General features: G+C 49.4%; 5 protein-coding genes, 1 long non-coding RNA gene and 1 other non-coding gene across 8 annotated transcripts; 2 read left to right on the top strand and 5 right to left on the bottom strand.

Annotated features, from left to right (window-relative positions):
- Positions 1–2458: 2458 nt before the first annotated feature.
- LOC125342613 lies at positions 2459–23594 on the bottom strand. Its single transcript, XR_007209247.1, has 3 exons — positions 23452–23594; positions 11269–11274; positions 2459–2470 (listed from the first exon to the last, which is right to left on the bottom strand). It is a non-coding gene; the product is annotated as an uncharacterized LOC125342613 (long non-coding RNA).
- On the top strand, positions 4322–22980 carry Limd1 (LIM domain containing 1). Its single transcript, XM_048334895.1, has 8 exons — positions 4322–5839; positions 13696–13797; positions 17675–17742; positions 18811–18873; positions 19603–19733; positions 20893–20944; positions 21494–21562; positions 22519–22980. The coding sequence occupies exons 1-8, from the start codon at positions 4501–4503 to the stop codon at positions 22654–22656; spliced, it is 1962 nt and encodes a 653-aa protein (XP_048190852.1). The 5' UTR covers positions 4322–4500; the 3' UTR covers positions 22657–22980.
- Positions 23595–27408: 3814 nt separating the features above from the next.
- On the bottom strand, positions 27409–27481 carry Trnar-acg. The gene has a single exon. It is a non-coding gene; the product is annotated as a tRNA-Arg (tRNA).
- Positions 27482–28007: 526 nt separating this feature from the next.
- Positions 28008–62486, top strand: Sacm1l (SAC1 like phosphatidylinositide phosphatase). Of its 2 annotated transcripts, XM_048334898.1 has the most exons (20): positions 28008–28175; positions 37042–37139; positions 38715–38789; positions 41151–41278; positions 41695–41844; positions 42782–42841; positions 44466–44499; positions 45161–45262; positions 46062–46147; positions 47375–47461; positions 48217–48285; positions 51392–51471; positions 52637–52735; positions 55204–55342; positions 56565–56634; positions 56753–56825; positions 57503–57596; positions 57736–57828; positions 58560–58617; positions 60508–62486. In XM_048334898.1, the coding sequence occupies exons 1-20, from the start codon at positions 28144–28146 to the stop codon at positions 60642–60644; spliced, it is 1764 nt and encodes a 587-aa protein (XP_048190855.1). In that variant the 5' UTR covers positions 28008–28143; the 3' UTR covers positions 60645–62486. The 2 variants fall into 2 exon arrangements, with proteins under 2 accessions (XP_048190855.1, XP_048190856.1); XM_048334899.1 differs by lacking the exons at positions 28008–28175; positions 41151–41278 and having other exon boundaries at positions 37065–37139.
- A 3571-nt stretch (positions 62487–66057) lies between these two features.
- On the bottom strand, positions 66058–78802 carry LOC125342610 (sodium- and chloride-dependent transporter XTRP3A-like). Its single transcript, XM_048334896.1, has 11 exons — positions 78515–78802; positions 77400–77540; positions 76625–76716; positions 74827–75054; positions 73996–74106; positions 73047–73288; positions 71372–71534; positions 70666–70870; positions 68671–68830; positions 66860–67025; positions 66058–66381 (listed from the first exon to the last, which is right to left on the bottom strand). Exons 1-11 carry the CDS (start codon positions 78633–78635, stop codon positions 66232–66234), a joined length of 1779 nt encoding a protein of 592 aa, XP_048190853.1. The 5' UTR covers positions 78636–78802; the 3' UTR covers positions 66058–66231.
- Positions 78803–80277: 1475 nt separating this feature from the next.
- LOC125342611 (sodium- and chloride-dependent transporter XTRP3) lies at positions 80278–95792 on the bottom strand. Its single transcript, XM_048334897.1, has 11 exons — positions 95604–95792; positions 88380–88520; positions 87832–87923; positions 86502–86729; positions 86061–86171; positions 85262–85503; positions 84472–84634; positions 83766–83970; positions 83475–83634; positions 82110–82275; positions 80278–81450 (listed from the first exon to the last, which is right to left on the bottom strand). The coding sequence occupies exons 1-11, from the start codon at positions 95722–95724 to the stop codon at positions 81301–81303; spliced, it is 1779 nt and encodes a 592-aa protein (XP_048190854.1). The 5' UTR covers positions 95725–95792; the 3' UTR covers positions 80278–81300.
- A 14149-nt stretch (positions 95793–109941) lies between these two features.
- On the bottom strand, positions 109942–121181 carry Lztfl1 (leucine zipper transcription factor like 1). The gene is made up of 10 exons (XM_048334562.1): positions 120989–121181; positions 119192–119316; positions 118091–118285; positions 115778–115838; positions 114237–114308; positions 113229–113294; positions 113066–113143; positions 111879–112055; positions 111264–111367; positions 109942–110232 (listed from the first exon to the last, which is right to left on the bottom strand). The coding sequence occupies exons 1-10, from the start codon at positions 120989–120991 to the stop codon at positions 110214–110216; spliced, it is 900 nt and encodes a 299-aa protein (XP_048190519.1). The 5' UTR covers positions 120992–121181; the 3' UTR covers positions 109942–110213.
- Between the last annotated feature and the right edge of the window lie 715 nt (positions 121182–121896).

The raw sequence follows: 121896 nt of genomic DNA, 5'->3' as shown, positions 1-121896 counted from the left end.
CAGCGCCACTTCTGGCTTTTTCCGAGTAGTCTGACTTTCTCGCTGGGGCTGACTTCAGCTGCGACCCTCAGATCTCAGCCTCGTGAGTAGCTAGGATGACAGGCGTGAGCCACCAGGCACCTGGCAGCCTGAGGCTTTTAAAAAAAGCACATGAAATAGACAGAATGGGCCTAGATCAAATTAATCCTGGCTAGGGTCCTAAATGTTGTGCGTAGAATTTAAAACATTTCACCTCTGCAGTGTTGGACAGGAGCAGTAAAACGTTTATTTCTAGCATTGAATGTTGGTGTGCATGCGTGTGCGTGTGTGTGTGTGATATTAGGGTTTGAATTCTGGGTCCTCAAGCTTGCTAGGCAGAAGATCGACAGCATGAATCACATCCCTAGTCTCTCATGCTTTCCTTATTTTTGAGACAATATCTGCATTTTTTTTTCACCAGGATAGCCTAGACTGTGTTCCCCCTAGTTATTTTCCTGCATAGCCGGAATGGCAGGAACTCACCATCCTACTGGGCTTATCATTTGAGATGGAATCTCACTGACTTCTTTCCCCGGAGCTAGCCTCTTATACCAGATCCTTCTAATATCTACCACCAGAGTAGCTGGGACCTCTGCCTGGCCCCTTCCTAGCATTTCTTTTTTTTTTTTAATATATATATATTTTTTATTATCAAACTGAATTACAGAGACATTACAGTTTCATACATTAGGCGTTGGGTACATTTCTTGTACTGTTTGTTACCTCGTCCCTCATTCCCCCCTCACCCCCCTTCCTAGCATTTCTAAAAACCCTTTCATGGTAGTGTTTTATTTGGCTTGATGGGATACTATTTTTATAAAAAGCTATATTATTATTATTGTTGTTGTTGATATTATTTTGTGCTGTTTCTGGGGCTTGAATTCAGGGCCTGGGTGCTATGCCTGAGATTTTTTTTTTCTTTTTGTTCATGGCCAGTGCTCTACCACTTTGAGCCACAGCTCCACTTCAGCCTAATTGGAGATGAGTCTCGTGGAATTTCCTCCCTGGACTGGCTCTGAACGGAGACCTTGAGATCTCAGCCTCCTGAGTAGCTAGGATGACAGGCATGAGCCACCTGTAACTGGCTATCATTATTGCCAGAACTGGGGTTTGAACCCAGTGCCAGTGCTTTCTCACAGCTGATGCTCTACCGTTTGAGCCATGCCTCCAGTACATCCTTTGGCTAGTTAATTGGAGATGAGAGCCTCACAAACTTTTCTGACCAGGCTGGCCCTGAACCACCATCTTCCCCAAATCTCAGCCTCCTGAGCCACCCACTAGTACCTGGCTCTAATGCCTGCTTACAAAATATTTCCGTTGCATTGGGTGGTATAAATCTAGAGATATTTGTAGTTTATGAGGGGAATGTACGTAGGTCAGCTATAAAGATTACACCATTTTTACAAATGGACCCAGATTTTGATATGGGGGAGGGGCCGGAACGAATCTTTCAGTAAAGATTTTATAAACCATTGAGCCGGAAACGAGGAGGATTCTGATGAAGAACGGGGACATTTAGGACTAAAGCCTCTAGCAAGATGTGGTGTTTTATATATACAAAATTGTCTTTTTTTTTTTTTTTTTTTTGTCAGTCGTGGGGCTTGAAGTCGGGGCCTGGATGCTGTCCCTGAGCTCTTTGGTTCAAGGCTAGCACTCTACCACTTTTAAGCCACAGCGCCATTTTCGAGTGGTTTCTGAGTGGTTAACTGGAGCTCAGAGTCTCCAGTTTCCTGCCCAGGCTGGCTTTGAACCGCCACATTCAGATCTCAGCTTCCCAAGTAGCAAGGATGATGACGGGCCTGAGCCACCGGTGCCTAGCTCCAAGAGTGATTTGGTTTTTGTTTTTAAAGCAAGGTCCTAGGAAGCCATCAGGAAGTTCCTATAGTCACTGCACAGGGAGGGAAGGCCTCCAAGCCAGGAGGGGCAGGGCAGGGCCCCCCCACCTCAAAGCCGGGGAGACTGTGGCAGAAGATGAATGTCAGTCTCAATCCTTAGGAGGTTCAAGTGGGAAGTGACTGATCCGGGATTTGCCTTTACGGTCACTCTGGCTACTGTGCGAGGAAGGAAAACTCTCCAGGCTGTGTGTGCCCAGTGCCAGGCCCCCCCACACCCCCCCCACACTCCTGGAGTCCCAAGGACCTAGGTGAGGATCAAGAGTCGCCTCGCTCTCTCTCTACCCCCCCTCCCTTCACACCTGTCACCCTGGCTAATCAGAAGGCTGAGATCTGAGGATCTGGGTTCGAAGTCAGCCCAAGCAGACTCTCATCTCAGCAACAGAGCCAGGCCTGGAGCTGCGTGGCCTCGAGTGGGTCAAGCGCCAGCCCTTGATCAAAAGAGAACCAAGTGAGAGAGCACCCTGGAACTAAGTTCATGCCCAAGTATCTCACACACGCACGCACACATGCACGCACACACGCACACACACACACACACACACACACACACACACACCCTACCAATAGAGATCCCCACGTGGCAGCCCCTTGGGTGGCTGCAGTCAGGGCATCAGCTTCCTGGACCCGGTTTAACCTTCCCCCGGCTCTCAGGGCCGCGGGTGCTTCCTTCCCCTCTGCCTCAGTCTCCCCCCCTGCCCCTGCCCCTGTTCAGGAGCTCCAAATCAGGGTGGGAGCTGGGGGGGGGTGGGGGCGGGGCTATCCGGGAGTGGGTGGAAACTGAGGCACGGGCTCTGGATCGGGACGGCAGGTCCCGTCGTCCTGTCCGGGCCTCTGTCAGCCTGTCCGTCCAGTCAGGACGCCCGTGGCTGGGGGGGTGGGGGGTGGGGGTGGGGGGGACAGGGGAGGAGGCGGGAACAGCGGATCCCGGGGCGGGACGCACGTAGAGTGGGGGGGGGATCTCCCCTCCCTCTCCCCCCCTCCCCCGGAAGTGGCGGCGGGGAAACTCCCACGCCATCCCAGTGGCTGAGGCGGGGAGGGGGGAGGGGGGAGGGGGAGGGGGAGGGGGACGTGCTAGGGGGTGGGGCTCACCTTGGGGGGGGGGGAATCCCTAGGCCAGGCCCTTCCCCTCCTCCTCCCCCCCCCCCCGCGCAGTGCCCGCCCCTCCTCCTCGTCCTCCGCCCCTGCGCTCCCTGCCCGCCCCCTCGGGAGCGCCCGCCCTCCCTCCCCGCGGCCCGGGACGCGGCCCCGCGGGCCTCCGCGCTCCGACTTCCGCGCCCGCCGCCCCGCGTCCTCCGCGTCCTCCGCCCCGGGACAATGGCCGGCGCGCCCCGGCGGCCGTGAGCTCCGCGCGCCCTCGCCCGCCCCGGACCCACCCGGGAGCCCGCGGGGGAGGCGGCCGGCCCGGCCCCGGGCGTCCCGGCCTCGGCCTCGGCTCCGGAAGCCCCGGTGAGACTCTCCGCGCTCGCCTTCCCACCCCCGCGCCCGGCGCCCGGCGAGGCCGCGCCTGCCCGCCCCGGCCTCCCCGGGCCCGGGCCTCCCCCCCCTCCTCCCGGCCTCCCCGGGCCCGGGCCTCCCCCCCCCCTCCCGTCCTCCCCGGGCCCGGGCCTCCCCCCCCTCCTCCCGGCCTCCCCGGGCCCGGGCCTCCTCCCTCCCCGCTCCCCCCTCCCCGGGCCCGGGCCTACCCCCCTCCTCCCGTCCCCGCTCCCGGCCTCCCCGAGCCCGGGCCTCCCCCCTCCCCGCTCCGTCCTCCCCGGGCCCGGGCCTCCCTCCCACCCCTGTCCCCGCTCCCGTCCTCCCCGGGCCTCCCCCCTCCCCGCTCCGTCCTCCCCGGGCCTCCCCCTCCCCGCTCCTCGTCCTCCCCGAGCCCGGGCCTCCTCCCGTCCTCCCCGGGCCCGGGCCAACCCCCCGGCCCCCCCCTCCCCGTCCCCGCTCCCGTCCTCCCCGGGCCCGGGCCTCCCCGCTCCTGGCCTCCCTTCCCCTCCCCTCCCCTGCCCCCTCCCTTTCTCTTTCTCCTCTTGTCCTTGTTCTCTCACCAACCCTGGGGTTGGAACTCAGGGCCTGGACCCTGCCCCCCCCACCCTGGGGTGCTTTGTTTGTTTGTTTGTTTGTTGTTTTGCATCAGTGCATTCACAGCTCCACTTCCGGCTCTCTCTCCTTTTCGGTAGTTGATTTGGAGATCAAGAACCCTCACTTGGACTCTCTGCCTTCCCCTGGCTGGCTGGCTGGCTTCGAACCGGGATCCTGCAGATCTCAGCCTCCTGAGTGGCTCAGGATTCACAGAAGTGAGATACCCCCCCTCGCCCCCAGACACCCCACTACCCCTCTTTATTCTATTCCCCCGCAGGCCACCCCCCCCATCCCTCCCCTGTAGAAATTGGAAGCAACAGTTGGCCCTGCTGACCTGGCGGGATTCTAAGGGGGAACTGGACGTCATGCTTCTTGTCCCTCGCTGGAGGAAGACTTCACCTGTCCCGGGTTGGACTTGAGCTGGGGTCCTGGGCCTGCATCATCCATCTCCCTCCCCACTCCACCCCCACCCCCACATCTTGGTACTTACTTGGGCTCCCCCCCCCCCCAAGCCGGCAACATGGATAAATACGAAGACCTGGGACTTGAGGCTAGTAAATTCATAGAGTACCTGAACATGTACGAGGCCTCCAGAGACGGACTCTTCCGGGTGGACAAAGGTGCCGGCAACAACCCGGAATTCGAGGAGACTCGCAGGGTGTTTGCCACCAAGATGGCTAAGATTCACCTCCAGCAGCAGCAACAACTCCTGCTGGACGAGACCCTGCCGCGAGCCGGCCGAGGCCCCAGCAATGGTGGCGCCCGTCTGGGCCCCGCACAGGCCCATCGTGGTGACCCAGCTGTCGGGGGCAAAGTGGCTATGGACGGAGCCTCCAAGCCCCCTCTTGCTGCCTCCACGGCGACACTTGGGGTACCCACCACGGCCACCGGGCAGTCTGCTTATCCGTGCCAGGAACAGAGGGCCAGGCCCTATGTCCAAACCACCAGGCCGGCCAGCCAGGAGTGTGATTCTCACCAGCCACGACCCTGCCACGACCCTTCCTGTCTCACTCACGGCGACTATTACGACAACCTGCCTTCCCCAAGCCCCAAGTGGGATGACAAAGCAGCAGGAGCGTCCCCCAGCGTGGGCCTGGGGATGGGAAGCGGATGGTCTGATTCCCCACGGGGGGACCCCCCAGGACCCAGACCCACCGGGGACCACCTCTGCCAGCACCAGCCTCCGCCCTCCCTGATGAGCGGCCTCAGTGGTCAGGATGGGGGCAGTGGTGGTCGCCACGGTGAAAAGCCAGCAGGCCTTTGGGCCACTGCCTCCTCTCAGAAGGTGAACCCCACGCCCCCCCACCCAGGTTTGGAGAATGGGGCGGCTACAGCTCAGCCCAGGAGCGCCTCCCTTTCGGTATCCATGGCCCCCAGCTGTCCGAGTCAAGGAACCCTTCTGAGAACCAACTCGGGGCCAGCCTGTGATGTTTCGGGCCCCGAATCCAAATCCACCTTGGACCCTCAGACCTGGTTTCGAGATCGGCCCCAATCTTACCTTTCCAACTCGGCGCCGTTGACGGTGCCAGCCAGCCCGAAGAGCTCCCAGCCAGATGTGGTCCTTGGGCTGGGTCCAGATGCAGGCACTACTCCTAAACTCAGTTCCACAACTGTCCATCCAGTGACGTCCACACAGCCTGAGTTTGCTCATAAAGAGAGTCCTTCGGGCTGGTCCCCGGAGGGTCATCGTCTAGGATCTGTCCTCTCGGAGAGTTCCAGCCCTCCCCGGGTGAGATTGCCCTTCCAGACCCTCGTCTCCGGCCCGGAGCTTGGCCCTTCTGCTGTCGAATTGAAGTTAGACGTCCTCACTCAGCGTCTAGAGCGAGAGATGGATGCTTACCCAAAGGCTGATTATTTTGGTGAGTCAGAAAGTTGGTGGAAGGCTGGGAAAGTGGCTAAGTGGTAGAGCGCTCGCCCAGCATGCATGAAGCCCTGGGTTCGATTCCTCAGTATCACAGACGCAGAAAAAGCCACAAGTGGCGCTGTGGCTCAGAGTGGTAGAGCCGCTAGCCTTGAGCAGGGACAGCACCCAGGCCCTGAGTTCAAGCCCTAGGACCGGCTTAAAAAAAAACAAAAAAGGCTGGTGGGGGGCTGCCCTGGTGGGGTGGTGGAATCTACTGAAAAGATGCTTAAGTTGTCCTTGAGTGGCCTGCTTGGTTTTGTTTTTTGGTGGCTTCCTCTTTTTAATTATTCTGATTCAGAAACTTGAAAGCCTCTGTGGGCAGAAAGCAGTTCTTGCAGCTGGGGTGGGGTGGGGTGGAGTGGGGTGGAGTGGCGGTTACCCACGAGGGAAGAAGAGCCAGGCACCATTGGTTCACGCCTGGAATCCCCGCTACTCAGGAAGCTGAGATCTGAGACTCATTGGGTTTGAAGCCAGCCTGGTCAGAAAAAAAAAACAAAACAAAAAACAACTTGTGACTCTTTATCTCCAACTAACCAGCCAAAAATAAGTTGGATTGGAGCTATGGCTTAAGCGGTAGAGCACCAATGCTGAGGGGGGAAAAAAAGCTAAGGGCCAGTATTCAGGTTCTGAGTTCAGGTCCTGGGTTCAAGCCCCAGGACTGGCCACCCAAAACAGCTGGTTGTATGGGCGTGAGTGTGTGAGTGTGTGGTTGTTCTAGGTCCTTCTTTTTGGTGGGTCCAGCTCAAGTAGAACCATATTTCATGTTACAGGGCTCTTGCCCAGAGAGCTAGAGTGCCACGTGATGTGTGTGTGTGTGTGTGTGTGTGTGTGTGTGTGTGTGTGTGTGTGTGTGTGTGTGTTCCAGTCCTGGGACTTGAACTCCAGGCCTGAGTGCTGTTCCTGAGCTTTTTCACTCAAGGCTGGCGCTCTACCACTTTGAGCCACAGCTCCACTTCTGGCTTTTTTTTTTTGGTGATTGAAGATAAAGAGTCTCACGGACTTCTCTGCCCGAGGCTGACTTCAAACTGTGATCCTCTGCACCTAGCCTCCTGTGTAGTTAGACTGCGTAGTAAGACTGGCGGAGCCACCTGTGCCAGGTTCCTATGTAATTTTTTGTCAGAAGCAAAGAGATGTGTGGGTGTTGTGCCAGTCTGGACGGGGACCCATTAAAGGTGTTCCTTTGGGTGTTTTGTGGGAAGAGCTCGTGAACTCTTAACAGCCTTTAGGGTCCGAAGATATCGTGGTTATTGATTAACTCTTCTGGTACTTTCTGTGGCCCTCTTAGTGGGATTAGTAAAACAGAGGCATACTTCCTTGAGGCGTAGCACCGCTTCTGGCCTTTTGGTGGTTAACTGAAGAGTCTCAAGGACTTTCCTGCCCAGGTTGGCTTTGAACCACGCTCCTCAGATCTCAGCCCACTGAGTAGTTAGGATTATGGGTGTGAGCCATCGTGCCCAGCTTTTGTCTTTAATTGACATATTTATGGGGTACCGTGGACATTTCAGTTCATGGATACAATGTGTAATAATAATCAGATTAGAGTAATTGGCCTGTCTGTGACCTTAGACATTTTTCCATTCTTTTTTCTTTCTTTCTTTTCCTTTTTGTGCTGGCCTTGAGACTTGAACTCAATTCATTTCTTCACTCCTACTTGGCTTTTGTGCTTAAATCTAGCCCTTTACCATTTGAGCCACAGATCCGTTTCTGCCTCTTTTTTGAAAAACTTTTAAATTGATAAAAGGTGATGTATAGAGGGGTTACAGTTACATTAGTCAGGTAAAGAGTCCATTTCTTTTGGGACACTATCAACCCTTCCCCCTCCCTCTCTCTCTCTGTTCTCCTGTACCCACCCACAAGTTGTATAGTTCATTTTGTATAGTAAATGTCCAGTGAGTACTATACCTCCACCTTTTTTGCTAGTTAACTGGAGATGAGTCAGATTTGTCATCCTGGGCTAATTTCAAACCTGGATTCTCAGATCTCAGCCTCTGGAGGCATGAGCTAGCTTGGAGATGAGCTTTTTAGCTTCCACAGCTAAGGGAGACTTGGTGATATTTGTCTTTCTGTCCCTGGTTTCTCTCTCCCTCCCCCCCTCTCTCTTTTAGTCGGTCCTGAGTCTTGAACTGGGGGCCTGGGTGCTGTCCCTGAGCTGTGTTGTTCAAGGCTAACGCTCTACAACTTTGAGCCACACATTTACTTCTGGTTTACTGGCAGTTCAGTGGAGAGAAGACTTTCACAGACTTTCCTGTCCAGGCTGGCTTTGAACCGCGATCCTCAGCTCTCAGCCTCTTTTCTATCTCAGCCTCCTTCGTAGCTAGGATCCCAGGCTTAAGCAATGAGCTTTTTAGCTCCCATATTTAAGGGAGCCTGGCAGTTGTCTTTCTGTGCCTGGGTTTATTTTACAGGATGTTACCGGTTTATGTCACAAGGTGAAGGGCAAGTTTGTTTGAGTGCATTTTCCTGGCATTCGTTGATCTTGGAAGATCTGATGCGGCTAACTGTCTGTACTCTCTGTCCTTTAACCCGCAGGGGGGAGGTGAAGAGGGCATTCTTGAGCCTTAAGGTTCAGTGGGAACCCTGACCTTTTCCACGATGCCTAAGTCTTCCTCCCACTGGTCTTCCCCTCCCTTATTCCTTATTAAAGCACCGAGGGGCTGGGTGCAGGAGGCTTATTACTTAGGTTCCCCAGCTAAGCCTGCAAGGGAGCCTGGGAGTTACAGAGGTTCCCCCCCACCCCACCCCCGCGCCATGTTGAGTGGAGCCCAGATGTCCTGATCTTTGGCTCTCCCCCGTGGATTTAGTCACTAGATGTGGGCTGCCTTGGGAACCCGGTGACCTCAGGCCAAGTGGCTGTGTGGCAGCTGGAGCCGTCCCCTGACAGGGGCTAAGGGGTGAGGGTCACATGACCTTGGGCCCTCTGGTTTTTAAAAAGTCTTATTTTGTTGTTGTTGTTCTCGGTGGTACGGCTTGAACTCGGGTGCTGGGGGCTGTCTCTGAGCTTTTTCCAAAAGCTCCAGACTAGGGCTCTACCACTTTGAGCCACGGCTCCACTTCTGGTTTGTCTCTTCTGGTTCATTGGAGGATAGGAGTCGCATGGACTTTCCTGCCAGGGTTGGCTTTGAACCCCGATCCTCAGATCTCAGCCTCCTGAGTAGCTCGGATGATAGGCGTGAGCCACCAGTGCTCTGGGTCAGTTGCGGTGCGCCCTGTGCTTTGTAGACATTTGTTTAGCTCTAACCTTCCCAGGCCGTCGGGACACTGTAATATTCTTTGTTTCCAATAGAGAAGCTGGTGGCCCCGGGGGGTCAGGTGACTTGCTCAAGAACACAGGTATAGGCATGGGAGAAATGGAGCCTCTACCCCTGGGCCTCCTGGGGCTTGATTTCTTTTCTCCTCGGATGGCTTGTGTAATGAAGCTTGGCGATCTCTTAGGCCAGGGCCTCCCGTCTGCCATGCGGCCCGTAAGCTGTGCGGTCTCCTCAAAAGCTAGCTCTCTACCACTTGGAGCCGCAGCGCCGCGTCGGGCTTTTTGCTGGTTCGTTGGAGGTAAAAGTCTCACAGACTTTTTTTTCCTGCCCATGCAGGCTTTGAACCAAGGTCTTCAGATGGCAGCCTCCTGAGTGGCTAGGATGACAGGTGTGAGCGCTAGGATGTTGGTTCGTGCGGCCTATCTCCCTACAGGAGAGCCTGGGATCCAGGCCCTTATAGAAGCTACTCGGTGGTGGGGGTGTGGCTCAGGTGGTAAGGTGCCAGCCTTGAGTTAAGCTAAGGGACAGCACCCCGGCCCTGAGGTTAAGCCTTAGTCCTGGCACACACACAACAAAAAGGAAAAGAAACCCTATTATTGTCTGTGGATCAGTGGAGACCAGCTGGTCGATGCAAGTAAAGCTTGGCTCGTAGGTAGCCAAGAGCTTGTCACTGGCAACTTGCTTCCCTGTCCCCTCCCACCTGCCAGTGCATCTGCGTGTCCAGACACGACCTAGGGGCGTGATGAGGCGGTCTTAGGCTTCACTCACAGAGTGGGGTACCCCAGGCCGCAGATTCCCTCCCCTCCCCCCCACGTCCCTCCACCTGTCGCTCTGGGCTGGGCTGGGTGTGCGGGAAGAGCACAGGGGATGAGATACCATGTCCCCTTTCCTTCCTCCCATGTGGCTCTCGGGCTGTGCTCTGGTTCTCTCTCTCCCGCCAGCCCCGGCTCTGGCCCTTCCCAGCCAACGCCGCTCCGGCCAGGCCAGCTTTCCCCCCAGTCCTGCTGTGCGCTGTGGCGTTCCCACACGCTCTTGCCTTCTCTTGGTCCCAGCCCATCCCTCTGGGGACACTGTGTGTTTACCCTTTCACTTTGTGACCAGGGAAAAAATGTCCCCCCCCCCCCCCCCCGCAATCCAGTTTGCCTGCATTTTTCCATGAATAACCCCGGGCATGAAACTGAACTTTTGACATGGCCTCTGTGTGTGTGTGTTTGTGTGTGTACATGTGTGTATGTACTAGGACTTGAACTCAGGGCCTGGGACTCTCCCTTCTGGTCGGTGGGATCTAAGTGTCTGTAAGGCTTTCACTGTAGCTGACCTACGCACCTTCTGGAAGCGCTGGTTTTGGGGTGCTGAGTGTCCTCTTGTTTCGGATGTGTCCGTTGCTTGCTGTGTGGTTTTGGGCGGTGCTGGCTCTCTGGCTTGGTCATCGGACCCAGCGCCTGGCCCCCAGGCTCAGCCCTGTGTCCCAGTACCCCGCATGGAATGGCTCACTGACCATCTGCTGGGAAGAACTGAGGAGCCTCAGCTGGTGTGGGAAGAGACAGGGAATTTTATTTTATTTTTTTTTAATTTATCTTCGCCCGTCCTGGGGCTTGAACTCAGGGCCTGCTCGCTGTCCCAGAGCCTCTTTGTGTTCAAGGCTAGCGCTCTATTACTTGAGCCACAGCGTCACTTCCAGCTTTTTCTGAGTAGTTTATGGCAGATAGGAGTCCTATGGACTTTCCTGCCCTGGCTGGCTTCGAACCCTGTTCCTCAGATCTCAGCGTCCTGAGTAGCTAGGATGGCAGGCGGGAGCCACCAACACCCGGGCTTCTACCACCATCATGTTTATGATCCCCATTTTCCAGATGGGGGAACTGAGGCACACCGGAGTTAATTAACCTGCTGAATTCGCTTACCTCCTTGCCACTATGGCCCAGTTCTTTACCATGGTCCTCTAGTCTCATAGTTCCAGGAAACTCCAAGATTCTAGGACAAAGGGAACTTCCCGAGGCCCTGGGGGAGGAAGAAGGCTGAGAGTGTTAGAGGAACTGGCTGGAAGATCCAGATTCTTACCTGGATTTGTTGTGGTCGTTCTGTCCTGGAGCCTGTGGGTGTACATACATCCCAGAGACAGCTGGCCTCGTGGCCAGACTCCCGACTTCTGCTGTTTCTTTTTTGTTTGTTTGTGTCGGTCGTGGGGCTTGAACCCAGGGCCTGGGTGCTGTCCCTGAAGCTCTTCAGCTCAAGGCTAGCGCTCTACCACTTTGAGCCACAGCGCCACTTTGGGTTTCCAGGTGGTTCATTAGAGATAAGCATCTCACAGACTTTCCTGCCCGGGCTGGCTTTGAACCACGATCCTCCAGATCTCAGCTTCCTGAGTAGCTAGGATGACCGGCGTGAGCCACCAGTGCCTGGCGATCATTCTTGTTTCCTGTTAGGGGTTTGAAAGCTCCCTGGCTTTGTATGGTTAGGAGGGAGAGGGAAGTCACGGAGCAGAGTTGCTACAGAAATCCAGCGTGGGTGCCTGGCTGCCGTGCAGGGCTTGCTGAGCGGTCCCTCGAGCGCCCTCTTTTGGGGGATGGAGGGCAGGGGGTGATAGCAACGCCAGGGGAACTCTTAGCATGCAGTGATTTGGAAACTGCGTTCAAGACTTCCTTTGCCATGGCAACCAAATGAAGCCATCGTGGCTTTGGAGGCCGCCTACGTTTAATGGCTGGTGAAGAAAGAGCTGGAGCAATGTCTGTAGGCCCGCGTGCCCTTGAGTACTTCCTTTGTGGCTTAGAGATGAGCCATTGACACAGGAACTGTGTGTGTGTGTGGGGGGGCGTTGGGGACATTCGGGGTGCTGGGGAATGCTGTGTCCTATAGTGTGGTACCTTGTGTGCATGTATACTCTTCAGTCTCAGCTTTTTACACCTGGATTAGCTGGGGAGCTGGGTTACTGGGTCCTGGGTCTTGAATTCAGGGCTTGGGTGTTTTTCTCTGCGCTTTTGTGCTCAAGCCTAGCGCTCTACCATCTGAGCCACAGCTCCACTTGGGGCTTTCTTTTTGGGTGGGGGGTGTTCATTGGAGATAAAGAGTCTCGCCAGCCAGGTGCTAAGACGCCTATAATCCTAGCTTCTTAGGAGGCTGAGGCCTGAGGATCGTCGTTCAAGTCTGTGAGACTCTGATCTCCAGGAAACCACCAGGAAACCAGAAGTGGAGCTGTGGCTCAAAGTGGTAGAGCAAAAGAGCTCAAGGACAGCACCCAGGCTGAGTTCAAGCCCCACCACTGACCAAAAGAAAAAAGAAAAAAAATAAATCTCCCAGGACTAGCTAGCTTGAAGCCATGATCCTTGGATCTCAGCCTCCTGAGTCGCTAAGATACAGGTGCGAGGAACCAGTGCCTCTTAATCCTTTTTTGTTCTATCCATTTACCATCTGCTGAGTGGGTGAAATAGTTTTCTCCTGACTCAGATGGGATCTTCCTTACTCCAGTGGTGAGCGATCCCAATGCAAGGACTTCCTTCCTTGCTTTGTAATCTGCGCCTCCTGGCTCAGAGCGGGGAGGAAGGATGCCAATAACATGAAGGAGGGAACCCCAGGAGCCCAGAGAGTGAGAGGGGGAGGAGGCGGCAGCGGCTCCTGAGCACAAAGACTAAAAGACACAGCGTTGATGGGTGGGATTTAACCAGGGAAGGACTGACATCTGAGATAAAGCATCGGGAAGGCCCGGGGGGCGGGACATCTGTTAACACTGTCCCAATTGCAAGCTGCCATCCACACCGCCATTCACTTCATTAGCAAGAGCGTACCGGGATTGGCCGGGAGCCGGTGACTCAGGCCTGGCATCCTAGCTACTTAAAAGGCTTGAGATCTGAAGCGCTGAGGGTTCGAAACCAGTCCTGGCAGAAGAGTCCATGAGACTTATCTCCAATTAAGCATATTAAAAAAAAAAGAAAAAGAAGCAGTGCTGTGGCTTAAGTGGTAGGTAGAGCACTAGCCTTGAGGGAAAAAAAGACTCAGAGACAGCACCCAGGCTCTGAGTTCAAGCCCCAGGACTGGCACCAAAAAAATAGACATGGGAGGGAGTCCTAGCAGGATGAGTTCACAAGTCACCCTAGGCTAGCCTGGACTGCTATTCTCCTTTTTTATACTTCCTGCGTAGCTTGAATACCACATGTATGCCACTGTACCCAGTTTTTCATTTGTTGAGATATGGAGGTTGTCCTGTGTGTGTGTGTGTGTGTGTGTGTATGTGTGTATGTATGTGTGTGTGTGTGTGCGCGGCGCGCACTGGCCCTGGAGCTTGAACTCAGAGCCTGGGAACTGTCCCTGAGCTTATTCACTCAAGGCTGGTGCTCTACCACTTGAACCGTAGCTCCACTTCCAGTATTTTGCTGGTTAATTGGAGATACAGAGTTTCACAGACTTCCCTGTTCAAGTTGGCTCTGGGTCCACCGTCCTCATGGCGTGAGCCATGGGGTCTTGCCTCCCAAGTCACTAGGATGACAGTTGTGAATTACCGTGATGACTGGCTTGCTCCGTGCCTCCGTTTCTCCCGGCCCCCTCCTAACTTGGGGCGTGTCCTTGCCCACAGGAACCTGTGTGAAATGCAGCAAAGGAGTGTTTGGGGCTGGCCAGGCCTGCCAGGCCATGGGGAATCTCTACCACGATGCCTGCTTCACCTGCGCTTCGTGCAGTAAGTGCGGGGCCTGGGAGGGGCGGGGGAGGGACAGGGGAGACCATGAGGGTGGGAGGCAGGACCTCCTGCACATCAGATAATTGCTGGTATTGGAGCTTGAACTCAGGGCCTGGGCGCTGTCCCTGAGCCTCTTTGTACTCGTGGCTAGCGCTCTACCACTTGAGCCACAGCACCTCTTGTAGCTTTTGGCTGGCTCGTTGGAGATGAGAGCCTCATGGAGTTTTCTGCCGAGCTGGCTTCGTACCTCGGTCCTCAGATCTCAGCCTCTCTCGCTTTTTCTTTTTCTTTTTTTTCTTCTCAGTCTCCTGAGTAGCTGGGATTACAGGCATGAGCATCCGTGCTTAGCTTGTCTGTGTTTTCTATTTTCTCATTTCACTTATGGTAATACTAGAGCTTAGAATTCTATCTATGACCCTGGGTACAGCTGCGCTTAGCAACTATGAAGTCTTAGGTTCATTTTCCACCTGTCTCCTGAGTGACATCATTGGCCTCTGTATATTTAGAGAGAGCACTTAAAGCCGGGTTATAGCTAGATATTTATCCTTTAGGTAAGTATCGGCAGGTACGCACGTGCACATTTTAGGTTTCAGTGATACTTCATTAAAACATCCTGTTAAGGTTGGATGATTTTTTTTTTTTTGGTCAGTCGTGGGGCTTGAACTCAGGGCCTGGGCGCTGTCCTTAATAGCTCTTCAGTTCAACGCTAGCACGCTACCACTTTGAACCACAGCGCCACTTGCGGTTTTCTGGTGGCTCATTGGAGATGAGAGTCTCGTGGGCTTTCCTGGCCAGGGTTGGCTTTGACCTTGCAGTCTTCGCATCTCAGCCTCCTGAGGAGCTGGGCCCGTCCTTTGTCTAGGTAAACACGGCTACCATACAGGAATCTTGAGTCTACACAGATAACACACGTGGATGGACAAGAAACAGCCATGCTCCGTTTATTTTTAGCTCTGAGAACCACACACCCTAACCACAAAGACACATTTAAAGGCAAGCCTGCTGGCTTAGCATTTCAGTTGCAGCTATTTTTCGTTTTTTTTTTTTTTTAAACTTGGGTGTTTTCTCCGTGCAATTTGGGTTCACATTTGCATGCATTTTTCTTCTTTTTTTTTAGAATTGTGATCCTGGTGTGTAAACAGTGAATCCTTTTTGACTTCCCAGTCCTATCACACGTGATTAACAAGTCGCAGGGTCACGGGCCGGCGAGTTCCCTTGTACCCGCAGCAGGAGGGAGAGGGGTTCGCAGGGTTTTTGTGGGTTGTCGGTTTGCCAGGGGAATGTCTTTGTTTCACGCTGCTCTCTCCCTTTCTTCCTCTGCTGGCCTGTTTCCTTGGAGTTCCTTTTTCGAAGTAAGCACTCAGAAGAAGACATGGGGGCGTCTGTGTGGTTTGTGAAAAAGTTCTCTCGTTTCAATGACGTTGGGAAGGAGGATGTTTGGTTTCCATGGCAATGTGGGCTGTGGAGCCCCGCCCCCCCAAGCCCCGCCCACCACGCTGGACAGGCCCTTGCATTGGCTGCTGGCAATGGCCAGCCCTTACCTCGGGGAGTTTTAGGTCTCTCTTTTCTTTCGTGTGTGTGTGTGTGTGTGTGTGTGTTGGTCCTGGGGCTTGAACTCAGGGCCTGGGCGCCGTCCCTGAGCTCTTTTTGCTGAAGCCTAGTGCTCTACCACATGAGCCACAGTGCCCCTTCCAGTTATTTTGGGTAGTTATTCTGAGCAGTGATCCTCAGATCTCAGCCTCCTGAGAAGCTGGGATTACAAAGATGAGCCAGGCACCAGCCCCCCTGGTGTGTTTCACGTTTTTTGTGTAAGTGTCAGAATTGGGGCTTGAACCCAGGGCCTCATGTCCATGGCTTGACTTTTTCACTCAAGTCTGGTGTTGTGCTATTGGAGCCACTGCTCCACTTCGGGCTTATTTTAATATAATTAATTTTATTGCTATTATAGAGGTGATGTCCAGAGGGATTACATTTATATGACTCAGCTAGTGTGTACATTTCTTTTTGTGCAGTGTCTTCTGTTTCCCTCACTCTCTCCCAGTCCCTTCCTTATGCCTGTCCAGCCCTCCCCTCCTTTTTTTTTTTTTTTGGCTAGGCTTGGGGCTTGAACTCAGGGCCTGGGCACTGTCTCTGAGCTTCTTGTATATACGCAAGGCTAGCACTCTGCCACTTGAGCCACAGCATCACTTCTGGTTTTTTCTCTGTATGTGGTACTGAAGAATGGAACCCAGGGCTTCATGCATGCTAGGCCAGCACTCTACCACTGAGCCACATTCCCAGCCCTGCCTGAGTTGGCTCAGATTAACAATACTATTTGGGCTTCCCTGAGTAGCTGGGATAATAGATATATGCCACTGTACCCAGCCATTGGTTGAGATGGAGTCTTGAAACTTTTTTGCCCAGGCTGGCATTGAACCATAGCCCTCTAGATCTCTGCTTCCTAAGTAGGTAGGATTACAGCCTTGATCCAACGTACATTTACTTTTTTAAGACAGAATCTCTGTTGCTCAAGCTGGCCTCCAACTTGAGATCTTTCTGAATACCTAGGATGACAAGTGAAAGAAGGCTGAGCTCTTAAGAATAGTAGTTCGAAGCCAAGCCCGGATAGCAAAGTCCATGAGACGTTTATTTCCATGGAACCACCAGAAAGCCAGTAGTGGGGCCTTGGCTCAAGTGGTAGAACACTAGCCTTGAGGGGAAAAAAAACAAACAAAAAACCCCTCAGAGACAGCATCCTAGCCCTGCGCACACACCCACAAAAAAGATTGGTTCCCAGCTTAGCATTTAGTCAGTCCCATGCCAGGAAGCAGAGCCTGGTGTTTGTCTCCCTCTCGTGGTCGCATGCGTAACTGCAGCCTTGCCGACTCATTTTCCTTTTTGGTTGTGCGGTGTTCCCCCCCCCCCCCCCCCCCAGGGTAAGCTATTTGTGTCCTTGTCACTTGACTCCTGCTGGAGAGACAGAAGGCAGCACATGTGCTCTCATAAAGGTGATTGATTAGGGGACCTGAGGTTGAACAATTACTCAAACTCATCCTCATTTTGCTTTCCAAAAATTTGAGACCTCCAGACTCGAGAAATTAAATAATTAACATGAATTAAGTAAAAAGTAAAGTAGATAACTAAAATTAATTTTATGGCTGTTGGCCAAGACGTTGAAGTCATTAGCTGTGGGGCAGTCATGTTTTTCTTTCTTTTTTGGTGGTGATGCTGGGAGTTGACCTCAGGATCGTCTGCTTGTGTAGGCAGGCGCTCAGTTGCTTAAATCACGCCTCTACTTCTGGCTTTTTTTGGTGGATCATTGGAGACAAGAGTTTCTTGGAGGGTCTGGGAATGTGGCTTAGCGGTAGAGTGCTCGCCTCATATACATGAAGCCCTGGGTTTGATTCCTCAGCACCACATATATAGAAAAGGCCAGAAGTGGCGCTGTGGCTCAAGTGGCAGAGTGCTAGCCTTGAGTGGAAAGAAGCCAGGGATAGTGCTCAGGCCCTGAGTTCAAGCCCCAGGACTGGACAAAAAAAAAAGTGTTTCTTATTTGTCTGCCTGTGCTGGCTTGTACCCAAGTGGTCATTTCAATGGTCCTGGGGCTTGAACTCAGGGACTGGGCACTGTCCCTGAGCTTCTGTACTCTATGTTTTACCTGTGATCTATGTACAGCCTTTCCAAAGAATTTACTGTATCATCCACCACCAGGCCACTGCCCCGCCTCCTGGTGGCCATGTGCTGAATTACACCTTTGTAACCTCGAGACACTAAATCCTCCCAGTAGCAAGAATCCCAATGAAGAAGGCGGCACTGGGGAAGGACAGGGCTTTCTGGATAGTTCCGTAGCGTAAATCTTCAAGAACGTACTGCTTTACTATTTTTTTTCCTCCCTTAGGCCGGAAGCTGAGAGGAAAAGCCTTCTATTTTGTGAATGGCAAGGTGTTTTGTGAGGAAGACTTCCTGGTGAGTGACTCTCCAGCTGTGTGGGGGTGGACAAACTCTGAACCACTGTGTGTGTGTGTGTGTTGGCTTGGCACGTCTTCCTAGTGAGATGCACACATGCACATGTGTGTCTGTCAGTCTTGAGGCTTGAACACAGGGCTTCACACTTTTGCTTAGCCCTTTCGCCCAAGGCTAGTGCTCTTGGATAGCTTTTTGGTGGTTCACTGGGGATGAGTCTCAGGAACTTTCCTTCCCAGGCTGGCTTAGATGTGTGATCCTCACATCTCAGCCTCCCGAGTAGCTCGGATTATCAGTGTGAACCATCAGTATCCAGCAAGAATTTGCCTTTTTTTTTACAAATTCCCACGTGATGCAAGGACACTTTTTCCTTGTGGAAAATTAGAGAATAGGGATTAGTTTTTTTTTTTCTTTTCTGTCAGTTGTGGGCTTGAACTCTGGACCTGGGCACTGTCCCTAAGTTTTTTTGCTCAAGGCTAGCACTTTACCACTGTGAGTCACAGCTCCATGTCTGGTTCTTGAATGATTAATCGGAGGTAAGAGATTCATGAACTTTTCTGCCCGGGCTGGCTTTGAACCGCAGTCCTCTCATCTCGGCCTCCTGAGTCGCTAGGATGACAGACCTGAGCCACTGGTGCCTGGCTTTAAGCATCATTTTTAGGATTTTTTTTTTTTTGGCTAGTCCTAGGCTGTGAACTCAGGGCCTGAGCACTGTGCCTGGCTTCTTCTTGCTCAAGGCTAGCACTCTGCCACCTGAGCCACAGCGCCACTTGTGGCCATTTTCTGTATATGTGGTGCTGGGGAATCGAACCCAGGGCCTCATGTATACGAGGCAGGCACTCTTGCCACTAGGCCATATCCCCAGACGCAGTGGCTGTGCTGCGTATGGGATGTTAATAGCTTTTGCGTAGAGGAGAGTGTGACTGACGTAGGCCACGGCTCTGGGGTCCTTGGGGAAATGGCAGATGTCCACACAGAGCGACGCAGTTTGATTGGAAGTTGCTTAGATCTGTTGGCTGGTTCATCCGCCAGCCAGGGTTTAACTTCCTTTTTTTTCCCCTTCCCCTGTAGTACTCCGGCTTTCAGCAGTCTGCTGACAAGTGCTTCTTTTGTGGTCATCCGATTATGGAGATGGTGAGTAGAGATTGGGGCTTTTGGGGAGGGTGGGGGTAGGGTAGGAGGCATTCAGGGGAAGGAAGGGAATTAATAATGGAGACCATTTTTCATCATCTCAGGCTCAACCACGCCTGTCATCCTAGCTACTCAGGAGGCTCAGATCTGAGGATCGCAGTTCAAAGTCAAGCCCAGGCAGGAAAGTCTGTGAGACTCTTATCTCTAATAAACCACCAGAAAAGCCAGACGTGGAGCTGTGGCTCAAGTGGTAGAGCGCTAGCAAAGAGAAGGAAAAAACCTCTACAATCTTAGGCTTCCTTACTCCTCTCCATCCCTGGATTTTTTTGAGGCAGGTCCTAGGGCTTGAACTCATGGCCTGGACACTGTCCCTTAGCTTTTTCTCAAGGCTGATGCTCGTGTGTGTGTGTGTGTGTGTGTGTGTGTGTTTCATGGGAGATCAGAGTCTCACAGACTTTTCCTGCCCAGGCTGGCTTTGAACTACGGTCCTCCTCAGAGCTCAGCCTCCTGAGTAGCCAGGATGACAGGCGTGAGGTGCTCGGGCAGGAAGGAGCCATCTTAACGCCCTCGCGGCATCCTGCAGCTGTTGCTATGGTGTCCTGTGCCATCTTTCCAGTCTGCATATCTAACCACCCCAGCCTCCCCCTCCCAGGCCCTCTCCTGACCTTCTAACAGGTGGCAGTCTGGGAGGAGCCAGTTCTAGGTCATGTGACTGTGGGTTTCTCTTCCTAGATCCTGCAGGCCCTGGGGAAGTCTTACCACCCCGGCTGTTTCCGGTGCGTCATCTGTGACCAGTGTTTGGATGGAGTTCCCTTCACCGTGGACTCCGAGAACAAGATTTATTGCGTCCGAGATTATCACATGTAAGGCGAGATGTCGGCCAGGCGAGGGACTACGCACAGGGCTCACGGATCTCAGATCGGAGCGGGGCCACGGAGGCTGTGTGTTTGAGGCTGCTTGTCCTAGTTTTGGCCTAATGGCTTGCGAGAGTCCTACACGGGTCTCAGAGGTCACTGGGTAGACATAGGAACTGGTTAACAAGCAGGGCATCGGTGGCTCACGCCTGTCATCGCAACCATTCCGGAAGCTGAGGACTGTGGTTCAAAGCCAGCCAGGGCAGGAAAGTTCCTGAGACACTTAGCTCCCATGAACCACCAGAAAACTGAAAGTGGTGCTGTGGCTCAAAGTGCTAGCCGAGTGAAAGAGCTCAGGGACAGTGCCCAGGCCCTGAGTTCAAGTCCTATGACTGACAAAAAAACTGAACAAGACAAAACAAAAAGCCCTGTAATGTGATTTCTAGCCAGGCCTCTGAATCCACCAAGCCTCTGGTTCTTGCTTTACCTAACTTCACAAGGTGCCAGGTCAGGTTGGGCTTTTTTGAGTGGTTCATTAGAGATAAGAGTCTCGCAGGGACTTTCCTGCCCAGGCTGGCTTCAAACTGTGATCCTCAGATCTCAGCCTCCTGAGCTAGGATGACCGGTGGGAGCCGCCCGTGCCCGGCTTGGGTTGGTTTCTGTTGCTCTGATTGTGCCTGGACTGTGCTAGGTCTCCAGAGGGCAGCAAAGGACCAGATATTCTGTCACTAGAGGAGTGAGGGACAGCCAGATGGCCTTCTGCCCCCTGGGAAAGATATCACGGCAGTGCTGAAACGTATGCTCCGGAGGACACAGCCTCAGTTTCCCTCTTTTTGCTTGTGCCACAACTGGGATTTAAACTCGGGGCCTGTCATTGTCTCTTAGCTATTTTTTTTTTGGTCAGTCGTGGACTTGAACTCAGGGCCTGGGCACTGAGCTCTTCAGCTCCAGGCTAGTGCTCTACCACTTGAGCCACAGCGCCACTTCTGGTTTTCTGGTAGTTGCTCTGATGATAGGTGTGAGCCACGGGCACCCAGCAGGCCTCAGTCTTTATACAAAGGCTACCCGGGGTAGGCCAGGGGACCCAGGGGCGAGGAGGGACCCACGCGGGTTCTGGGGTGCAAGTCAAGACAAGATGTATTGCATGCCTCCTTCTTTCTTCCCCTAGGGTGTTGGCCCCCAAGTGTGCAGCCTGTGGGCTCCCCATCCTTCCTCCTGAGGTAAGGTGCTTCTCGCATGCACTCCCAGTGTCTGTCTTGGGGTTGGAGGAGTGACTCGGTTGGTAGAGTGTCAGGTACCGAGTTCAAAGCCCAGTCTCAGAACAAAGAAAAAATATTCTATGTCTTGTTCTTAACACCTTCCAGAATAATTCTAACTACCCCCGGCTCTGAGATAAACTGTCGCCTTCCTTTTTTTTTTTTTGGCCAGTCCTGGGGCTTGAACTCAAGGCCTGGGCACTGTCCCTGAGCCTCTTTCTGCTCAAGGCTAGCGCTCTACCACTTGAGCCACAGGGCCATTTCTAGCTTTCTGTGTGTGTGTGGTGCCGAGGAATGGAACCCAGGGCTTCACGCATGCGAGGCGAGCACTCGACCACGAGCCACCTTCCCAGCCCTCAGATCTGCTGTTTTTCTTAGCAGTGCTCGTGATCTCTGCTGATGTGTAATCTTCCCCTGCGGCCTGCTGCCCGTGACCCCAGCATCCCTTCCTCCCCCTCCCACGGGTCTGGGGTCCTCATGGTCCCCTCACTGGCTGCTTTTCTTCCATCCCAGGGCTCAGATGAGACTGTCCGCGTGGTGTCCATGGACCGAGACTACCACGTGGAGTGCTACCACTGCGAGGTAGGCCCCGCCCCCGCCACGCCCACCTGGGGTGTCAGCTGGAGCCCTCGGGGGTCGGGGGGAGCTCACGCCTGACACCCTAGCTGCTCCCCCGGAGGCTGAGATCTGAGGATCGCAGTTCAAAGCCAGTCAAGGCAGGAAAGTCCATGAGATGACTCTTATCTCCAATGAAACCACCAGAAAACCGGAAGTGGCGCTGTGGCTCAGAGTGGTTGAGCCCTAGCCTTGAGTGGAAAAAGCTCAGGGACAGTGCCCAGGTCCTGAGTTCAAGCCCCACTACCGACCAGAGGGAAAAGAAAAGAAACAAGTGGAATTATTTTATTCAGTCCAACAGACCCACAATGTGATCATCTCAACATGGTTAGTTCAAGGCAACCTGGGCTTTATTGCTTTATTTTTACCCTTCTCCTTGCCCCTCCTCCAAACCACATTAACCACGAGGTTGTGCCTTGGGTCCTCTTTGCGCCCTATGTCTTGGAAATCTGGTGTGGTTTCCTCTAACATGTCTTAGTTAAGCAGCCTCATTTCAAGTGCCCCACAGAGACAGGTAGCACATGGCTTGCGTACTGGACGGACCTTCTGAGGGGAAGCTGCACAAAACGTACAACATCCTTTGCCGCTTCGGGGGGACTGGGGACAGCAGGTCACTTTTTTTTTTTTTCCGGTGTGTGTCTTGGTACTGAGCTCGAATTCAGGGCCTTGTACACCGAATTTAAGTTTTTTTCATTCAAGCTTGATTGGGTGTTCTACCACCTGAGCCACATCTTCACTTCTGGCTTTTTGCTGGCTCATTAGAGATAGTCTCTTGGATTTGTCTGCCTGGGCTGGATTTGAGCCATGATTCTCGCGATTCAGCCTGGATTACAGGTGTGAGCTACCAGCATGGTCCTACCTCTTGGGTTTCCCTTGGAGACTGATTTGTTTGGCTTCCCTCTGCCCCCACCCCCCCCGCCCAGGACTGTCGTCTGGAGCTCAGTGACGAAGACGGGCACCGCTGCTACCCCCTGGAAGATCACCTGTTCTGCCACTCGTGCCACGTCAAGAGGCTGGAAAAGGGCCCCTTGTCCGCACCCCTCCACCAGCACCACTTCTAGCCAGAGCCATTTGCCGACTCTAGGTCAGGGCTGTACCCGGGGTAGAAAATGGGGGTGAAGGAAGAGGGGGGGGGTCGGGCAGGCAAGCCCCACACGGAGGGAGGGGTGCCTTGTCATTTAGCCAGGGAGTTGGGCATTGCCTGTCCTGGTACGTGTATTTTTCCAAGTGCTTTTTCTCCATTGCCACACCCTCAGTCAGGTGACTCAGGTAGACTCTGAAGTACTTGTGTGTGTGTGTGAGAGACCTCTGACCTACGATTGCACCCCACTGGGCACCTCTGGGAGCAGTTTACAACCCCCTCCCCCACCCCCCCCACCCCCCCCCCCCACCCCGCCAGGATGGGCGAGAGGTTCGCATTGCTGCCTTTCACGAACATCTCATGCAGGGGGCAAGCTTCCATGCAGGGGCATTTTCTTTTCCTCCTTTAGGAAAATACCTGCACTCCCCTTGTTCCTGCCAAGCCGCCCCCCCCCCCACCATCCACACTCACCCCACAAGTATGAGTTTTAAGGCTTTTTAGGACCCCAGAGTTTTTAGCTCCTCTAAACAAAATGGCTGTGAACTTTGGATTGCCCTGGGACTTGGTAAACTGAGGAAATTTGTTCTTCCCAAGTCAGAATGGAGCACCCCCCCCCCCCCCCCGCCACCAAGACGCCATGTGAAGCCATGGTGGTTGCCCGGGCCTGCCCCGCACACTGGGAGCAGCTCCCTGGCAAGGACAGTTTTTGTGGGGAGGGAGGGGAGGGTGGGTGGGAGGGAAGGACGCACACCCCAAGCTAGGGAGGGGAACAGACACCTGCAGATAACTTATTCATTTCCGAGTTTGCTTTGTGTGCCCACTTTTTGGCCTAAGCATTCTATATTGGAAGAAACCATTTTAAGGTACACTGCTCTGGGTCTTTTTTTTTTTTTTTTAATTGTTTTCACTTTCCATCTTGCACACACAAACATACCTCACAGATAGAACGTCACCAAATCACAGAGGAAGGGGGCCCCAGGCATCACATCTTCTTCAGTCCGATCAGAAATTGCTCATTTCACAGCTGGGCCTTGGCGGCTGCCGCCTGTCATCCTAGCTGCTCACGAGGCTGAGATCTGAGGATCACGGTTAGTCTGTAGAGAGACATCTTATCTTCAATGAACTAGCAAAGAGCTACAAGTTGGTCTGGGAAGGGTGGCTCAGTGGTAGAGCGCTTGCCTAGCATTCATGAAGCCCTGGGTTCGAGTCCTCAGCACCATATACACAGAAAAAGCCAGAAGTGGTGCTGTGGTTCAAGTGGCAGAGTGCTAGCCTTGAGCAGAGAGAGAGAGGCTCAGGGACAGCGCCCAGGGCCCTGAGTTCAAGCCCCAGGGCTGGCAAAAAATAAATGAATAAAAGAAATTTCTGGCTTCATTTATCACATTGCCAGCTGGCTCAGGGCAGCGTGATTAGAGCGAAGGGTTACCTGGGCACTCACCCAACTAAAATCTGTCACTGTGGCATTACAAGCCTTTCAGCATGTGCATGGCTCGGGTGGCAAAAGTAGAGGGAGAGCGAGAGCCGCACACACTAGCTCGATCGTGCCTCAATCAAAGGACCCAAGTGAGAGCGCCCTGGCCTTGAGTTCAAGCTAAAGGACTGCCACAAAGAAAGAAAGGAAGGGCTCTTTGCGCAGTGGCTGGCCTCTGCCCCCCTTCCTTCCACCCAGCCCCGGAGGACTGGGCCTTGGGCCGTGGACGGTGAAGCCAGGCTCTTCATTCTCTGGTGTCTGCTCTCCTTGGAGGCGGCCATCTTCCCACTGACTGGGTTGGTAGACACAGTCAGTGCCTGTGAATAATAACAGAACTGACCCTTGGCATTGTCTTTTAAAATCCTTTTTTTTTTGTTATTCTATTAGAACCTTCTGGTCAGAGGTTGCTTCCTCAGCTCCCTATAAACTGCACCCATGCGTGGTCGAGTCTGGGTCCCTTCTTGTCTTTCCACCAGCTTTGGCAAGGCTGGTGGGAACACAGCCCGTCTATCTATTGTCCTCGACACCCTTGGCACGCTGGCACCCAGCCAAATGCCTGGGTTCCACCAGGAACCTTTGCAGAGTGAGTTCTGAGGAAGTATGGTCCTGTGACTCATCTTCCAAATGCTATTTTTAAAGTGGTCTTGATGGGAGGTGATTCCAATGTGCCTGCCGATACATTTTATAATGCTGAAAATGAACAATAAAGGAATTTCCTAGGTTTCCCAAAGATCCAAGCTGTGGATTTCCCCTGAAGATCTTTCATCCCCCGGAATGGGTACAACTTGAGAAAAGGGTCAAATGACTCTGGTTTCTTTCCATCTCAAGCCCTTGCCCCAAAGCTGGATATTCATTTATCTGGGGTTTTAAACATTCTGTAAATTCTTAGCTAACTAGAACTGTAATGGAGATGTATTTATGGACACGTAGGGAGAAGAACATTGGGGCTTGGTGTTTGGTTTTTGGTCCTTGTTCTGCCCACGTTGGCATTGAACCAGGATCCTTGTATCTCAGCCTCCTAAGGAGCTAGGATTATAGACAAAGCCACCAGCTCCTGGTCACGTTAAATTTTAAAAAAGGTAAAGGATAAACTGGGAAAAAGATGGTCATCTGTTTTATGGGTTTGGTAGTGTCTGACAGTAAAAGAGTTCATGTCTTTAATATATTAAAAAGTCAAGGGGCTGGGAATGTGGCCTAGTGGCAAAGTGCTTGCCTTGTATACATGAAGCCCTAGGTTCGATTCCTCAGCACCACATATATAAAAAAAGCCAGAAGTGGCGCTGTGGCTCAAGAGGTAGAGTGCTAGCCTTGAGCAAAAGAAGCTCAGAGATGGTGCCCAGGCCCTGAGTTCAAGCCTCAAAGCTGGCAAAAAAAAAAAAAAAGTCAAATTTCCCAGGTGCCGCCGCCTGTGACTTACGCCTGTCATCCTAGCTATTCAGGAGACTGAGATCTGAGGATCAGGGTTCAAAGCCAACCTTGGCAGGAAAATCTGTGAGACTCATCTCCAGTTAACCACCAGGGAGCTGTAGCTCAAAGTGGTAGAGCACTAGCTTTGAAGAAAAGAGCTCAGGAGCAGCACCCAGGTCCTTGAGTTCAAGCCTCACCACCACCAAAAAAGTTTCAGACTAATTTGGCTACTCAGGTGGCTGAGATTTGAGGATTGTAGTTTGAAGCCTGCCTGGGTAGCAGAATTCCTTTTTTTTTTTTTTTTTTTGGCCACTCCCGTGGCTTGAACTCAGGGACTGGGCGCTGTCCCTGAGCTTCTTTTTGCTCAAGGCTGGCACTCTACCACCTGAGCCACAGCACCACTTCCAGCTTTTTTCTGTGTATGTGATATGGAAGAATTGAACCCAGAGCTTCATGCATGCTAGGCGAGCAACTCTACCACTAGGCCACAGCCCCCCTCCCCCCTAAATTTTAATTTTTATTGTCATTATAAAGGTGTTGTATAGAGGGGGTTACAGTTACATAAATCAGGTAATGAGCGCCTTTCTTTTGGGACAGTGTCTCCCTTTCCCTTGCCACTCTGTCCGTTAATTATTAAGTGGTTGTACAATGTGGTTTCAATCCAACCTGTCCGTTTACCAGTAAAGGGCTTCCGTGAGCCAGGTCCCCTAGTGAGGCCCTGGTGACTCACCCCTGTAATCGCAGCTACTCAGGAGTGACGCACACCTGTCATCCTAGCAGCTGAGATCTGAGGATTGTGAGTTCAAAGCCAGCCTAGGCAGGGAAGGCTATGCCGCTCTCCTCTCCCAACCAACTACTCACAAAAACCAACCAGCTACAGAAGTGAGGCTGCGGCTCACGCGGTGGAGCCCTAACCTTGAGCACAAGGACGGTGCGCAGGACCAGCAGAATTAAAAAAAAAACACAAAAAAACAAGCCCCCCCCCCCCAATAATTTTCTGTAGCTTATGGATTCCGTTTGGTTCTCTCCAGGGGGTGGGGGTGGAGGGGGAGGATGACATCTTGGGGGGGGGGTAATGGCAGCTCCCCGGGTGAGGGGGGGGGGTGGTTAACAGTGTCCTGAGCTCTAGTCTTTGGGCCTTAGGCTTAATTTTATTTTTTTAATTATTACAAAGGTGGCAGTTGCCTAAGCCAGGTAAGGGGGGCTCCGTCCTCCTGGCACAACGTCCCCACCCACCCCTGGCCTTGGACCCTTTTAACTCTGGTTTTCCCTTCTCATCCTCCGTTCCCCCGCCCCCCCCCGAGGGTCTAACTCCTGCTTTTGGGGGGGGGGTGCGGTGGGTGGGTGGGGGGCGGGCGGGGCGGGTGAGGTTTGGGGGGTGGGGAGGGAAACCCGGGGCCGCGGGTTCCCAAGGCTGTGGGGCCGCCACCCCACCCCATCCAACCCCACCCCCGGGCCGCCGCGGCCCCAGGGCCCCGGACACTCGCACGTCGGGGGTGGGGGGGTGGGGGGGGTCGGGGGGTGGGAAGGCGGGGGCGAGTAAAAAAAAAAAAAAAAGCCACTGCGTCATCAGAAAGGTAACTCCGGCCCCACGCACCTCCCTTTCCTTTCACCCCGAGGAGGGTGGGGTGCGGCTCCCTACACCGTACCCCCCACCCCTTCTCCGTGTTACCGAAGACCCTTAGCAAAGTCCTGGCAAAGGGCGTCCCCCGGGTCCGACGAAAAGCCTTCGTATCTATGATTTTTGCTCTGACTTCAACGTCAAGAAACGGGGAGAAGCACATCACGCGTGGAACCACCACCATCGGAGAAGACGCGGAAGGGGAAAAAAAAAAAAAAAAGAATCGCACCGACCGAGCCAGCCAGGAGTCGAACCTAGAATCTTCTGATCCGTAGTCAGACGCGTTATCCATTGCGCCACTGGCCCGAGTGCTGCCTGGCGTCTTACCGCGACGGCTGATCACCTCTTACGCAGTTTCAACAGGCTTCCGGACACCAGCGTCCTTCCATTCCTGCCCCGGGCCGTCCCGGGCTGGCGCCGACACAGCTCCCCGAAGCTCCGCCTTCTCTCCGCCCCCGCAGGCGCGCTCCCAACCAATCCGCGGCGGCGGCGTCATGACGTCCTTCGGCACGCGCCCACATTCTCCGTCTGCCCTGTGTCCCGCCCACCACCACCTCGCCCATGAGCTCTCCACCAATGGGCGGCGGTGTCGTCATGACGTCCTCCGACACGTCGCCCCAGCCTCGAGCGCGTTCCGCTACCTCCGCCCCCAGCCCCGCCCCGCCCCGACGCGACGCGACGTCAGACGCCACCTCCCACGTTCACGTTCGGCTCACGCGCCGCACTAGTTTGTCCCTTGCGGCTCTCGGTTTCCCCCCCCCTTCTCCCCGCCCCTTTCCTGTCAGGGACGGGCGGGGGGGGAGGGGAAGGGAAGGAGTCGAATCCGGGTGTTAAGAGTCGCAGCCTGTGGCCGCCGCCGCTGCGCTTCGGTGGTGACCGGTGGCGGCTGTACAGCCGAGGTGGCGTCGCGGGGAGGGGCGGGCGGAGCGAAAGAGGAAGGAAGGTAGTGGTGGTTGGTGGTACCAAGAATGGCGGCGACGGCCTACGAGCGGCTGAAGCTGTGAGTCCCCGCAAAGCCGCCCTTCGGTTGACCAGAAAAGGGTCTGAGGGGTGGCGGGGGCGGGTGTGGGGGGGGGGCGGTGGAGCGGAGCCGCAGGCTTCTCCTGGAAAGTTCTGGAAGCTTTGGCCGCGGGACCGGCGCGGGGTTGGGGGGGCGGCGGGGGCTCGCGTGTGGGAAGCGCGCCCAACCCACCCAGCCAGCCAGCCAGCCAGCCCGGCGGCCCGAGGCCGGGGGCCCTTCGGTCTCCACGGGCCGCGGGGCGCGGTGGTCTCGCGGGTTTTCCTCAAATCTCGTCCGCTCCGGGCTGCTGGGGGAACCGAGGCCGCGGGGCCGCCCCTCCCCCGTTCGGTTCTCTCGGAGGTGAAGATTAAATTTGCCTAACTGACTTGGCAGAGCAAAAAGGAGTGGTTTTGTTCCTTTTTCCTTTTATTTTAAAAAAAACATTAGGCCAATAGAAGCACTTGGGATGATTGTCTGGGCGTGGACGTCTGTAGGGTGGCGGGGGGGAGATATAAACTAATAGTTATCCAAAAAAAATTATAGTCACTTTGTGTGTGTTGTGTGCCCGCTGGTCCTAGAACTTGAACTCAGGGCCTGGCTTCTTTCTGTGTGCTGGTCCTGGGCTTTGAACTCAGGGCCTGGTTTCTTTCTGTGTGCTGGTCCTGGAACTTGAACTCAGGGCCTGGCTTCTTTCTGTGTGCTGATCCTGGAACTTGAACTCAGGGCCTGGTTTCTTTCTGTGTGCTGGTCCTGGAACTTGAACTCAGGGCCTGGCTTCTTTCTGTGTGCTGGTCCTGGAACTTGAACTTCCGGACCAGGGCGCTGCCCCTGAGTTTTTTGTTGTTTTTTTTTTCTCTCTCTCTCTCAAGTCTAGTACTTTGGTGGTTTATTGGAGAAGAGTCTCACAGACTTTTCCTGCCTGGGATGGGCTTCCAACCATAATAATCCTCAGAGCTCAGCTAGGACTAGGATATAGCTAGGACTAAGATGTCAGGCAGGAGCTGCTACTGGTTCCTGGCTTGGGAATGTCTTTGGCAGCAGAAGCAAATGCTAATTTCTTTCTTTTTTTTTTTTTTTTTTCCTTTTCTTGGTGCCCTTTCTGGGGCTTGAACTCAGGGCCTGGGCCCAGGACCTGAGATGCTTTTGCTCGAGGTTAGCTCTCTACTGTGCCACTTCCAGCTTTTGCCGTGTCTGTGGTGCTGAGGAATCCAACCCAGGGCTTTCATGTATGCTAGGCAAGCACTCTGCCACTAAGCCACCTTCCCAGCCCAAATGTAATTTTTTGAGGTGCTTATCCATCTCTTTGCATAAGTTGAAAAACCTCCTGCTATTTAGGTGTAGGTATCACATTACTTTTGCAGGGAGGGCACTGCGAACATAAAAATGTGGTTTGGGCACTTTTGTGACCCAGAAAGTCATGCTCACTAATAAGCTTCTAGAAGGTTCATAGTAAAGTTTAGGGTGCAAAATTGCAAAATTAGGATGGGGGACATCTATTACACTTTTGTCCTGGACTTGAACTCAGAATTTCGGGGCTGTCAGCTTTTTCCACTGGAAGCTATCACTCTACCACTCAAGCTCCAACCCCACTGCCAGCTTTTCTTTCTTTTCTTCCCCCCCCCTCTCTTTCTCTTTCTTTTTTGTGCCAGTTCTGGGGCTTGAACTCAGGGCCTAGGTGCTGTCCTTGACCTTTTTTTTTCTCAAGTCTCTATCACTTAAGCCACAACTCCACTTCTGGTTTTTTGATAGCTAATGGACATACAAATCCCAGGCTGGCTTCAGGCTGTGACCCTCAGATCTCAGCCTCTTGAGTAGCTCAGGTACAGATGTGAGACACCAGTATCCAGCTCACATCTAGCTTTTTGCTTGGTTAGTTGGAGATAAGAGTCTCACAGACTTTTGAATTGTGATCCTCAGATCTCAAGCTTCCTGAGTAGCTAGGAGCACAGGGCACTAGCTACCTGCACCTGACTCTCAACTTCTTGAATAGCTAGAATTACAGAGAGGAGTCTGCCCCTACCCTACTTTTGCCATATATTTTGGAGAAAATATGATTATTTTCAGCACTGTTCATCCCCTTTGTTACTTCTTTGTCCTGGTTGTCCTTGAAAGCCTCACCTGCCCACTGTCACATTTTCTTTTCCCACCTTTTCTAATTCTCTCCCAGCTTTCTTTTGCAAAGTGATCAATCATCTTGTGGTCAAGAGAGGTGCAGCAAATGTCTTTGAGTAGGCTACTGGCTGGACCAGTGTCTGAGAACTTTGCTGGTGAATTAGGTTATTGTTCACCTGATATACACGGTTTAATCTGATCCTATACCAAGTCTCAAATGTGTTTAAGTAATGTGGAACCGTGGGGTGATTCCACTCAGCATTAGGTTACAGGATGAACTTGAATTGTCCTGAAACAAACATTGAATAAAATAAAGAACTTTGAATTATGAAGATTTTTTTCTTTTTGCCATTCTTGGGGCTTGAACTCAGGGCCTGGGCACTGTCCCTGAGCTTCTTTTCTCAAGGCTAGAACTCTTATCACTTGAGCCACAGCACCACTTCTGGCTTTTTCCATGATGTATTTGATATGGAGGGCAGACCCAGGTCTTCATGCATGCTAGGCAAGCACTCTACCACTAAGCCACATTCCCAGTCCACAGTGCAAAACAAATATACCTACAGTATTCATAAAAGATAAAGGATATTTGTCCTTAGGTGAGAATGAAACTTTCTTCTACACGCACACACACACACACACACACACACACACACACACACACACACCTGCCCCATAACCCCCCAAAAATAGTAAGACAGATGTGAGTTATAATCTGTTTTTATTTCTTTTTTTTTTACCCTGTGTTGAAGTTAATTTTGTTGGTTGTGGGATTAAAATTCAGAGCCTGGGCATTGTACCTGACCTCTCTTTTTGCTCAAGGCTAACTAACGTTCTACCATCTTGAGCCACAGCTCCACTTCCAGTTTTCTGGTGGCTTATTGGAGGTAAGAGTCTCTCAGACTTTTCTGCCTTATCTGGCTTTGAGCTTCGACCCTCAGATCTCAGCTTCCTGAGTTGCTAGGATGACAGGCGTGAGCCACTGGTGCCTGTAAAATGATCTAATAGCTACGTGTAATTTGTGTCAGAGCGCAGTCCGGAGGCCCTGTTTCCAATGCTCTATGAGGTCATGGGTTGGTCTGTATTGTTGGCCATTATTGCAGACAGTCACAGAGCCTCACTTGGTCACATAGGGTACAGAGCGCAGCCATGGCTGAGCTGACCTTGGAACACTGCAGGCCCAGAGTTCAGTGCTATTTCCCTTACACTGCATTACTCAAGCTACCTATTGTGTCTTATCAGATTGCAATCCCCCTTTGGCCCACAGACACGAACAGGTATCCATTTGCCGCTCTGAATATCCTATGCTATGATTCTGGTTTGCCTTTGAGATCTTTTTTTTGTAAGCATGGATGATGTCAGAGGATAATACTTTGAGGAAATAGAGGAACTGGCGCTGTGGCTCAAGTGGCAGAGTGCTAGCCTTGAGCAAAAAGAAGCCAGGGACAGTGCTCAAGCCCTGAGTCCATGCCCCAAGTCTGGCAACAAAAACAAAAAACAAATAGAGAGTGGTAAAGGGGGTGAGATTGATTGGAATGGATTGTAAAGCTATGTGGAAATGTAACAATGAAATTCTCCCCTAATGGTTTAAAAAAAAAAAACCAAAAACCAAAAAACAACAGGGGCTGGGGATATGGCCTAGTGGCAAGAGTGCTTGACTTGTATACATGAGGCCCTGGGTTCAATTCCCCAGCACCACATATACAGAAAACGGCCAGAAGTGGCTCTGTGGCTCAAGTGGCAGAGTGCTAGCCTTGAGCGGGAAGAAGCCAGGGACAGTGCTCAGGCCCTGAGTTCAAGCCCCAGGACTGGCCAAAAAACAAACAAAAAAATACAAACAAAAACAGCAGGGGCTGGGGATATGGCCTAGTGGCAAGAGAGCTTGCCTCCTATACATGAGGTCCTGGGTTCAATTCCCCAGCACCACATATACAGAAAACGGCCAGAAATGGCGCTGTGGCTCAAGTGGCAGAGTGCTAGCCTTGAGCAAAAGGAAGCCAGGGACAGTGCCCAGGCCCTGAGTCCAAGGCCCAGGACTGGCAAAAAAAACCCACAAAACAGCAGAAACCAGAAATGGAGCTGTGACTCAAAGTGGCAGAGCACTAGCCTTGAGCAAAAGAACTCAGGAACAGTGCCCAGGTCCTGAGTTCAAGCCCCACCACCACCAACAACAAAATCAAGCAAACTAGTTTAAATAGCAAGAAATTATTTTGCTGTGATATATGTTCCATAATATGTCAACAGAAACTAGAACTCTGAGTCAATGTTGCATCCTCTTGTTTGAACTTGGCGGTATTCTTGTCAGGTTGATTGTTAATTGGGCTTTGATCATTTTACCAGATAGTTGATACAGGAACAGAGTCCTTCTTGTAATCCAATATTACTTTGAACCATACAGATCTGTATCAGTAGTATAGGTAATAACCAACTCATCTTGGATATAATCTCCTTATCTTCTGAAATCTGTAAAGCAAGTTATATGATTTTTTTTTAACTTGTCCTGGGGCTTGAACTCTAGGCCTGAGCACTATCCCTGAGCCGCTTTTGCTCAAGCCGAGCACTCTACCACTTGACCTAAAGCCCTACTTCTGGCCTTTTTGAGTAGTTCATTGGAGCTAATAGTCTCATAGAGTTTCCTGCCCGGGATGGCTTGGAACTGTGATCCTCAGATCTCAGCCTCCTGAGCAGTGCCCGGCTGGATTTATTGTTTTGTTTTTGTTTTCTGGCAGTACTAAGGTTTGAACTCAGGGCTTCATGCTTGCTAGGCAAGTGCTCTGCCCCTTGACTCATGTTTCTCGTCTTTTTTCCTTTCCTTCGAGCCAGTTTCATTTCTCCTTTTCCATATCCTTTTCAGATATGGTATTGTGCTTTTTGCTTGAGCTGGCTTTGGTCCATGGTCCTCCTACCTACCCCTCCCACGTAGACTGTAAGAGGCACGTGCCACCATGCCCAACGTGTTCTTTAGGATAAGAGTCTCATTAACTTTTTTCTGCTTGGACTGGCATCAAGCCATATCCTCCTATCATGAGTTTTATGTATTTGTTAACTGAGAGTAAAGTATGAAATGTTGGCTGGTTAAGTAACGCTGTAAAATTTTCTTAGCATAGAACACTCTTTCTCTCCAACTTCATTTTTTTTGGGGGGGTGGGCAGGGGAAATAATACTATAGTGCTAGAATTTGAAGATAAGAAAAGTTACATACTTCATTAAAATGATTTGAAGCTGTACACAGTGGCTCATGCTTATAATCCTAGCTACTCAGTAGGCTGATACCTGAGGATCATGGTTCCAAGCCAGCCTGGGCAGGAAAGTTCATGAAACTCTTATCTCCAATTAATTGCCCCCAAAAAAGCCAGAAATGGAGCTGTGTCTCAAGTGGTAGAACTCTAGTCCTGTGTAAAAAAAGGTCAGAGACAGTGCCTACAGTTTGAGTTCAAGCCTCAGAATTGGCACTAAAAGGGGATGGGAATGTGGCTTAGTGGTAGGGTGCTTGCCTAGCATACATGAAGACCTGGGTTCGATTCCTCAATACCACATATACAAAAAAAAAAAAAAAAAAGCCAGGAGTAGCACTATGGCTCAAAATGTAGAATGCTAGCCTTGAGCAAAAGAAGCTCAGGGACCTTGCCCCAGACCCTGAGTTCAAGCCCCAGGACTGGGGGAAAAAAAAAAAAAAAAGAACTTTTTTCCCCTTAGAAGCCTAAATATTTAAGTATCTAAAAATTCACTCTTTTTATATGATCCCTCCAGATCATATAAATCTTTTGGCCTTTTATCAAGGAAGCAAGTGAGAGGAGGACCTCTCTTTGCATCTAGAATGGGACTCTTTCTGTTTGTGGGTGTGCTCTGGCCAGGGATTAAGGCAAAAGTTATTCCCTTCTGTAGGGGATTTGATGACTATTCCAAATTATCAAAACAATGCAAATATATTACCTTATTGTCTGTGTAGGGCAAAAATCAAGTCAGGCTGCCCTGCACTTAGCGCCATTCTGTAGCTAGTATGTTATTCATTAATCCCAGTGATAATATTCCAACAGCATATTTGGAGGCTGGGGGCAAGCACCCAAACTCCGGCAGGTTGCTTTCTGAATCTGGTTCCTTGTGGGTGAATGGGGGTGGGAGGTGGTCATAAAGTACCTGTTTTCTTGCTGGCTTACAGCTTGGGGCCACCCTTAGATTCTAGAGGCCTCTCCTACCCTTGTACATAAGTTCCTATACCAGGAACCATATGAATGGCTTGTCAAAGCATGGCAGACTTCTCCGGGCTGAAATTCTCTCCTCCTTCCTCCTTTGCCACATCTGACTGAGTGCTGTTGTCTTCTGCTTTTCAGGCTCATGTGAGCATGTTAGGCCACACTGACCCTCTAGGCTTTTATTTTTTTAGTTTTCTTGGCGTTGTTGGTTGTGGGGATTGAACTCAGGACCAGGGCACTGTCCCTGAATTGTTTTGTTTTTGGAAGTTGTGGAGCTTGAATTTAGGGCCTGGTGCTGTCCCTGAGCTCTTTTGCTCAAGGATTAGCACTCTACCACCTTGAGCCACCACAGCTCTTCCAGTTGAGTAGTTAATCGAAGGTAAGAGTCTCATGGGGACTTTTCTGCCTGGTCTGGCTTCGAACTGCAATCCTCAGATCTCAGTCTCCTGTTACAGGTGTGTGCCACCAGTGCCTGAGCTCTTTTTGCTTAAGGCTAGGTAGGGCTCTACCACTTTGAGCCACATCACCAGTTTGGGCTTTTCTGGTGGTTCATTGGGGATAAGAGTCTAATGGACTTTGCTGCCTGTGCTGGCTTTGAACCACTATCCTTAGATCTCAGCCTCCTGAGAAGCTAAGATTACTGGCTTGAGACCAGTTAATTAGTAACCTTAATTGCACGTGCTAGGCAGTACTTAGATTAAGTAATCAAGAAATAGGATCTTTGGGGAAAAATTTTAGAGTTTTGTTTACTGAAGTGATTTTTGTAGTGAATCATTCCTTGCAATTTTTTCAGCACATTCTGAGGCTTAATTGTTCAGACTAATAGTTAGGCAAAGTAATGTTGCCAGAGAAGTAGCACAGTATAACATGTCTCATGTTGTCTTTTTTGTTTTTTTTTTGGGCCAGTCCTGGGCCTTGGACTCAGGGCCTGAGCACTGTCCCTGGCTTCTTCCCGCTCAAGGCTAGCACTCCGCCACTTGAGCCACAGCACCACTTCTGGCCGTTTTCTGTATATGTGGTGCTGGGGAATCGAACCTAGGGCCTCGTGTATCCGAGGCAGGCACTCTTGCCACTAGGCTATATCCCCAGCCCTCATGTTGTCTTTTTAAAGTTGATCCTTTGCCAGCATTTCTTGTACTAAAGGCCTTTTTCCCTGTTACTTCCCTTTTTCTTCCTGTAGACTCGTATTTTTACAAATAGATCGAGAAAGTTACTCATAATTTTTTTTTTTTTTTCTGTTTTGGTCATGGGGCTTGAACTCAGGCCCTGGGGCACCGTTCTTGACCTTTTTTTTTTTTTTTGCTCAAGTCTAGTGCTCTCCCACTTTGAGCCATAGCTCTACTTCTGGTTTTTGGATGGTTCATTGGTGTCTCATGGACTTTGTTACCCAGGCTGGGAGCCACCTACTCCCTCGCGGCTCCATCCACAGTTTGTAAGCACACTTTTGTTTTAATTATTCCAGAACACTCATCTTTGATAAGTCACAGGTCTGTTTTATATGTACTTGGTAATGGAGTTGGTATTTACCCTTAAGAAAAAACTCTGGTTTCTTATTTTAGAGTGTAGTATTTTCCCAGATATCTTCTTTTTTTTTAATATTCTGTCTTAAAGAGTATATTTCTTGTAACTATGCAGATTCATGTTGGTGGAAATTCTATCCAGACTTGTTGGAAGATAAATATTTTGGGTCATGAAGTATTAGGAAAGTTGGTATTAAGATGAAGACGATAAGTCTTTTAATTGTAATTCTAGGTCCAAATGTGAAGTCTTAGTGATTTTTACTTTTAAAAATATCATTGAAATAATTATGCCTAATTACACATACATAATAAAAGTATTGTCATACGGTTGGGATAGATAGGAATTAAAGCAGAGCTATCTAGTTAGTATGTTGTTTACTAATCTCAATTTTATGTTTAAACATCGTGTTTGAATTGGGATGTAATTTTTTTTTTCTGGTTCTGGGACTTGAACTCAGTGCCTCAGGCTCTCACTTACCAATGTTACTCTACCACATGAGCCATATCTCCATTCCGACGTTTTGCTGGTTAATTAGAGATGGTGTCTCTCAAACTGTTCTACCTGGGCTGGTTTGAAACTGAGATCCTCCTATCTAACCCTCCTGAATAGCTAGGATTACAGGCATGAGTCAGTCACTGGTCCTGGCAGAATTGGGATATAATTAGATTGCAATATCATTCAGTCAGAATTAAGTTGCTTATTGTCTCTGTGGCAAGGAAATCAACTTCTTTCTCTTTCTGTGGTGCGAGGGTTTGAACTCAGCCTGATGCTTGCTTGGGAGGTGCTTTGCCATCTGAGCTAACCTGCCGGCCTCGTTTTGGAGATAGGATCTCCTTAAGAACATGAGGTCCTGAGGTTAAGTCCCAATGGTGTGTGTACCTCCCCTGCTCCACGTAGCAGAACAGCAATAAGTTCATAGGGATAGCACCTTTAGTCTCATCTACTTAGAAGTAGGCAAAGAGTAAAGAACATCACGTAACAATCTGGATGTTGTTGTTGTAAGTCTTCCTTTGGTTTATTTTTATCTTTCCATTTCTTCTCAGGCATATTACACCTGAAAAGTTTTATGTGGAAGCTTGTGATGACGGGGCTGATGATGTGCTCACCATTGACCGAGTATCCACAGAGGTTACCCTGGCAGGTATTGTATCTCCAGACCGGGGGGCGGCAGAGGAAGAGTTCATATGTAAATTAAACCAGTATGTGAATCTCTTGAGCGCTTTACTATTTTAACTCTTACTGTCTCTTATTTTTGGGGGTTGATCGTGGGACTTGAACTCAGGGTCTGGGTACTGTCCCTGAGCTCTTAAGCTCAAGGCTAGTGTTCTTCCACTTTAAGCCACAGCACCACTTCCAGTTTTCTGGTGGTTAACTGGAGCTATCTCATGGACTTTTCTTCCCTGGGCTGGCTTTGAACCACGATCCTCAGATCTCAGCCTCCTGAGTAGCTAGGATGACAGGTGTGAGCCACCAGTGCCCAGCTACTTTCAGTTATTTTTTTACCTTCAGTGGCATTTTAAGTAGATGCAAATGTGCTGAAGGGCAAAAGTAGTTTGGATATAATATGGTGAAATAATTTCCCCAAAGTTAGAGATGGTAACAGGTGATAGACAGTTTTTCAGGTAGTGTTGTCTTACCATTAGCAATGCAGAAAGGAGGATTTTTTTCTCCTATGAAAAACTAATGCATATTCTAGCAATTACCACAATGTTGTTATTATACTTTAGTTTTTAAAATTTATAACTATCGTTGCTACATTGGAGTTTACCAGATAATCTCAGTGTATTCAGAATTTTCTCTCAGCTGTTCACTATTTAGAAAGTCCTTTTTTTTTTTTTTTTTAACCAGTCCTTGGGCTTGACCTCTGGGCCTGGGCACTCTCTTTGAGCTTCTTTTGCTCAAGGCTAGTGCTCTACCACTTGAGCCACAGTGCCACTTCTGGTTGTTTCTGAGTATTTTATTAGAGATAATAGTCTTACAGACTTTTCTGCTCTGGCTGGCTTCAAACTGTGTTCCTCAGATCTCAGCCTCCCAAGTAGCTAAGATTACAGGCATGAGTGACTGGCACCTGGCTAGCTACTTTTCTGACTTGTTCTTTCCCTTCATTCCCTGTATTTTTAGATGTAGATAGGCAATTTCTTCTTCTTTTTTTTTTTCCTGTTTGGTTTTGTTGGGGGTTTTTTGCATCCTATTTATTGACTTGTCAAAATCTCGTCTCAAATTGTTTCATTTACTCTCTAATTTTCTTCTTTTTTTTCTTCCTTCCTTCTTCCCTCTCTCCCTCCCTCCCTCCCACTCTCCTTCGCTTTTCTCTTTCCTTCTTTTTGTGCCGGTCTTGGAGCTTGAACTCATGGCCTGAGCACTGTCCCTGTGCTTTCTTTCTGCTCAAGGCTAGCATTCTACCATTGAACCATAGCTCCACTTCCAGCTTTTTGGTGGTTAATTGGAGATAAGAGTCTCTTAAGGGATACGTTCATAGTTTCTAGAGGATGAAACTTGAAATTAGCAATGACCCACAGTTTACTTGATGAGTCAACTAAAGCTTGTTTCTCTGACATCATGTTCTGTACCTCCTGAGTAGCTAGCAGCCTTTATATGTCATGCAGATATCTTTATATCCTGCCAAAATAGAGAAACATTAATGAAGAAGTATTGGCTACTTGCAATAAGTCAAATTAACTTAGTTGAAGTAATGTGCAATGTATTTTTTTTGTAGCCAGGAAAGATGTTCCTCCTTCAGCTGTCACAAGACCAATATTTGGTATACTGGGCACAATCCACCTGGTGGCAGGTAAGAGAAATTTAGCCAAGATAGCAAAGTAATTCCATTGACTAGACTATAAGAAGAAATATATACTTCATATTAGGTTTTTGGTAATAAACCTCAAAGTTAAATGTTTGTCATTTGTTTCTAAAGATAACATTCTCCAAATGGTTCATTTATCTCCCTGGAGTTCTGGTTTATTTATTTATTGTTATATTTTTGGTGGCAATGGAATTTGACCTAGGACCCTGTGCTTGCAAGGCAAGTACTCTACCACTTTGGCCATACCTGCCCAGTTCCTTTGTTTTAGTTTATTTTGCAGGTAGAGTCTTGGGCCTGTGGTCCTAGGACTATGGTCTTCCTAATTCTGCTTCCTCAGTAACTGGGATTATAGGTATTTGCCACCATGCTTGGCCCCTTGCAGTTCTGTTTTATGTTTGGGAGTACTGGATTTGGAACTCAAAGCCTTCTATTTGCTAGGCAAGCAGTCTACAGCTGAGTTATACATCCAGTCCTGAAGTTTTATTTTATTTTACTGGGGTTTGGACTCAAGGCCTAGGTGTTGTCCTTGAGCTCTTTTGCTGAAGGCTGATGCTCTCTCACTTGAGCACAGCTTCACTTCTACCTTTTGGTGGTTCATTGGAGATAAGAGGCTCATGGACTTTCCTGCCTGGACTAGCTTTGAACTGTGATCCTCAGATTTTAGCCTCCTGAGTAGCTGGGGTGTTAGACATGAGCTACCAGCACCCAGCTTGAAGTTCTATTTTGTAAGAAAGGTTTGGTATTTAGTTTTACTCCAAGTAGAGTTGAAATCTCTAGTCAGCTAGACATTTTAAAAAATTCTATGAATATTTAAATTATTTTCCTTTTAGAGTTATATTAGGGTTTTTAAACTCTATTACTTAGTCCAAGGCCACAGCACTTTTTATTTTTATGGTTTTGTTTTTTGTTTTTTTTTTTGCTGGTAATTCAGAACCTTGCACATGCTCAGCTTTCTTTGCTTGCTTGGCTGGCAATCTACTACTTGAATTGTGCTTGAGCCGAGGCTTCTCTGGTTATTTTGGTGGCAAGCACTTTTGCCACTAGGCCATATTCCCAGCCCTTGTCTGGTTATTTTGGAGGTGATGGAGTCCCAGAGACTTTTCTTCCTGGACTGGCTTTACATCATGATCCAAGTTTATTTATTTTGCCTCCTGTTTCTATTTGTTGGAGGAGGAGATAGCCAGGATCAAGACTAGTATATTGAATTGTGATGACTTGATTCCTAGCCTCTCATCCCTATAATACTGTATAACCTGTTACCGCATTGTACCAGCATGTTTATCTACACGTAGACGGATGTAAGGGACAGCAGCAGTGTACAGGTGGCGTTTCCCTGCAATAGTCAGAGCTCATCACTTGTAATTGCTTCAAGCTGCATGCTGGGAAATGATAAGCAGAGGTCTATGTGCCTCTTAGGGGTGGCAGGAGAAAGAATTATTGTTTCCTGACTGTTGAGATGGCTGGGTTTGGTTACCAGAAAGGTTTTACTTTTATAAACTTTTTTTTTTTTTTTGGCCAGTCCTGGGCCTTGGACTCAGGGCCTGAGCACTGTCCCTGGCTTCCTTTTGCTCAAGGTTAGCACTCTGCCACTTGAGCCACAGCGCCACTTCTGGCCGTTTTCTGTATATGTGGTGCTGGGGAATCGAACCCAGGGCCTCATGTGTACGAAGCAAGCTCTCTTGCCACTAGGCCATATCCCCAGCTCCTACTTTTATAAACTTTTTGAGGGAAAAAAATTGATAACTTCAGTAGGAGTTTTTCTAAATAATATATTGGTCTTTGTATTCATAAATCCTAAGATTGCTTTAGAAAATACCCTGCCCCCCCCCTTTTTTTGGCAGAGCTAAGGACCAAATTCAGGGCCTTGCACTTTCCAGACAAGTGCTCTTCCCTGATCTAAATGTCCAACCCCAGAAAATGACCCTTTTATCTGACTGACATACAGTTTCATTCTGCCAGCCATTAAAGTTTTATTTATTTACTTTTTGCCAGTCCTGGGGCTTGGACTCAGGGCTTGAGCACAGTTCCGGAGCTTCTTTTGCTCAAGGCTAGCCCTCTACCACTTGAGACACCACGCCATTTCTGGCTTTTTCTATTTTTGTGATGCTAGGGAATTGAACCCAGGGCTTCATGCATGCTAGGCAAGTACTCTACCACTAGGCCACATTCCCAGCCCCCATTAAAGTTTTAAAATAAGGACACTTTGGTTTTGGTGTGTGTATGTGTTATGGTGCTAGAGCCAGAAGCCAGGGCCTTGCACATGAGCAGTACAGGCTACCACTAAGTTTCCTCCTAGCTTCACTCTTGCATTTTTATATTTATACATGTTGCCTATGTTTTTTGCAGGTAATTATCTTATTGTCATTACCAAAAAGACTAAAGTAGGTGAATTTTTCAATCATGTAATATGGAAAGCAACAGATTTTGATATCCTTTCTTATAAGAAGACAATGTTGCACTTAACTGATATTCAGGTAAGATATGTTAATGAAGATAACATTAGTGTCTTTTTATTTGTTCTCTCTGTTACTGGGCTATCTGTTTCATTTGCCCAATGGGGATATTTATACTAACCAAGCAGGATTGTGAAGATTAAAGAGAATCTGTAAGGTGTCTCCACACAGTGGGTTACAACCTCAGGTGTTGCCTGAACTACATGTTTAAACAGCAAAAGCTGTGAAGGGACCACAGAGTGGAAGTCCTAGGCCTCATCCTGCTCTTGGTGTATAATAATATCCCGGGCTGTTTGTGGAGCATGGGGGTGGGGGAGGGGGGATAAGAAGCACCCCAGAGTCATTTTATGGGGCTGGACTTTTGTTCTTTTCTCATGTTGACAGGTTTCCTTTTTAACCTTGAAATAGACTGATCTCTTTTTCTCTCTCATTTACAGTTGCAAGACAATAAAACTTTCCTAGCAATGTTAAATCATGTCTTGAGTATGGATGGATTTTACTTTTCAACAACATATGATTTGACCCATACTCTGCAGCGGCTCTCCAACACTAGTCCAGAGTTCCAAGAGATGAGTCTGTTGGAAAGGGTAAGTTTGATCTTCAGTTATTTTTAGTTTTTAAGGAACAGGACATGTCTTTTTCACCTATGAGAATTTGTGCTGATTTTGGCCTGCCTGCCTGCCTGCCTGCCTGCCTTTCCTCCTTCTTTCCTCCCTTTCAGGGTGTCTGTGTTAGCCAAGTTGCTGTACTCTACCTCTGAGCTTCACTTTTTGCACTATTTTGATTTTTTGTATTCTTGCCTTATAGAATTATGTTTCAGATATTTGCCACAATTCCAAATTGAGGACCTTAGACTACGTACATACATAGCCAAGTGAGAATCATTGGTGTAGACGTTCAGAAGTCTAGTTGAAACACTCATGTAACTGAGTGTAGAGATTTCACACCTATAGTCCTAGCATTCGGGAGGCAAGAGGATCTTGAGTTTCTGCTGTTTAGGGATGTTCCTCTGTATTTGCAATAGAACATCACAGTGGCAGGAAGGGAGGTAAGCGAGTTAGCTAGGACTGCCAGATCCCAGCCCCAGTAAGCAGGCAAGGATTTGGTTCCTGGTTAACAGACACTGAAGAATTTGGAGCTCACAGGAGGGAGGACTCCTGCAGCCCTGAGGGGGCCAGTATGGGAGTCATTGCCAGGACTGGAGGCCAGGGAGCTGGCTGGGAGTTTGCCAGCAGTTCTGGGAGTAGAATTGTAGGACAAAGCATGTGCTGTGAAGGAGACTTAGTATTTAGCGATTGCCTAATAGAAGAGGGAGAACGACCCGGAAGGACTCCCAGGTTTCTGACTGGCTTGAGGTAGAGACAGAAATGGTGGAGTTGAGGGAGCAGAATGTGTTCTGCTTAGGGCACGTCAAAGAAACCTGCTTGTAACTCCCATATAGAAGCATTGGTAGATGTGATTTTTCTTTCTGGGGACACTCAATGTGGCTAGAAATATTTTACTAAGTTTTAAAATTTTTCTCAGGCAGATCAGCGGTTTGTGTGGAATGGACATCTTCTTAGGGAGCTGTCTGCTCAGCCGGAGGTAATATACCCTAACTCAAGTCTGCTTAATTACCAGAGGTTGGGTAATTCTGACTTAACTGTGATGTATATATTTTGATCAGGTCTACCTTCTCATATTACTCTAGCTCATATTATTCTATCATGACAAGTTTCCTGTTGTTCTAATAACCAGACAAAAGATTAAATATCTATTTTGATTCATGGTTTTCCAGGTTTGAGCCCACTGTTTGCTGGCTCTCCTGTATTTGGGCCTGTCATGGGGCAGACCAGCAAGTTTGGGAGCACATAGTAGAGCAGACTGCCCTCCTTACGGCGAGCAAGAGGGGGCTGGGGCCATTGTTAGTTTGTTATGGACTCCCCAATATAGGGGCCAAGCTGGGAGTATGGCCTAGTGGTAGAGTGCTTGCCTCGTATACATGAAGCCCTGGGTTTGATTCCTCAGCACCACATATGTAGAAAAAAGCTGGAAGTGGCGCTGTGGCTCAAGTGTTAGCGTGCTAGCCTTGAGCAAAAAGCCAGAGACGGTGCCCAGGCCCTGAGTTCAAGCCCCAGGACTGGCAAAAAACAAACCCATCAATATAGAGGCCAATATCCCCTTCCATGCCTGGCCCCTAATTACCTTTCACTAGACACCCCATAAAAGTCTCAGCCATTTCCAAATTGCTTCCAAGGCTCATCACTTAAGTCTTTAACCATGGCTTTTGAAGGACATTTAAGATTTGAACCGTAACATCTACAGAAGCCTTCATGAAGAATTGAGGGGCTGGTACTATGTCTGCACATGGCTTTCTTGGGAAATGTGACTGCCCCCAAAACCCAGGACAGACATACCCGGGTGCCACCAGCCTCTGTCCTTTGTTTACATAAATGGGGCACAAGAGGCCGGCCCAGCTGGAAAGACACATGTGTGCGCTTGCTCTCGTGCGCGCCCATGGGTGTGTGCATAGCTTTCAGGGAAATAGATCTGTGTATTTGTGTGGGGTTTTTATGTTTGTTTGTTTTTGCCAGTCCTGGGGCTTGAACTCAGGCCTGGGCTTTCCCTGAGCCTCTTTGTGCTCAAGGCTAGCACCCAACCACTTGAGCCACCGTGGCACTCTGGCTTTTCCTGTTTATGTGATACTGAGGAATCAAACCCAGCGCTTCCTGCATGCTAGGCAAGCGTTCTACCACCAAGCCACTTTCCCAGCCTAGACTTTTCTTTAAAATGACAAATTATAGCTGGGCACCAGTGAGTCACGCCTTCAAGCCTAGCTATTCAGAGAGGCTGAGATTTGAGGATCATGGTATCATGGTTCAAAGCCAGCCTGGGCAGAAAAGCCTATGAGATTCATTTCCAATTAACTACCAAAAGGCTGTAAATGGAGTTGTGGCAGTGGTAGAGTGCCAGCCTTGAGCAAAACAGCTCAGAACAGCATCCAGGTCCCAAGTTTAAACCCCAGAACAGGCACAAAGGAAGAGGAAGAGAGAGAGAGAGACACACACACACACACACATACAAGTTATATATGCATGTACTACCTAGTTACGTGTGTGTATTACCTCCCTGAGTGTAAACAAACCTTATACAGTGCTTCTGGTTTTATTTACTGATTTATTTTTAAGGTATGCTCGTTCTTCAAACTGCGCTGTTACCTTCATTTCAGGTCCATCGCTTTGCTCTTCCAGTGTTACACGGCTGTATCCTTATATGATGGTACTGTAGTTCTTAGCCGCCTTTATTTATTTTCATTTTATTATGAGGCAGATGTAGAAACAGTCACAAACCTGTCATGGAAAGAGCATTTCAGGATTAGTAGAAATAACTTCAGGAAATTAAACTTGGGGGACGTAAAATGTTAGCATACTAATTAAAAACAACCATTAAAAAAAGATAAACTCTCCAGATGGAATTACTATCTCTGTTAAGCATTTTCAGACTGGTGATTTAAAGAATATGACTTCATGTGCTACGTTTTGCTTTTGTTTGTTGTTAGGTTGTAACCATGAGATAGATAAAAGTAGTGAGAACCTAATTTTTTTTTTTTTTTTTTTTGCCAGTCCTGGGGTTTGAACTCAGGGCCTAGGCACTGTCCCTGGCTTCTTTTTGCTCAAGGCTAGCACTCTGCCACTTGAGCCACAGCGCCACTTCTGGCTTTTTCTATATATGTGGTGCTGATGAATCGAACCTAGGGCTTCATATATGCGAGGCAAGTACCTTACCACTAGGCCATATTCTCAGCCCCGTTATCCTTTACTCTCTTAAGGACAATTCATTCTTAACTAGAATAAGTAGATTCAAATTGAATCTAAAGGTAGTACGTATATTTCTACATGTTATATTTTTCTTAACATAATGAAGTTATTACTATGCACTCATGTTCTATTAATGGAAAATACTTTGATTGGATTCTCATCTCCAGGAGGAGTTGTTTCAGAGCTGGTGTGCGCTATTATGTAAGAGGTAAGATTAATTTTTGTCAGTTTTTCAAAAGTGGGTCATGTCTGTCACTAATGTTTGCCTTGGAATGTCATAGGGTACACAATTAACCTTTTGTACCTTGTGTTATTATTTGATAGCATGACCAATTATATCCTGCCTTATTATCATAATTAGATAGGCCTTCTATGCTTTATTCCAGCTACTATAATTACTTAGCAAATGTTCATGTAACATTATAGACTGATTATTTTTGCCAGTCCTTGGGCTTGGACTCAGGGCCTGGGCACTGTTCCTGAGCTTCTTTTTGCTCAAAGTTAGCACTCTACCATTTGAGCCACAGTGCCACTTCCAGCTTTTTCTGTATATGTGGTGCTGAGGAATCAAACCCAGGGCTTCATACATGCTAGGCAAACACTCTACCACTAAGCCACATTTCCAGCCCTAGAATGATTCTTAATTGTTCTGAGAGGAGTTAAGGTGTTTGTTGGATGCTTGAAAGTACAGCTGAACTCAGTGCAGTTTTTAGTAACTAAAACGCATATCAGAAAGTATATTTTTTTCTCTTTTGTTTTTGTTTTTGCCAGTCCTGGGACTTGCACTCAGGGCCTGAGCACTGTCCCTGGCTTCTTTTTGCTCAAGGCTAGCACTCTACCACTTGAGCCACAGCGCCACTTCTGGCTTTTTCTGTATATGTGGTGCTGAGGAATCGAACCCAGGGCTTCATGTATACAAGGCAAGCCCTCTGCCACTAGGCCATGTTCCCAGCCCCAGTATGTTTCTTATATACTATAATTAACTCATATATTTTTTTCCAACTTAGGAATTGATTCTGAAGGCCATGCAGCTAACTTTGTAGAAACAGAGCAAATTGTGCATTACAATGGTAGCAAGGCTTCATTTGTACAGGTAAAGTTCATGTTTCTATATAGTAACCAGGTAGTCTTTTCTGCTTATTAGTCATGTTGAGATTTTCCTCCCATCCCTTCCATTCCTCTTCTTTCTTAGGTCTTTGTCTCCAATGTAGAAAAAATTTACCCCATAAAAGGGTGTTTGTTAATCTGGCACCCGCCAGACAGTGCCAGTATGTAAATTAAATCTCTACCAGTGGGTAAATTAAATCCCTGAAGGAGAGATATTAGGGAAGGAGATACCAAAGTTATAGAAATCTAGCCCCACACTTCTCTGTTTAACCCCGCGTTACCTGGGGCAATGATGCTGGCACAAGCTGATGGTTTATGGTTGGCTTTCCCTCTTTCTTTCTTTCTTTTTTTTTTTGCCAGTCCTGGGCCTTGGACTCAGGGACTGAGCACTGTCCCTGGCTTCTTTTTGCTCAAGGCTAGCACTCTGCCACTTGAGCCACAGCGCCCCCTCTGGCCGTTTTCCGTATACGTGGTGCTGGGGAATCGAACCTAGGGCTTCATATATGGGAGGCAAGCTCTCTTGCCACTAGGCCATATCCCCAGCCCCAGCTTTCCCTCTTTCTACTGAAGGCCTGGGCACTGTCCCTGAGCTTTTGTGCGCAAGGCTAGTGCTCTGCCACTGAGCCACAGTGCTACTTCCCCCTCTGTGTACTTGAGTGTGAGCCTCCCTATGGAGTTGATCCCTACCTTCCCTGAAGTATTATGTGTGCATAGGCACACATTCATAAACATCCTCCGTTGAGAATGAATAAGGCAGTTTTCCACCAAATTATATAGTAGATATAACTTGTTAACTTTCTCATGGGATTTCTTTCAGAATTTAGGGGCATTATCTACACGCATATAAAGTTAGGAGGAAGATTTGTCTTGTGGGCATATTTCTGTAAAATCTGAACTTTAAGTGTGTCCCCGAGTTCTTCAGCTCAGGGCTAGCACTCTACCAGTTGAGCCACAGTGCCACTTCCAGTTTTCTGGTGGTTCATTAGAGATAAGAGTCTCACGGACTTTCCTGCCCAGGCTGACTTTGAACCATGATCCTCAGATCTCAGCTTCCTGAGTAGCTAGGACAATAGGCATGAGCCACCTGCGCTCGGCTGGTTATACTATTTTTTTTTTCCTTTACAAAAGTGTTAATACCTGAACTGCTGACAATAAGTAAGTTGAAAAGGACAGGTTTGTTTGTGTTTCTTATTCTGTATATCTTTTCTTTTAGACCCGAGGATCAATACCTGTTTTCTGGTCTCAAAGACCCAATCTCAAGTACAAACCATTGCCACAGATCAACAAAGTAGCAAATCATGTATGTATCTTCAGTGTATTTTCCTTCTCTTTGACTAAAAATAGAATTGTAGTAGCGTTTTAATTCTCTTATTAAGCATGTATTATTCCCCATGAGTGAGAATTTGCTATCTTTAGACCCTTATAGATGACATGTTAGATAAGGCAGATGGGTGGATAGACAGTGATGGAGTGGTAGGACAAACTGATTTGAGAGCTCTCAGTAAGATTTGCAACGTGTGCTGTTTTGTAGTACTTAGTAGATTCAATTGAGGTTGTACTCAGAATTAAAATGTAGCTCAGAGTAACATGGTTTCCTAGTATTTATGAGTGGTGTGTTGCATATCCAGAGTAACATGGTTTCTTAGTATTTATGAGTGGTGTGTCGCATATCCAGAAGACACAGTCCTCATCCTGACATTACTTAGTATAGAAATAGAACATTTAAAAGAGAAAAGCATTACTTAAAAAATATTTCATAGCCTGGCACTGGTGGCTCACACTTGTAATCCTAGGTAATCCTCAGGAGGCTGAGATCTGAGGATTGGAGTTCAAAGCCAGCCTGGGCAGAAAAGTCCCCATGGGACTCTTATCTCCAATAAACCACTCAAAAACTGGAAGTAGTGCTGGGGCTCATGTGGTAGAATGCTAGCCCTGAGCATAAAGAAGCTCTAGGACAGCACCCAGGCCCTGAGTTCAAGCCCCCAAACAGGGGGACAAAAGTTTTTTTCAATAATGTAACCTAGTAAAGGATATATCTTCTTTCTCCCCCTCTAGATGGATGGTTTCCAAAGGCATTTTGATTCGCAAGTAATTATTTACGGGAAACAAGTCATAATCAATCTGGTAGGTTTCTTGTATTTTCCCCTCCTCTCCTCCCTTCCTTTCTTTCTGGTAGTGGAGCTTGAGCTGAGGGCCTTTCTGAACTTTCTTGGAGGAATCTTGCAGACTTGCGGGCTTCAAACCTTTGTCTTCAGGTTTCAGCCTCCTGATTAGGATAATATGTGTGAGTCACTGGTGCCTGGCTCTTGTATTTTTCTCTTTCCCTCTCCTTGTCTCCATCTTCCCTCCTCTCTTCTTCTCTCTTTGTGTGTTTTTTTTGTTTGTTTTGTTTTGTTTTTTCTTTTGCTGGTCCTAGGGCTTGAACTGATGGCCTGGGTGCTGTCCCTGAGCCTTTTTGTGCTTAAGGCTAGCACTGTCTCACTTGAGCCACAGTGCCACTTCTGGCTTTTTCTGAGTAGTTTGTTGGAGATGAGAGTCTCACAGACTTTTCTACTCAGGCTGGTTTTGAATTGTGATCCTCAGATCTCAGCTTCCTGAGTAGCTAGGAATTACAGGCGTGAGCCACCGGCACCAGGCTCTTCTCTCTTTGATGGAGTCTTGTTAGGTTCCTCAGGCTGGCTTCAAACTCTTGGGCTCAAGTGGCTTTCTGCCCCAGCCTGTCTCTTGAGTGGATAGCACTGCTTCTGGCATTCCTTTTTTCTTTTTTTTTTTTTTTTTTTTTTTCGGTAGGTCATTCATGGAGTTTGAACTCAAGGCCTGGGCACTGTCCCTGAGCTCTTTTTGCTCAAGACTAGCACTCTACCACTTCTTTTACTTTTCTACTTTCTACTTCTCTTCTTCTGATGGTTAATTGGAGACAAGAGTCTCACTGACTTTCCTGCCCAGGCTGGCTTTGAACTGCAAGCCTCAGATCTCAGCCTCCTGAGTAGCTATTACAGGCATGAGCCACAAGCACCCAGCTTCCTAGCTACTTTTTGACTTTTACTTGAAGCATGTTATTGATTCTTTTAATGCTTATGCTTTAAAAAAAATTATGTGTTTAATTACAGTGTGGTAACACTGGCAGTCCGTCTTCTCCTTTCCTAGAGTTTGCTATTTTCATTTTGATTGTATTTATTTATTTATTTTTGTCAGTCCTGGACCTTGGACTCTGGGCCTGAGCACTGTCCCTGGCTTCTTTTTGCTCAAGACTAGCACTCTGCCACTTGAGCCACAGCGCTACTTCTGGCCATTTTCTATATATGTGGTGCTGGGGAATTGAACTCAGGGCTTCATGTGTACGAGGCAAGCACTCTTGCCACCAGGCCATATCCCCAGCCCCTTTATTTTTATTTTTGTCAGTCATGGGGCTTGAACTGAGGACCTGAGCACTGTCCCTGAGCTTTTTCGCTCAAGGCTAGAACTCTACCACTTTGACCCACAGCACCACTTCTGGTTTTCTGGCGGCTAATTCCTGCCTGAACTGATTTGAAACTGCCATCCTCAGATCTCAGCCTCTTCAGTAGTTAGGATTACAGGCACGAGCCACTGGTGCCTGACTTCAAGTCTTTTTCTGAACTACTTTTTTTTTTTTTTTTTTTTGCCAGTCCTGGGCCTTGGACTCAGGGCCTGAGCACTGTCCCTGGCTTCTTTTTACTCAAGGCTAGCACTCTACCTCTTGAACCACAGCGCCACTTGTGGCCATTTTCTGTATATGTGGTGCTGGGGAATTGAACCCAGGGCTTCATGTATACGAGACAAGCGCTCTTGCCACTAGGCCATATCCCCAGCCCTTCTGAACTACTTCTGCAAAGATTTTTCCTGTCATGTATGCTCACTTGTTGTTTTTCTTCCTTTTGCTGCATTCAGTTAATGTGTTGACAAATTTCATTGAATTCTAGTAATTAAAAAGTCCTAACAAAATACAAAAAAAAAAATCAAGAGACCAACTCTGTCTCCCATTCTTTGCCAACAGGCTTATTCCAAGACTAAGGAGTCGTCTGAGGGAAAACTTTAAAGTCTCTTAGGACTTTTGTTTGAATGCCTCTTGCCTGAGTATGTGGGTAGCTTTTAAAAACTCTCATGTGCATTGCTGCTTTTGAACGTTCCTACTTCCCTGCTTCTGCAAGCTTCAGGCGCTCTGTTGTCTGCCTCTGTCCAAAACCTGCTGCAGGCATTTGTTGTCTCACAGTCCTGTCGCCGCTTTTACAAGGAAGGAGCATCTAGTGCTTTTCCCGCCTGCAGTCACAGTTATATAAGACAGAGATGAGTGAGTACAGCCTTCCAGATTAGCGTAGGTATGTTTGCAGAGCAGGTCTGGCCTGCTTTTCCCCTGGCATGAGAAAGGGGAACTGAGAGCAAGACTTAAGTTTGTCACCCTGGGGAGAAGGTGGAGGAAGGATGAATAAAAACACCACAGAGTTTTCCTACAGTTTGGAAGGTTGCTTTGCCAATCTTCTTGATCAAGTGTTTAGTTGGTTGCTGTAAACCTTTGTTTCTGTCAGGCACTGGTAGCTCACGCCTGTCATCCTAGCTACTCAGGAGGCTGAGATCTGAGGATCTTGGTTTGAAACCAGCCTGGGCAGAAAAGTCCCTGTGAGATTTTTTTTTTTTTTTTTTGGCCAGTCCTGGGCCTTGGACTCAGGGCCTGAGCACTGTCCCTGGCTTCTTTCCCGCTCAAGGCTAGCACTCTGCCACTTGAGCCACAGCGCCGCTTCTGGCCGTTTTCTGTATATGTGGTGCTGGGGAATCGAACCTAGGGCCTCGTGTATCCGAGGCAGGCACTCTTGCCACTAGGCTATATCCCCAGCCCTCCTGTGAGATTTTGATCTCCAATTAACCACTCAAAAACTGGAAGGGCATGGTGGTACCTAACCTTGAGTGAAAGAGCTCAGGGACAGCGCCCAGGCCCTGAGTTCAAGCCCCATAACACAAAACAAAACAATCCTTTGTTTCTACAGAGCTTTTGCAAAATTGGTTCAGATAGCTGCTGCTCCCCGTCCCTTTTTAAATTAATGTTTCTCTACCAGAAGGAGAGCCAAGAGCTTCCTTGCTATTTACCTGATATCTCTCTCTCTCTCTCTCTCTTCTCTCTCTCTCTCTCTCTCTCTCTCTCTCTCTCTCTCTCTCTCTCTCTCTCTCTCTCTCTCTCTCTCAACTGAAAGCTATGGTGTTTTAATTTTTTTTACAGGTAAACCAAAAGGGCTCAGAGAAGCCACTTGAGCAGACATTTGCAACAATGGTGTCTTCCTTGGGAAGTGGAATGATCAGGTACCGCCTTGGGAAGCGTTGTGAGGCAGTGGCTGTCAGGTCAGGACTTTCCAGTTCTGCAGGATTGTTCAGTGGGCTCTCTGTAGCCATCACCTGAGCTGCAGCAGTGTAGGTCTTACATGGTGGACCCCATCTGGAGTAGCAGCTCTGCCTGTCCTATTTTTCAGTAGGCAGTCATTGCACTTGCCCTTGTGAAAAACTACCTGAGTTAGTTGTATAAAGGTAGGAAGTAATAAGTCAGCCCATTGGAGGTTTGTTTTTTTTTGTTGTTGTTTTGTTTTTTTTGTGGTAGGAAACTGAGATGAGAAGTGGGGGTTTTGCCATAGTAAGAATTACTCTTGGGCATTTGGGAAAAGATCCCCTCCAAAAAAAAAAAAAGAAAAAAAAGATACTGTATTACTTAGGGGAGAAATTGCTGTAACCTGTGTAAAAAAATTAAGTGCACAAAGTAGAATAATATAATGAACCTAGGAGAAAAATGTAAGTCTTTTTCATCCAGTTCAAAAGCTTGTGTCATCAGGCCTGAAAGCCAGAATCTGTCTAGTTGGAGTACAGCATGTTTGTACTGGGAAAAAGTTTGACTTTGGACTCCAAGATAAACCCCTGGTGAAGACCCTCTTCCCTGGAGGGCTTCCATAGAGTTACCTGAAGGAATTTGGAATTTTTAGTGTCCCAGAATAAGGGCATAAACTTATGAAGCCAAGTGATTTTACATTCTAATAAGTCTCTTGAGCATCTTAATTAATTTGGAAAACAACACAAAGGAACTTTCTTTTTTGCATGTAACGGTAGAGAATGAAGAAACGCTCCATATTTAATTGGACTGTGCCCTTTAAAGTTCACCCTTACCACTGCACTTGAGCCTACTTTGCTAGTGTTGTGCTGCTCCTCTACCTTGGAGGGCCCCTAGAAGGACTCCTGAAACGTGTGTGTGTGTGTGTGTGTGTGTGTATTAGTATATGTACAATGCGTATATATATGTGTGTATATTATACATATCCATAGCCATGAGTGTGAGGGTTGTGTGTGTGTTTGTATACTAGTAGTAAGTCCAAAATAAAGAAGGTCCTAGTGTTTTTAAGAAATATGTATATTCTGATAAAGAGATCTTATTTATAACAGAAAAATGAATACTCGTCAAGTTCTGAATCTTTTCTTTTGGTAGGTACATTGCCTTTGACTTCCATAAGGAATGTAAAAATATGAGATGGGATCGACTAAGTATTTTATTGGATCAGGTAGCAGAAATGCAAGATGAATTAAGGTAAGCCTCATTATTTCCTTATGGCGGTAAAAGGGGGGCTATGTGTATATCTCAGTCATTTATTATGTATTGTCTAGAAGATGACAATGATAGTTCACACTGGGTTGTCAGTGCTTGTGTAAACTGTTTTGTTATTGAAATTTTTATTGGAAAGAAGAGTCCTCTTACATGTTAGGCATGCGTCTGTAGTCCCCCCCCACTCAGGAAGCTGAGGTAGGAGGATCAAAAAATGTTCTGTACAATAGCGATTAGAAATGATAAAATACTGGTCTTCGCAGGGAAATGGTCAGAGCTTGAACAAATAATGTTGAGCGAGGCAAGCCTAGAACACAGAGAACAAAGGGGCATGGTCTCCTTGATATATGACTGTTGGGGGGTGGGGGGTGGGGACAGAAGAGACCAGGACTGCAAAATACAAGCTTCTTTTCAAATGGTATTTCAACATGGTTGGGTTGGCAACTTTACATTATGTATCTAAAACCAAACAACTACTAAACAAACATAAAAAGGTCTAGAATCAACCTATCAGTGGACCACAATAGCTCAACAGCTATGTACACATGATTATATAAGACAAGGATAAGCAAAAACAACTCCAAGAGAAGGACACAGGAGGACTCTATTGTTGACGTTACATTTAATGTTCTAGGTGAATTTCCTTTGGCGTACCCTATGTGGTTACTGTATATGATTTTGGTACACTGGATATTGTATATATGCCTACCTGACCTAGGGAAGGGAAAGAAAAATGAGGGTATAACAGATATCACAAGAAATGTACTCACTACCTTATTATGTAACTCTACCCCCCTTTGCACAACACCTTAATAAAATTCAATTAATAAAAAAAAGTCCTGTACAGATCATCTGCTGCACATAGTGGGGCACTGTCACGTACTTGCGCACACGTGAATGTAGACCAGCTCTTAAACCCATGCCGCTCTCATTCTACAAGAACATCACGGAGTTTTTCATACCCATCTTCCTAAGATTGTGATTTCTGCTTGGCCTGTAATGAATCTCTCTACTGCCCATCTTCCTTTAGCAATTTGGGAAACAGTTTCAGTCCTGATTTTTACCAAGCATCCATGCCCTGTATATCTAGTATCCTTTATACTCTGTGCTAAGTGCTTTTTTTTTTGCATATATGAATCATGTTTTAGCTCATTCAAACCTTAGAGCAGCCTGATGGTGTGGCGTCACCTCCATTTTGTGGGTGGAAAAAAAAATCAATATTACACATCTAGGAAGCTACCTAAGGTATATGAAGGCTAACCAGAGAACATACTGCTTGCTGTCAGTATTTTGTCAGATTTTTGATTCACAGAACTATTGGAGGAGCTTGTTAGAAAGGGAGAAAACACAAAAACTGGTAACTGTGGTTAGCCTTAGTTCCAATATCAGTGATTGAGAGGAGAAAGGGAAAATGATTTTTCATATAATACATAGTTCTTCTTTTTACATTTTGTCCTATTGGCATGCGTTACTCATCTAAAAAGGAGAAAAAATGTTTTAATGCACAATATCTGATACTTGCTTCAGAGATTCTAGTTCAAAGCCAAGAATTTTCATTTTTACCAAGCAAGCAAGGGTTCTGATAAGGCTTATACAGGGTCCATAAAACATAAAGATGTAGTTGGGATAATCATGCTAAGGGAACTGCTTTGGTCCTGGGGAAAAGGATCCATGGCCATAGCAACCTTTACAATATTTTCCCAACTCTCTTTTCACCTCTGTTAGGTGTGGTGAGTTCTTAATGATATAGCTGGTTTTTGGATTGGGAGCCATTTTACACCAGCCACTCACATTCTCTTTGGTCCCCAATGAAATATGTCCAGCCATGCATTCCTGTCTGACCTTTCAGTTTGTTCCTTTTTTGGGGGGAGGGGGGGTCAGTCATGGGACTTGAACTTGGGGCCTGGGCGCTTTCCCTGAGCTCTTTTGCTCAAGGTTAATGCTCTGCCACTTTGAGCCACAGCACCACCTCTGGTTTTTTGAGGGTTAATTGGAGACAAAAGTCCCATGGGTTTTCCTACCCAGGCTGGTTTTGAACCATGATTTTTAGTAGCCTTCTGAGTAATTAGGATAACAGGTGTTAGCCACCAGGGTCTGGCTAATTTCTAACTTTTTTTGTTGGTCTTGGGGCTTGAATTCAAGGCCTGGGCTCTGTCCCTAAGCCTATCTGTGCTCAGGGCTAGCACGCTACCACTTGAGCCACAGCACCACTTCTGGTTTTCTGGTGGTTCATGGGAGGTAAGAGTCTCATAGACTTTCTTGCCCAGGCTGGCTTTGAACCACCATCCTCAGATCTAGCCTTCTGAGTAGCTAGGATGACAGATGTGAGCCACCGGTGCCCGGCAAGTTGTAACTTTTAATAGCATCATAGAAATGAGATGTATATGTCAAGAATTGAGTCACTAGTAGGTTTGACCTACTTTGGTATGAGTGTTTATACAAATATGTTTTAGTTATTTTCTAGTAGACTCTGCTGGCAAAGTGGTGACAAACCAAGAAGGTGTCTTCCGTAGCAATTGCATGGATTGTCTGGATAGAACGAACGTGATCCAGAGTTTGTTAGCTCGACGTTCACTTCAGGCCCAGCTTCAGGTATGAATCATTACTATATTTTGTTGCCTTTTGGGGGGCTTGAACTCAGGGCCTGGGTGCTGCCCCTTCTTGTTTTTGCTAGTGTTCTACCCCTTGGGCCACAGCTCCACTTGGAGCTTTTTTGGTAGTTAACTATAGATAAGTCTCACCGAACTTCCCTCTCCAAGCTGGATTGAACTTGGATCCTCAGATCTCAGCCTCCCGAGTAGCTAGGATTATAGGCCACTGGTGCCCCTCTTTGAATTATTTTTCTTCTTTTTTTTTAAAAAAATTTTTGTTGGTTAAGAGCTTGAACTCTAGGTCTGAGCTTTGACCCTGAGCTCTTTTGCTTAAAGCTATTGCTCTACCATTTGGAGCTACAGCTCCACTTCTGGTTTAGTGGTTAATTGGAAAAGAGTCTCACAGACTTTCCTGTCTGAGCTGGCTTTGAACCATGATCCTCAGATCTCAGCTTTCTGAGTAGTTACCTTTACAGGAGTGAGCCACTGGCACCCAGCTATGCAATTCTTTTTTGTTGTTGTTCCATTTCTTAACAGTATCTGATTTTTTAAAAATTATTTTTATAGTCAAAGTGAAATACAGAGGGGTTACAGTTACATATGTTAGGTAATGAATACATTTCTTGGAATTCTTTTTTTAGTTGAGAAAGGATGTCACAAAAAAACGAAAGGAGCTTTTTACCTTGACGAAAAATATTAATGTTGCTCTACCTTAATCTGATTGTTTCTATCTTAATCATTTTCCATAACCATGGTCAGTATACTCACACAGTTTAGTTTTGCCAGTTTTTTTTTTTTTAGCATTTATATAATCACAGGTTTTTGTTGTTGTTTGGTTTTTTTCGCCAGTCCTGGGACTTGAACTCAGGGCATAATCACTGTCCCTGAGCTTCTTTTGTTCAAGGCTAGAACTCTACCATTTGAGCCAAAACACCACTCCTGACTTTTTCTATTTATGTGGTACTGAAGAATCAAACTCAGGGCTTCATGCCTGCTAGACAAGCACTCTACCACTAAGCCTCCTTCCCGGCCCCAATAACAGTTTTTTAATGGCTCTGTGTGAATGAATGCTAGTATATGCCATTCCAGAAGCACTGTAGAGAACTTATCTATTCGTATTCAGTAGGTAAGGAAACACAGAATAGGATTTGGGCACTGCTTTTCTTCCTGAACTGTATCTGCTGAAGTCTGTTACACATAAAATGGTGTGGTTCTTATTCTAGAGACTAGGAGTTTTGCATGTGGGACAAAAGATTGAAGAGCAAGATGAATTTGAGAGAATTTACAAAAACGGTAGGTAATTTGTTTAGCAGAGGCCAAGTGGCTCAAAATTTGAAGTAATTGCTAGTTTTGATGTGGAACTTCAATGGTCATTGTAGTCATCTACCCTTTTTAATTTTTTTCTATACAGCCTGGGCTGACAATGCAAATGCCTGTGCCAAACAATACGCGGGAACCGGTGCCTTGAAGACCGACTTTACCAGGCAAGCTACCCTCTTTTCACAGTCTTACCTGTCCATGGCTCAGAGTCCCTCTGCTTTTGTTGTTGTTGTTGTTGTTTCTTTTTTGGTACTGGGGATGGAAAAAAAATTACCTGTACAGAGCATATGCAGTCATTTTTTGTTTGTTGGTTGTGGGGCTCGAACTCAGAGCTTGAGCATTATCCCTAAGCTTTTGTGCTCAAAGCTAGCACTCTACCACTTGAGCCACAGCTCTACTTCTGGTTTTCTGGTTGTTCATTGAAGGTAAATGGCTCATGGACTTTCCTGCCTGGGCTGGCTTTGAACCGCAATCCTCAGATCTCAGCCTCCAGAGTAGCTTGGATGAGAGGCGTGAGCCACTGGCACCTGGCTATGCAGACTTTTTCATTGTTGTTATTCCCTAAATGATACAGTGTTAGTTATTACTAATAGTCTAGGGATGATTTGAAGTATACAAGAGGATGTGACATGCTGTATGGTAACACTACATCATCTATATAAGGTAATACTACCTCATCTGTAGACCTTGGTCTGCTGGGTTTCTACCATGGATACTGAGGGCCTAGTGATTTTTGAACATCTTTCTAATTCACTCATTTATATATCTTTTGTTGGCCATAAAACAGTGTGGAAATTTAGTGTGTAAGTCTATAATATAAAGCTGAATCTCTTTTGACCAGAACTGGCAAGAGAACTCAGTTGGGACTTATCATGGATGGCTGGAACTCACTAATACGGTATTACAAGAACAATTTTTCTGATGGATTTAGACAAGTAAGTTTATGTTTGGTGCTTTTTTTTGTTTGTGTTTTGGTTTTTCAATGATTGTATCTTTGTGTCATTCCTCAAGAATGTAATTCCACATCGAATTGGGGAGTTGTTAATTTCCATAATTTTCTTTTTTCTGTTCTAGGACTCTATAGACTTATTTCTTGGGAACTATTCAGTGGATGAATTGGAATCCCATAGTCCCTTAAGTGTTCCAAGGGACTGGAAATTCTTGGCTGTAAGAATTCTTTATATTTTTCAAGTAATTTACAGCACTGTGTTTGAAGATGTAGACACCGACCACTCCCTTGACTGCTCCAAGTGGAATGTAAAGGCTTAGCCCTCCCCCACAGAGTAAAATAACACTGTTTGTTTTCTTACCTCTCCTTTTTGTGTGAAAACATAAATAGGGAGTATGGAGAATCCCTCATTCCAGGAATATTTCTGTACTCTCCTGATGAAGGAATTACCAGAGACAAGTTTATAAATGGAACGCAAAGATCTCCTAATATAACTAGTTGTGATTGTACCTCTAAGTAAAGTTGTTTGTTAGAAAGATTTTTAGCTTTCCTGAAGAGTTTTATTCTTTTATTTTGTGCCGGTTCTGGGGCTGAAACTTTGGGCCTGGGCACTGTCCCTGAGCTTCAAAGTGAGCGTTCTACCACTTGAGGCACAGTGCCACTTCTGGCTTTTTTGAGTATTTTATGGAGATAAGAGTCTCAGGGAATATCCTGCCAAAGCTGGCTTCAACCCAACAATCCTCAAATCTCAGCCTCCTGAGTAGCCAGGATTACAGGTGTGAGCCACTGGTACATGCCTTTTATTCTTTTTTTATGAGCAAAATTATGCAGGAAAAGAACAGAAAGGAAACAAAGATACAAAAACAAAAAAACAATTTGCAGAATTGTTTTTGTAGCCTCTGACTTATCATTCTCACACTGTGGTGTGTCTTTCCGTTATCTTTTGCAGCTGCCTATTATCATGGTTGTTGCCTTTTCCATGTGCATTATCTGTTTGCTTATGGCTGGTAAGTCTGCTTCTCCTTCTATTCTTCACATTTATTTCCCAGAATGTTGGATGTTCTTGTACATCTTGAGTGTTTTGGGTCCACTCAACACGTGATGTTCACTTACTAAATTTAATGAGAGTAGAGCAGATTAGATTAGTTCCTTTTGATATTTTAAGAAAGGAGTATAGATGGAGTAGTTTCATCGTTGGGTTTGTTTCATTTGTTCTTTTTGGTGCTAGGGCTTTGTGAGTGCATTTTAACACTACCACACACCTTCAGATCCGGATGTTTTTGTTTTTTCATTTTCTTTTTTTGCCAGTCCTGGGGCTTGGACTCAGGACCTGAGCACTGTCTCTGGCTTCTTTTTTGCTCAAGGCTAGCACTCTACCACTTGAGCCACAGCGCCACTTCTGGCTTTTATTCCCATTCCTGTTTTTTCATTTTGTGTGTGTGTGCGTGCGTGTATGCTAGTCTTGGGGCTTGAACTCAGGGCCTGGATATGGTCCCTACCACCTGAGCCACAGCTCTACTTCTAGCTTTTTGCTGGTTCATTGGTGATGAGAGTCTCATGGATTTTTCCACCCAGGCTAGTTTTGAACTGCGACCCTGAGATCTCAGCCTCCTGAGTAGCTGGGATGACAGGTCACTAATGCCTGGCCCTGTTTATTTTTTACTTAAGATTCGTTAATTTTTTTCTTAGCTAACCATCTTAATATTTTGATGTTTTGATATGTGGGATCTTATACATTTTTGTGATCTGCTTTTTTTTCACTGAATAATATGACTGTTTCCCATATTCTTTTTTAAAATAATTTTATTATTACTATTAATGTGTTGTATAGAGGGGCTTCTGTTTCATAAGTCAGATAATGAAAAATGTGATGTACTCCATTTCTTTTTTTAAACAATGTCACCCCTTTCTTTACTTTTGCCCTCTTCCCCCCTCTTGCTCCCCCCACAAGTTACATTGGCCATAAATTTCCACATAGTATATACCAAATAGCATGACTGCATTTATTCACTTGTCTTCCCTCCCTTGCTGTGCTCCCCCCACAGAAGAGAAAAAAAAGCCCAAACCCAAAACTGTTTTTTGTTGTTGTTTGTTTTGCAGTTGTAGAGTTTGAACCTTGAGTGCTGTCCCTGAGCTCTATTGTTCAAAGTTAGTGCACTACCACTTTGAGCCATAGCCCCACTTCTGATTTTCTGTGGCTAATTGAAGATAAGTCTCATGGACTTTTTCTGCCCAGGTTGGCTTTGAACTGTGATCCTCAGATTTAAGCTTCTTAAGTAGCTGGGATTATAGGTGTGAGCCACCAGCACCTAGCTTTTGTGTGTGTGTTATAGTAAGGATTGAACCCAAGACTTTATGCACACGAGGCAAGCAGTCTACCATTTAAGCCATGTCCCCAGATTTTATTTTTGTTTTTGTTTTTGTTTTGAAACCGGGTCTCCCTAACTTTGTCTGAGCTGTCCTCAGACTCTGCCGTCTCTGCCTATGTGCAGGTGGTTCTGGTACTAATTGCAGTTTGAGAACTGTTGGTTTAAAGCTTAAGTAAGCATCTTTGCTGGTCACCGGTTGCGTAATCCTGACTGAGATCTGAGGATTGCTGTTCAGAGCCAGCCAGGGCAGAAAAGTCCCCAGGAAACTCTTATTTCCAGTTAATCACAGAAAGTACCAGAAGTGGTGCTGTGATTCAAAGTGGTAGAGTGCAAGGGACAGTGCCTAGGCCCAGAGTTCAAGTCCCAGGACTGACAAAAATAAAAGGATTTATTATGTTATTTTCCCCTGTTAGATACACTAACGAATTTCCATATTGTAAAGATGTGGTTTACAGCTCACAACTGTATCTGTACCTAGCATTAACAGATTCTTTTTATTTATGCAATCTTTGTTTTTAATATCAACAGGTGACACTTGGACAGAAACATTGGCCTATGTGCTCTTCTGGGGAGTCGCAAGCATTGGAACATTTTTTATTATTCTTTATAATGGCAAAGATTTTGTCGATGCTCCCAGATTGGTCCAGAAAGAAAAGATAGATTGAATTTGTATTTGTGGAAAGCGGCTTGGATTGGAAGACTCCATGATGCAGAACTGGAGTCTTTACTGACCCGCTTTCCACAAGAGCCCAAGGTCATCTTAAAGCCTTTTTCCTTTGGTCCCCCCAAAGCAACTCACGTGCTCCTTGCTGGGTGATGACTTAGAATTGATCTGATGTTTCTGCCTTCATAATCTCTTTACTATTGAGATGGTTATATTTATAATCTGAAGCTCTAGTATAATTGAAATATAATCGGAATTCAGCTTATGGAATGGAGGGACTATATTATTCATTGTCAAGCTAATCAGCCGTTAACAGATAAGTAATATATTTTACAAAAGTTTAGCCTCTTTCATTATTTAAAACAGTACAATTATTTTTCTAGCTCTGTATCATTATTGTCATTGTAGATGCAGTCACTTAGCAAGTGTCCTTCACACACACCCAGCCCATCTTTGGACTTTCCTTAACAATTTTAGTGATAAGCTAATTCTCCTCTGTTGCTAAAACGTAAGCGTCTTATAGACATCAAGTAGGTCTGAAGAGCGGTCTGCGACTTCGTGGCAGGAATGAGGCGAGTGGGGTCTGGATTTTTTTTAAGTGTCCAGGAACCACCTCATGACCTCAGTCAGCTTGAGCCCCTGCAGGGCTCTGACAGTCACCGTGCAATGGAATAGTTCACATCTACTTTATCTTTTCTAAAACCTGTAGACTAAATCAAAGAATGTAAAGTCTTGATCTCTTACGCCAAAGGTCCAAAGCTGCCTCCTTTGAGGCGCTCTTCCCGCAGCTGGCAGGCCGCTTCCTTCTGAGCACTCGGATTTCTCCGTGGGTCACTCATCGAGCCACACAGGCCTCTGAGAGGGTCTTGTGCTCAATTTGCTATTGTACTTGGGGCGACCGCTGCTTTTCCATGCATGGTACTATTGCTTTCTCACACTGTCAGGGTTTGGGTTGGCTCTTGGTAAACGTGTCTGATATTTAGCTCTTCTAGGTTCTTAAAGTTCTCCAGATCAAAGACCAACTTCAACTTGAATGTATGTGCAAAAACAAACCTGAAAAATAGTGCTTCAGAGGCCAGACATAGTTGTCATTGTCAGACTGTATGTTCAAATCGTAATTATGAGGTTTAGATAATAGAACAGTAAGTTAGTATAATTACCACTATTTCAAGATAATTCAGTTAAACACTGCTATAGTATCTTAGTGTTTTGCTGCAATGTATGTACAGCTTTTTCCCCTTCAAAGGCAATAACTTTTGTTGTCCTTCAATATTTCTAAAAGCGCCTTTATTTTAACATTACCTTTTTTTCAACCATATCTCTTACAAACATAGGAGTGGTTGCTTTTTAGAAATCCAAAAATCAGTCATGAAAACTCACAGTAGGGTAAGTAAATAGAGCCACCTGTTCGTCATGTAAATAAACATAATTTGTTCCAAAGATGGAATATTGAAACATAGCTTCTATCTACTGTAATATATTATGCAAATACTACTGGACATTTTATAGTAAGAACTTCACATTAACAACTCCAACAGAGACCAAATCTGAATTGCTGGCGTGGCTGCTTTGCAGGGGGTGAACTAGTGATACTGGTGTGTTAGGTCATCAGCTCGAGATTTTGGGACCCTGCGATGATTTTCCTTCTTCATTCATGTACTGTTTGTCCATCAGTGAAAATAAAATGTCGTATTCTTTTCTAATGTGTCATTCCTGTACTTTTATTTTGAAAAAAAATTTTTCATTTTAAAGGAATGTATTGTCATCATAGAAAAATTAGACAATATAAATAAATAAGGAAATAGATAGTTTCTGAAATCTTGCTTTCTTGTTAGGATTGCTTCAGTGCTGTCTATCCTTATTACTGCTTTTTACTTATAGCTAAAACCAGGGAAATATTTAAGCATAATGTCCCTATAAAGGGACCCTCACCTCCAAATTATAATTTGTTTACAAAATGATATATCTTAGCTGAGAAGTGAGGAAGTATTGTTTACTAATATGTATTTTCTTCAGGCTAGGGGTGGTATCAAGGAGCATTTGGGAAATACTGATGTAAACTCCTTGGTGCCTAGGAGATCCTCATTTTCGTGAGAGATGAGATGAAATTCCTTGACACTGGTGTCTGAGACAGATACAGATATATATGTATAAGCCTGTGTGTATGTGAACATCTATACATATAAGCATGTTTTAAAGGTTATAATTTATCTCCAGATGAGTTTTCCGGTTTAAACATGCTCATTTCCTTAATTTAAAAAACAAACAAATGGCAGGCTGGGAATGTGGCTCAGCTTGCCTAGCATGCATGAAGCCCTGGGCATGATTCTTCAGCACATTAACAGAAAGAGCTGGAAGTGGTGCTGTGACTCGAGGTAGAGTGCTAGCCTTGAGCAAAAAGGAGCTCAGCGACAGTGCTCAGGCCCTGAGTCCCAAGCCCCAGAACTGGCCAAAAAAAAAAAAAATAATGCAGTAAAATAATTCCAGCAGAAGGTGGTAGTTTATCCAAGTATACTGTTGAGTTTGTTGTGCTTTTTACTTGAGGGACCAGGGGGCTTGCAAGAAATGATGTACTAGCTCTGAATGGCCTCCATGTCTTAGTTACCTGTCACTGTAACATTTTACACCGAAAGTGGCTTGGAACGAGCCATATTTGTTGGTACTTACTATCTCACAGTTGGAATACATCAGAAGCTTTAGTCCTGGTTTATGGCTCAGCTCCATCCCTGCTTCAGGGTTGGTCTGTCTCCCACAGAGCCACATTTGACTGGAGTCAGATCCACTTTGAAGACCACTCTGGTTACTGGTAAGATTTCAGAACCCTCAGTTTCTTGCCACCTCTGGCATAGCAGCCTCGGTCATCAAAGCCAGCAAGGTAGAATTTGTGAGCCACATGGAAGGCACCGTCATAATTTAAAAACCTTGGGGGTGCCCTCCAATCACTTTGACCATATTCTGTGCACTAGAAGCTGTTTCTGGATCCAGCTCATTGCAGGGGAAGAGATCCCATGAAGTCAGGAATAGCAGAAGGCGCAGATCTTTGGAGGTCATCTTAGAAGTCCCACCTACCAAGGTCAGTAAGGAGAAAATACCAAGGAGAGCTCAGAGCTCGGTGTGGAGGTTGGACCTAGGCTGGCTATGCAATGCTGCCTAGCAGATCAGCCCAAAGAGCTAAAGGAAGAGATGGGAGGCAGGGCATTCCTGGTGTGCCCTACGGCCTGTGTCTATAACTGCTGGCTTTTTCCCCAGAGATTGGCACTAACTCACTTGCTTTTTCCTTTGGGCTTATATTTCTTCCTACTTTTATACATATCCCCAGATGAATACATGGTTTTGATGTAGTTTCACTTACCTTTGGAGATTATAAAACAAAATTATATTCTGCAGCCTAAGCTTCGTAATTTTTTTATACCCATACTGGAGCTTGAATCCCAGGCCTAAGCATAGTCCCTGAGCTTTTGTGCTCAAGGCTAGTGTTCTACCACTTGAGCCACAGCTCTGCTTCCGGCTTTTTGCTGGTTCATGGGAGATAAAAATCATATGAACTTTTCCTGCCCAGGCTGGCTTTGAATTACTGACTTCGATCCTCAGATCTCAGCCTCCTGAGTAGCTAGGATTAAAGGTGTGAGCTACCAGCAACCAGCATATACTTAGTATTGTTTCTAAGCGTGTCATGTTGATGGTTATAGCTTCATGGAACTGTTAGCTGCTGTTTAGGTGGGGTGGGTTTTGGGGTGGGTTTTACAGTATGTGTGTTCAGCAGGACTTCTTCATGACTATGCCACATGACTATGTTGTTTATCTAGTGTACTATTGATGGGCATTTCACTTGTTTCTGCTGGCCATTCTTGAGTTTCGTACTGCTGTGAACATGCTGTCTGCCCCCTGGCTCAGTAGGAAAGTATGTCTCCATGGAGTACGCCCAGCAGAACAATGGGCCAGAAATGTACAAGATAATACCTGATTCCTTTCTCAATTGGTTAGCTTGTTTGTATATCTACTAGTTCTATATGTGTACCATATTTGGGAATACCAAACTTCTTAGCTTGTTTTTTTTTTTTTTTTTTGGCCAGTCCTGGGCCTTGGACTCAGGGCCTGAGCACTGTCCCTGGCTTCTTCCCGCTCAAGGCTAGCACTCTGCCACTTGAGCCACAGCGCCACTCCTGGCCGTTTTCTGTATATGTGGTGCTGGGGAATCGAATCTAGGGCCTCGTGTATCCGAGGCAGGCACTCTTGCCACTAGGCTATATCCCCAGCCCTTGTTTTTTTTTTTTTTTTAACCCAGCAGAGGTCTGTTTGAATTTGATTGCATAGCTTGAATAATAATAACCTGTCATGTGGGCGCTGGTGGCTCACACCTGTCTTTTTAGCTACTCAGGAGGTTGAGATCTGAGGATCGGGGTTCAGAGCCAGCCCAGGCAGGAAAGTCCTGGGAGACTCTTATCTCCAATGAGCCACCAGAAAACCAGAAGTGGCACTGTGGCTCAAAGTGGTAGAGCACTAGCCTTGAGCGAAAGAGCTCAGGGACAGCGCCCAGGCCCTGAGTTCAAGCTCCACAACCAACAACAACAACAAAATCTATCATACCTATATACACACAAACACGGACAATACACACTACAGAGACCCAGCTAGACTCGTAGGTGTGAAATTTTCCTTGTGGTCCAAGTTTCATTCTTGCCTGCCTCTGGCCTCAGCCCTCTTAGCCAGATATCTGACTCGATGGTAGTTTGACCAGGAGGACCATTTAAGATGCCATGATGTAAAGCGAATGGCACCAGCTGAGTGTAAATGGATAGGTTAGATGGCTTGTTTCTAACTCTTATGTAAATTGAGGATTGGTATTTTTAAAAATTTTTTGTTTTATCCAAAGGTCCAGATGGAACCAGGAAATACTGAAAGAAAAAAAGCCCAACTCTAGGTATACTCGATTAGTGTTTTATTTACATTGGTAGTCAGTGCTAATCACATTTTCCTACCCGGTGTCCTCAAACAAAGTCACCAGTGATTGTGTGTGCAGCAGAAACGGGAAGTTTCCAGCCTATGGGTGGCCTGCTGGTTACTGTGCAAGGTGCAAGGATGGGGTGTCCCTCTTCTCCCCAGCCTAAGAAGGGTGAGTGAACAGATGCCACGACGACCACTTGTGCGTAGTGCTAGCAAGCAGCACAGATTTCTTTTTTCAGACGGGGCTTACTTTTGGCTCAAGATGATGATTTAGGAATGTCCTACTCTTTGTGGAGTTGGCAAGAAGCAGAGAGAACTTAAGTTCTAGTGGATATGGTTTGCTGTGCAATACCTTACATTACCAACTTGAATACATAATATAAAGCGATGTGAATTGTGGCCACATGAATGTCAATCGTGAGGCCAGGCAGCATCATGTGACCACAGGTACCATTTATACCAGCTCAAAATAGGTTAACTAATTTTTCTTTATAGACACAGGAAGCTGGCAGGCTTCTGAGTCCCTTCTGAAGTACTTCTGGCTCAGGGAAACAGCCAAGGAGCATCCACTTACAGGCCATAGCTGTGATAAGGTGAGTGGCTGTTGACTGGTCTGGGGGGGTGGAGGGGAGGGGGTCCAGATCTCAGGCCACGGGGGCTGAGCCTCCCCTCCTGAATCGGTGCCTGAGGAAAGTCCCCAGGGCCACCAGGGGCATACACATGGTGGAGGAGGCCACGAGCAGCCCGATGACGGCCAGCGCCTGCGGGGGGTAATCCTTCGTCACCAGCCGCCCCTGAAAAGCAGAGACTGAGCGTGAGGAGGAGGAACCTTCCCACCCGTCCTTCTGTGATGGCGGCCTGCCAGGGCGACCGGCCACGTCGAGTGGGAAAGAGACCTATGGAACGGACCCTCCATAACTCTGGCTCCACCCTCAACCCTGTGGTGGGAAATCACTGCCACCCCCTCTCAACAACCTCACTAGAGAGAACAGTACCTAAGTAACCGTGTGTGCAGAGCTGGTGTGTGGAACTACCTGTGAAGCATGACCAGAGGAGTGAGTCAGAGCCTCGCTCCGAGGCACCGTCCCAGGGAACTAAGTGCAGAGCCAGGACTTTGTGTAGCGGTGGGAACGCATTGTGTCCCCTCATCCAATGTGGAAGCCCTGGCACGTGGGGCCGGGGCTGAGGAGGGCCTCTGTGGGGACGGGGTGCAGGGAAAGCCTCCCCCCCACCTCCCGCCGCCCAGAAGGCTCAGCCCAGGACTTGAGGTACCTGGGTGGCGTCCCAAGCTTGGTACTGCAGGGTTCCTGTGAGGATGTAGTCACTCAGGTAAAAGATAAAGAGGCCGATGATGAGCAGTGGGGTCACGCAGGCCCACATGGCCTTCCAGTACCAGTTGAGCGCGATGCCCGTCATGGCTTGAAGGTCACGATCAAATCTATTTGGACCGTGTAGAGAGAAAGTCTGGGTTATTCATGCTTCTGGAGGTGAGACGGGTCCAGTTTCCTGGGGGAATTGTATTAAGGAATTATTGATGTTACATGAACTCACCCCTCTCCCCTCTCCTAACCTCTATCGGGATTGTGCTGGGGTATGGAGGAGAAGATGGCCAAGACTGTAATGAGTCTGAATGAGGGCACCCAGGTAGTGATGAGCAAGCCCAGATGGGACTGGCCTTCGCCCTCAGATCTAAGACTTTACCACTGCTCTTAGGGCAGAATAAGCGGCTTTGGGAGCTACCTACCTGTCCGCATCCCTATGTTGCTGTGCCGAGAATTACCTTCCCTTTCTACTGCTGACAGACTGAGATGATAGGCTTCTGCAGGCGATAGGAATATCTTGTGGGCCATCTTGTTCTCTCTACAACATCCATCACTCCTAGAAAGTTGGGAAGGGCTGGCTGCCTAAGAGATGGGTCACAGTATTACTCATGGTGCTTTCCCCAGAGCAAGCATTAGGACCCTCTCGTGAACCGTCCCTTGGGTCAAGCTGCTTCCAGAATCTCCAGGGCTTCTCTGTCTCCCATCAGTTCCCAACATAACCTTTTGATAGAATAGTACCCTCTCTCTAGTGAACATCCAGGGACCCCAAGGATCCACTTCCACTCCCCAGCCTTCTCCCTTTGTTCTAAAAGTCCCACTTATGGGGCAGTTTTCTTTTGCTGGACTTCATTTCTTTCTTTCCTTTTTTGCCCATGCTGGGTCTTGAACTCAGAGGCCTGGGTGCTGACCCTGAGCTTCATTCTAGCACTCTACCACTGGAGCCGTAGTGCCACTTCTGGCTTTTTCTGTATAGTTTATTGGAGATAAAATTCTCGTGGGCTTTCCTGCCAGGGCTGGCTTCAAACCATGATCCTCAGATCTCAGCTTCCTGAGTGGCTATGATTATAAGCAGAGCCACCAGCACCCAGCTTGGACTACATTTCTTAAGGCGCCAGTTTCTCTTCCTGTGAGGGGTTCTCCTAGTTTAGCCCATGTCCCTGGAAGTGTCAGGGCTGAGTAATTGGGAAAGTTGATTCGTACCACTAGGGCTTTCAAAATGTTGCTCACTATGGAAGCAAAGTAGAGGACAGGATTCTAAAGCCCAGGTAAGGTTTGGCAATGCTTCAAATTACAACCCCTTGAAGTCTCTGAGAGCCTTCGGGCTCCAGCTTACTAAAAGGGAGTTGATCACTGGAGATACACCAGCAATGGGTAGGACCCTGTTCTTACCTGGAGCATGGGGAAATGAATGCAAGGGACTAATTGTCCGCTAGAATGCCAGCTGGCCTCTCTCCACCTCAGAGCAAGTGTTGTTTTAGGGTCTCTAGTGCCTGGAGTTACAGGTCTTTGCTAGTCAGCAGAAAGCATCCCATGGGGCGAATGGAATATACAGGCGATAGAGGAGGGAGCTACTCGTGGAAGACAGACTGAGGCAATAGGAGATCATTAGCTGGGGTCTGAGGACAAGGAACGACCTTTCACAAGTAATACCCAACTTTGAAGTCATAGAATGCGTCTCGGGGCTTGGCCATGTCGCAGGAGTGTGTCCCTGTGGCTGCATGTTTTCTGTGTGGCTGGCAGGAGCTGGGGGGGTCTCCTCACCTCCTCAGCCCATACACGTAACACACGGCAATGGTCTCCACCAGGACAATGAGCAGCACCGACAGCGTGGCTGCGTAGTCATTGAAGATGTCAAACCAGTAGCTCCCGGCCTCCATGGTGAACAGCAGGCCGATGGCACAGTTGCTGAGGCACACGAGACCTGGGGCACGAGACCGCCTGCTCAGCCACCTGACACTCCTTGTCCATTTCCCGGACAGCGAGATCCAGAGGCCCCTAGGGAGCTCTTGGCCTACTGGCTCATTCCCATGCATTGAACAGGGATACCGGGCTCCAGGAAGAGAATCGTTCTTTCAGAAATGCCACCCAGCTGTGGACCCCAGGGTGCCACTTGCCCCAGAGATCAGGGATACGAGCTGAGGAAGGACTTGAACGTGGAGCGGGGGCCATCGTATGAAGGTTTCTTATCATATTTACTGTGATAAGACTGTGGAGGAGCTCACTGATTGTGAAGGAAGAGACTCCCTTGCCCAAATTGACTAGCAAAAAAAAACCAAAAAAACAACGGGACGAGTGGCTTGAGTGATAGTGTGCTAGCCAAGCAAGCCGAGTGAGTGTGAGGTCATGAGTTCAAACCCAAGGCTGAAAGAATATACACCTCTGAAGGTAGACAAAGGACCTGTGATAGCCTAGAAGCATCCCCAGTTTGTTTGGGGTTTTTTGTTTTTATCTCTAAGAATCGGGTAACAAGAAGAGCAGTTATATATAAAAATAACTTTAGAAGATCTGTCTGAAGACAGGAAGATCACTGGAACCACAGAAGAAGTGGCCCAGTGGCAGTAAAGCATTGAGAAACAGCAGCAACACGAAGGCAGCAAAGTCATTCCAAGCTGGGCCAGCAGCCCCCCGGGGTGCTGGAGGAGATTCACAGAGGGACACAAAGCGCAAGGTGAGCCAAACAGTCCAGGCTGCAAACTAGCAGTTCTACCTCAGGAGAAGTCCATGCCTTCTACAAGTCTTAAACCCATTGTGAAGAGAGGGCCAGTCATTGCGGGTATGCGGATAATAGCAAATTTTCTTCATGCAACTTAGGCTAATAAATATATTTTTTTAATTCTGTTGTTCAGTTTTGAGAGTTGCAGCAAGATGCCATGTTGAGAGAAACCCTGTTGTTTGAGACTGAAATACTCTTTGAGTACTGGCACAAAACCAGACATGCAGCCCACTGAGATGGAATAGGATATAAATATACAGCCATTTCATTTTTGACAAAAGCTACCACCAAAAATGGATTGGAGTCAACATGGCCTCTTTAGCAAATACTATTGGGAAAATGGGAAGTCTTACAAGTAGAAGACTGAAATGAGATCTCCATCTTTCACCCCACATAAAAATAAATCAGAAGTGGATCAAAGATCTCAATAAATGGAAGACTTGAAGCTGCTAGAAAGAAATGTAGGAGAAATCCTTTCTGATAGAGACCTAGGTCACACCTTTTCCAAGTAGGACACCGGTGGTTGCAAAATTAAGAGCAAGAGATAACTGTTTGGGTCTGTCTTGAATGGAAGGCTTTGCACAGTAAAGGAAACAGTTACTGGAATCAAGGCAATTTACAGAATGGAAGAAAAATCTTTGGCAGCTATTTATGAGATGAAGTATATCCAGAAAATATGAAGGGCCCCAAAGTTAAACATCAAAAGAGCAAACATCCCACCGTGGGAAAAAATATACACCTTATAATCATTATATCTCAACTAAACTAAAACAGAATCTCGCCTAACCTAGAGAAGATTAAGCATCAGCTTTGGGAAGTTTGATACTATTTAAAGTCTGGTGCCCACTTGGCTTTTCCGGGATGTTGAGAAAGAAATAGACTGGCTGAACCATGTGACCACAGTCCCGGATGACAAGCGACGGACTGACAGGACTGGGGTGAAGTTCCATCCACACTCTGCAGCCATCTTGTCTTTCCCTCCCCCCTCACATTCCAACCCTCCCCAGCTCACCACCCCCCTCCCGGCTCCCCCACTCACTCACCTGAGATGACCTCCTTGGGCAGGTATCTAGAAATGACCTTGCTGTCGGTCAGAGGAGTGACGATGGCTGTTGTGTTCCCCAGCATGCTTCCCATGCCCAGCAGCAACAGCATGAAGAAGAACAGCACCGACCACAGCTGGGACACCTCCATGTTCTTAATGGCCTCCGTATAGACGATGAAGGCCAGGCCCGTGCCCTGGACGGCCTGCTCGCCGCGAGGAAGAGACCAGTTAGACACCCGAGGGGCCGACGGTCTAACACATCAAGTGCTAAGCATCTTGCAAGGGACCTTGGAAGTGGCCATGAGCAGCCAGGTTCTGAGCCTGTTTCTTCCGCTAGCCCTGGACCAACAGGACTGATTGGAAATGGGAGCCTGTCATTCTAGATCTGAGGATTGTGGTTCAAAGCCAGCCTGGGCAGAAACATCCACGGGACTTTTGTTTCCAACGATCCACCAGAAAACCAGAAGTGGTGGCTCAGTGGTGGAGCGCTAGCCTTGAGCGACAAAGCTCAGCAAGAGCACCCAGGCCAAAGAACCCAGCAGAGTCTTAGAACAAACAGACTTCCCGAACAATGTGGTTGACTCTCTGGTTTCCCATCTGCAGGGAGAGAACTCAGCTTCCCGACGGTCATCGAGAGAAGCCGCTCTCCGGGGTCTCTGTCACGTGGTGACGAGGGGCGATCGCCGCCCGTCCCGGCCCCTTACCGTGTCCAGCTCCGACTCCAGGCTGCAGTTCTTAAGGTGTGGGAGCACCTCCTTGTACGTGCTCGGGTGAGCGGAGGCCAGGTAGTCCTTCACCTGCTCCAGGTTGCTGGCTGTCACAGAGCCATCTTCAAGGTCAAAAGAATTGGTCAGCAGCAGGATCACCCTGCAGAGCAGACCATCAGCGTGACCTTGACTCGCTAGAAAGGTCATGGTCCCTAAAGGGCCCCTAAAGCCTCAGTAGCTTGGGTGCCGGGCGTCCCCGCTTCCTTCCTGCCTAGTGAGTGAGGGAATGTGTGGGCCGGTGGAGTTTCTGAAGCACAAGGCAACTGTGGATGGCTTTGCAGGACGCCTCGGATAGGAGCAGGGACCACACCCGCCCAGTGGGGCTGTGTAAACCCGTGGACTGCAGCGAGGGTGGAAATGTCCCGTGCTGGCTGTCTCGTTGTATGTGGTGACTGAGGAACTAACTCCAAGTAAACTTAGGCTTATTGAAATGTCATATTGATAGGCAGATCCCATTACTTCAATGTATGTTCACTCATTTAAACTCTAATGTAGATACAGTTGGTGGTGGCCACCAGCTACCGTACTTGGACATCTTACTTTCCAGTAGATGTTTGTTTATTTGTTTATTTATTTATTTTGGTGACCTTTCTGGGGCTGGAACTCGGGGCCTGGGTGCCTTCCCTGAGCTTTTGTGCTCAAAAGTTAAGGGCCTTGCTGTTTTGATCCACAGCTCCACTTCTGGGTTTTGGTGTTTTTGTGGGGTTTTTTGATAGTTAATTGGCGTTAAGATCCTCAGGGACTTTCCTGCTGAGGCTGGCTTTGAACCATAATCCTCACATCGCAGCCTCCAAAGTAGCTCAGGTCACAGGCATGTGCCACCGGCACCGGATGATGTTTCTGTATTTCGAAAGGGAGTTGTTGCTTTGGTGAACAAACCCCAATAATAGCATGTATGAGTGCACGGTTAGGAGGGAATGTCTGGGGGCGAGTCAAGAGACATCATAGTTTTCACCCACCGCCCACAGGGTCCAGCCCCAACAACGGGTGAGTTAGCAAACTGGAGCACCTCAGAGGACTCGTAACTGCATATACAGGTTTCGTTGTTGTTCAAAAACGATCATATCCTCACTAAACACCAACTTGTGGGGGGGGGAGGGAGGGAAAATCTGGGGGAGAGAGAGGTGAAAGGGGAACATTATCCAAAAAGGAATGTACTCTTTACCTGACTTATGTAACTATAACCCCTCTGTGTATCATCACCTTTATATAATAAAAATTAAAGAAATGATCATAACAAAAAAAAAAAGAAAGGGAGTTGTTGACTGTGACTCGTGTAACCTCCAAGGCTTATTAGCCAGAGAGGTCTTGCTTGATTTGAGAATAGGGACATGTGGCAGAAGACAATGAAATTGTTTCTAGAACGCCCCGTTTTGCTAAGTGCATGGTCAACCACACTACTAGCAGCCTCGTGCTGCAGACCTAGACTTGTCCCAGGCCCCTCAGCTTGTCGCCTTGAAGAGGGCCCTGCCTTGAGGACCCCACTTCTAATGGCTTCTGCCCACCACTCATCCCTCACTCCTCGTCTTCTTCCCCAGTCGCCCCTTCCGCTCAGTGTGTTGGGGACTCCCCTTAACTGTGGCCCAGATTTCCATGAGACTGCCAGACTCACCTGTTTAAGCAGTTCTCGTAGTTGAAGGTGGCCTTGAAGCCGTAGATGGCGAAGGTCACGATGCTGGCGAAGATGGAGGTGAAGCCGTTGATGAGGGACACGATGATGGCGTGCTTCTGGCAGTTGTTGGAGGGATCGTTGTAGCTGGCGAAGGCGATGAGGCCACCAAAGCCCAGGCCCAGAGAGAAGATGACCTGCGTGGCCGCGTTGATCCAGGCCTTGGGGTTGGCCAGCTGCTCTATCTAGAAGGTCAGCGAGGACAGGCCTGATGAGTGCTGGTCTCGGTCTCACTGGTCTCATTCTCATGGGTAGAAGAAGAAGAGGCTCAATGAGGGGAAGACCCTGTCTCCAGCATGCAGGCAATCAGCCTCCTGACCCTGCCTGGTGACCCCTTAGCTGATGAACCATATGTGGCAATCTTCCTGGCACTGGTCTGCAATTGTAGGGCCGGATAATCAAACACGGAGCTTCAGCTGCGCCATCCACGTCTACAGGCGGTCTGACAGAGAGGTAGCTAAGGTAGCCTCGATGCCCTGGCTTGATGGACATTTGCAATTAGAGGGCACGAGTATTTTGTTTTGTAGTTTCTACAATCATTTGTTTCCAGCACTTGATTTGCCTTACCTCTAAGGCAACTGGGGGCCCCCTCCTGGGAAGTACTGCCTGCGGGGGGGGGGGGTACCTGGAGAAGAGCCTGGGACTCATAGAAACAGCCCGAAGAGGTGATTGGTGCTGTGCCCCCTGGAGGGTAATGAAGGTAGCAGTAGGTAGGTCCCGAAGGAAGACTTCCTACCCACAATGCCCAGGGCTAGGCACTCTCTTTCCTAGGAAATAGCTCAGATACCCACACCCTTCGGCGCAGCCTTGAGGCTCCTTCTAGCCATCCTGGAAGCTGGCAGTATGGGTGAGAGGTAAGCTCAGGGCCCTGTCTACCCGCGCCGCCCCATACCTTGGGCGTGAACATGTACAGCAGGCCGTTGATGGCTCCGTGGAGCATGAGGCCCTTGACCAGGTAGATGAGGAGCACGCAGGAGGGCAGCGATGCAGTGACATAGAAGACCTGTGGGCGCCAGAGGGCGGAGTCAGCCTCTGGAGAGGTGGGCCCCACAGGGTAGACCCATGTCCCTGGGAGCACCCACATCTGGTGTATTCAGGAAGGAGGCATTGACATCTACTTAGACCCAACCACCAACATGGCGGGTGGGGCTGGAGGGTAAGATGTGATTGCCAGTGTCTCTTGTACCACCAGGAAATCTCTTCATTCAGTAGAGAAGTTGTAATCAGGCACCAAAGGCTCTGTCCCCTGCTGCCCTTTAACCTAACCATAGTCCAGATAGGACTCATGGTACTTGAAAAGATTAGCACTGACACTTTCAAAGTGCCAAAGAAGCGAAGTATGGGCAGAAAATACGAAAGTCAGGCGCTAGTGGCTCATGCCTGGCATCCTAGCGACTCAGGAGGCAGAGATCTGAGGATCGTGGTTCAAAGCCAACCTGCCAGGAAAATCCACGAGACTCTTATCTCCAATGGACCACCAGAAAACCGGAAGTGGTGCTGTGGCTCAAAGTGGTAGAGTGCTAGCCTTGAACAGAAAAGCTCAGGGATGGTGATCAGGCCCTGAGTTCAAGCCCCACTTAGCTGTTGAATCTTCCCTCTGAGCTGCAAGGTTGTAACTCTGATCCCTGGCACCCCCCCACCACCTCTGCCGTTACCTAATAGATGAATTGTGCCAGTACCACCATACCTGAAGGGCCAGGGCCCTTCATGCTGCCCAACCCACCTTGCCAGTAGACTCGGTCCCCCGCAGGACGCACAGATACACCGTCAGCCAGGCCAGGATGAGGCACAGTGCCGGCTCCCACTGCATGGCCCCACTCTCCTGGATGGACGGCGAGATGTTGAGAGTTTTCCTGTACCAGAAGTACTGCGTGGACGAAGCCTTCTCGCACTCCTCCTCGTAGCCCGTGTGGTTTCCATTCAGTGGGCAGACAGACCACGGTAGGGGGTCCTTTGCGATCACACAGGCGGCAGAAGAGAGGCGGAGAGTGAGAAGGAAGGTTGGAGGGGAGGACGGGAAGTGCCCTGAATTGGGGGCCTGTTGGAAATCAAGGAGTGTGGTCCCCCAGAGGGTGGTGGGCTACTGGAACTCCTGGTGCAGACTGGGAGTCAGGGAGCTGTAGGCTAATGGGTGTGGTTCAGATGTTGGGGTCCCCCCCCTACACACACAAAGGTTCAAATATAAAGGCTTGATTCCCAAAGGGGTGGGATTGGAAGGTTCTGGGGACCTTTAAGAGGTGGGGCCTTTGAGGGGTGTGCTTGCAGAAATTGGTGACCCCCCATCTCTTTTTTTCTCCTACTGCAGGTATGACCATTTGCCCCTGCATGCAATCGCACCACCGTGTACTGCCAAATGCCACCGTCCTGAAAGCCCAAATCACTGGGGCCTCTTTGCTCTTTCTTGGATGTTGAACCTTTGTATCTGGGAGCTGGTAAATGTTTACCAGGCTCGAATCACTCTTTGCTACCCTGCAGATGTTTGCTATAGACTCCTGAGCTCTGCTGTGGGTCTAAAAGAACCACGTGTCAGATGCATGATGGTCGGACGGCTATGACAGCATGCCTTCTCACCCACTAGCCCTGCGACAGCCAGCCCAGGACCTCAGACCACAAACAAGTTCTGCAGCAGTAGCCTGAGTGGGCAGGACTCCTGGATTCCTTAGATTTGCTAGCCAATCGGAGAAAGCCAAATTGCCTTAGTTCACCAATTACAGAGGATCTCATACTCCTCTACTTGGCCTGTCTCCTGGGTCCCTAAACCAACAAGGAGTCCCTGCAGGTGAGGACCATCTTTCCTCCTCTGGATGTTAGGTTTGGGTGTTAGAAAGAAAGGAGTTCAGCATCCTGAAACCTTTGAGCCAGAGAACTTGGTACAGGCGACTTCCTTTCGGTTCAAATTACCCATTACTGAGACACTTGGATTCCTTGATTTTGTAGCGTGGGGCCTCTTCTGATTTAAGCTAGATAGAACTGAGTTCTCTGACACTTTCTTTGTTGTTGATTGTGGAGCTTGCATTCAGGGCCTGGGTACTTGTCCTTAAGCCCCTTTGTGCTCTACCACCTAAGCCACAGTGCCACTTGCAGGTTTTTGAGTGGTTCACTGGAGATAAGAGCCTCACAGGGACTTTTCTGCCCTGGCTGGCTTCAAACCTGGATCCTCAAATTTCAGCCTTCCAAGTAGCTAGGATTACAGATGTAAGCCATCAGCACCTGGATCTCTGACACATTTTAAGAAAAAGAAGCTGGATGCCAGTGGTTTACACCTCTAATCCTAGCTACTCAGGAAGCTAAGATCTGAGGATCATGGTTCAAAGCCAACCCAGGCAGGAAAAGCTGTGAGACTCTTTATCTCCAATGAACCACCAGAAAACCGGCAGTGTTGTTGTGGCTCAAAGTGGTAGAGCACTAGCTTTGATGAAACAGAGCTCAGGGACAGCACGCAGGCCCTGAGTTCAAGCCAGGCGGGCAGCCCGACATCTTCTTGCTTGCTTGCTCCTGCTCTGGCCAGGTCGTGGGCTCACCTGGAAGGAGTGGAAGAGGTACCAGAAGCCCCAGGCGTTGATGACATTGTAGTACATGGAGATGAAGAAGGTGACCACCATGCTAGCGACGCCTGTGAGGAAGCGGAGGACCGCGCTGAGGACCGGGTGTGGGTGGCCCGGTGCCAGGCACGCACGCTCCCAGGACACCTCTGTGTCAGAAAACCTCCCGTCCAGCTCCGTGAGTATTCTGTATGACCATGTAGCTATGACCTGTTCGTGAGGGGAGTCCTTTCTGCGACCTAATTCCCAAGCTGATGTTGCTTTGTTTCATTTGAAACAGAGTCTGGGTTATGGGTGGTTCGTTGCAGGGTCTCAAAATTCCCCTTTGTAACCCTAGCTACTCAGGAGGCTGAGATCTAAGGATCAAGGTTCAAAGCCAGCCTGGGTGGGAAAGTCTGTCAGATTCTTATTTCCAAGAAACCATCAGAAAACTGGAAGTGGTGCTGTGGCTCAAAGTGGTAGAGAGCCAGCCTTGAGCATAAAAAAACAAAATGATCTAGAGACAGCGCCCCGGCCCAGACTAGGCCCTGACCAGTGAGACATGTGAGGCGCCCAGGGTAGGCTGGGAACAGGCGTAGGAAGCGTCAGCCTCCACGGCACCCTGGCTTTGCGCTGCGACTCATTTCCTGTCCCCCACCCAGGGGCGGCCGTGTGACTCTGGCCACGGTGGGGAGCATCTTCACCGCCCCTCTGCTCGCCCAGGGAACCCCCGCAAGGCCTGCGTGTATGGGGGCGGGGGGGGGACCCCCCGTACCGACTCCGCCGAGGTAGGGGCTGACGGTCCTCCAGGTGCCGAGGCTGCCCTGCCGCATGCGCTGCCCCACGGCCAGCTCCAGGTACATGAGCGGCATTCCCTCCACGAACAGCATGATGACGTAGGGGACCAGGAAGCTGCCTGAGGGCGTCCAGAGGTGATGAGCGCCTCGCTCTGCTCCCCCCCCCCCCGCCACCTGCCCTCTGCCTCCACCCTTCCATTTTTTTCACAAGATTTACTTTATCGTTATGTACAGACGGGTTACTTGGACACACGTCAGGTAGTAAGGACATTTCCTTCCGTACGGCGTCTTCTCTTCCCTCGTTCTCCCCATTCCCTCCCTCCCATCCCCACCCTCCCGCTGCACAGTTCACTTTCACCAGTGCCCACTGCGCTCCCCCCCCCCGCCCCTTTCTCCTCAGATTCTGTGCCCTCCCCCACCCTGCCACAGGTGTGCAGGCGAACACACCGGACGTGAGAGAAAGAGTACAGGGTCATCAGAAAAAGGGGAAAAAAATGAAGAAAAAGGTCCTTTGTTTGAGTGTCTTTGGAGTTCGTTACAGTGTGTATGTTATTTTATGAAGAGGCGCTTGGGTATGGCGCCCTTGTGATCCTCTCCTAAGACCATCCTCCTTTTGGTCTCACCGCGCGTGCGCACCTAGAACCCTGTGGCATTTGTCCCAGCCCAGTGCGTTTTAGATCTGACTTCCGCATAGGAGGGCGAACACGTGCCATTTGTCTCTCTGAGCTTGGCTCACCCCACTTCACGTGATTTGTTCTAGTTCCATCCATTTCCCTGCAAACGACGTTACTCTTCCTAACGGTTGTGCGTAGGCAGCACATTGTGTATAGGTGGCACACGTTTGGGGTGCACTCCCCCACTGTGGGGCGTCTGGGTTGTTTCTGTAGCTTGGCTGTCCACCCATCCCCCGGCCCTGGAGATCCTTCCATTCGGCTTCCATGGTCTCGCTCCCCGCCTCTCTCCCCCCTTTCCATGCCTGCATCCCTCCTCTCACCCCGGGGCTTCTCAGGATTCCCGGGGAAGCTCCCGGGCGGGTGGAGGGCTGGTTCCCATGTAGCCAAACCACCCCACACCCTCACGGCCAGGCACTCACCTCCGCCGTACATCTGGCACAGGTAGGGGAAGCGCCACACGTTGCCCAGGCTCACGGCATAGGAGACGCAAGCGAGCAGGAACTGTACTGGGTTGCTCCACTGCTGGCGTGATTTCTCCATGGCTGGGGCTCGGCTCCCCTCAGCCTCTCAGCTCCGTGACCAGGACATCCGGGCTTTCCCCCTGCCCCCACCTCTGGATACTCCCACCTACAGGATGGGTGCTGGGGTTCTCTTCTGGACACCCACCCACACCCACACACTCCTGCTCTTTCTGTCTCCTGGATCTTGGAATCTGCTCCCTAACCCTTAGCCCTTGACGGGTTCTTCCCGGTTTTTTTTCTAGCACCTCCCTCTCTACCCTGGACTTCAAGGTCAGACAGTTCCACACCAATTCCCTCCCCACCACCTTTGCCCCAATTTCACTGGTGCTCATCCCTGACTCCATAGGATTTCTGAGTTCCTGGGGAGGCTGTTAGAGGCTTCTAGAGTTTTTGTTTTTGTATTTCGGTCAATCCTGGGACTTGAACTTGGCTTGGGTGCCATTCCTGAGCTCTTCACCTCAAGGCTAGCCGACTACCACTTGAGCCACAGCGCCACTTCCGGGTTTTTTTTGGTGGTTCATTGGAGATAAGAGTCTCATGGGACTTCCCTGCCCAGGCTGGCTTTGAACTGTGATCCTCAGAATCTCAGCCTCCAGAATAGCTAGGATGACAGACAGTCTTGAGCCACTGGCGCCCAGCTAGCTTTGTGTTCTACAAGGGAGGTGTGGCAGGGTCAGGGTTGAACTGTCACGGGTGTCTGAAGCCCGAGCCATAGGGTTTTAAGTCTGAGCCTCACTCCCATCTTCTGAGAGTCCTGCTCTGGCCTAGGGAAGAAAGCTTCCCTGGGCCGGGCCCTCCCGTGCCCTGGTCAATCTCAAAACAGCTCTGTGCAGAAAGCCGGTGGGGTTCCGGTCTCTAATTTCTGGACTGAACCAAGTGTTGACCAGTAAGCCTGTGCCAGGGGTCCAGGATTTGACCTCACTAGCCAGGTGGATCCTGCAAGTTTCAATCATTTGCTCATCTCGGTGATCCTGTGGTTCATAGGTCACTGCTGGGGCTTCCCCTCCCCTGCAAGATAAAGCCCATACTCCAGCACTTTTCTTGGAAGGGCTGAGGACTTTTAAGAAATATTCTCTACTTTTTAATTTCTTTCTTCTTCTTTATTTTATTTTATTTTTTTTTTGGTCGGTCCAGGGGCTTGAACTCAGGGCCTGGGCGCTGTCCCTGAGCTCTTCAGTTCAAGGCTAGCGCTCTACCACTTGAGCCGCAGTGCTGCTTCTGGTTTTCTGAGTGGTTCATCGGAGATAAGAGTCTCATGGACTTTCCTGCCCAGACTGGCTTTGAACCTTGATCCTCAGAGCTGAGCCTCCTGAGTAGCTAGGATGGCAGTGTACGGCTGCATGAAGGGGTGTCCGGTTCCGGCTCATAGTCCACTTGGAGGAGCAGCCTGGGGACCAGGGCGGGGGAAGTCAAGGGCCAGGATGGACCGAGGGCCAACTGTGTGCCCAGCAGAAGGACTCTTGTAATGTCTGATTTTGCTGCGAATAAGATCATAGCTTGAGGAAGAAGAAAACCCCATGTGTCTGGTGTAAGTGTCCCAAGTGAGCATTTAAGTGTCTTCTGGGAGACCTGTATAAATATATACCCCTGAGAAACTGAGAAACTTCTGAATCGCACAAGGTCAGCAAAGCACAGAACATTAAGGCAGGAAGGGACTCTTATCATTTTAGGGTAACCTTGACCCACTTTATTGCAGTAAAAAAAAAAAAAGACATTCTCTGATGGGTTAATGCTACAATCATAAATATAGACTATCTTCAGTGACAAGACTCTGTGTGCGATTTATGTACATTTTAGAAAACTTTCCTACGCATACATAAATAATTTAAAGTTGGTTCCCAAGTGACATTTGTTGGCTACAATGTCCAAATATTAGCATTCAGTCTATGGGGAAGTTGGCTCCGGTCTGTTATTCTCACAGAAATTTCTGGCACTTCGCAAGGCACTGGGACCCCATGCAAGGCAGGATCTGTACAACTCTTCCTGTGGCTTGAAAACTCTAGCTGGGGGAAACTTTTTACGGCGAAAATTGGTCCTGGTGAATTTAAATTAGAGAAAGCTGACTCCTTTGGCAGTCCTAAATGAAGGTCTTCCTTCATGGCCTGTCAGTCCCGAAAGCATTTAGGAGAAGGTAGATAGGGAAATTGCACATTGACCGCGACTTAAAACAAGGAAAAGACAATTAATCTGACCCCAACCATAGTCAAAGATGTCACCTTGGATAGTTCAGAAACTCCTGACACCGATCTCAAAAACAATTGCCTTCTGATATTTTGGTGTTCCCTCCAGCAACATCCCAGATTGCTCAAGTTTTGCGTGGTAAGGATGATTGTCAGACTTCAGCTCACGTGGTACCTTAATTCTTGGAATATGTTGTTTTCTTCTTTCTAGAATGAAGGGCACAGTTATCTTCAAGATGGGCCTTCACCCTTGATGACCTTGGAAGCTGCCTGGTGTGGCCTTGGGCCGGCAGGGGGCGAGCAGCGTCTTCCTGAGGAGCGTGGGTTTTCTCTGGACAGAGCCCTCTTCCTTCACCCCTTCTTCCTCATCCTCCTTCATGGGCCAGGTTCCTGGCAGGCTGAGGACTTTGGAGAACAAACACCAACCCTCCAGCTTCTGGACAGTAGTGAAAAGGTGAGTGGCTGTTGACTGGTCTGGGGGGGTGGAGGGGGGGGGTCCAGATCTCAGGCCACGGGGGCTGAGCCTCCCCTCCTGAATCGGTGCCTGAAGAAAGTCCCCAGGGCCACCAGGGGGATACACATGGTGGAGGAGGCCACCAGCAGCCCGATGACGGCCAGCGCCTGCGGGGGGTAATCCTTCGTCACCAGCCGCCCCTGAAAAGCAGAGACTGAGCGTGAGGAGGAGGAACCTTCCCACCCGTCCTTCTGTGATGGCGGCCTGCCAGGGCGACCGGCCACGTCAAGTGGGGAAGAGACCTATGGAGCGGACCCTCCGTAGCTCTGGCTTCACCCTCAGCCCTGTGGTTCCCAGCAGGCATGCTGGGAAATCACCCCGTGTGTGGAGCTGCCCGTGAGGAACGGCCACACGGGGGCGCCAGAGGCTTGATCACCCAGGACACGCACGCACAGGGCCACTTTAGTCGAAATCAGAACTTTTTTGTGCATGCGTGTGTGAGAGAGAGCGAGAGAGAGAGAGAGAGCCATGAGACATGAACTGGCATTTGAGGCAGGATGTTGGGCTTTTTTTTTTTTTTGGTAGTTATTTGGAGATAAGAATCTCACAGGCATCCAGCCTGGCTTTGAACTGTGACCCTCAGATCTCAGCCTCCTGAGAAGCTAGCACGATGGGCATGAGCCACCAGTGCCAGGCTAGACATCAGGACTTTCTGTGGCGGTGGGAACGCTTTGTGTCCCTTTCGTCCAATGCGGAAGCCCTGACACGCGGGGCCGGGGCCGAGGAGGGCCTCCGTGGGGACGGGGTGCAGGGAAAGCCCCACTCCACCCCGGGAGGCTCAGCCCGGGACCCGAGGTACCTGGGTGGCGTCCCAGGCTTGGTACTGCAGGGTTCCTGTGAGGATGTAGTCGGTCACATAGAAGAAAAAGAGGCCGACGATGAGCAGCGGACTCACGCAGGCCCACATGGCCTTCCAGTACCAGTTGAGCGCCCGGCCTGTGGTGGCTTGAAGGTCACTTTCAAACCTATTTGGACCACATGGAGAGAAGGTCTGGGTTATTCATGGTGCAAGGAGTCGGTGTGTGTGGGGGGGGGCGGGGGGAGGGGAGCACTGAAGGTCTAGTTTTACCTAACAACTTTCACCTAGGAAAATTCTATTCTGGGTGCCACTCGTGTGACAGGAACCCCATCCCTGAGTCCCTGTTTGATGCCCAAGGCCAACCTGAAGGAGCAGGTTGAGAAGAGCGAGAGCGAGAGCTCCGTTCCCACCCTGGCCCCATTCCCTTCCCCTTCCTCACTCGAGTCTCTTGCCTGGCAATGACACAGTAGCATCCGTTTCCCCACAGAAAGGTTGACTAGCCTGATGGATTTACTGCCCAGGTGTCAGAAATGGGAGCTGGCTGTCACCGGCTGTCCAGATCACCAAGCCAGATGATAAGCCCCAGCCAGGCCCCAGAGGCTCCGGTGGGCAACGCGAACACTTCGCGCCCTTGCGGGTGACACCACTCGGAATGGCCACTAGAGGGCAGTGTCCCCCTCAAGCAAGCGGACGGCCCTCTGCGCCACCATCAAACTGCATCCAGACATCTCTCCCATCACTTCCCACCACACCCCTTTGATGGGCTTGTGCCCCCTCTGCAGTGACACCCCGTGCATGGGGCCCCCCTACCTCTACGGTTTCCCAAATGTAAGTGTGGAAGGCGAGGTAGGAAAAAAAAGAAGATAAAAAGCCCAAGTAGGGTTAGGAAATGCTTCAAGTTACCACACTTCCAGGTGCCGAGAGTCCTAAAGGAAAGACACCCCTTGAGCTCACAGCTTACCAAAGTGAACCGACCGCCGGAGATCCCTCAGTGACCCACGGGGCCCTGTCCCCTACTAGGACTTGCTTGTCCGCTAAGAGTGTCAGCCGGTCTCTCCCCACCTCGCACCGAGTGATGGCCAAGCCATCTAGTGCCTAGAGGGCTCAGCCCACCCATGGGGTTCATTGCGTCAACCGGAGGCAAAAGGACAAAATACATGCAGTAGAGGAAGGAGCTGTCCCATGAAGACAGACAGACAGACAGACAGACAGACAGGCAGTGGGAGATAACGAGGTGAGATCTGAAGACGAGGAATGACCTTTGACCGCTGGGCGCCAAGCCGCAGGTTGAGGACGGGTGCCGGCTTTGTGGGGCGCGTGCGTGCCCACGCCCGTGTCCCCCCGCCCCCCCGCCCGGCCGCTCACCTCCTCAGCCCATACACGTAACACACGGCGATGATCTCCACCAGCACCACCAGCAGCACCGACAGCGTGGCCGAGTAGTCATTGAAGATGTCAAACCAGTAGCTCCCGGCCTCCATGGTGAACAGCAGGCCGATGGCACAGCTGATGAGGCACACGAGACCTGGGGCGCGAGACCGCCTGCTCAGCCACCTGACAACCCCACCTTTTTCCTTCCCCCTTCAACCACACTCGGCGGCCATCTTGGCCGTCTTTCCTTCCTCCCCCCTCCCCCCGGCTCCCCCACCCACTCACCTGAGATGACCTCCTTGGGCAGGTATCTGGAAATGACCTTGCTGTCGGTCAGAGGGGTGAGGATGGCCGCCGTGTTCCCCAGCATGCTGCCCATGCCCAGCAGCAACAGCATGAAGAAATAGAGCACCGACCACAGCTGGGACACCTCCATGTTCTTAATGGCCTCCGTATAGACGATGAAGGCCAGGCCCGTGCCCTGGACGGCCTGCTCGCCGCGAGGAAGAGACCAGTTAGACACCCGAGGGGCCGACGGTCTAACACATCAAGTGCTAAGCATCTTGCAGGGGACCTTGGAAGTGGCCATGAGCAGCCAGGTTCTGAGCCTGTTTCTTCCGCCAGCCCTGGACCAACAGGACTGATTGGAAATGGGAGCCTGTCATTCTAGATCTGAGGATCGTGGTTCAAAGCCAGCCTGGGCAGAAACATCCACGGGACTTTTGTTTCCAACGATCCACCAGAAAACCAGAAGTGGTGGCTCAGTGGTGGAGCGCTAGCCTTGAGCGACAAAGCTCAGGGACAGCGCCCAGGCCAAAGAACCCAGCAGAGTCTTAGAACAAACAGAATTCCCGAACAATGTGGTTGACTCTCTGGTTTCCCATCTGCAGGGAGAGAACTCAGCTTCCCGACGGTCATCGAGAGAAGCCGCTCTCCGGGGTCTCTGTCACGTGGTGACGAGGGGCGATCGCCGCCCGTCCCGGCCCCTTACCGTGTCCAGCTCCGACTCCAGGCTGCAGTTCTTAAGGTGTGGGAGCACCTCCTTGTACGTGCTCGGGTGAGCGGAGGCCAGGTAGTCCTTCACCTGCTCCAGGTTGCTGGCTGTCACAGAGCCATCTTCAAGGTCAAAAGAATTGGTCAGCAGCAGGATCACCCTGCAGAGCAGACCATCAGCGTGACCTTGACCTGCTAGAAAGGTCATGGTCCCTAAAGGGCCCCTAAAGCCTCAGTAGCTTGGGTGCCGGGCGTCCCCGCTTCCTTCCTGCCTAGTGAGTGAGGAATATGTGGGCCGGTGGAGTTTCTGAAGCACAGGGCAACTGTGGATGGCTTTGCAGGACGCCTCGGACAGGAGCAGGGACCACACCCGCGCTGGCTGCCCCATTAAACTCCTTGTTTTCTGCAAGACATCCCTATAGTTCGGTAGGTGGCCACAGATTGGAAGGTAGAACCTGCTAGAGCTTGGCCAGGGAGGTCTTGAGTGCATTTGAGAACAGGAATATGTGGCGGAAGACACTGATTTGGTTTACCGAATGCCCCGTTTTGCTCAGTGCGTGGAGAACCGCACTCCTAGCGCCCCTGTGTGGCAGACCTACGCTTGTCCGTGTTGACCTAGACTTGTCTTGGTGATGGCAGCCTGCCATGGAGCCCTGCCTCTGGGACCCCAGCTCCGGTGGCCTTTGCCCATCCCTGAGCTTCTTGAGCATGCACCTTTTTCCCCCAGTCACCCTTTCTGCTCAGAGCTTTGGGGACCCACCTGCCCCAGCCGAGACCGCCAGACTCACTTGTTTAAGCAGTTCTCGTAGTTGAAGGTGGCCTTGAAGCCGTAGATGGAGAAGGTCACGATGCTGGCGAAGATGGAGGTGGAGCTGTTGATGAGGGACACAATGATGGCGTGCTTCTGGCAGTTGTTGGAGGGATCGTTGTAGCTGGCGAAGGCGATGAGGCTGCCAAAGCCCAGGCCCAGAGAGAAGAAGATCTGCGTGGCCGCGTTGATCCAGGTCTTGGGGTTGGCCAGCTGCTCTACCTGGAAGGTCAGCGAGGACAGGCCTGGTGAGCCCTGGTCTCGATCCCGTGATCTCATAGCCATGGGAAAGGAAGGCCCAGAGAGGGGAGGTGTCTGACCCTGGCACACGGGTGGTCAGGGTGGCCTGGGTTAGGGCCTAGCTCTCTTCACCCTGGCCTGGGCTAGTGAATTCCCTGCTAAGGAACCACTTAGCCCTCCTCGGAGCCTGTGAGGCACCTTAGCCCCGGGGGCCGTTCAACTGCATGTGACAGGGCCACATCACTTCCATCAGATGCAGCTTCGGAGTCACACACCCACTCTGCAGGCGTCTGACACGCAGAGGGGCAGTGGGGGCGGCCTAGAAGGCGTGGGTTTCCTCCAGCGCTGACCTCGGGAAGCCTCTGAAATGAGGGGACTCCCGCTGCAGCGTCTGATGAAGATGCTACAGTCACTGGCTTCTGGGCACTAGAATTGAGGTAACCCAATTCCCCCCACCCCCTTATCACAGCCTTGAGGCTCCCTCTTCCCAGCCGTCCTAGAAGACGACGGTGGTAGTGCATGTCAGGGGCGGCCCGTACCCGGGGAGTGAACATGTACACCAGGCCGTTGGTAGCTCCGTGAAGCGTGAGGCCTCTGATCAGGTAGATGACAAGCACGCAGTAGGGCATCAAGGCGGTGAAATAGACCACCTGTGGGAATCCAGAGGGCAGCGTCAGTCTCTGGGTGGGGAGCGGATGTGTCCCCGGAAGTGCCACCCACATCCGGTGTATTTCAGGGACCAGGCGGCGGAAGAGGCATCGTCAGCCTGTTGGGACACCCACTCGCTAGGCTGGCCTCTTAGACATGGGTGCCTAGGTTTCTTACCACCACCATTTTAAAAAGAAAAAGAAGCAGAGGGTTGGGAAGGTGGCTTAGCGGTAGAGCGCTGGCCTAGCACGCACGAAGCTCTGGGTTCCATTCCTCAGCACCACACACACAGAAGAAGCCCAGGCCGGGGCCCTTCACGCTGCCCAACCCACCTTGCCAGTGGACTCGGTCCCCCGCAGGATGCACAGATACACCATCAGCCAGGCCAGGACGAGGCAGAGCACCGGCTCCCACTGCACGGCCCCGCTCTCCTGGATGGACGGCGAGATGTTGAGAGTTTTCCTGTACCAGAAGTACTGCGTGGACGAAGCCTTCTCGCACTCCTCCTCGTAGCCCGTGTGGTTTCCATTCAGTGGGCAGACAGACCACGGTAGGGGGTCCTTTGCGATCACACAGGCAGCAGAAGAGAGGTGGAGAGTGAGAAGGAAGGTTGGAGGGGAGGATGGGAAGTGCCCGGAATGCCCCCCCTTCCTTCCCCCCCCATGATACTAGACCATGGTACACTGCCAAATGCCGGGCCAAACCACCAGATGATCTAGACAACAGTCATCTGATCTAAGACTCTAAATCCTTTCACACCATGAGCTAAATAAACCTGTGTTGGCGCGTCGGCTGCCACCAAGTTTCTCAGTACAGTCATATAAAGCTCACTTATTCAGAGCTCTACTCTCACTGACTGCTTACGGAGTGTTCTTCCTCATGGCCCTCCTGCGCGGGTTTTCTGCGGACTCCTGAGCTCTGCTATGGGTCTGAAAGGCAGTGTTATCAGATGCGCAACAGCCAGCTCTGACAACACGCTTCTGACTCTACCTTCTCTGCAGCAGCCAGCCTGGGACCTCAAACCACAGTCCAAGGCAGAGCCTGGCCGGGTAATCTAGAGTCCTTATTTTTACTTAATCCAAATCAATCAGAGAAAGGCAAATGTGCTTCCCTAACCGGCTACATAAAATGCCGTGTGTGTGTGTGCATGTGTGTGTATATGTGTGAGTGTGTATGTGTGTGTGTGTGAATATTGGGTCTTGAACTCAGGGCCCGAGTGCCGTCCCTTAGCTTTTTCACTCAAAGCTAGCTCTCTACCACTTGACCCACAGCTCCATTTCTGGCTTTGTGGTGGTTACTTAGAGATAGGAGTCTCAACCAGGTGCCAGTAGCTCATGCCTGCCATCCTAGTGACTCAGGAGGCCAAGATCTAGGGATCTGGGTTCAAGGTTAGCTAGGACAGGAAAGTCCGTGAGAATCTGATCTCCCACGAACCACCAGAAAACCAGAAGCAGAGCTTTGTGGCTCAATGTGGTAGAGCACTAGCCTCGAGTGAAAGAGCTCAGGGACAGCGCCCAGGCTCCGAGTTCAAGCCCTATAACCTCCTGTCACTTGCCGGCTCCCCCAGAGGGTGGCACCCTCCCTTCCCACCCATATCCCTACGCGGGCAGCCCGACATCTTCTCGCTCGCTTGCTCCTGCTCTGGCCAGGTCGTGGGCTCACCTGGAAGGAGTGGAAGAGGTACCAGAAGCCCCAGGCGTTGATGATGTTGTAGTACGTGGAGACGAAGAAGGCGACCACCATGCTAGCGACGCCTGTGAGGAAGCGGAGGACCGCGCTGAGGACTGGATGTGGGTGGGGCCCGTCACCCCATCCCAGGACACCCCTCATCCCAGGACACCCCTGCAGGGACTGCCTCCTTTTCTGGGGTAGGAAGAATGGACGAAACTGATGGTAGCCATTGATGACACTAGATCCTGTGTGTGTGTGTGTGTCTGTGTCTGTGTCCCCAGATGGCGGACTGTGCTGAGCAGTCAGTTCCCCCCTTCCACTCCCCAAGCCCAGAGAAGAGGAGGTTTGGGGCGTGGGATCCCCAGGAGCTGCCCTGTGGGTCACAATCCTAGCCCACACTGGCCCCATTCTTTGGCTGGTAATCTACTGAATTGTGTGCGCTCCCTCCGCAGTGTGGTGGATTCCCACCCTTACCTGCCTGCAGCCCTGGGAACACTAAGGGAGTCTCTGTCTGGGAGGGGACCGGAGGGCCCACGTACCGACTCCGCCGAGGTAGGGGCTGACGGTCCTCCAGGTGCCGAGGCTGCCCTGCCGCATGCGCTGCCCCACGGCCAGCTCCAGGTACATGAGCGGCATTCCCTCCACGAACAGCATGATGACGTAGGGGACCAGGAAGCTGCCTGAGGGCGTCCAGAGGTGATGAGCGCCTCGCTCTGCCCCCCATCTGCCCTCTGCCTCCACCCTTCCTTCGGCACGCCTTTCCACCTCCCCTCCACCTGCCCTGGAAATCACTCCACTCCACTTCCGTTTCTCTCCCCGCAGGTTTCCCACTCCACACATGATCCATCTGTTGTTTCTCTTATCCATCTATATGCCGCTCACCTGCCGGTCCATCCATCCATCATCCATCTACCCCTTGTCCGTGCGTCCATCCATCCTGTATCCATCCATCAATTCATCTATCCATTGTCTGTTAATCACCCACCAACCATCCATGTACCATTTATCCATCCACACGTGCATTATCCATCCATCCATCCATCCCCTGCCAGCTTCCCCTTCATCTTTTTTTTTTTTTTGTCAGTTGTGGGGCTTGAACTCAGGGCCTGGGTGCTGCCCCTGGGCCTCTTTGTGCTCAATGCTAGAGCTCTACTACTTGAGCCACAGGGCCCCTTCCGTTTTTGACTGGTTCATTGGAGTCTTACAGGGACTTTTCTGCCTGGGCTGGCTTTGAACCACAATCCTCAGATCTCAGCCTCCTGAGAAGCTAGGATGGCAGGCGTGAGCCACCAGCGTCCAGTCCTGTGTGCTTCAACCTGGGAGCACATATCCCAGAAACAGAATAGCTGGACCAGAGGTGCTAGCGGGAGCTGTGAAAGGGGGAGAGAGGGCTCCTACACCCCTAGGCTGGCCTGTCCAGCTGTCCTCATACGAGGGTGGGCCCCTAACGGGCCGTTCCTCTTCTCCCTCCAAGCTGAACGCCTCCTTTCCCTTCTCAGAGATGTCTTTCTGCCATCTACCGGTTTCTTTCCACGCCAAAGGACTGAGCTGCTCTGTGGCTCCCTCGAGAGTGGCTATTCCCGGGACAACTGTCCAGTCCTTGAGGTTATGAAAGAATCTTCCTTTCACTCCGTGTGTCAAACAGTAACTACGGTACGCTCGGCAAGCCCTGTGGTCACTGGGCTCCTCTCTGACAGGTCCTACCTGCCCGCCTGCCGCCTGGGGTCAGGTGAAAAATCCAAGACTCGATGGCAACATGGGAGGCTGTAAGCCTCCTCCAGACGCCAACAAATCCCACCGCTCAGGAGAGGTGCCCTGCCATTCTTTTTGGTTTTGTGCATCGACAAGGGGACTGGAGCTCTCAGGACCTCACACTCTGGCTTTTTTTTTTTTTTATTCAAGGCTGGTGCTCTACCCTTTGAGCCACACCTCCACTCCTTGGCTTTTTGCTGGTTCTTTGGAGAGAAAATTCTCATGGCTTTTTCTGCCAGGCTGGCTTTGAACTGCGACCCTCAGCTCTCAGCCTCCTGAGTAGCTAGGATGACAGGCGTGAGCCACCAGCGTCCAGCCTGGTGTATTCTTATAAAGTTATATACACTTCTCATGAAGTCCAGCAAAGGCATTCCTGAGTATTTATTTACTGATGTTTACCTATGACCTATCTGCAAATATTTATTGAGGCTCTATTCATCCTTGCTCCACACTGGACATGACCAAACACTTCGGCAAGCAAACGAATGAACAGAGTCCAGTGTATCTGTACAACAGAACACTACCCAACCAGTAAAAAGGAACAATTGATATTCCCAACCAATAAATCATTACATTAAGTGAGAGGTGCCCGACCCAAAATGCTATGAACTAGATGACTTCATTTACGTTTGGAAAAGGCAAAACCAGGGGCTGGGGATATGGCCTAGTGGCAAGAGTGCCTGCCTCGGATACACAAGGCCCTAGGTTCGATTCCCCAGCATCACATATACAGAAAACGGCCAGAAGCGGCGCTGTGGCTCAAGTGGCAGAGTGCTAGCCTTGAGCGTGAAGAAGCCAGGGACGGTGCTCAGGCCCTGAGTCCAAGGCCCAGGACTGGCCAAAAAAAAAAAAAAAGGCAAAACCACAGGGAGAGAACCTCTGTCCCACTCATCACTGACCAAGGTAAGGGGAAACTGCTCTAAGTAAATACATCTCAATAAAACAAAACCATTTGCCGGGCATTGGGTGTCTCCCACCTGTCACCCCAGCTACTCAGAAGACTGAGCTCTGTGGATCCAGGTTCGAAGCCAGCCAGGGCAGGAAAGTCCGTGAGACTCTTTATCTCGAATTAGACAGAAGAAAAGTAAGTAGTGTGATGGAGCCTACTAGGAGGATGCGATACGGTCACTCAGCCTTCAGCACTCTTCTCACAAAGAGGCAGGATTTCTCTCCCTCCCTGCGGCTCTGGGCGGGCCTCGGGGGCTTGCTTTTCCTGGCGGAAGGTGATGGAAAGGATGCTATATGGGTTTGTTCCAGAATCCACACCTCAGGACGCTTTGTATCTGTAGCCTTCATCTCCTTGGAGTGTGACCCGGAGACTCACAAAGAGGAGCCCATCCAGGCTCCTCAGGATGGGAGATCATGAGCAGGAGGACCGTGGGAAGCCCCCCTTGCCCCCCCCCAGCCAACTGCCCCAAGTGCCAGAGGAGAGACCTTCAGCCTTGGGGGCAAGGCCAGATGCCAGCCATCAAGCTGCTCAAGTGACCCACAGAACTGAGAGAAATGATGAATTATTGTTGTTTTCAAGTCACTGTGTGTGTGTGTGTGTGTGTGTGTGTACGTACGTGTGTGCGCATGCATGCCAGTATTGGGGTTTGAACTCAGAGCCCTGGCCCTGTCCCTTGGATTTTTCCGCTCTACCACTTCAGCCACACAGTTCTACTTCTAGCTTTTTCCTGGTTCATTGGAGACAAGAGTCTCCTGGACTTTCCTGCCCAAGCTGCCTCTGACCTGTGAGCCTCAGATCCCTGTCTCCTGAGTAGCCAGGATAACAGGCGTGAGCCATTGGCACCCGTTTTGTTTCGTTTTATTTCACTTTTAACTTTTGGTTTTCTTTGGTGTCCGTATTGGATAAGATGTCTATCAGGCAAGATTAGACACCATGTATATTGCTCAAGATTAGATTTGATGTATATCAGGCAATATTATAATGAAATGATTTATGGCCCCCTCAGGTAAACAATCAGAAGGCAACCTTTGGATCTGTAATATGATCCTGTCGATACAATTTCACATCTCAAGGGCATCAGATTTCACATTTCAAGGTCTTTCTTTCTGGAACCAATTTGCTGTCCGAAGCAAGAATATTTAGAGGTCCAGGAAATGGGAAGAACAGGGTATGGTTCTTTGTTGCTTTTTTTGTTTTGTTTTGTTTTTTTCTCTTTTTGTCCTGTTGGTTTCTCTGTCTTTGGGGGAGTAGGTGGGGGGGGCACAGAAATGGAGGGACCGAGGGGGAACAGATGCAGGACGCTATGTAGAAAATGAACTACATGACTTGTGGGTGGAGATGGGAGGGAAAAACTGGGAGAGAGCGAGGGAAGGGGGACAATGTCCAAAAAGCAATGACGTACAGAACTAGAACTACAGAACTAGAACTCTTCTATCCATCACCTCTATCATAACACTTTTTTTTTTTTTTTTTTTTTTTTTTTTTGCCAGTCCTGGGGTGTGGACTCAGGGCCTGAGCACTGTCCCTGGCTTCTTTTTGCTCAAGGCTAGCACTCTGCCACCTGAGCCGCAGCGCCACTTCTGGCGTTTTCTGCGTATGTGGTGCTGAGGAATCGAACCCAGGGCTTCATGCATGCAAGGCAAGCGCTCTACCACTAAGCCACCTTCCCAGCCCCTCATCACAATTACTCGGAAGGCAAATCAAGGCTTGGAGGGGAAGAGAGCACCTCCTCTCTTTTGTGTGCCTTTATGTGCCAGCATTGGGCACCTCTGAGGCCTCCCCAGCTTCTTCCTGAATACTCACTGCCTTAGACTTTAACCTGCTGCTGACTTTTTTTTTTTAAAGAAAGGATTTTTTTGTGACGTTCCTTCAGCTGCTCCCCTCTTTTCCAACCCCCCCCTTTTTTTTTTTTCTGTTTCTGTTCTGAAGGTAATCTTAGAATTAACATTCCTTAGGCAGCTGCCTCCACTCCACTCTTGGGGGGCTGGAGGAAAGGAACAGAGACTTTAATCGGCTTGGTTCTCAGAGGTGTTTTGGCCCAGTCAGCTCTTGGCATTTTATTATACACAAGCTCTTTGTTTTTTTTTCGGGGGGGGGTTGTTTGTAGCTGGAAGGAGGTCACACACTCTCTGGAGCCTGTCCTGATGTGACTGGGGAGACCTTCTGATGAGCGTGAGGGGCGGCTGGGAAGATGATGTCTAGAAATGACACCGTGTGTGTATGTGCCCATACTGGAGCTTGAACTCGGGGCCCTACATTCTCAATTGGGTTTAAAAAAAAAAAATCAGTCATGGGGCTTGAACTCAGGGCCTGGATGCTGTCCTTGAGCCTGTTTGTCCGTAAGGCTAGCGCTCTACCACTTTGAGCCACAACTCCGCTTCTGTTTTTTTTTCTGGTGGCTCACTGCAATGACCATCCTCAGATCTCAGCATCCCGAGTGAGTAGCTGACAGGCGTGAGCCACTGGTCCCTAGCATCGATCGGCTATTTTTCCTCCAGGCTGGTGCTCTGCCATTTGAACCTCACTTCCGACTTCTTGCTGGTGCATTGGAATTAAGAGTCTCCCGGACTTTGCTACCCGGGCTGGCTCTGAACTGTGAGCCTCAGATCTCAGCCTCCTGAGTGGCTAGGATGACAGGCCTGAGCCACCTGCACCAGGCTAGGAGGTGATTGTGTGTGTGTGTGTGTGTGTGTGTGTGTTGCTTTTCTGCTTTGCAAGGCAGACCTAGCACAGCCTCTCTGCTCGTGTTCCTCTGGCTACGAGGACTCTGCGCTATGTGGATGGGGAAAGTGGGAGGCAGAGAAACTCTATGGGCCTTCCGGTGTCTCTGACTGAAGGCTTGCTTGGCCGGGTGGAGGAAGCATCAATAGACAGCAAGAGCCAGGGGCAGAGGGGGAGGTGGGCAAAAGATTGAGAGGGAGTAGCAGAGAATAAGGGGTTGGTTATACCTGTACCGGGCAGGTACTTACTTGGTGGCAAGTGCCCACTAAGCCAGGATAAGCTGTTTAGTCTTTCTTCTTGTCATCCTCCTGACCTACCCTCCACACAGTCACCTTGCCACCCATCCGTTCTCTTCCCAGTCAGTACCCTGCCACCTGTCTGTGGATCCATCCACACAGCTCCAGTCCTCTGCAGTAGCCCTGGTGTTTCTCCTGTTTCTTCCTGAGTCCAGAAGGTCTCAGCAGCAACTCTCTTGTGTGTGTGTGTGTGTGTGTGTGTGTGTGTGCGCACGCCAGTACTAAGGCTTGAACTCAGAACCTAGGTGCTTTCCCCAAGCATTGCTGTTCAAGACTGGTGTTCCACTCCATTTCTGACTTTTTTTTTTTTTTGGCTAGTGAATGGAAGAGTCTCTCAGATTGGTCTGCCCAGGCTGGCTTCGAACTGTGATCCTTAGATCTCAGCTTCCCGAGTTGCTAGGATGATGACAGGTGGGGGAGCTGCCGGCGCCTGGCCCCTAGCAGCTCTTCAATGCGCATTCGCCTGACCTGTGCCCGCGGTTGGGGATGGACATCTTTACAAACAAGGAAGGAGGCGGTCGTGTAGCAGAGGGGCTCCCCTGACTCAGCTGGGGGCTGGGCACCCCAGGCTCCGGGATCCTGACAGGATGCCCTTCTGTAATTCTGGTGCGTCTGTGTGCTCTGAATTGAAGTATTAAGGACAAACACACTGGGTTTCGAACTCAGCCTTTGTGGAGTTAACTTTGAGCTGGTGTGTGGGGAGTGGGGGGGGGCGGCAGGAGGAGGGGACTCTAGCAACAACTTATTTTTTCTGTGCTGGTCCTGGGTCTTGAACTCAGGGCTTGGGCACTGTCCCTAGGTCTCTATCACTTTGAGCCACAGCTCCAATTCTGGCTTTCTGGTGGTTCCTTGGAGAGAAGAGTCTCGTGGACTTTCCTGCCCAGGCTGGCTGGGAACTGCGATCCTCGGGTGCCCAGTGGTTTTCTTAAATTTAAATGGGTTCGATCTTGTCAAGACTTTGATCTAACATCTTTCATTGTCCTGTATGGTGAAAAAACCTTTAGGACACACACACACACACACACACACACACACACACACACACACACAATACAAGGCATAGAAAACCCATCCAGGGGTAGCTACTGTCAACACTTTGGTATTTTCCTCCCATTCACTGTTCTGTGCATATTATTATTCAGAGTAACTGCTTCAATGCCTATCTGCTTGATACAGCTTTGAGCCTCACCGCCTCTGCTTCCCACTTAATACATGATGTGAAGAACAGATTCAGATAAAGTCATATGAAAACTTTATCTTCTCCAAGAGCTTTCATGAAGCATTCCCCTTTCGTGGAGGACACTTCTGGTGGGCTTTTTGTTTTGGGAGTTGTTTTTTTTTTTAAAAAAAAAAAAAAAAAGGAAGTGACTACACTTGTATTTTCTGCCTTCCACCGGAATTCTTCCTATTCTAGCTGGTGGGACACTCAGAGTCTCTTCTGCCACCTCGCCTTCCTCATGGGCCCTCCCTCCCCGGCCCTCCCTCCCCGGCCCGAGGCCCTGACGCCCCTGGCGGGCGGGCGCTCCCAGCTGGGCTGGGCAGAGGGACGGAAACAAACCCCCAGCAAACAACCGCAGCCACCCAAAACAAACAAACAACAAAAAAAAAACGTTTTTCTCCCCCAGATGTAGGATCTTTGGCCCTTGTCTTCTTCTCCCACCCCCCACCCCGCCCCCCAAGTTGATCTTCTCCATCCAGCAATCGCCCAAGATCCCTTGAAGCCTGACTTTGCGACCTGAATGCCGGTGGATGACAGTTTCCCCCGTTTACTCTTTAATGCTGCGATCCTGAACTTTATCAAGTCAAACCCTTGGCCCCTTGGCCTGACAGAGGTGGGTAAGGAGTTGTGCGAAGTGGGGGTGGGGTGGGGAGGCATGGGATAGTGGGGGGGGGATTTGCAATTTGGGGGCTAATCATTGATAGCCAGAGACTCAGCATGGGGGGGGGAGGCTTGTCAGTAAATCTGGACTCCAGGCTCCAGCAAGGCAATTTGTCCCCCCTCCCCCCGCCCTCCCTCCCCCCCCCCCTCCCCGCCCCGCACTCACCTCCGCCGTACATCTGGCACAGGTAGGGGAAGCGCCACACATTGCCCAGGCCCACGGCGTAGGAGATGCAGGCGAACACGAACTGCAGTGAGTTATCCCACTGCGGCCGGGCTTTCTCCATGGCGAGCCCCCCGTGTCTGTCCTCAGCTCAGCCCGAGGGTGGCCCAGGGCCCGCGTGTGCGCCGGCAGCCACCACCACCACCACCACCTCCACCACCAGCACCACCACCACTCGCCCGCCTTTTAATTGCTAATCTCATTAACTGCGGGGCGCAGCCCTTCAAAGGGGCGTGGCTGGTAAATGGATGATGGGGCAGCCCAGCCCCACCCAGCCTGGCTGGCCGGAGGTGTGGGAAGGGGGAGGAAGGCACCCCCATGGAGATGGGAGATTGTGGGGTGTAGCTTGGGGCGCCCCTCCTTCGCCTCCGCCCCCCACCTCCCGCTTTGCATTGGCTATGGAGCACCAGCAAGGGGTCACGCCTCCCCCAGTCCCTTTCCCAAGGGGTCTGAGAGCGAGGAGAACAGCGCCGGATGGAATAGTGTCAACTAGTGTGTGTGTGTGTGTGTGTGTGTGTGTGTGTGTACGTGTGCGCCAGTCCCGGGGCTTGAACTCAGGGCCTGGGTGCTGTTCCTTAGCGCTTTTTCACTCAGCACCGGTGCTCTGCCAATTGCACCACAGCGTCTCTTCCAGATTTTTTTTGTTTTTGCTGGTTCCTTGTATCTAGATAAGAGTTTCACAGACTTCCCTGCCTGGGCCGGCTTCGATCCTCCGATCTCAAGCCTCCCGAGGAGCTAGGATTTACAGGTGTGCGCCCCCCTGGCCTGGCATGTCAGTTATTTTTGACTGACAGTGGAAGTGGGGGACAATTCTATAGGGTTCAACCTAGGCCATATATTGAGAGACTGGGTTCCTGCTTAAGACTGGTGCTCTACCTCTTGAGCCACGCGCTGTACGTCCACCTTTTTTTTTGTTGTTTGGTTAACTGGAGATAGTCTCATGGATGTCCCCGCCGGGGCTGGCTTCAAAGCCCCACCCTCAGATCTCAGCCTCCAGGATAGCGAGGAGCTGATTTGGAAGGAGGGCTGCGGAGTGCCCACCGCTCAGGCCAGCCTGAGAACGGGGACGCTTCACGCGTCGGCTGGCCCCGCGAGGCGAGGAGGTTGTCAGTGATTCCCCCCCGAGCCCACAGCTTCCTGCTCTGCAGTGACCCGGCACCTGGATCTGCTTCCCAACTTGGCCATCGACTTAGCAAGTGGCTTCACCTTCTTCCAGATGTGACCGGAAGGAACAGCTGCTGCTAAGCCCGGCCCCCCCCCCCTCAATGAGGAGCTCATGTGAGAACTGAGGACTCACCACCTGGCACCTGTAAAGAGGTCATTATTATAAGTGCCCAGTAGGGTGAAGGAATACATAACATGGTTACCGAGTTAATATTAATTACACCATTTTGAACAGTGAGTGGTACACACAGCGAGATGTAAGAAAAACTTAACAACAAAAATCCTAAACCGGGTGCTGGTGGCTCACACCTGCCATCCTAACTATTAGGGAATCTCAGATATACAGGATCACAGTTTGAAGCTAGCCCAGGCAGAAAAGAAGTCTATGAGGCTCCAACGCCAATGAACCAACTGAGCGTGGCCCGCCTTGACCTTGACCTTGATCTTGATGGAGATGGAACTGTGGTGGCTTGCGTGCTTTCATTCTTGTTGTTTGCTGTTGGTAATCGTGGGAGACTCATTCATATGCAATATGTAAGTCTGGGTTATTGATTCCCACAGCCCTGTAGGGTGCGTGTTGTGAGGATGTTCGTGTTGTATCGCTGAGCTTGGAACTACCAACGTGGAGGCACAATCCCCTTGATATAGAGGGAAGGAGAACTTCAGGGCCAGAGGCAGGCAGGTAGATGCGGGTTCAGCTTTGGGGGCTAGCACAGCCGTTTTCCAAAGCAGAAGCAGCAGCCCACATTCCCAGTAATACTTTGCTCTGTTGCACGTCCTCAGCTGCGATCCCATGGGTGTCTGCCAGCAGTTGAATTGCACCTTTCCACTTCCTGAACAACGTGTTCGGGCTGCATACTTTTCCATAGGCTCAGGGTGCCGGCTAAAGGGCCACTCGGGTGGGGTGCCTCTGCCGGTGTTCGGTCTGTTCTCACTGGACTCTTGTTTTTATTAGCTGGCACGTCTTGATCTTTGGTATGGGCCCTTTGCCCATTTTCTGGGTTACCAGTTTTATCTCTCCATCTGGGAGTTGTTCTATCTAGTCTACCAGTGATTCGTCTATCCAAGCGAATTTCGTCAGTTCCAATAAGTTCATTTGAGCTTCTCCTTTAGTGTTTCCATCTTATGTCGTGTCTTATGACATCTCTCAGCCTGGTGCTGGTGGCTCCCATCATCCCAGCTACTCATGAGGCTGAGATCTGGGGATCACAGTTCAAAGCCAGCCCGGGGAAGGAATGTCTGGCGAACTCTCATTTCCAATTAACTGTCAGAAAAGCTGGAAAGTGGCGCTGTGGCTCAAGTGGTAGAGCGCTAGTCTTTCTTTCTTTCTTTCTTTCTTTTTTTTTGCCAGTCCTGGGGCTTGGACTCAGGGCCTGAGCACTGTCCCTGGCTTCTTTTTGCTCAAGGCTAGCACTCTGCCACTTGAGCCACAGCGCCACTTCTGGCCATTTTCTGTATATGTGGTGCTGGGGAATCGAACCCAGGGCCTCATGTATATGAGGCAGGTACTCTTGCCACTAGGCCATATCCCCAGCCCTAGAGCGCTAGCCTTGAGCAGAAAGAAGCTCAGGGATGGTGCTGAGGCCCTGAGTTCAAGCCCCAGGACTGGCAAAACAAACAAACAAAAATCTATGGCAGAGAAAAATCTCAGCGACCCAACCCAACCCAACCCCCTTCTTCAAAGGGTTTGATTCCTCACACAACAGCAATACCGAGAGCACAGACATTTCCTTTCGTGTGTGTGTGTGTGTGTGTGTGTGTGTGTGTGTGTGTGTGTGTATCAGTCCTAGGGTTTGAACTCAGGGCCTGGTCACTGTCCCTGAGCTTCTTTTGCTCAAGGCTAGCACTCTACCACTTGAGCCACAGCGCCACTTCTGGCTTTTTCCATACATGTGGTGCCGAGGAATCAAACCCAGGGCTTCATGTATATAAGGCAAGCACTGTTGCCACTTGGCCATATTCCCAGCTCTGGCATTTTTTGTGTGTGTATATGGTGCTGAGGAATCGAACCCAGGACTTCATGCATGCTAGGCAAGCACTCTACCAGTGAGCTACATTCCCAGCCCTTGCACAGACATTTTTGTATGTTGGGTCCTTTAGCTCCACTTGAGTGTGAGTGTGTGGGTATATGTACACACGAGTGTACCAGTACCAAGACTTGAACTTAGGGCCTGTGCTGTTGCTTTTGAGGGTAGCCCACCGTTAGACCGACTTCCTGCCATAAATTGGCACCAGATGCCTGATGGGAATTCCCTATAACAAGTATAAAGCAATACAGTATACAAGTATAAAGCAATACCTTCAAGGGCTTAGCTCAGTGTGTGGTAAAGAGTCGGGAAATGGTATTGTTACCACTGATATCTCTAATACTCCCTGGAGTATTGGCTACCTCTGTTCTCAACCATTTATGCAATCACTAGTTTATGTAACTCAGTTCTTAGCAATGACTGTGTTTTTACTAAACCAGGTGACAAAACTCCCGGAACATTTGCCAGCTGACTCTCAAGAGCCTGCTTGGAGCCACTGAAGCATTCTAGGGATGGTGGCGGACCTGGTAGGAGGGCGAGTTCGGTGCTCAGAGGGGTGGTCTGGGGCTTCCACAAACAGCTTTGCGCTTAGCTGAACCCTACCTCTGTGTTCCGAGCCTGCACTGGGGGGCAGGGGGGGACCTCTGCTGCAGCGTGCCCATCAGAACAGAGTTTCTGGCAGGGCAGAGGCTGGCATGCTGAGTTATCTCCGCTTTCTGGAAGAGGTGGGGAGAGAGGGCCACTGCCCTGCCTCGCCCGGGTGTGAGCCACTGAGCAGGTTCTTTCCCCACCAGCTTAGGAAGAGCCGCATAGCTTTTGATCATTTGCTCGTCCTGGTGATCCTAATCTTATGTAATCACCATGTGGGGCTCCCGGTTCCCCACAAGATAAAAGTCAACTCCTTAGCTTTGTCTGTAAGACCTTGATGAATCTTTTTTTTTTTTTTTTTAAACTGAGTGTGGAGCGGGGCTGGGGATATGGCCTAGTGGCAAGAGCGCTTGCCTCGTATACAGGAAGCCCTGGGTTCGAATCCTCAGCACCACATATGTAGAAAACGGCCAGAAGTGGCGCGGTGGCTCAAGTGGCAGAGTGCTAGCCTTGAGCAAAAAGAAGCCAAGGGACAGCGCTCAGGCCCCGAGTTCAAGCCCCAGGACTGGCAAACAAAACAAAAATAAATTAAGTGTGGAGGAATTTGACACTTGCACACTGTGGTTCTAGAAGGCAGACTTTTCACTTTCAGGATTAGGTTTTTTGTTTGTTGGTCGATGGATCATGGGGCTTGAACTCAGCGGCTGGGTGTTATCCCTGAGCTTTTGAGCTCAAGGCTAGCACTCTACCATCCGAGCCACAGCTCCACTTCCCGGTTTTCTGGTGGTTCACTGGAAGTAAGAGTCTTATGGACTTTGGTACCCAGGCTGGCACGATCCTCAGATCTCAGCATCCTACGGAGTAGGTAGGATGACAGGCATGAGCCACCGATGCCCAACTGGCTGTCACTCGGCTGAGAGTACCTTCTCTTTTCCCTACAGGGGAAGATCCTTCTCCTCCTTCATCCTGATGAAATCTGAACCTCTTCAGGGCACTCCAGCCCTGCTCCCTCACCTTTGAGGTGCTGTGTTGTTTTGGGGAGAGCCTTGTGTGTGTCCCCTCGGATGGCAGGGATGGAAAATGCTGCTGCAGACTCCCGCGTCCTGAAGCGGTTTCAAGGTCATGCCTGCTGTTTCCGCCTTCAACCACCACGGGGATGGCTGCATTTCAGGACACGTCTTCGGCCCGTTTGAGTGTACAAGAACTCGATGGCCAGGAGGCTGCTGGACTCCCACCGCAGGACACGAAGGTCTTCTCCATCCCTTTCTGCCCAAGGCGTGGAGCCAAGGAGACACAAAGCACACACAGGCGGGTGGGTCCTGCCGGGGAGGGGGGCACCCGGAGAGACGGGCCCAGATCAGGGCACAGAGCACACAGGCTTTGCCTTAACGTGTTTGTGTGCGCGTGCACACTAAGGTTTGTGTGCATGTGCACGCGTGTGTGTTACAGAGGCACCGGGGAGACCGAGAACTGTCATGGCTGGACTGGAGCCCCCCCCCACTTGGGGGGGGCTTACCAATGTGCAGGTTCTGGGAGGAGATTCCGCGTTTCCCATGAGCCCTGGGGGAGGCCCGTGCAGAGTCCAGGTCTGAATCCCCCACTCCAAGTCAGGCCCAGCAGCCATTCCCACGCCCCTGCTGGCTGCACCATTGCTGTGACCCAATATTTTTGATGTTTCTGAACCAGACTATTGAGAGGTTCTTTTGGTCCTTTCCTTTTCCCTTCCCTCCCCTCCCCTCCCCCCCTTCCTCCCTCCTTCCCTCCCATCCTCTCCCTTTCTCCCTCCCTCCTTTTCCTTTGGTGCCCAAGAATCCCCACGAGGTGTCTGTGGACTTGTGCCCGGGGCTGGCACAGAGTTTCTGTGTGAAACTTCATTTGCACAAAGTCCATGTTCCCGAGGTGCCAAGAAAACCCACCGCGGAGCGAGCCCGCCGAGAGGACCTGGAGTTCACAGGTCGTGACTGCATTTTGCCATGACATAAAATCTAAAGTCTGGATCCTTGAACTACTCGCATTTCAAGACTATGAGCGCCATACAGCCCTGCGGGGAGTGTCTACCGCGTGAGCCCAAGGCCCTGGAGGCCCTGGTTCCTCGATGCCCCCGGCTAGGAGCTGCGCAGAATGTGGGTAAAGCAGTCATGCTTCGTGCTGTTCCTTTGAACTCCCCCTGCCCCGCCCCCCCAGAAGAGGAGAGGTGCCCTCTTCCTTCTCCCCGCTCGCTCCCCTCGGCCTGGCTCCCCACGCTAGGAAGGCCATGGGCTGAGGGTGACCTCACCCCCTGGAGGACCTTGGGGCACCAGTGAGCTCTCCTCTGGACCCCAGTTCCTGCCTTCTGTCCTCTGGGGCCTCCGACTCTGGCCCTCCCGTTTTCCCAGTGCCTCCCTCTCTTGTCCTGGACCTCACGGATGGCCAGTCCTAACCTCCTCCTCCTCCCCCACACCTTTGCCCTCTCCTTTTGCTCTTCTCTCTCAGCCCTGTGCTACCCCAAACTCTAGGATTTCTGAGCTCCTTCAGAGGGCTGTTGGGGGTTTCTGGGAAAGTCTCCCGGTGTGGTGATTGTGACTCGGGTAAGCACAGGTCTGTGAGGGGCAGGGCCTTGCTGGGCCAGAGTTCCAGATCTTTTCTTGTGCACCTTGACACCTTGCTGCCCTCGTGAACCCAAAGGAAGCTGAAAAACAGGACACCCTCTGCAGTGGAGCTTTACATACCATTACGTCTCCAGATGTGGAGTGCGGGTTCTTGCCACTTCTTCTGGCTTCTGCATCCCTTCCCAGCAATCATCTCAATCCCCGAGATTGCTAATGCCTCCCCACTCCCTTTCCCTCCCTCCCTTCCTCTCCCCTCTTTTCCCTTCATTTCCCCTCCCCTCCTCCTCACCTCCCTCCCCTTCTTCCCCCTTCATTCCCTCTGCTTCAAAACATTTCTCGGCATCCATTAACAGCATATTTTAAAACACCCTAGACCCGTATCTCAGGAGGCTAAGATCTGCGGACTGAGGTTCAACAATGGCCCAGGCAGACAAGTCGGAGAGACTCTTTATCTCCAGTTGATGAGGCAAAAGTCAGAATGGAGACGTGGCTCAAGTGGTGGAGCACCCGCACTGAGCTAAGTGGGGGTGTGAGGCTCTGATTCAAGCCCTAGCTCCTCCCCACACCCCTCCTGCCACGGTTCTGGAGCTTGAATTCAGGGTCTTGTGCTCTGTTTTTGTTTTCCCACTTAGGCTTGGCACTCTGATCCAGAGCTCCACTTCCAGCTTTTCGCTGGTTAATTGGAAATCATCTCGTGGACTTTCCTGCCTGGGGCTGGCACTGAATTGGATCCTCAGCTCTCAGCCTCCTGGCTTAGAAATGTGCAGTCTCCAGAGCTCTGCCCTTGTCTGAGTGCTGACGGACTGGGCACAGCACAGTCCCTTCACAAAACACTTCCCATCCACAAGAATACCTGGCAGAGCTAACAAGGGGCTCTCTTGTGTCCCAGGGGGAGCAGGGCTGGCTGGCTGGCCGGAACTGGAGACTGCTGCTACGGAAACCAGAACTGGGTTGACAAGCTAAGCTTCTGGCTAGTTCCTGCCCTGTGGCTGGCTGGGACCAGACGTCGACTCAGGGGACCCCGACAAGATTGAGGAAAAGAATAAAATCGACACCTGGAAAGCAAAGCAGTCTTGATCTAAAATCAGGTAAGGAAATACTAAAATAAGCGGTTCCAAGTCTACATCATCAACACTCAGCATGCTCTCCTGTCCAAATGCCCACCTCCGAGGACAGACGTGTTCAGAGGGTCCTTTTTTTTTTTTTTTAATTGAGTTAACACAAACAACTAAAAGGAAAAAAGATGGCAGGATAGACATGGTTCAGACAGGCCTGAGTGGAGCAAATGCTTTTTTTTTTTCCAGGTCAAGGAGAACAGATGTAGAAATGAGCTTATTTAGAAAACACTGTGGCCTCTCCCCACGACCACTCAGCTGATCGCCTGCGTACCACAGGGCCAGGGAGCAGCCCGGCCTCTTGGGCTTTGTGTTGGTCTTGGCTGCACCCATTCCTTCCCTTCCAATATTTCTGCTGGGAACATGAGATCAAGAGCAACTCAGAAAAGGCACTGAATCAAATTGGGTTGGGGGGTGGGGGAAGGAGGGAAGCAGAGGGAAATGCTGGGTAAATATTTTCCAGGGTCAGGGTGCACCCGAGGCCCTGCTGTCCCTACCAGAGACCCCCTGAAGAGCTTCACCGAGGTCCTGCCGGGCTCTTTTGTGCTTGTTCCTAGTTCCCAACAGGAGAAGCCCTGGGTGTCCAGCTTGGCCAGGAAACACACAGGCTTTGTTTCACTAGCTCAAGGTTCAGAGGATGTTTGATGTCTTTCACCTCTGGACCCTCAAAAAAAAAAAAATGTGATGTGTTGAGTAGTAACCAGCCTCACAGGGGAGCGGTGAGAATTGCACACTGGATTAAAAAAAAAAAAAAAAAAAGACATCCTAGGCCTACCAGCAAGGTCTTTGTAGGCCGGTTACGCTCTCAGAAAAACCCCGGGGCTTTAAACCTGGCTGTACATCAGGTTCGTCCCTGGAGTTTTGAAAAACAGCACAAGCTGGGGTGTGGTTAGTCCTAGCCAAGGCGTGGTGGTGCATACCTATAATCCCAGCACTTGGGAAGCGGCTGAAGCAGGAAGATGGGAAGTTCAAGGCCAGTCTGGGATACATAGCAAGAGCTTGTCTAAAGAACAACAAACCCCACATCCCATAAATGCCCAAATCCTAAGGGAGGGGGAAACGTGCCCGGTAGAGCTCTCCCCCTCTGTGTCTGACACCTGAAGTTTCCACGGCATCCGGTATAGCCAACCTTTCCCCAGGGGAAGGGAGGCCTGCTCACCACTGCCCTGCTAACTCCTCCACCGCCTCCCCCCTGTTCCTTCATCCCTACCAGTGCTCCTTTACCATCCACTCCCGTCTGCCTCCCTCCACCTGGAGAAATTTCTTCTCTCAAAGTTACTAGGGAAAGGTCTTCAAAACACAAATTCCTTCTCATGAAATCAAAACTAGCCCCTTGTTTTGCCAAGGTGTCTGGGACTAGTTCAAGAGCTCTGTGTGTGTGTGTGTGTGAGAGAGAGAGAGAGAGAGAGAGAGAGAGAGAGAGAGAGAGAGAGAGAGAGAGAGAGAGAGAGAGAGCGTGAGAGAGCGAGCAGGAGAGCAAGTGAGCCTGCAGTATGGGGGCTGGAACTCAGGACTTTACACTCTTGTTCTGGCTAGTGCTTCAGTGTTTTAATATATGGTTAAGTAGATGAATAAGTTGTAATAGATGCATACACTGGAGTACTCCTCAATGACAAAAGGGGTACAGGGCTTGCCTAGCAGGCAGGAAGCAAAAAGAAAAAAACAAAACAAAACAAAACAGCTACTGACATATGCTCCAAAAGGGATGAATGTGAGTTACATTTTGTGGAGGGAAACGCAGACTTCAAAATTCACTGATTCTGTGTGAACTGAGGAAAAGATATCTATCAAGAGCAGATTAACTGTTGCTGATGACAAATGGCCACAAAGGAGGTTTTCCAGATGATGAAAATGTCCTGTATCTGAATTCTGGTAGTGGTTGCATAGGTCAGACTCATCAAACTGTATATACTCTTTGTGTGTGTGTGCGTGTGTGCGCGCGCACCAGTCCTGGGGCTTCAGCTCGGCCTGGAGGTGACCATCCCTAAGCTTTTTCTGCTTAAGATCCGTGCTGGTTTGGAACATAATCCTTAGATCTTAAGTCTCCTGAGTAGGTAGGATTACAGGCATGAGCTACCACCACCTAGCTCAAACTATACTCTTAAAATGACTGCATGCAGTTACCTCAAAGAGTTGATACTATAAATCCATTTGTTCAGAATGATGCAACCATTTCTTAAAGCAAATACAGATGCAGGATTAGGCCTGTGACAAAGTCACAAATTATGTAGCAAGAATGTTGTAGTACAAGGAAGTAGAAGATTATAAAACTACACAAAAGAAAACAGGGAGTTAGCGGCTACAGGGAGACAATGATAGCTCGGGCCCCCTGTGGCCATGCGGCATCTGCAAGCCGCAGCCTCAGCCTCAGCAATGCAGGGCCTCTGCAGGGGGTTTGGGGCTCACAGGACAGCTGATCCAGGAAGGGTTGGCAGCTGTTCCTCTCCCCCAACACCTCACTCCTGCTCCTGTGTCTACCTGCCTTTTTTTGCCCGTCTGGGCCTTGGACTCAGGGCCTGAGCACTGTCCCTGGCTTCTTTTTGCTCAAGGCTAGCACTCTGCCACTTGGCCGTTTTCTGTACATGTGGTGCTGAGGAATCGAACCCAGGGCTTCATGTACACGAGGCGAGCACTCTTGCCACTAAGCCATATTCCCAGCCTCCTACCTGCCTTTTCCTTTTTTTTTTTTTTTTTTTTTTTTTTTTTTGTAGGGCTTGGGTTTGAACCCAGAGCCTCATGCTTGCTAAGCAGGTTCTCTATCACGGAGCTACGACTCCAGCCTGCTTGTCTTTTCCTTAACTGAACTTCTGAAGACAGATCATTGCTTTTAGTTATTTACAAAGAGGAGTAAACACTAGTCAAAGTATTCAAAGGTTACGTTGAAGATGATTGGGGATCAAACCTTTTTTTTTTTTTTAAGTTAATCATTTCTGGATGGCTTTCAAATAACAGATGTTTTACAAGGAAGGAAAATTCCAGCCCAGTCTCTCTTGTGAATAAGGATGCCAAAGCCTCCAATCGTGTATGAGCGGCCAGGAACCAGCAGGACATCAAGGGAGAGCACCTGGTGAACGGTCTGGGGAGCCCCGTGAGGGTGGAGCCTCGGCCTGATGCGCTAGCTGTGTGAAAGGAAGGGAGCCGGCGGGATTGGGCACTGTGGGAGTTCCAGACTCGAGACACACTTGGCATGGTGGGGGGGGGGGGGGGGCGGGAAGCAAACCTTTTCCCTTCTAGGTTGGCTGCTAAAGGTGCAAGGGCACTGGAAGGGAGAATGAACTTGGGCTGGGCGTTGTCTTCAGCTGCGCGGCCCACAAAGGGCTGACAGCAGAGGGCTGACTGCCAGCTGCTGAATGTGCAGCAAGGGGCCACAGGGCCACAGTCCTTTCGTTCGGAATGGAGATGACCAGATAGATACAGAGTGAGGCCAAGGGCAAGCGCAGGGTGAGGGTAGAGAGAAACTCATGAGCTGCTTTTACATTAAGCTCCTGTATTATTTCCCCAGATAACATGAGCCTGAGCTGAAAGTGGGAGCTTTCTGGATTCTTCTTCTACAAACCCCAAAGCACAACAGCCAATCAAAGCAGGCAGGATGAAGGGCTCGGTGAGTTGTGGGCTAACCTGTTACTCAGAAGCCGTGCCTGGACCACAGGAGAGTGGTTTTCACAACCAGCAGAGAGGTCCAGTTCTTCAAAGCTCATCAGAGGCTTCCGGGCTTCTCATGTGCTAGGGACAGTCAGTGGCTTCTGTCTGCCGTGGGCGGCAGGGCCCTGTGGGTCAGCGCAGAGCCTTTCTTTTGCTGTAGCCATGCGTCAAAAGAGGCATCGCCTTCATCCTAGACGCCTCAACTATCTGAAACCAAGCTGAAACCTGGAAGGCTGACATTCTCTTGGGAAGCACTTTGGGAGGTTTGGGGGCAGCCAACATGCCACAAGGCAGGTATCACTCGCTCCCAGCCCTCATCCTCAGGCCACTGATAATCCAAACAAGCGTCGCTATCTTCCAAGCTTACGCACCACAGTGCAAACAGCAATAGAGATCGGCATGCTAAGCCAGCCCAATAGCACAGGGCATGGAAAAACCATAAAATGCAGATACAAGACTTCAAAGGGCTTTCGTACCCACAAACCATGTATTGAGGTGAGCAGTGCCCTACACCTCAGTGGCCCTAGAGCACTCTGAAATGGAAGGCAATTGCCAGAAGAAGAAAGACCAAGGGCTGGGGATATGGCCCTAGTGGTAGAGTGCTCACCTCGTATACATGAAGCCCTGGGTTCCATTCCTCAGCACCACATATGTAGAAAAAGCCCGAAGTGGTGCTGTGGCTCAAGTGGTAGAGTGCTAGCCTTGAGCAAAAGAAGCCAGGGGGACAGTGCTCAGGCCCTGAGTTCAAGTCCCAGGACTGGCAAAAAAAAAAAAAAAAAAAGAAGAAAGACCAGGCACCAGTGGCTCACACCAGTAATTCTAACTATTAGGGAGGCTGAGATCTGAGGATTGTGGTTTGAAGCCCCCCCCGCCCCCCCAAAAAAGTCTGCCTCCAATGAACTTATCTTCAATTAACTAGCAAAAAGCCAGAAGTGGAGGGGTGTCTCCAGAAGTAGAATACTGGGGCTGGGGATATAGCCTAGTGGCAAGAGTGCCTGCCTCGGATACATGAGGCCCTAGGTTCGATTCCCCAGCACCACATATACAGAAAACGGCCAGAAGCGGCGCTGTGGCTCAAGTGGCAGAGTGCTAGCCTTGAGCCGGAAGAAGCCAGGGACAGTGCTCAGGCCCTGAGTCCAAGCCCCAGGACTGGCCAAAAAAAAAAAAAAAAAAAAAAAAGAAGTAGAATACTGGCCTTTAGCAGAAAAGCTAAGGGACAGTGGCCAGGTCCTGAGTTCAAGCCCCAGTACTGGCACAAAACAAAAGAACCAAGTGCACTGTGCTAAGGGAGATGAATAAACCAAACAGCAAGTCATACGAGCGGCAGCAAAACCAGAAGTTAGGGTGTGCTCCCAGGCAGAAGCCGAAGCCTCCTATCCACGAACGCGTCTCTCATTCTGGAGTGGTCAAGTTTCAGGGATTCAGAAATACTTTTGATTTTATTACCCAACAGGTGGAACAGAATATACAGAGTGTTTCATCAAAGTTGCTAACGTAAAAAGCAAGTAGCAATTCTACCTCAGCACCCCGGTTTCTCCTCACACCCCCTAGACCCCTCCTGGCCAGGGGCTGAGGCAACAATGCAGGACACGCTACCCACATAGCTCGAGCCAGCTCTAAAGGACCCCAGCTGCCGAGTGATCTCATTATGTCGTCATTTGTTCTTTCAACGTGGTAATATCAAGTCTCTGAGAAAAACAATATATTCAAAACTAGTATTAAAAGTCTGACTACATAGCTGGGTGCTGGTGGCTCACTATAATCCTAGCCAATCAAGAGGCTGAGATCTGAGGATTGTGGTTCAAAGCCAGACAGGAAGAGTCTGCAACTTTCATCTCCAAGTCACCACCAAAGAGCTGGAAAAGGAGTTGTGGCCTATGTGGAGTGCCAGGCTTGAATGAAGAAGCTCAGGAAGAGCTCCCCACATTCAAGTTCCTGTACTGGTGTGCATGTGCGCACGCGCGCACGCATACACACACAAGCATGACTACACGTAATGAGGTATACATGCTAGGTCTAGTAACTCCTTTAACACAAGGTTTTCGTTGCAGAAGCAGAGTGGCTTTGGAAGTGGGACGGATGGCTGAAGGTTAGCATGTGGCAGTGCCTTCCTCCCGGGGCACTACTGCGGTGAGCAGAGATGGTGCCCACGTTCTAGTGGCTGATGCAAGACCACCTGGATATGTAAAACGTACAGAAACAGAACGAAAGCTTCTTGGTAATGCATTGCTGTAGATACACATGTGCACACTGGACTGGTGCCTGCCTTTAAGGTTTTCAAAAGTTTGTTTTGTTTGTTTGTTGCCAGTCCTGGGGCTTGAACTCAGGGCCTGAGCACTGTCCATGGCTTCTTTCTGCTCAAGGCTAGCACTCTTCCTCTTGAGCACAGCGCCACTTCCGGCTTTTTCTGTATAAGTGGTGCTGAGGAATTGAACCCAGGGCTTCATGGATGCGAAGCCACATTCCCAGCCCGTGTTTTTTTTTTTTTTTTGGCCAGTCCTGGGCCTTGGACTCAGGGCCTGAGCACTGTCCCTGGCTTCTTCCTGCTCAAGGCTAGCACTCTGCCACTTGAGCCACAGCACCGCTTCTGGCCGTTTTCTGTATATGTGGTGCTGGGGAATAGAACCTAGGGCCTCGTGTATCTGAGGCAGGCACTCTTGCCACTAGGCTATATCCCCAGCCCCCCGTGTTTTTTTTTTAAAGCATGCTTTCAAGGAATAGTCTGGAAACAAGTGAAAAGATTATTCTTAGTTGTTTTCTTAACTGTAGAGGTACAAGATGGATGTATGTCCCCCACCAGACTCAAGTGATGTCAGGCTGCCTAAAATGCCTGCACTGCCCCCGATAAAACACACTTGAGATAGACAGACCAAAGCCACACACTCACTGCTGCTAATCTGCCTTAGAATTAGCAGAAACACAAAACAAAAAAAACCCTTCCTATAATAGACAGTATTTGCGTTTTCCTAACATTCTTTGATGATCAAATAACAGTAAATGCATTTGGAATTTCATTTTTAAAAACAGAAATAAGGTTTATTTGTCATAGCTATCTTGAACAACTCATTTATTTTTACCTTCGGGGACTGCATGGCGAGAGGCATGCCAGCTTCTCTAATATGTAAATAAAAAAAAACACACACTCTTCATACGAATGCACAGGCTAAGACTCTCTTCACTGAGCAATTCTCTGCATTCTCGCGGAGACTCTGGAGCTCAGCAGAGAGCGCTTTGGATGCAATCAGCAAGAAAAGCCATTTACCCTTTCCCTCTTTCCAGTAAGAGAACTGAAAAATAAGAACTTTAGTTCTAAGTACTAAAAGCAAAGTTTAAATATTAGAAAAATAGGAGACTATATGACAAAACACGTGCCTGAGCAGAGGCGGCCTGCTGTGGCCGTGGTGGCAGGCTCTGGGTGCGCTCCGCGTGTCAGTCTTCACATTCGTATCTGCAATGTAAAGGAAGAGCACAGCCATGAGGGCTTGGACTCAGGGCCTGAGCACTGTCCCTGGCTTCTTCCCGCTCAAGGCTAGCACTCTGCCACTTGAGCCACAGCGCCACTTCTGGTCGTTTTCTATATATGTGGTGCTGAGGAATTGAACCCAGGGCTTCATGTATATGAGGCGAGCACTCTTGCCACTAGGCCGTATCCCCAGCCCCCCATGAGGGCTTTTTGTCATTGCTCTCCACGCAGCTGACTAAGCCAGCCCGCTGCAGGGGAGTGACTCAGCGCCACCCGCGCTCAGCTCTCTGCTGGGCATTTAGATCCATCCTCGCTCGGCTCCATATCCACAGCTGCGGCCACGCGAGGCAGGGCTCAGCCCCTCTGTGAGACCAGATCTGATACGGAGTTCTTTCTTTCTAGCCTGGTGCTAGGGCCTCGCGCCTGTCATCCTAGCAACTCAGGAGGCTGAGATCTGAGGACTGAGGTGTGATGCCAACCCAGGCAGGAAAGTCCACGAGACTCTTATCTCCAATGAATTAGCAAAAAAGACAGAAGTAGAGCTGTGGCTCAAGTGGCAGAGCACCAGCCTCGAGTGAAAAAGCTCGGAGACAGCCAAGTTCAAGGCCTCGTATTGGCATACATACAGGCAAACAACAACCACAAAAACCCCCAAAACGGATTCTTCCTCTGCAACTGTGATAAAGGGAAAAGGCTGGCTAAATTTCTTGCCAAACCACAAAGGTTTAGCTGACAAAGCTAACCCTGAGTGGCAGGTGACACCGGAGTGGGCGGACAGCATACAGGAGAAGGGCCTAGAGCTGCCCTGCCGGCTGGTGCTGCTGTGTCTTTCCCGCTTAGTGGCTCCACTGCAAGAGGCCCAGTGCAGCCAGCTGAGTGGCGAGCAGCGGCCTGGTGGGCAGGGGAGGCCAGGCTGAGACCCCTGGACTAGGGGAGGGAGCCACTGCCCAGGCCCGTGCTCTTCTGGACGCGCACAGGGCAGAGGCGCCGGGCAGGGGCAGCGGCTTCCTCCTTACTTTGCCAGTCGTTTCCTCAGGTCTTTGATCTGGTCGTTCTTCTTAGTGAGAATCTCTTTCATGTTTCGATAGGCTGCCGTTTGTTGGAATTTTTTCTCTAATTCCTACACAGGGAAAAAAAAATGCCAGCGATTACTAACAGTGAAGCAGAGAATGACAAATATGAGTTGTGGGGCTTGAACTCAGGGCCTGGGCGCTGTCTCCGAGCACTTTTTGCTCAAGGCTGGCGCTCTACCACTTGGAGCCACAGTGCCACTTCCGGTTTCCTGCTGGTCCATTGGAGATAAAGAGTCTCACGGACTTTCCTGCCAGGGCTGGCCTTGAACCAAGAGCCTCAGATCTCAGCCTCCTAAGTAGCTAGGATGACAGGCGTGAGCCACCAGCGCCCAGCGAAAACGCCTATTTTGCTCTAAATTTACTGATACTTTGCTTAATTTCTGATTTCCTTAGAAAACACACTTGTATAAAAATATTACCCAAATGTGTAAACATATTATTCCAAATGAGAAGCCAATAAAGTTGTAACACTTCCCCATATCAGCAAAATAACTCTAGTACACTGTATCCCAGACATGAGAGAGCGACATGAAACTCTACTGAGCCCCCAGGCCTCACCTTCTCCGCCATGCTCAGCTGCTCCTGGACCCGGAGCAGGTCGTGCTTGGCTGTGGCCAGGTTCTCCTCCAGGGACTTCTGGTTCTCTGTCTTGTCACTGAGGGTCTTCTGGAACTCACTCTTTAAAGCGGCCACTGTGTCTTCCAAGTCACTCAGGTCTTGGGACTTGGTGAAGTCCTATGAAAGAGAAATGCTGGATCATGACTTCATGTTGAGATCTTCAAGGGTGTTTTAGAAGGCTCCCCCCTACCCCGCTGGGGAGGAGGGAATGGTGGGGTGGGTGCCTGCAGCCTGGTTGGGCAGTGCCAGTCCCCTCTGGGTCAGCGGGAGGCCCAGGGGGTCCTGTCTCTCACAGAGCAGATCCTCAGCAGTCACTGACTTGCAAACATATGAAATGTGACTCATGCCTTCCAGCCTACCTGGAACGGAGCAGAGGTGTCAATATCTGTGTACCTGAGTGGGGATGGCAAAGAGGCTTCGTTTTGAAAAACTAAATTAAGAAATAAAAAATCTTGGGCTGGGAAGGTGGCTTAGTGGTAGAGTGCTCGCCTAGCGTGCATGAAGCTCTGGGTTTGATTCCTCAGTACACATAAACAGAAAAAGCTGGAAGTGGTGCTGTGGCTCAAGTGGTAGAGTGCTAGCCTTGAGTAAAAGAAGCTCAGGGACAGCGCCCAGGCCCTGAGTTCCAGCTCCAGGACTGGTTAAAAAAAATCTAGCTGGGTGCTGGTGGCTTATACCTGTAATCCTACCTTCTCTGGAGGCTGAGATCTTAGGACTGAGGTTCAAAGCCAGCCTGTGAGACTCTTACCTCCAATGAACCACCAGAAGTGGCGTTGTGGCTCAAAGTAGTAGAGTGCTAGCCTTGAGCAAATGAAGCTCAGACCCGGAGTTCAAGCCCCACAACAAACAAAAATACTTCTTTCAAATGGTATAGGTAGGAAAACCCCACAGACATTTCTATCAAAAATTCAGGAGGTTTAAGAAAACATCACCAGATGATAATGATGACTGATTCTTTGGGTCTTTTACAGAAATGAGAAGTGAGTGGCCTTTCCCTTTTCCTGGGTCAATGTGTTCACGCAGGGCAGGAAACAGGCACTGCTCCTGGGGTGGGAGGATGTGGTCAGAGGGGGAGCGGGTGGGACTTGTCCACTTGAAAATGTGAGGTAGCGAAACCTTCCGTTCACCTGCTTATTTCCTTGGTCAAGTTGTAAATCTCGAAGTGCCTTTTCTAGTTCTGACTTCTCTTCCAGTGCATTTGTAGCCTGTAACCAAGTTTAAAGAGAGCACACTTGGTACTTAATATTGAGGTACTCTTTCACTAATTCTGTAAAAGGGATTCTTGGTTACCTGTATTTCAACAGTTTTCAGCCTTGCTTTCAATCTCTCATTCTCTTCCTGAAGTCTCCAAATTTCCTTTGTGAGGATATTCAAGTTTCATTATTATAATCCAAAGTACAGCAATTGAAATTATTTTACTTCAGAATTTAATTAAAATCACAACAAATGCTCAAAAACCAAAACAAAACAAAAAAACCCACATGCCCTGGTTAGTGGCAATCTCTCAACCCACCAGCCTCAACACCTGTGAGTCAGCTTTGTTCTGAGACTTCAAACTCGTTTTCCCTGAAACTCACCGTCCCTCCTTCAGCCCTTTGTTCAGCCATTCCCTAGAGTCCCTGCCTTGCCATCCCTCAGCTTGCTGACCACTCACCCTGAAAACACCACACCCACAGCTCTGTGCTCAAGCCAGAAGGGTCCTGATGAGCCTCGTCTGTCTGTCCAGTCTTGTTTCTCCATGTACTTGAGCATGCATAGGGTCTGGTTAGTAGGGACTCTGACTACTATGTCCCTTGGCCTGACAGCCACCCCCCCCCTTCTTCTGACAGGGAAATGCCTTCACCCTACCCAAGCACCTGGAACTGGGACGGCACAGAATACAAGGCAATATTCTCTGACCTCAGCGTTTGGAACAGTAGCTGTATCTTGCCAGTGAAAACTACCAGATATTTTACCGTGAAAGACCAAGTGTTATCCCAGCAGGTATGATTCTTCATTTTATCTCTAAGCTGAATGCTAAGAATATATGAATCAGGAAAATTATTTATGTGGAATCTGATCATTTTTGTAAACTTAAAAAAAATCCTACATATTGGTATGGGTCACAAATTCAAATGCCTATCATTGTCCAGAAATCCCCTCTGTACTGTATCATGGCAAGATGAGCAGCACGATGCCCTCTTCTGGCCAGCTGAGCCCCCCATTCAAACTCCACTGTAGACTTACCTTCTCCCACCCATCTCCCCCCTAGGGCAGACGGAATCAGAGGCTCTCCCTGTCTCAAAATGATGATGTTACCTTGTTTAGGAGTTCTGTTGTTCCGCCTTCATTAATTGGAACGAGTTTTGGCTTTGTGATATCTATGATGGGCTGAAATGAAATAAAGAACTCAAGTTGTGGTCACCTGAGGAAAAGCAGGTGTAATCAGCACACATGTGCACTTTCTAAGCAGAAGAGGGCTACACAAACAAGCATGTCCACCAAAAAGCTAGGTTCCTGGCCCAGGGCTTCTGCTGTTTATTCTGAATATGACATGCACAGCCCTGGTACCCATGCACCCATAACTTTTAAATACCAATGTAAGGAGGAGGAGGGGGAGGGAAGAGAAGAGGAAAGAGAAGAAAGGGAGCTCAAAGTTGCAATACTGCTGAAGATTTATTTAGACTTATGCTACAGATGACACTAGCTTCATACCTATATTTGGACAGTTTTGTAGAATGTATTAAAAACAAGAATCCATGCTCTTTGACCCAGAATCTTTTCAGCCAGAAATATGCCCCAAAGGAATCAGCAGAAAGCATTTTTCCTTTCTTTTTGCCAGTCCTAGGGCTTGAACTCTGGGCCTCGGTGCTGTCCCTGAGCTTCTTTGAACCACAGCACCATTTCCAGCTTTTTTTTTGAGTAGTATACTGGAGATAAGAGGCCCACGGATGTTGCAGCCTGGGCTGGCTTTAAACCGCGGTCCTCAGATCTCAGCCTCCTGAGTGGCTAGGACTGCAGGTGAGCATTTCTGTGTCTGTGTGCGGGTTCAACTTAGCAGTGTGTAAGGTCTTGACAACAGAGATGGTATATAGTGCACCTATGAGATGGAAAGCTAAGTGGTTATCACACAAAAAGACAGTGTGAGAAAGACAAGTAACTACCACTACGACTTCCATGTGACCTCGGATAACCTTCTCAAGGTCACAAAGCTAGGGAACAACAGAGCTAAGATTTAAACTTGGGTCTGTCTCATTTCGAAGCCTGTGCCGTGCATCAGCTGAGTGAAGTTTGCTTGGCTGGGATTCAGAATGGACTGTAGGGAGGGAGAGAGGGAGAGAGAGAGAGGGAGAGGAAGAGGGGGAGAGAGAGAGAGAGAGAGAGAGAGAGAGAGAGAGAGAGAGAGAGAGTGAGAGTGTGTGTGTGTGTGTGAGAGAGAGAATGTGTGAGAGAGAAATAACAGACAAAAAAGCTTTTGGGGGGGAGGTGGGGGAAAAATGAGAGGGGAGGTAACAGGTTGAACAAGAAATGTACTCACTGCCTTACATATGAAACTTTAACCCTACTTCACTTTGACAGTAAAGGGACAAAAAAAAAAAACCAACTTTTTTTTTAGTGGTACTGGGGTTTGAACTCAGGACCTTAAACTTGCTAGGTAGGTGCTCTACCACTGGAGTCACAGCCCCAAATGTTTTTAACAGTTACTTCCAAACTTCTTTTGTCTGAAAAATTCCCACAGGCAATTTGTGAGTTCTACTCTCAACTTGAAAGTTCTCAGCTGCCTTCCAAATGTCTAAGGGCCTTGTGCATTCTAAATCCTGGCTATTAAGAGAGATGGGCTGAGGATGACCAGAAATTACCTTCTTATTTGAAGATGTAAATTCTGCTTTCTCAAATTCTGCAACTTGTTCTAACAATTCTCTTGAGGATAAAAGCAAATGAAAAATATTTACTTACAATATATTTGAGTGGAACAAAAGAATAATAAAAATCACTAGAACCAACCTATCATAGACTAAAGAGTGCAAATTACACCAAACTTTACAACATCGAAAGTAAATAACAGGGCCAAGCACCCATGGTTCATTCATGCCTGTAATCCTAACTACTCAGGAAGTTGTGATCTGAGGATAGCAGTTCGAAGCCAGCCTGGGCAGAAAAGTCTCCTCCTGAGATTCTTGTCTCCAATTAACCACTCAAAAACCAAAAGTGGTACTGTGGCTCAAGTGATAGAGCGCTAGCTTTGAGCACAAAGAGGCTCAGGGACAGTGCCCAGGCCTTGAGTTCAAGCCCCCCAGAAACAAGAACAATAACAACAAAGTAAAGAAGTAACAAATGGTTGAGAATCTAATAGACTCACTAGATGTGTATTCAAATTTGAATTGTCCTCAGCACTTTGTGTTGTGTTACTGGGGTTTGAACTCAGGGCCTCAGGCTTGCTTAAATAGGTCGTACACATAGTAGTATAAACCACTTGAGCCACTCTGCCAGCCCTTTTTTGCACTGGGTAGTTTTAAACTAGGCTCACCTTATGCCCAGGCCAGCCTAGACTGCCATCCATCTATTTATGCTTCCCTGTGCCACTGGTTTGACAGCCCAGCCACTAATCAACATGAAATTTCTCTCAGCCATTCATGATGGCTTTTTTTCCCCTCCCCAGATTGGCATCAAACCACAATCCCCCAGTCTCTGCCTCACAATTAGCTAGGATTACAGGCTTGAGCCACTGTGGCCCTGTTATACAGACTGCTAGAAACACAGTGTAATGTTAATACACATGAGTGAACTTTATATTTCTGAGATACTTGGAGCTACCACTATTTCATAATAAACACTGTTAGCGAACATTATACAACTTTTAATAAAGCACGCTCAGAAAATGAATTTGTCTACAACATATATCCTGAAAATAGCATCGCGTTGTCCTAGGAAAGGCAGATGGTTTTCAAAGATGAAGCTGACAAATGACTCTTCTAAGGGGCTTAAAAACCCAGGTCTCCAAGTCTTCTTCTCCTAGTCACCTCGCAGTTGCCTGAGTTCAGTGCTTTCCCTTCCCCGTCCTTAGCACTGTTCAGCACTCCATGTGAGCCAGCGTGAAGTGACTCTGCTGGGGCACATGTGACAGAGCTGGGGGACCACCCTTCTCCATTTCTGGAGGGTTGGTCTTCACTGGGGCTTGAACTCAGGGACTGAGTGCTGTCCTTTAGCTTTTATCTCAAGGCTGGCATTCCACCACTAAAGCAACAGCTCCACTTCTGGCTTTTTGCTGGCTAATTAGAGATAAAGAATCTCTTGGACTTTTCTAACCTAGTCCGGCTTTGAACCATGATCCTTAGATCTCAGCCTGCTGAGTGGCCAGGATTGCGGGCATGGGCCACAGGCTCATAGCCTGGCTGACAGGCTTTTTCTTACAGGCAGTTCCAACGTTGCTCTTTTTAAAAATTCAATGAGCTCTCCAATATTGTTAGACTCATAAACTTTTCATAGTTTGTATTTTAAACATAAAACATATGGTTTTAAAATTCAGTTACCAAATGCTATGTGTCTGAACTGATGGTAATTATATTTGAATTAATTTTTCACCTGTTACATATTACATACTCTATCTCTTAGCCAATTATAAAGACTGACTATAATACTGTCCAAGGTAACAAGAGCTGCTGTAAGGAATTCATGGTGCTTGAATGCAAGTTCGCATGTTGTTCAAAGGTATGTTGTATGCATTCAAGTATGTTGAAACTGGTTGCCAGTAGCTCATCCTAACTACTTAGAAGGGTGAGACTTGAGGACCTCAGCTTGAAGCCAGACCAGGTAGGAAAGTCCATGAGATGCTTATTTCCAAATAACTAGCAAAAAAAACAAAAAGAGAGCCAGAAGTAAAGTTGTGGCTCGAGTGGCAGAGCACCAGCTTTGGGTGAAAAAGCTAAATGTGCAAAAAGCTAAGAGATGGAATCCAGGCCCTGAAGTCCAGCCCAGTACCAACACACACACACACACACACACACACACACACACACGCCTAAGGGACCTCTCAGTGATGGAGTCCCCTGGGATATCCTACCCAACGTTTCTCTCCCCAGTACTCCAAGAAGAAAAGCGGCAATGTCATGCACTAGCTTTTAAGATTATGACTGGGCCTTTGCTGTCTCCACTGCGGGTACAAATCCTCTTACCTGTTTTCTAGCTCAGAGATGTCTGTCTGTAGCTTTAGGTACCACTTCTCAGCCTGTGCAAACAGCTGCCGCAGAAGCAGCACGTTGGTGTAAGCGGTGTTGATGAGCTCGGACTCCACCTCACTGTGGACCACAGTCTGCAGCCCATCCAGGACTTCCAAGACTTCGTCCACGGTGAAGGTCTCCTCCACCAGCCTGAGAGAAACACGTGGGCTCCCAACTTGTTCGGACACAAGAAAAGCAACTTAGCAAATCCCAACCCACATTCCTGAGCTCTACAAAATGAAAGGATTACAGGCAAAAAGCTCCCGAGAACTGTCTTCTTTGTCAATAAAGCAGATGGGAAAGACATTAAGGTCGATTTTCATATTCATTAAAGGGACTGACTGAATTGTGGCACATTCTCCAAACACTCTCCTATATTGTAAAAATTTTAACTTTCACCTATTCTTTACAATTTTCAGCAAGAATTTTTTACTTGACTCTCGTTTGTCCTTTTGCATTTAATAACTTTTAAGTTGCCACGTTTCATCTTTTTCTTCTTTTATTTCTGTGGCATTTTACTAGTTGTCTGAATGAGGCACATGTTGGTAAACACCTTTGAGAGATAAATGGTAACAGTGACTAAATACTTAGTGTTCTTGAGAGTCAAAGGAAAAAAAATTAAAACACCCCTCTGACTGCCAACATCAACAATAGCATTGTAAACTCTCTTAGCTGGGCATGATGGCTCATGCCTCTAATCCCAGTCCTCAATTCTCATGGTAATCTTAGAAATGGGTTGTCACAACTTCTGCCCCAGCATCTCCACACTGGCCACCAGAGAGGACCCACATTCTTATTTGGTTTCCTTAAGAGTTCCCTGAAACCTGGGAGCCCATGGCTTATTCCTGTAACCCTCGCTTCTCAGCGAGGATCATGGTTTGAAACCAGCCAGGGAAGGAGAGTTCATAGACCCCTCTCTCCAATAAATTACTAAGAAGCCAGAAATGGAGCTGTCTCAAGTGGTAGAGTGCAAGCGTTGAGCAAAAGAAGCTTAAGGAAAGTGCCTAGGCCCTGCGTTCAAGCGCCAAGACCAGCAATAAATAAATTCCCTGATACCTGCTCTCCTTGAGGTCTTGGAAGCAGGAATCTACAGTTTTGAGTCTCAAGCCTCTCTTTGAACGAGCAAATCGCATATAATTAATAACTTCATTTTGATGGTGCTCATTTAGGCCCAACTCTGCCTGAAAAAAAGAAACTTCGTTAGTCATGAGAAACTGACAAACTAACAAAAATATACAGAAGGGCCAAGAGCCAGTGGCTCATGTCTGTAATCATAGCTACCCAGGACAGGAGGCTGAGATCTGAGGTTCCCAGTTTGAATCCAGCCTGGGCAGGGATGTCTGTAATAACTCATCTCACAGCAAGCACATCAAAAGCCAGAAATACTCTGCAGATGTCAATTAAGCCTGTTTGGGTTATGGTGTCACTTAATTCAAAGGCTTTTTGCTGATCTTTTGTTTGGTTGACCTGTCCTTTGGTGAGAGTTTATTTATTTTAGGTGCTGGGAAGCAAACCTATGATCTTGCTCATGCAAAGCTGAATCACTAAGCTTGAAATCTCAGCCTAATGGTCTTTTTTTTTTTTTTTTAATAGGTTGAAAGAAATGCCATAAATGCAGGAGCTTGAGTTGTGTAAGATGAAGAGATTACATATTGAAAAGGTAGATTCTTTAACTTTATAAAGTTGGAATTCTCCTTTCTAAGCTCCTTGAACTCTTGGCTTTAAAAAGAAAAATTAAATTGCTACTACAGAGTGCCTGCCAGTGGCTCACGCCTGTCATCCTAGCTACTCAGCAGGCTAAGATCTGAGGATGGCGCTTCAAAGCCAGCCGGGACGGGAAAGTACCTGAGACTCTTATCTCCAGTGAACCACCAGAAAACCAGAAGTGGCGCTCGCGCAGCTCCAGTGGTAGAGCGCTGGCCTTGAGCTGAAGAGCTCAGGGACAGTGCCCAGACCCAGAGTTCAAGCCCCACGACCGACCCGGCCCCCCCACCCCCCACCCAAAAAAAGGTGATCTATAGAGGGGTTACAGTTCCATAAGTCAGGTAATGAGCAAATTTCTTTTTTGGACAAAGTCACCGCTTCCTTAGTTCCCCCCCCCCCATTTCCCCCCCCCAAGTCCCCCCCCACAAGTTATATAGTGTTTTCAGCATAGTGTATAATGCATACCACTTCTGCATTTGTTCACGGGCTTGTTTGTTTTTGTGCCAGTCCCGGGGCTTGAACTCAGGGCCTGAGCACTTTCCTCCCTAAGCTTTATTTTTGCTCAGGCCTAGCACTCTACCAACTTTGAACCCTAACTTTCCGGCTCTGGGGTGGTTAACTGGGAGATGAGGGGGTCTGGTGGACTTCTCTGACGAGGCTGGCTTGGAACTGGAATTCTCGCATCTCGGCCTCCGGAGTTAAAGCAAGCTAGGGGCATCAAACTCAAAATGGGTCGGGGGGAAAGAGGGCAAAGGGTTGCAGGGCCGGGGTGGGGTGGGGGTGGGGTGGGGTGGTGCGCATGCGCGAGCGTCCCGCCGAGCCCCCCCCCCCCCCCCCGGGGGCCGCCGCCTCCACACTCGCCACCTGTGAAGAGGTGGAGGCCGGAGCCGCGCACGCGCCAACGGCGTCCACCTGCGAGGCCGGCTCCTCCTAGACCCGCCATTTGCCTACAGGCACGGCGGGAGAGAGAGAGGGTCGTCAGCCAGGACGGCTCCTCCCGGGGGTTCGGGCTGCCCGGCGCAGCGTCCCTTCCTCCGAGAGGCCTTCAAAAGGCGCGGACTCTTGGGTGATGGACCCCGCCATCGCCAACCACCGGCTCTTCGGGGGCCTGGGCGCCACGGCGCCGACGGGCCTGCCGGCCGTACTCACCATGGCAGCGGCGAGGAGTCCGGAGCCGAACCCGGACCCGAACCCGAACCCGAGCGCAGCGAGCGCGACCAGGTTAGTAGTCTGCCTGCCGTTTTACGTTCTTAAACCCCAAGGCGGTCGGGGACCGAAAAGGGGAGTCGGGAAAGGAGGTTGTTTAGAAGCCTGCGGTTGCTAATGGGAACGGAGGCCCGAGGACCCGCCTCCCCCCCGCCGGCGCGGTTTTACGGACTCTCATTGGTCCGTGAGGATCACGCGGCCCGGAAGTGTCTGGTCACGGGAGCCCGTTCCCGCGTGCCCATTGGCTGGCGTTCTCCCGGAAGTCCCACCTTTCCGTGCCACGTGGACCGTGAGCTCGGACCGCCGTTGCCCGTGGTAACGGCGGGAATGGGCGGTGGCGCACGAGTTCCCCGGTGCGCGCGCGCGCGCCGGGATGGCGCCGTCTCTCTCCCCGTGCTGCTTTTTACCGAAGCCTCGGCGCCTTGTGGCGCTCGCTTTGCGGTCGCTGAGTACGAATTTCAGGCCGTCGTTGTTTTGAAGGTGTCGTGCCGATGGCTCATCACGTCTGTGGTTCGTGTTGTTGCTGTTAACTGAACTCAGGTGGCCGTTCCCCGAGTCGGGCCGTGAGCCCCGTGCATCTTGGTGAAGCTCACCCAGCCCTTGAGTGTGGGTTTCGGACTCGGAACGGCCTCGAGGCTCACCAGGCGGAGGCCCGCACACCTTCCTTTTTTCCCAGTGTTTCTACCCGGCCGACCAGCCAACATTCCAGCCTCCAGGTAGCTTGGGACAACCCTTGTCTCCGTCCCCCCCTCCACCCATTCTCTCAAGATGCCGGCAGAAGAAGTCTCCAATTTAGCACCGCAAGAGTAGTGAATTAAAAAAATAAATAAATCTACAATCACCAGAAATGC

The sequence above is a fragment of the Perognathus longimembris genome, chromosome 26, assembly GCF_023159225.1.
Source record: "Perognathus longimembris pacificus isolate PPM17 chromosome 26, ASM2315922v1, whole genome shotgun sequence".
NCBI classification, from domain to species: Eukaryota; Metazoa; Chordata; class Mammalia; order Rodentia; family Heteromyidae; genus Perognathus; species Perognathus longimembris.
Note: the sequence above shows the minus strand (reverse complement) of the source record. Positions and strands in the feature narration are given on the sequence as shown.

Excerpts from the sequence above, each read along its gene's own strand:
- Limd1 (XM_048334895.1), top strand. The coding sequence starts at position 4,501 with ATGGATAAATACGAAGACCTGGGACTTGAGGCTAGTAAATTCATAGAG. Across the intron at positions 18,874-19,602 it reads GTCATCCGATTATGGAGATG|ATCCTGCAGGCCCTGGGGAA; the intron begins GTGAGTAGAGAT and ends TTCTCTTCCTAG. Across the intron at positions 19,734-20,892 it reads TGCGTCCGAGATTATCACAT|GGTGTTGGCCCCCAAGTGTG; the intron begins GTAAGGCGAGAT and ends TTCTTCCCCTAG.
- Sacm1l (XM_048334898.1), top strand. The coding sequence starts at position 28,144 with ATGGCGGCGACGGCCTACGAGCGGCTGAAGCT. Across the intron at positions 28,176-37,041 it reads GCCTACGAGCGGCTGAAGCT|GCATATTACACCTGAAAAGT; the intron begins GTGAGTCCCCGC and ends ATTTCTTCTCAG. Across the intron at positions 51,472-52,636 it reads TTGGGAAGTGGAATGATCAG|GTACATTGCCTTTGACTTCC; the intron begins GTACCGCCTTGG and ends TTCTTTTGGTAG.
- LOC125342610 (XM_048334896.1), bottom strand. The coding sequence starts at position 78,635 with ATGGAGAAATCACGCCAGCAGTGGAGCAACCCAGTACAGTTCCTGCTC. Across the intron at positions 71,535-73,046 it reads TACGAGAACTGCTTAAACAG|GGTGATCCTGCTGCTGACCA; the intron begins GTGAGTCTGGCA and ends TCTGCTCTGCAG. Across the intron at positions 66,382-66,859 it reads AAGCTTGGGACGCCACCCAG|GGGCGGCTGGTGACGAAGGA; the intron begins GTACCTCAAGTC and ends TCTGCTTTTCAG.
- LOC125342611 (XM_048334897.1), bottom strand. The coding sequence starts at position 95,724 with ATGGAGAAAGCCCGGCCGCAGTGGGATAACTCACTGCAGTTCGTGTTC. Across the intron at positions 86,172-86,501 it reads GGACCGAGTCCACTGGCAAG|GTGGTCTATTTCACCGCCTT; the intron begins GTGGGTTGGGCA and ends GGATTCCCACAG. Across the intron at positions 83,971-84,471 it reads TGGAGTCGGAGCTGGACACG|GCCGTCCAGGGCACGGGCCT; the intron begins GTAAGGGGCCGG and ends CGCGGCGAGCAG.
- Lztfl1 (XM_048334562.1), bottom strand. Across the intron at positions 118,286-119,191 it reads CAAGACCTCAAGGAGAGCAG|GCTGGTGGAGGAGACCTTCA; the intron begins GTATCAGGGAAT and ends TGTTTCTCTCAG. Across the intron at positions 113,144-113,228 it reads TGAAAACTGTTGAAATACAG|GCTACAAATGCACTGGAAGA; the intron begins GTAACCAAGAAT and ends ACTTGGTTACAG.